The following is a 144,179-nucleotide window of genomic DNA, read 5'->3' on the forward strand; positions in this document are numbered from 1 at the left end:
AAATTGGATTCACAGCTTATGAATCTTCTAGAGAAAAAAAAAACAACAACAACTAGGCACAGAGTATTTTGCAAAAGAATTACTCCCAGTCTTTAGAGAAGCAACTGTTAACCTACGCAATTGCTTGGAAACACAGAAATCCTCAGCCCACTGGGACACCTACTTGTACCACTTGTACTGCCCAGCTCACTCCCCTCCCTGTACCACACCCCAGATAGTGCCCAGCTTCCCGGCCCCACTCCTGATACACAGGCTCTGCTCGGTGCTCTACTTGCTTTCTCTTGCTCCCTTGCTGCTTCCCTCCCTCTCCCTCCAAAACCGCACCTACAAACCTGTAACATTCTCAGCAAAATATTAGCAAATAAGAGCTAACAAAAGAAAAAAAAAAAACCAAATACACAGCAACCAAGTGAGACATACTGGAAATTTAAAATTCAATCATGATAATTTAGTGCATTATCAAGCCTAAGGAAGAAACAATAATATTTATTATCAATCGATGTAGAAAAAAACATGACAACATCCAACACTTAGTCATGATAAAAACTCAATACATGTATGTACAAGAACTTCTTCCACTTGTAAAGGGTTTCTACAAAAAGCCAACCTTCTGTGTATATGTTTGCATATGTGTGTGTGCTATAAGATAATCAGTCATATTGCATAAAGTTGATAAAAGTGACAAAATGTTCATATTTTATAAATCTGAAGTTTTTTTGTAACAGATAGATGGTATGGATCAAACATTTGCATATAATAACAATGTTCTCTCCTTTCTTTCTTGTTTTTTTCTTTCTTCCCAAGATGCTATAATAGTATCTTCTAACAATCATATTTTTGATTAAAAAATGATATCAAGTTTCAAAGTGTAGTTTGTTCTGCTTTTAGTCACAAAATAAAAGTTTCTCATCTAAATGACATTGCTCTAAATGTAGTTCCCACAAAGAAAAGTAATATTATGAAAAATTGCTCCAGAATTTTTCTCACTTATGTCACATTCAAAGCTATTTTGTAACTGAGTATAGTGAAAAGATAATATAGTCATGTTACTTGTTTATGAAATAAAACATGTATTTTGGGCATTAGATGGGGTGTCAATGCAAAAGCTACACTTATTTCAATCAAATAATTCTATATTTGATTATGTGGAAAGTTTGGGAGACGGAAACTCAATTAATCTCATCAGACTCTGTTAATACACTTTACGGCAATTCCTACATTGCCATTAGAACACAAAATTTTCCAAACCAATGAAGAGGAAAGGAATGCTTTTATTTTCATATCTCTTATTTTAAAAGACCTCAGTACATTTATATTTTCTTTTAGAACATAAACTTAATAAGAGACAAAATTCTAAGAACTATAAAGGAGTGTTATTGATTCAGTATTGTCCCTTCTGAAGATTTCAATGCTAAAGTCCGAATCCTCAGTATCTTAAAGTATGATTGTCTAGATGAGGTATGTCTTGCTTTGTTTTAGATGCAGTTTCAATATGTAGCCCAGGCTACTCTGAATCCACCTGCTGCTACTATATGTATATGCCACTCATGTGTGCCATCTCTCATACCTCAGAGATAGGGCCTTAAAAATTAGCTCCCTATAGCTGTGAGGAGACACCATGATCACGGTAAGTCTTATAAAGGAAAACATTTAATTGGAAGGCTTACATTTTCAGAGATTCAGTTCATTGTCATCCCTGTGGGACATGGCAGCCTACAGGCTGACATGGTGCTGGGGAGGTAGCTAAGAGTTCTACATCTTGATATTCAGGCAACAGGAAGTGAACTGTATCACTACGTGTGACTTAAACATATATGAAACCTCAAAGCCCACCCCCACAGTGACACACTTTCTCCAACAAGGCCACACCTGCTACAGGCTGCAACATTGTACAGTAATTGCTCAGTCATCTTTTCACAAGTGAGTTATCAGAACCAAGGGATCTGATAAAGGTTAAATTAAAAGGCAAGGCTGTTTGGCATTACTGCTTTGTGAATAAAGTTGCTGTCCTGTGCTGTAGATTTTTCACTGTGGCCGACTTCCCTTCTGTTGCATATTTGGGGATTAATTTCCTCAGTTCAGAATTGTTTTCCCCTAGCTACGTGTGAAAACAGTTTCTCACTGCCTGGCCTCCATTCCCCTCCCCTAGGTAAGCACTGAGATTTGTCTTCCTGCAATTATCTTTATCAGCAGGCGTTTGGTTAGTATTTAGAGTCAAGGAAAGAGCATTCCATTTAAGATATTCACAGATCTCCAAAGGCACAGAATTACCTGCCCAAAGCTGCTGATCTGGTTTTACCCCACTTAAAAGATTCTTAACTCTTTCTGCTCACTTTCACTGATGATTTTAATTCAGGAAATTTATGGCTTCTGCTTTACTCTCAAGGACAGCAGGAGAGATAATTAACTGTTACCACAGAAAAACTTCCTTCCCCCTGGCGCTACAGACCTACACAGGCCCACCAACCAGAACAGTGAAAACAGCCTACCCCAGAAGGCTGATCAGATAGCACACACACCAGGTGCTGAGAATTTAGAGGCCTGGCTCTCCCCTTTGACTTTACAGCTTAGGTGTGTAACTCCAAACCTGTAGGCCTATAGAAATTGTAGTGTCTAGCCAGGTGGAGGTGGTGCACACCTTTAATCCCAGTACTCAGGGGCAGAGGCAGGAGGATCTCTGTGAGTTCAAGGCTAGCCTGGTCTACAAGAGCTAGTTTCAGGACAGGCTCCAAAGCTACAGAGAAACCCTGACTCAAAAAAAAAAAAAAATTAAAAAAAAAAAGAAAGAAAGAAGGAAGGAAAAAAGAAAAAAAAAAGAAACTGCAGCACCTGGTGTGTGTGCTATCTAATCAAGAGCCAAGGCTTCAGCCGGGCGTTGGTGGTGCACGCCTTTAATTCCAGCACTCGGGAGGCAGAGGCAGGCAGATCTTTGTGAGTTCAAGACCAGCCTGGTATACAGAGCTAGTTCCAGGACAGGCTCCAAAACTACAGAGAAACCCTGTCTCGAAAAACAAAAACAAACAAACCAAAAAACAAACAAACAAACAAACAAAAAAGAGCCAAGGCTTCTCCCTGATTGTTTCCGTGGGTTGCCTGGTTACCTGATTCTATGCATGCTAGGAGGTAAGAAAGCAGTACACTAGAAATCAACTTTTTAGCCCTTTACTAACCACCTAAAAATGTAGCATTGTATACTAACCTTCCCCTCTAGAATTCCTTTCTTAACTAACTTTCTCCATTAAAGAGTTCTCCCGACTTGAACTAGCCACTCCCACCATTTCAACCACAAGTGTGTGTGTGTGTGTGTGTGTGTGTGTGTGTGTGTGTGTGTGTGTGTGTGTGTAAACCCTTATCTGATTTTCTTTGGGGCAAAATAATTCCTGCCTTGGAACCTGCTAGGGCTGGGGAATTGCTGGGTTTAAGGATATACATTACTGGGAACATTTGTAACAAAAAAAAAAAAGAGAGAGAGAGAAAGACTAAATAAATGTGGACAGATGATTCCCGTTGTGAGTAGACTTCTTTACCCTCAGAATTTTAACCCCCCTACAACTCACTTATTGTGGAGACCTTTTCTTGAATCCTGAGAGGGATACCCTAGAAACTGGACTTTTAGAGACCTTGTTATACACCCACTCCAACAAAGTCACACCTCCTAATAGTGACACTCCCTGTGAACTTACAAGGGTCAATTACATTCAACCTACCACAATAAGGTTATATGGGTGCACCCTAATTAAATATGACTGAGATTCTTATAATAAGGAAATTTGAAAACAGACATGTGGGTACACAGAAGAAAGACAAGGTGTAGTCACAAAAAAGAAAATCGCCTGTGTTTTGTTTATGGCAACTATCACAATAGAATACAAGGAGCTTTTAACTTTATCTTCAGTGAGGATTAAAAAAATGCTTAATGTAGGCCGGGTGGTGGTGGCACACGCCTTTAATCCCAGCACTTGGGAGGCAGAAGCAGGCGGATCTCTGAGTTCGAGGCCAGCCTGGTCTACAAGAGCTAGTTCGAGGACAGGCTCTAGAAACTACAGGGAAACCCTGTCTCGAAAAACCAAAAAAAAAAAAAAAAAAAAAAATGCTTAACGTATGCTAGACACTATGGAGAAGACAGACATTTAGATATTTGTTTCATTTCTTAGAGTACTCAAAATTAGGCCAGATGTGATGAGACACTTGTAATCCCAGAACATGGGAGATGGAGGCAGGAGAATCAGGAATTCACGGCCATCCTTAGCAAAACAGTGATTTAAGGCCTGCCAGACTGCAGAGACATTGTCAACAAACAAATAAAAAAATCAAGGAAAGTTCATGTCTGGTATAGTGGTGAGCTCCTTTAATCATAGCTCTTGGGCAGTTTCTGTGAGTTAAGGCCAGCCTGATCTACAGAATTATTAAGCTTGAAGGCCATGTTTAAAATAAACAAAATGAATATGAAGCTATATTTCATGAATTTTTTATTAAATGAAAAAGAAAATTGAGTTTTCATTTCATATGTCTAAAACAGATTCACAATGTCTGCTTGAACTACATTAAAGAGTTGAATGGTGAACAGAGTCCTAACACCCAAGCACCCAACATCCTGTCTGCTGCGCACAGACCGTCACTGTAGAGTCCTGACACCAAGCACCTACCATCCTGTCTGCTGCACATAGACTGTCACTGTAGAGTCCTGACACCAAGCACCCAACATCTTGTCTGCTGCGCACAGACCGTCACTGTAGAGTCCTGACACCAAGCACCCAACATCCTGTCTGCTGCGCACAGACCGTCACTGTAGAGTCCTGACACCAAGCGCCTACCATCCTGTCTGCTGCGCACAGACCGTCACTGTAGAATACTGACACCAAGCGCCTACCATCCTGTCTGCTGCACATAGACCGTCACTGTAGAGTCCTGACACCAAGCACCTACCATCCTGTCTGCTGCACATAGACCGTCACAGACCGTCACTGTAGAGTCCTGACACCAAGCACCCAACATCCTGTCTGCTGCGCACAGACCGTCACTGTAGAGTCCTGACACCAAGCACCCAACATCCTGTCTGCTGCGCAGACTGTCACTGTAGAGTCCTGACACCAAGCACCCAACATCCTGTCTGCTGCGCAGACTGTCACTGTAGAGTCCTGACACCAAGCGCCTACCATCCTGTCTGCTGTGCACAGACTGTCACTGTAGAGTCCTGACACCAAGCGCCTACCATCCTGTCTGCTGTGCGCAGACTGTCACTGTAGAGTCCTGACACCAAGCACCCAACATCCTGTCTGCTGCGCACAGACCGTCAATGTTTTACAAAACAAGGTCTCTCTTATACTTGTAAATGTTTTGGTGAGAAATATCAGAAAATTTCTTTCCATTAAAAAGTTCTAAAAGTTACACAATTTCTTTCCCCTTTAAAAATATCTGGGCAGTTATTTAAAAAGACGAAATGGTAATAAGTCAGAGTTTGGCCTGATCTCTGTAGGTCTGGTACCAATTGTATAATGTGTTCCAAACCACTCATCCGCATTACTCATCTCTGTTACTGAATAATTGAAAGTTAGCCTCACATTTGAGCACTTACTACGCTATCTGCTCATACATTCTTAATATGGTATCACTATTAAGTTGATAATGTACCACCCTTAAGTTAGAAATAAATAATTAACCTGAGGTGCTGAACACTGCGAATACGAGCTTCCACACTCTCTTTGCCTCCTTGAACACTGAGTCCATATCTCTGGTCACTTTGGCCAGTGGCTGGGATTAGTACATCCTCTGATGAACACTCACTACACATTTTGATAAAGTTTCTTCTGCAAATGAATTCATCTAATCAAAAAGGAGCAAGGGCAGATTTATAGATATATTTGTAGCACATACTAAGAAATAACTCCAATATATAGTTATTATTGAAGACTCCAAGAAGCCTTCTCAGGTTGTTTATACACTAGATGGCTCACAATCATATAGACTAAATTTTTTCATTTATCCAGTCGCTTCAGGAGATTTACTGAATACATACTATAAGATAGCACTTATTGGGGCTGGAGAAATGGCTCGTGGTTAAGAGCACTTGCTGCTTTTGCAGAAGATTGGAGCTCAATTCCTGGCATTCACACCATAGCTCACGACCATTCACAAACCTAGTTCCAATGGATCTGATGCCTTCTTTCTGACTTCCACAGGTACCAGGCATATACATGGTGCACATACATACACACAGACAAAACACCCCTATACAAAAAAATTAATGAACTAATTAAACATTTTTTCTGTTCAAAAGTCAGAATTATATGCATTTTCATGGTATTATTAGTTTTTTCATAAACTCTTAATACAGTTACTGACTATCAATATGCAGAAAGAATTGTTTTACACATTGAAACACTGATGATTCAGCATTAACTTTGTTATTTATACAATTACAGGAAATCGCCAGGAATAAGAATCATCCCATATATATCACACATATCAGATCCCATAGAAGTCTACCAAGCCCTCTAGCACAAGGTAATGATGAAACTCATCAGATATTAGTAGTAAATGTGCTGGAAACCTCAGAATTTCATAAGAAACATCATGTGAATAGCAAGGGTTTGAAAAAGGAATTTTCTATCACTTGGCAACAAACAAAGGAAAGGAGGGATGGCTCAGCCGTTAACGGCTAGGCTCACAACCAAAAATATAATTAAACATTTTTTAAAGAAAGACGGTACTTATCAACGAACATGGAGAAGTTTGGGTGAAGGACTGAGGTAGAGTTCTTGTTGAAATGATGAGCTGAGAGTGTGCGTTCAGAAGAAGGAGGGAAGAAGAAATGGGAGCTCTTAGAATACAATCTCGTAGACTGTGCTACCTTCAGTACAGCTTAGCAGAAAACTGGTTTCCTTAGGAGAAAGGACGAAGCCAGTTACTGAATGGCAGCTGTAACTCTCAAGGGTGTGTGCTTGAATTTTCTGTTGTATTGAAAGCAAGAGAGCAATGTTTCTGAAATAAGAACATCTTTTAAAGAAAAATGAAGGGGATTACATGTGCCCCGGTCCATATATGGAGGTCAGAGATCAGCTACAGGAGTCAGCTCTCTCTTCCGCTATGTTGTGGAGCGCGACTTTGCTACAACAAAGTTCCCAAACAGCTATGGGATGCCCAGAATGAGGCAGGGCACCAACAATGTCAGCAGTTTCCCTGGATACCTGTGTGAGACAGCCATGACTGACCGGGCTTTCGAAAGTATGAAGCAGCTTACAGATAACATAAGAAATCACCATTCACTTTCCACACAGGGTTTGGAAACACAGTAATAACAGGACCTAATTTGTCATAGTCTGAGTTAAATCACAGGACTGACATCCAACAAATACAACTTTATTATGCCTTAATTCCTATTGACTTCCAGACACTTAGCTTTTGGTTTGTGTAGAAGTATAGAAACCTTCTCTCTAGTCTCCATGTCCTTCCCCACCGTAAAAGAGAAGTATGAATCTGATACCATGTTTTGGGTCAAAGTATTATATTAGAAAATAACCAACTGCTCAGAAACAGGTAATTGGATAGATTCATCTTGCAGTGAATTTCAGAAGAAATCAATACTAAAATTTAGATGAGGATGAAAAAAGAAAGGAAAAAAAAGACTTTAAAGTAGAAATAACAAATGAGAAATGAGAGATCAATTTCTTCCTATTATAAATGATGAGGCAGGAAAGCCCCAGGTTGGAAATAAGCCCAGAAACAATAGCGCCGCCGAGGCTAGAGAGTGAGGAGAGCTGCCCCTTCACCATTCTTTAAAGCAGCAGCACTAAATATTCATGTCTTGTAGGGAAGAATCTTGAAAGATACAGAATTGTGTTTCTACTTTCAAGTCATTAGAGCTGACATCCCATACCAGAAATGCCCCCCTTCTCTTCAGGGGCTTTCCATGTGTCTTTACTCTGTCATAAGAATTCTGTAATCATATCAGGCACAGAATATGAGAGTCATAAATTCTGCTTAAGAAACTCTTACCCTGGAGCTCTTAAACAAATTCAGGGGATCTTTGAACTTGATTGGACGGAAATACTGCATCATTGTTTTCAGTAACATTTAACTGAATTTTAAATACTCCTTTAGGTATGAATATCAGCAAGTATCTTGGTCTCTCACTTTGCTACCTAGAAGAGCACAAATACTTTCCTATTACTGTGAAACTGCGGTAGCTATCTCAAAGTGTTATTTAATCTTGTCACTAAGTCAAAGTCACTCTGTATTTAATCTTACCTTCCTGAGAGTTTCAAAGGACTAAATGTTTGTGCCTCCTACCACTAACTCCTTATGCTGAAATCCTACTCTATTAGATTTATTAGATTATTATTATTAGATTATTATTTATTATTATTATTATTATTAGATTATTAGGCTATTAGAGCTGGGGAAAGCTCACATAAATGTGATTCCCGCCTTGCAAAAAGATACAAAAGGGGCAGTGAGGCTCATCTGGTAAAGTGCTTATATATGGTGGTTTGAATAAGATGCTCATATATTTGAACACTTAGACACCAGGGAGTGGGACAATCTGAAAGGACTAAAAGGATTAGAAGAGTGGTCTTGTTGGAGGACGTGAGTCAGTGGTGGTGGGCTTTCAGGTTTCAAAAACTCCGCCGGCTCCCCTCCTCTCTTCTCTCTCAGCTACTGCTCCAGTGCCGCGCTTACTGCCACGCTCCATGTTGTGATACACGGACTAAGCCTCTGAAACTGTAAACAAACCTCTAAGGAAATGTTTTCTGTCCTAAGCGCTGCCTTGATCGTAGTGTCTCTTCACAGCAATAGCAGTGAGGAAGACACCGTGAAATAATTGTTCTGCACTCTTCAGTGTCAGCTTTACGGAATAAAGAGTTGGAATATAAGAAAGCAAACAGATCTGAAAAATGAATATAGATGATTTTGAATTTCTTTTACTGTATTTGCCATTATCAGAACCATTAGTGAAATCCGAAGAAAGGTTGTCCATTATGTGGCAGTACCATATCAGCGTCAATCACAATATTTATAATTTATAATTGTAATTTTTAATTATGATGTAGTTATATAAGAAGCTATCCTTGGTTTTAGCAAATATACACTGGGCTAGGTAGCAGGGGGGAAAGATACGTAACTACAACTGACACAAATGCTTTAGAAAACTCTGTGCATGTATGTGTACACAGGTAGATGCAGAAAAATGAATGAATGGAAGATAAAAAAGGAGACTACAAACATAACAAAAGTTAGCATTGGGAATTTGGGTAGAAGTTATTCTGAATTCTTTGTTCTGGTCTTAGTGTTTCATAAAAATAAAGTTGTGTTAAAAGGGAAATACGGTGCTTAGTCTTAAATGTCCTTGCTGTCATACTGAACTCTGAAGTGCTTACGCTCACTTTTATACACCACAGTTAGTTTCTGACTACTGGTAAATCTTCTCTGTAGATTTTCTACCCTGTGTGCCACTTCACCATCTCAGACTCTGTGCTTCTCTTCTCCGTAATTTGTTATTCCCTAGGGTAGATGATGCTCATTTTTGAACATATGGCCATTTTCACTTCCTGCCAATCACTTACAAAAATACAACAAATGAGACCCGTCTTTGCAATATGCTAAAATAAGATATGGAAATGGAAAAAAGTATGAGTCATGCATTTTGGGAGTCAGCAGCTTCAGTTGGTCACTGGCTGAATCCTGACCTTGGACGTGGTGGGGAGGACATTACTTACTGTGTGTCCTCTTCAGAATCTGTCCTGCCGAGCTGTGTTCCATTGCTGAAAGGACCAATTTGTGAATGTGAGTCCCTTGGAATCCTGTGATTTCAGAGTGAAGGAAGCTCCCTCAAACAGACATCCTTATAAATAGTCCCCTTCTGCAATTCCCCTCCTGCTGTTTCACTTGCAGTTTGGGGACTGTGCATGCTTCTCACGAAGCTCAAACAAGATGAGAATTGCTTTGTTGTGTACTTCCTCTCTGGACAGCATCAATAAATAGTAAAGAAAGTTGGATATTATGAAATGGGTCCGCTGACTCTTTAATATTGTCCCTTTATGTTTCTATGCTGGAAATACCTATAACCCCTTTGCAAGTAAGTGTTCACCTTCTCTACCAAACACACTATCTTTGTCTTCCTGGCATCTGGTGTTTTCTGGCACCATCAAGCAAGTTTCCTTCAGGTAACTGCCTCCCTCCTCCTATTCCAGAGGACTTAGCTGGAGCTGACCTCAGAGGAAGGGGCCCGTGGAGCAAATATGACCAGTCTGAGCAGAGCTCACCAAGTCTGCAGTGATCGGCTCAGGAATGGGCATATAATACCCATGACCACAGTGCCTTGCCCAGCTCACCTGAAAATTCCTGAGAAACAGGTGATTTCTTCCCACTGGGCTTGCTAACCCAGGAGAAAGCAAGTTTGGCTTCCCTATAGCATTCTTTCTAGTTAAATAAGAGAACATTTTAAAGTATATTTCCAGCCTGCATAAATGGCAGAACAGAGAGAAAAGGAAAGCAGTTTCTAAATAACCACTTAATCGCCAAAGCCATACCTGATACTTGTAAATGTGTTCTAAGTCAAAATGAAAGGTTTTAGTTTTAAAATAGTAAAACTATGCACAAAAACAGTTATCAAGTAAGAATTACATTTACAATATTCAGTACATTTGTATTTAGCAAACTCAGAGAAAAGACTCCATTCTCTATCTTATCTTAGTTATTCTAAAGTTGTATACCTAATTTACTTTCTATCATAACTAAGGAAAACTGTAACTCTAATAATTTAGTCTTTAACTCTATCAAAGACCTCCCAGAAGCACGTACCTAACAACAGAGACATGCCTGGACAGTCACCCTAAGTTCCTCTGCAATGTTGGGGCATCCACCTTCAGCCTACAGGCCTAGAATTTATGGCAGACTTTCCAGTAAAGCAGGAAGCTTGAAGGACTGTCCTACCATGTATTGTAAAAGTTCAGCAGTCAAAGGCAAGAGCAGTTTCTTTGCCCAGTGACTAACCTTGCCACAATGACAGCAAACTCCACTGGAGTTTCTTCAATGCCCATTGTCCTTTTATTAAGTGAACTGGTGCTGCCAGGAGCAGGTTTGTCCCATTGTCATGAAAAATTTAGGTTATTAAATATCTTAAATGCCATATTCTGTAGGTCTCTGAAGTGCTTGAAAATCATCTTTCTAAAATATACCTGTTTAGCCTTGAAAACATACCTAATGTGGTTACAAGTCTGATTATTACAAATTAACTACTAACCTCATTTCTTATTTATACATTGCATTTTAAATTAAATGCATAAGCACAATACCCCAAACAAGAGTACAAACATATATACAGTGTAACAAAATAACTTTAAACTTGTATCAATATACCAAAATCTATATCAGTGCTAAATATCTGAGGTTAATAACCGTCTTTTTATCCTATATTCCACAAAATGATAACAAACATCCATAACTCATCAAATAATCAAAGACCACCCACACCACAAATGTGGGCATCCTGTTCTCTAGTCTGCGTCCTGTTGTCTAGGGGTGAAGACATCGTTAGGGGTCCCTGAGAAAAACTGAAACAATGACCAACTCCTAAGAAGACCAGTGCTAACCCTTGTTGATAGATCTCACCTGTCAAGATTCAAGAGGTCTCCCTTTATCAAACCTGATCCATAGTAACCTGGAGTAAATCCACAGTCTCTTGCTTTCTGTGGAAACAAAAGCAGAACCTCTACTCCAAAGTAAGACATCTTCTAAGTTTCATTTTACAAATACATTTTTTTTGACTTCCATTTTAAAGTTAAGGCATTCTTAAAATATCCAGGCTGGTTTATTTCATCAGTCCCCCTTCCAATCCCGTGTTTCTTAGCAGATGTTGTTTGCTTATCAGCAATAAAAAAAATTCAAAATCAACACAGTACTTGTAGGATCCAGACTCCCTGTGCTCAACACAGCACTTATAGGATCCAGACTCCCTGTGTGTTTCCCATCTTAGGTGGCGTTTTTCTTTTATATTACTTTTACTCACTCTTTAAAGACTTTACTATTATTTTTTAAACTATTTCCTTCTATGACTGTCTATGCTCACAGTCTTTCTTTCTTAAGCCGACACACCTTATAAAACACACTAGAACCTGTTTAGAGGCTTTTCCCTTTGGACCTCTTTTACTGTGTATCTTTAGTCTTTTTTGACTATGTGGGCAAACTTTATTTTTTACTAAAAAGGTTTTATTTTCGTTTTACATACCAACCAGAGTTCATCCTCCCTCCTTTCTTCCTGCTCTCCCTCTTACCCCTCCCCCATTCACTCCTCAGAAAAGGCAAGGCCTCCCGTGGGGAGTCAACAAAGTCTGGCATATCAAGTTGAGGCAGGACCAAACCCTTCCCCCCTATATTAAGGCTGAGGAATGTATCCCTCCATAGAGAATGGGCTCAAAAAAGCATGCACTAGGAAGAAATCATGGTCCCACTGCCAATGGCCCCACAGACTGCCCAAGCCTCAATATAATTTATCATATAAACAAACTGAAAAAAAAAAACCACATGATCATCTCATTAGATGATGAAAAGGCCCGTGACAAAATACAACACCTCTTCATGGGCACCAAATGGTATGTATGTATGTATGTATGTATTTATTTATTTATTTTTACTCTTTACTCTTTTGCTCTTTATTCTTTGCTTGGTGTGGGGGGGGGCGGACATGGTGCCACTCAGCTCCCAAGTGAATACATATGGAGGCTTATTCTTTCTTATGAATGCCCGACCTTAGCTTGGCTTGTTTCTACCCAACTTTTCTTAACTTAAATTATCCTGTCTTCTCTTTGCCTCTGGGCTTTTACCTTTCTCTGCTTCTGTATACCTTTTCTTTACTTCTTACTCCTTGGCTTGTTCTATAGCATAATGATAAAAACAGCGCCTTGGAGATGAAAGGGTTTATTTCAGCTTGCAGCTCTCGGGTCATTTGCCATGGCTGAGGGAATTTAGTACAGGAATTCAAACCAGGAACCTGGAGACAGGGTCTAATTTAGAGGCCATGGAGAATGCTGCTCATTGGCTTGCTCCCCATGGCTTGTTCAGCCTGCTTTCTTATAGAACTCAGGACTAATAGCCTGGGCTGGTCCCACCCACAGTGCTTCCGTTAAAAAAGCTATTGCCTTTGTGTTTGGTTGCCCATCATAACCAGATGGTAAGGACTTACTACTAAAGTCTGTTGACTAAATATTTGCGTTTATATCTGTATTTTTGTGTTGCTGTCACCTTTGGTCAGAGTGACACCTTATTCTAGTGAGTAGTGCTTAGTGCAGAGTGTCCTAATTTGTCAAAATGCCAAGCATAAGTAAATGCTTACGTGACTTCTGGGGTGGACATGGCCGTGGCACACAACGGCTCACAGCATCAGCCCAAGTGCCAACATGATGAGGAGGTCCCCCGAGGCCCCATCCTTCATAGAGGAGCTATTGTTAGTTGGAGGCTGCAGGAAAAGGGAGTCTCTGCCACACGTTCCAGTGGATGGCTCCACCTCCCATGGGCAGCCCTAACTGAACTCAGCATTGTTAGTAGCAACAAAAAAGGAGGACAGAGTTGAGGGAAGGAGTGGTTTGGAGACACTGGGGAGAGTTGGGTGGAGGTAGTGGTGGATATATATGATTGAAATACTTTGTATAGGAGACAATTGAAGAATAAGTAATATTTTAAAAAGTGGAGAAAGTGAGCTTTCTAGCATTCAGACATTAATTCATCTCCTCCCTCAACTGTGGATGGAAAGTCATCAGTTCTCCCAAGGTCCTGCTGCTGTGACTTCATTACCACGAGAACTTTCTCTCTTCAGATGCTTTTGGAATCATCAGGGAATGAGAATGTCTGGATTTACTCTGTGTGGGTGTACTACAAAGAGGAAAAGGACAAGAAGAGGTTTGCTGGAAAGGTAGCGTTAATGTCAAACAAACAGAATCACCTAAGCTCTCTTCATTTTGCCTCATGTCAGTGTTTTTCGGATGTGAAAAGTAACCAGTAATGTGGGCTGCTGTGACCTTCACTGCTTTGCTCACTGTCTCCACACTCGGAAGGACATGCAAAGACCCTGTGTCTCATGTCCATGGCCACCCTGAAGTCTATAACTCATTTCTCTGTAACCTTACGTCTGTCTCATCTGTTACTATTATTTTCCTTCAAGAGTTACCTACTGCATTCATTGCTTTTCTCTAGCTGTGATAAAACCCCTAAGACAGCTCAGAGACAAGTAATGAATGCAGTAGGTAATTCTTGAAGGAAAATAACAGGGTCTTTGCATGATAGGCAAGAACTTTATCAATACTATCGGCCCTTAAATGCTTATTGCTCAGTGAGAGACACCAATATGAATGGACTAATATTAAAATAAAGCTTTCCTGAATGTTTTACATTCTATTTGAATTCTGATTGAATGATTTTATACTCCCCCAAAAGTAGTATCATGTAAGTGTATTCTATAGTTAGCGCTATAAGGCATCTTGAAAAAGGCAAAGTTATGGAGTCAGAAGAAAATATTTAAATTGAACAATGCTCACCTGAATCGTCAATAGGTCGAGGAAGAAATAAAGGGAGAAATTAAAGACATCCTAAAATTCAATAAAAATGACCACACAACATATCCAAATTTATGGTACACAATGAAAGCAGTGTTAAGAGGAAAGTTCATAGCACTAAATGCCTACATAAATAAGCTAGAAAAATCCCACACTAGTGAATTAAGAGAACATTTGAAGACTTTAGAACAAAAAGAAGCAAACTCACCCAAGAGAACTAGACAGCAAGAAATAACCAAATTGAGAGCTGAAATCAACAAAGTAGAAACAAAGAAAACAATACAAAGAATCAATGAGACAAAGAACTGGTTCTTCAAGAAAATCAACAAAAATAGACAAACCTTTATTCAAACTAACCAAAAGGCAGAGAGAGAATATCCAAATTACAACATCAGAAATGAAAAGGGGGACATAACAACAGACACAGGAAATCCAGAGAATAATCAGGCCGTATTTCAAAAAACCTGTACTCCACAAAATTGGAAAACTTAAAGAAAATGGACAAATTTTTGGATAAATATCACTTACTGAAATTAAGTCAAATTAAACAGACCTATAACTGCTAAAAAAAAAGTAGAAACAGTCATCAAAGTTTTCCCTTCCAAAGAAAGCCCAGGACCAGGTGGTTTCAGCTCAGAACTCTACAAGATTTTCAAAGAAGAACTAGTACCAATACTCCTCAAAATTTTCCACACAATCAAAACAGAAGGAACACCGTCAAACTCTTTTTATGAGGCTACAATTACCCTGATACCCAAACCACATAAAGACATTACTAAGAAAGAGAATGACAGAACAATCTCACTCATGAAGACTGACGCAAAAGTACTAAATAAAACACTGGCAAATCAAATTCAAGAACACATCAGAACCGTCATCCACCATGATCAAGTGGGCTTTGTCCCACCAGAGATGCAGGGATGGTCCAACATACGAAAACCTGCCAATGTAATCCAACATAAAAACAAACTGAAAAATAACAACCACACGAGCATCTCATAGATGCTGAAAAGGCTTTTGACAGAATACAACATCCCTTCATGATAAAGGTCCTGAAGAGAGCAGGGACACAAGGAACATACCCAAACACAATAAAGGCAATATACAGCAAGCCAACAACCATCATCAAACTAGATGGAGAGAAACTCATACCGATCCTACAGAAATCAGGAACAAGACAAGGTTGTCCACTCTCTCCATATCTATTCAATATAGTTCTTGAGGTACTAGTTGGAGCAATAAGACAACAAAAGGAGATCAAGGGGGTACAAATCAGAAAAGAAGAAGTCAAACTCTCACTATTTGCTGATGATATAGTTTACATAAGCGACCCAAAAAATTCTACCAAGTGGCTTCTACAACTCAGGACTGTAGCAGGATACAAGATTAACTAAAAAAAAAAAAAAAAAAATCAATAGCCCTCCTTTACACAGATGATAAATGGACTGAGAAAGAAATCAGTGAAACATCACCCTTCACAATAGCCACAAATAGCATAAACTATCTGGGAGTACCTCTAACCAAACAAGTGGAAGACTTATATAACAAGAACTTTAAAGCTTTGAAGAAATAAATTGAAGAACACACCAGAAAGTGGAAAGATCTTCCATGCTCTTAGATAGGTAGAATTAACATAGCAAAAATGGCAATCTACCAAAAGCAATCTACAGATTCAATACAATGCCCATCAAAATCTGAGTAAAATTCTTCACAGAAAGACAATTATCATATGTACTTACTCATAAGTGGTTTTTAAACCTAAAGCAAAGAAAACCAGCATACAAATCACAGTCCCAAAGAACCTGGACAACAAAGAGGACCCTAAGAGAGACGTACATGGATCTAATCTACATGGGAAGTAGAGAAAGACAAGCTCTCCTGAGTAAATTAGGAGCCTGGGGACCATGGGAGAGGGATGAAGGGGAGGGGAGAGAAAGGAGAGGAGTTCCACGGACCGGCTCAGAGGAGCCACTCAGACCGTGGGAGAAGCAGGGTCTTGGTACACAGGAAGGCACACGTTCAGCGAATGACAGACAGACACAACACACAAGAGAGTGGTTGGAATCTGCTGTGATTTTACTGAATTCATGTTTTCATTATATAGTATTCAAACAAAGAACAAATTATGTATCATTGGTTGGCACAGTATGAAAGCTTCTTTTAGTCACATCAGCGATATTTAAGAAAAGCATATTATCAGGGACAGGTGTTAGACATAAAACATCCTTAGAAGAGGAACTCTTGTCCTTGGGAACGTAAACCTCAGACAAGTGGGTTCATCTTATCTAAGAATAGAAAGTTTCTGTCTCATTATCGCTATCATGGCGCTTCCTCTTTCTAACCCTTTCTTATTTCATCTAGTGACCAAATATGCCTAATCAGTTCTCTGTACCTGCTGCAATATACATTTTTATACCTTCTTATGCAGCAGACACCATTGGGATCTAGCAAGCCTATGCATAAAGTTCAAAGTATAATATAACACTCTTTGTCCATCAACATTAACCCATCTATTCCCTTGCTCATTGTACACCCCCATGTATGACAAAGGTTCTGCTGTAGTCTTATACATTTTCATATTGTGGTTCCCTATCCCAGAGCTGTTCCTGAAGAGTAATCCTTGTCTTGTATATATAAAGACTATCATTATTATAAAAGAGATTGTGCAAAGCCCAGCTAATCGAGAAACTATCTATGCCTCAAAGGCGGCCAATACCGGTCCGTCTGCCATTGACCTCCAGGAAGCCTACTCCCAGAGGACACGTAGCTCTCATCTGGCATAATGACGTATATCATGTCACAGAGATGACACTGGAGTTGGTGTGGCAGGGGAGCAGAGAAAAATGTATAGCTCAATAAAATCAACAAAAAAAGAAAAGAAAAAAAGAGTGAGAAACCTTGAGTGCTCCATATCTCTCACAGAGACTTCATTGGCTGGAGTCCTTATGGCTCCCATCAAGGGAAATACTCTCAAAGTTAAGATGGAAGCAGTATAGTTTGAATGGTACTGTAGAGATTAGTTCTTCCACTAATGAACCTATTGAGTGCATGGCGCTGGAATGTCAAGACTTCTCCTGTAGGAAGTTAAGGCCTACTAGGCCAAGAGGAGCCAACCTAGATCTGCCTGGTGCTGTCAGAACTCTTGATTGTACCTAGCCAATAAGGAGTGACCATGTGATGCTGCCTAAGAGCCTAGCAACAGATGCTGTCAGAGATTCCGATTATGCATACCAATGAGAGGCAACCACGTGATGTCAACAGATGGGAACCCCTTGGTCTTGGAAGGGTATTTTTTTATGTTAAATAAATGAGTCTGCTGTATGCCCTCTGCCTGAAAATAAATAAATAAATAAATTGACTTATTTATCATATATTGTCCAGTTTGTTTTTGACTTGTAGCTGGAAATTTCTTTTTGTGCACTCTAGAACAAGAAATTAAAGCATATATATGCTATTGGGAAAATAAATCGAAAGCATGTAACTTTAAAACCACTTCTAAATATAAATGAGCAACATTAATCTTTTTACATTGCAATAATTTTTATTTTAACCAGCAGTATGATATTTTTGTTTACTGCTGTATTTTTAGTGTGTCAATAATAATGACATTCTAAGTGCAGTGGCTTTTAAAGGAGATTTTCTTTACTAACTAACTGAACAAAAATGTGTGAGCTCCCTCTACTGGATCTGTAGTACCATAACCAAATATACATTTGTGTGTGTGTGTGTGTGTGTGTGTGTGTGTGTGTGTGTGTGTATGCGTGCACATGTGCACGTGTGTGTGACAACAAGCAGGCACATGGTTCACTTTGCTAATATAAAAGAACAATTTTCAACGGTTTTTCATAATATTATAAATGTTAATTATTACATATGATATTGAAAACATTAACATTTCAATGTTAAATGTTTACTTTTTATCTGAATCATGATTAAATGCTTTTTATACTCCCCCAAAAGTAGCATCACATAAGTGTATTTTTCATAGGAAGTTTCTCTCCATGTATGTACAAGAGGATTTTAGGGTTTTTTTTTCCCAATTTTTTTTTTAATTTCTTTTTTTTAAAAAAAAACAAACGAACTGTCTTTTCTCATTTTAAATGCCAAATCCATTTCCCACTCCCTCCCTCCCTGATCCCTCCATCTTCCCCTCTTCCCATCTCTTATCCACTCCTCAGAGAAGGTAAGGCACATTGCTTTGTGGTAGGACCAAGACCCTCCCCACTCTATCTCGCCTGAGCAAGGTATCCCTCCAGAGAGAATGGGTTCTAAAAAGCTAGAATAAGCAGTAGGCATAAATCCTGGTCTCACTGCCAGTGACCCTACAGTCTGCCCCAGACTTACAACTGTCACCCACATTCAGAGGGACTGGTTTGGTCTTATGTTGATTCCCACAGTGTCAGGCCAGAGTTGGAAGGCTCCCATTAGCTCTGCTAAGCTGTTTCAGTGGGTATCCCCATCACGATCTTGACTACTTGGTTCATATTCTCACTCCTCCCACTCTTCGACTGAACATTGCTAGTTCAGCCTAATGCCCCGCTGTGGTTCTCTGCATCTGCTTCCATCAGTGCTGGATGAAGATTCTATGATGACATTTAAGATAATCATCCATCTGACTACAGGGTAAGGCCGGTTCTGGTACCCTCTCCACTATTGCCTAGGGTCTTAGCTGGGGTCATCCTTGTGGATTCCTGGGAATTTCTCTAGTGCTACTTTTCTTGCTAGCCCCATAATCGCTCCCTCAATCAAGGTATCTTTTTCCTTGTTTTCTGTCCCTATCCTTCCCCCATCTCAACCATCCTGTTCCCTCTAGTTCTCCTTCCCCTTCTCCCCTCTTCCTCTCCTTTCTTCCCTTCTCCCCCTACCCCCACATTCTCAGTTTTCTCAGGAAATCTTGTCTAAAATGGCTGAAAGACACTTAAGAAAATGTTCAACATCCTTAGCCATCAGAGAAATGCAAATCAAAACAACTCTGAAATTCCATCTTACACCTGTAAGAACAGCCAAGATCAAAAACACTGATGACAACTCATGCTGGAACAGATGCAGAGTAAGGAGAACATTCCTCCATTGTTAGTGGGAATGCACATTTGTACAACCACTCTGGAAATCTGGTTTCTCAGAAAATTGGGAATCAACCTACTGCAAGACCCATCAATACAATTCATGGGCATATACCCAATGGATCCTCAACAAATCCTTAGACCCAAATTTTGAAGTCAAGATATCTTTATGTTGGTTTATCTTAGCAGCCCCCAGAATCAAATATCTCTCTGCAGTCAAAAAATTCAAAGAAAACATAATAGTATACATAATCAGCCTCTCTGTGTGTATTACATCTTTATGTGGCTTATTTTTCCTCTATTATTTTTTCTAAAAGTTTACTCTGTCTCTTTAAAGACTTTGTTTTAATTTTTAAAACTATTTACTTCCTTTTATAACTGTCTATATTCTTCTCTCCTCTCCTCTCCAGCCTCTCTCTCTCTCCCTCTCTCTCTCTCTCTCTCTCTCTCTCTCTCTCTCTCTCTTTCTCTCTCTCTCTCTCTCACCTACATATACTTATCCAACACTGTGACCATTAAGAGGTCTTTTTCACTTGAATCTGTTGTTTTTGTGTGTCTGTAATTATTTTCTGAACAGAAGCCCCTCCCCATTTTTTAATATTTATTTATTTATTATGTATACAATATTCTGTCTGTGTATGTGCCTGCTGGCCAGAAGAGGGCACCAGACCCCATTACAGATGGTTGTGAGCCACCATGTGGTTGCTGGGAATTGAACTCAGGACCTTTGGAAGAGCAGGCAGTGCTCTTAACCGCTGAGCCATCTCTCCAGCCCCCCTCCCATTTTTTTAATGCTAAGCAGGCATGGCTAGGGCCAACATGGCAGAGACATTTCACTGCCTCTGTGAGCCACATACATGTTCAGGCACACAGCAGGTCTATGTTGCCATTAAGCAAGTTGTGGCACTCTGTCACAGACCCCATTTAAGTGCCCTGTAGCTGAACCTTCCAGAATCAGAGCCTTTGTGCTGGCAAACCAGGAAGTCACAGGATTTTTTGTTTTGTTTTGTTTGGGGTTTCTTTTTCTTTCTTTTTTTTTTTTTTTTTTTGGTTTTTTGAGACAGGGTTTCCCTGTAGTTTCTAGAGCCTGTCCTGGAACTAGCTCTTGTAGACCAGGCTGGCCTCGAACTCAGAGATCCGCCTGCCTCTGCCTCCCGAGTGCTGGGATTAAAGGCATGCGCCACCACCACCCAGCCCAGCAAAGTTTTTTAAAGAAACCATGCAATTTTTACTGTACTTCCCTTGCAAACACCAACAGAGACTAGCTGAAAAAATTGCTGTTACCAAGAAGTTGTACTTGGTTCCCATTTTTTGTGGCACACCAATCTTTAGGTGGAGGCCACTTGTTCATTTCCTGGTCACCCAGACCAGAAATAATCACACAGAAACTATATTATTGCAATAATGTTTGGCCAATATCTTAAGCTTATTTTTAGCTAGCTCTTATATGTTAAATTAAGCCATTTCTCTTGTTTTATCACAAGGCTTGTGGCCTACCAAAAGAGTTTTGGTGGGCTCCAGCGGAGAGGTCTGTGCCTGGCAGCATCTACATGGCTTCTCTTGACTCTGCCTTCTTTTTTTCAGCATTTAGTTTAGTTCTCCCTGCCTAGCTCTACTCTGCCTTATCACAGGCCAAGGCAGTTTTTTATTCATTAACCAATAAAAGCAACACATATACAGAAGGAACTCCCACACCACTAGACAACAAAAAGGACCCTAAGAGAGACATACATGGATCTAATCTACATGGGGGAAAAAGTAGAAAAAGACAAGATCTCTTGAGTAAATTGGGAGCATGGGGACCATGGGAGAAGGTAGAAGGGGACGGTAGTGGAAGGGAGGGGAGCGGAGAAAAATATATAGCTCAATAAAAGCAATTTAAAAAAATAAAAAAATAAAAGAAGCACAACTATGAAAGGTCTGCTCACCAGAAACTTCTGTGCTAGTGAAAATTAACTTGGGTCATGAGGAGACTGGAGTTCCTCATGTTATGAAGAACCATAAGATTATTCTCATTGCTACTTCATAACTGTAATTTGGCTACTGTTATGAATTATAATGCAAATATCCTGATATTGGGTTTGTGACCCCTGTGAAAGTGTCATTTGATCTCCAAAGGGGTTGCACCCCTCAGGTTGAGAACCACTAGACTAGAGGGTGACGCCATGCATGCACAGTCACTTATTCTTCCAAACTGTTGAGGGGGAATTTTTAATACCCAAGTGACCTTTCACTGTCTAACAAGACACCTTTTCTTCTCCATAATTTTCTCTTTTTTCTTTTTTTTTTCCTTTTTGTCCTTATGTAACTTGAGTTGCTGCCACCACCAGGATTTCCTTCCATGATTCAGGCTGCCATGTAAGCTTTAACTGTCTGTTCTTGTATATGTCTGTTCTGTGGGACGCCTATGCTTACACACAAACATATTGTTTTCCTGTTAATTCATACTCTGCTAAGCAAAGAACTTTGGAGGTCACAATGTATTTTAAAGTTAGTGCTTACCACAGTTCATACTACTTAACCACGTTACAAGGGCTAGGTGGCCATATGTCGTTGATGGCTGTGACAGTAGACAGTGCGGCTTCCAAACCTATGGGCAATGTCTCATGAGAGCATTAAATTTGGCGGCTCTATGATGTATCACTGTTATTTTTTCTTCTCTCCAGGGTCTGGTCTTCAAAATTATGGCTTTGATTATCAAAAGCTTTAATTTAGGTTCCACATTATTAACCTTCATAGCAGACAGTTCTGTCCCAGGGCTAATGGACACCAAGAATAACATGCAGAGGTGGACTGACTTCAAAAGAATAGTTAGCCATTTCTCCTACTCAAGTTAGAGAAGAAGGAAGTGGAAAGGGAGCGCTGGGTAAAAGATGCATTTTTTTTAATTTTCATTTTCTCAATGGCTTTTGGGTTAAAGCATGAAGATACTGCACCACGACTATTAGTTGAAAAATGAGAAAGAAAGGATGTGACAGAGTCCCTAGCAGCGACTCTACAGGGATCGCGTGTGTGCCAGCTTGTGAATGGCTACTTGTTATGGGATCCCGAGGTAGAAGTTTGTGTTCGACTTTTTTTGGGGGGGGGGGGGGGGAGTAGAGCTTTTTTTCGTTTTTGATGGATTCTTCCTCTCCCCTCCTTTGCCTAAAAACAGGCTCACCATGCATCTTGGAAATCCTTTTTGCAACCAAGGGTGGCTCTACTGGAGATTCTACCTATGCCTCCCAAGTGCTGGGGTTACAGGCATGAAACCCATACAGGGCTGAAGTATTTATGTTTAAGGCATATAGTGGGTGCCCTCTTCTGGCATGCAAGCAAACATGTAGGCAGAACACCGTATACAGTATAAATAAATAAAAGTAAAGAAAATATATTCCCATATGTATACATACATATATATACACACACACAAATATAAACATATATATGTGTGATGACAATTAGTGAAAAAGAGACCACAGATTTGAAAGAGAGCAGGGAGGAATATATGGGAGGCTGTGGAAAGAAGAGAAGGGGAAAATGTTCCAATTAAATTATAATCTGAAAAACAAAATAAAATGAGATGAAAAAATATATTCCCTTTATAAATATGACCTTGACATTATTCCTAGGTAAGCAAAAACTCTACTATTTTTTAAAGATTTATTTATTTATTGTGTATACACTATTCTGCCTACATACATGCTTGCAGGCCAGAAGAGGGCAACAGATCTCATTACAGATGCTTGTGAACCACCATGTGGTTGCTGGGAATGGAACTCAGGATCTTTAGACAAGCAGGCAGTGCTCTTCACCACTGAGCCATCTTTCCAGCCCCAAACTCTGGTATTATTATGCTAAAGAACAGTTTACCTATTCTCAGATTTCAGCTCTGAGAAGTAGGTGAAGGTGTTCTCATGACTTTAATTTGCCCTGTAACTGATCACTCTTCAATAGCTTCTCACCGTAGACCAGTCCAAAGAAATCTTGTTGCCCATCAAAATCCCAGCAAAAGTCTTCAAAGACCTTGAAAGAAGAGTACTCAACTTCATTTGGAAAAGCAAAAAACCCAAGTTATCGAAACAATCCTGGGCAATAAAAGAACTTCTGGAGGTATCACAATCCCTGACTTCAAACTCTACTACAGAGCTACAGTACTGAAAACAGCCTGGTACTGGCATAAGAAAAGACAAGAGGACCAATGGAACCGAATGGAAGACCTGGATATCAATCCACACATCTTCGAACACCTAATCTTTGATAAAGAAGCAAAAAAATCAAATGGAAAAAAGAAAGCATATTTAACAAGTGGTGCTGGCATAACTGGATATCAACATGTAGAAGAATGAAAATAGACCCATATCTATCACCATGCACAAAACTCAAGTCCAAATGGATCAAAGACCTCAACATAAAGCCAGCCACACTGAACCTCATAGATGAGAAAGTGCGAAGTACACTTGAAAGTATCGGCACAGGGAACCACTTCCTAAATATAACCTCAGCAGCACAGATGTAGAATGGAGCGGCGGGGCTGCGTCCCGCCACCCGGCCGGGCCGCCAGCTAGCTTTACACCCAAAATAATTACACGGAAACTGTATTCTTTTAAAACACTGCCTGGCCCATAGTTTCAGCCTCTTATTGGCTAATTCTCACATCTTCCTTTAACCCATATTTAGTAATCTGTGTAGTACCACGAGGTGTGGCTTACCAGGAGAGATCTTAGCCTACGTCCATCTCGGAGAGGAGAAGCATGGAGACTCACTATGGCGACTGCCTGAAGCGTCTCCCCCACTCCTGCTACCCAGCATTCTGTTCTGTCTACTCCGCCTACCTAGTTTTCTGTTCTCTTAAAGGGCCAAGGCAGTTTTCTTTATTAATTAACCAATGAAAGTAACAGACAGATAACTCTCCTCCATCACACAGACACTGAGAGAAACAATTAATAAATGGGACCTCCTGAAACTGAAAAGCTTCTATAAAGCAAAGGACATGGTCAACAAGACAAAATGAGACCTTACAGAATGGGAAAAGATCTTCACTAACCCCACATCAGACAGAGGTCTGATCTCCAAAATATACAAAGAATTCAAAAAATTGAACACGAAAAGATCACATAATCTAATAAAAAAATGGAGTACAGACCTAAACAGAGAACTCTCAAGAGAGGAATCTAAAATGGCTGAAAGACACTTAAGCAAATGTTCAACATCCTTAGTCATCAGAGAAATGCAAATCAAAACAACTCTGAGATTCCATCTTACACCTGTAAGAATGGCCAAGATCAAAAACACTGATGAGAACTAATGCTGGAGAGGTTGTGAGGAAAAGGGAACACTCCTGCATTGCTGGTGGGGATGCAAGCTGGTACAGCCCCTTTGGATGTCAATGTGGCAATTTCTCAAAGTTAGGAAACAACCTTCCTCAAGACCCAGTAATACCACTTTTGGGTATATATCCAAAGGATGCTCAATCGTGCCACAAGGACATGTGCTCAACCATGTTCATAGCACCTTTGTTTGTCATGGCCAGAACCTGGAAACAACCTAAATGTCCCTTGATCAAAGAATGATTAGAAAAAACGTGGTAAATTTACACAATGGAGTACTACACAGCAGATAACGACAGCTTGAATTTTGCAGGAAAATGGATGGAACTAGAAAACATTAATTTGAGTGAGGTAACCCAGACATAGAAAGACAATTATCACATGTACTCGCTCATAGGTGGTTTTAAAACATAAAGCGAAGAAAGCCAGCCTACAAAACACAATCCCAGAGAATTTAAGGCAACAATGAGGACACTAAGAGAGACTTACATAGATATAATCTACATGGGAAGTAGAAAGTATAAAAAGACAAAATCTCCTGAGTAAATTGGAAACATGGGTACCTTGGGGGAGGGAGAGGCAAGGAGGGGAGCAGAGAAAAATGTACAGCTCAATAAATATCAATAAAAAAGAAAAATCAAAATAATAATAATAACATAATAAAAGTTTTTATTGTAGAGGTCTCCACCTTCTTGGTTAGGTTAAAGAGAGAGAGAGAGAGAGAGAGAGAGAGAGAGAGAGAGAGAGAGAGAGAGAGAGAATCTTGTTACCCTTTTAAACTTCAAAACTGACCCATAGCCAGTCTCCTCCTCCACCCACCTTCACACTTTCCTACTTCTTACAGCTTTTTAAAGGTCTGGGTTTTTGAGCCAGGTGGTGATGGTGCATGCTTTTAATCCCAGCACTTGGAGGCAGAAGCGACCTTTGTGAGTTCAAGGCCAGCGTGATCCACAGAGCACATCCCAGTACAGCCAGAGCTGTTACCCTGTGTCTAAAAACAAAACAGAACAAAACAAAAAGGTCTGGCTTTTATCTGTGCCAGTATCATCCTACAAGCTATCATACAGGACTGAAACGTGCTGCTTTGTACTTTGCTTCACACGGCTAGTTTCTTTTACTAGTCATCTTTCTTAATCATTAACATTTTTATATCCTTAAAGAAGTTAGGCATGGCTATAAAAATAATAAAATAAGAAGGTAGACATTAGCCTTCCTCGTCTGCATTGCTGTATTAATCTATATCTTCTTCTGTCTAAATATTTGGAAGATTAAAGGTTCTCAATTAGCCAGGTTTAATCTGGAAAGGAAGGACAGAGAAGTGTTAGCACAACAGAAGCAAACAACACAGTAACTGGTGTAGTCTTAGACAAATAGACCGACTCAATAGGAAGCCATAACCTGAGTCAAGTGTAAATGGGAATGTGATAAATATGATAAATAACATTTCCCACGGGCTACTGAGGGGCACTGTAGAGAAAAACTACTTCAGCTCTAGAGCAAAACCGAGGCTGACAGCAACCTCCTACCATCTGCAGGGTACATCACTCTAGGTGCACCTAGAGAGGAGGAAGGGGGGTAAGATGAAATTGAAGAAAATATAGACTATCTTTCTGATCTTGAAACGCAGAGTGGGTTTTTTTGGGGGTGGGGGGGGTCATCCTCCCCTTCCCCGGGGCTGTCCTGGAACTCGCTAGGCTCAAACTCAGAGATCCGCCTGCCTCTGCCTCCCGAGTGCTGGGATTAAAGGCGCGCTCCACTACCCTGTCACAGACTGAGTTTTTAAACAAGGCTCTATAACCATTACTGAAAGTGATAAGACTATATTCGCCAGCTATGTGAGAAAACGGAAAGAATTAAGAAGTTAAGTCGGCTAACACCTAGGGGTAGGGGATGGAAAGACAAGCCGACTTGAGACAAAATAGCAAAAAATGATACAAACCTGTAGAAAATGTATCATTATCAGGAGTAACTGAAACTGTTTCTCTTCTGTTTCTTTTCTACTTAAAGTGCAAGAAATATCCTTTGACAATTTTTTGTTGCTTCAGATATTATGCTACGTCAAGATACAAAAAAGGGAATTAATTTGACGCGCAGCATATTTGAAGATGAGAAAGACTAGAAAATAAAAAATTAACTTTTATTCTACATCTAGAAACTAAGTGGCTATTAAAAACCAGGAGGAGGCTGGGCGGTGGTGGCGCACGCCTTTAATCCCAGCACTCAGGAGGTAGAGGCAGGCAGATTTCTATGAGTTCGAGGCTACCTTGGTCTACAAGATCTAGTTCCAGGACAAGTTTAAAGCTACAGAGAAACCCTGTCTTGAAAAACCATTAAAAAAAATGAAGAGATGGACTGTGAGCAATAAGGAACATTATTCTGTGCAAAAGGAACAGCATTAATAGTGACAGTGTCTTTAAAGAACAATGTTCGTTGGGAAATGTTGACGTAACAAATGCTGAGCTCTAAGATGTCCATGCTAGTGGTTAGTATTCTCCGAGTAGTACTATTACTGCACTAGCCAAATTTCTGTGTTTGAAGAGACGTCTAAAGAAAATGAAGGAAGGAAGTAACACAGTCTGAGCAACAATGCGTAAGCCAGCGAAGGATGGGGGGCAGCGGTGATTTAAGGCTGAGAGCTAACAAAGCACTGTAATACCGAAGGGGAGGAACTGCTATTACTCTCGGTGATGAAGGAACATTTCTTGGAAGCGTCACTTTCTCATTTGGAAATACAGCGGATCCTTGTCACTCACAGAGTCTATATTTTATATTTGTGAGTTTTCTTACCCTTTAGAATTTATATGTAAACCCCAGACCAGTACTGGGGTCTGCAGTGAATAACTGAGGCCAAAGCCGGGGTGGTTAAAACTTCAGGTTCAATGAATGATGTGTATGTTCTCGGTTGAGGTTGGACAAGGGGCTATAAAACATCCTGCATCCTTTTCACGGCTCACACAATGGAAACAAGTACCCGTTTTCTGATCTGTTTGGGGCCATGTTTTATTTTCTTCATTTATGAGCTTTTTGCTCATGATGTCGCTTAAAATGTCGTTTAAAATGCCCAATACTCCATATGCAACAATGAGCTACTCTCCATGGTCCCTATATAAAAAGGATGTGATGGAAAAAAAAACCCAAGAGTTGGGTTGTGGTGGTGCAGCCTAGTGGTGGCGGCATACTCCTTTAATCTTTAATCCCAGCACTTGGGCAGCAGAGGCAGGCGGATCTCTGTGAGTTTGAGGCCAGCCTGGTCTACAGAGCAACCCTGTCTCAAAACAAACCAAAAGACTAAAAAACCAAAAACCAGGGTGTGACGTGTTTTACAGAGAAAAGTACGAGGATTATAAGGGCTTTGTTCAAACATGTGTTACAGTGGCATTGAACACGAGCTCAGTATTGATTAATCAACGATACCTATAGTGGCTTTAAACAGAAACACATGGTTCTCAGCAGTGTAGTAGTTATAAATAAATAAATTTTATATGTAATCCAAAGTTTACCATTTTAATAATTGTATATGTACAACTTTATGGCATTAGATATAGTCAAATTGTTCAGTCTTCAACATCCATTCCAGAACTCTATTAATCATGCCAAACTGAAACTCTGTATCACTGAGAGTATTTCCGAAGCTCCCTTTCTTTTTGCCTCCCATTCTGCCTTTCACTCTTGTCTCTTCTGCTCCGCTAGAAACCTCTATAAAGACATATTTATCTTTTCATATCGGGATTACCTCACTTAATCAGTAGCTTGATAATTAACGGCTGATTTAAGACACTGTCTTTTAGAGCAAACATCTAGCTTGTATTTTATAATCTCAGTTAATTCCTAAAGAACACTGAACTCCAGCAAATTATAATTCTATCTCATCAAGAATTTCTTTATGGGGTCCACAGTCTTTAGACTGTGAACGATTTTCATCTCACTTGTATTACATGGACTTCATAGTCTTTGCTAGTCTCTTAATATTATATAATAGAATCAAACTCTGTTGGGTCACCCATGACAAAAAGCATGCTAATTTACATGCTTTGCTTTGGTACGTTGTAACTTCTTGGAGAAAGTATTGAGTATTTTCTAAGTGAACAGAATTGAAAACGTAACAAAATTGCCCTTAGCTAGGCTGGACCTCATCAAGGTGTTGGGGGGCATGCATAGGCCTTTAGAACTATGCCACAAAATCCCGACACTAATCCTCTGGAGGTCTCGGTGGACATCAGAGCGGTCTGTCTTTATGCATCGTGTGCACAGGACAGCACACACAGGAATACTGTACTGGGAGGGTGCTGAGGTAGCTACGGCAGGCTGCACGGTGCAGGACAGACTGCTGGCCGCTTTCTCAAGGGGCTCCCGCTTCTTGCCCGTTCATTCCCGCGCACACAGGCACAATCCTCTTAGAGGAAAATGCTTGGAAGTCAGTGGCCTTTCCCTCCTTGTGAAATACGACAGCGCTTGTGGTTCTTCATTACGAGGGCCGATGGGTACAAAGGGACCAGGGCCTCTACCCACGCAGACACAAAACACACCGTTGCATTTGCTCAGCCTACGGACCGCCGAACTTGCGTCTTTTCCCAGCATGCCCTGGGACTCACCGCGAGACTTCAATTAATTCTCGCGAGATTTGTCGGCAGCCATCTTCTTGGGGGTGCTGGAAGCCGGGAAGACCCCCGAACCGTTCCCATTGAGCCGCCCTCCGTTCTCGCCCGCCTTCGCTCCTGCTCTGCCGCGTTGCCAACAGACACCTAACCCTAGAGCTGAGAGGAACGCCTGGGTCTCAGCGCGTCCGGCTGTCCTTCGGGAAGATTCATTGGTGGGGGAGCCGAGCAAGGGGGAGGGCCCGGGGAAACCGTTGCTGCCTCAGCCCCGGGCCGGGGTCCGCCGACGGGAAGCTCCGGGCCAGCAGGTGGGCGCGCGGCCTGCGGCGGCCCCGCCGGGCTGCTGGGCGAGCTCGGCTCGCGGGGACCTGCCACCGGCACCTCCCACCGCGGCCCACGCGGACGGACGGCGCGCGGAGGAGGGGGCGGCGGCGGTGGCGGCCGCGACCCGGGCGAGCGCAGGAGTGTGACCGGCCTCGGGGCCGCGGTGGATGGTTTCTAAGATGATCATTGAAAACTTCGAGGCCCTCAAGTCCTGGCTCAGCAAGACCCTCGAGCCCATGTGAGTACCCCGGGGAGCTGTCCTTGCAAGCATGGCGCGGGTGGCCCCGGCGGACGCCCAGATCGGTGCAGTTGACCCGAAGTGCCCGTGGTGGGGGCCGGAGCGAAGAACGGGGGTCCCAGGGCCCTGCTGTCTCCTCTCCCTCCACCTTCGCTTCCACGGTCGAGGGCGCCCAGACTGGGACTCTGCTTGGTTTTTGTCGTTGAACCGATCTTTACACCGCTGTCTACTGCTTTTGTTTTCCCGTTACGTGCAGACTGATGGCAAACTTCCCCAGACACCTGTGTTTTCCGAGGGCCTTCACATCGGTTTCTTCGCTCTCCAGGGCCGCTAGCGTGTGATCCTCGCCGTAGCTTATTTGACATTGTTTCTTTAAGCGAAGTGAATGGCTTTTATTGGGGCAGTCCGAGTTTAAACGAGGTTTCACTTATGGTCCCTTAAAAGAAAGGCCACGTCTTCCATGTGGTGTCTGGTTCATACGCACCTTTTTTAACTGATGGAAGATGTAACAGGTGCTGATGTGCCCAGTAGAACTCCCCTGTTCTACTCACGCCCTACTCACGTGGAGAGTGGAAAAAGTCAAATCTCTATCCATATGGGATATTTAGCAGTTTAAGGAGGGAATTCAGTAGTTCATGCGACTGTTGAAATGTCTTAGATGGAAAATTTTTAGGAATGTTTTGTGGATTTGTTAAATGCAAAATACATCATAGATAAATTTCTTTTCGGTATGGTTGATTTACAATAACAACACAATGCAGCGACAGATAGCTCACCTAGTTAATACACGTTTTAAGTTTTTAGAGTGTGCTGAGGGAAGCTTTGGGTAGAACTTTAAAATTCCCAGATTAACAGTAAGATACCATTTCAGGTATGGCCAGTTTTGACCATTGTAATAGTAGAGGGTCGTGTATATGTGGTTAGGATGGGGGCTGCTTCAGCACTTGCTGGGAGCTGTCCGAGCAAGTAATATTTAACAAACTAAGACGATAAGATGTGATAGTCTAGTCGGAAGAATGGAAAGGCATGGTATAAGACATAATCTGTGTGGTTTCTGTAGAGAAGGGAAGAAAGACAGTGGAGTTTCAAGCAGGCAGTGGCCAAATCATACGGGGGAGCTTTTAGATCAAGGTCAGGAATTAAGATTTTATTTAACACATAAGTGAAAGGCTATTTGAATCTGGCCAGGACTGATTTGACTTTAAAGACGCCTGTTTGTGGAATGAAGGGAGGCTATTTTGAGGGTATTGTAGAAAGACTTCATTGGATGCTAGTGCAGTCAGAACCAAATGTACTTCACAATGAATCTGAGAAAACTTGCTGATAGAGCAGATGTGGGAGATAGGGAAAGGAAAATCAAGTATGATGCCCTGAAGTTAACTTTACAGCTGCATGGATGATGTAGAAGTCTGGGGTGGGGTTATTATTAACTTGAACAATACAATAAGTTAGAAGCTCTTAGATTTGGCAAGGTGGCAAAACAGTTGACCAGAATGGTATAGAAGTTCTATTTCAGAGAGCTGGAGGGTTTGCAGAGCCAAAGACTAAATCTTCACTACCCTCCACCTTCAAATAAAAAAGACACTGTCTTCAGTGGATTGGAAAGTAGCATATCTAGCAGGTGAGAGGGAGGCCCCAAGCCTAATGATAGTTTTGAACTGTGCAGCTACCACTCTCCGGCGAGTTGTATAATATTGGATAAGTCGCTTAACTTGGTGCGTGTTTCCATTTGTAAAATGGGGAAAATAATGAATATATATATAAAGAAAATCCAAAATACTGCCATTTGTAATTAGCATGTTTCAAACCAACTTTATTTTGCTAGTTCATGTGTTTTCACTAACCTAAAATATATATTCTTAGTGTGTATGCTTTTTAATTAAAGAAAATCATACTTACTGGAACACTCCTCAGATATTGTTACTTCATGATTACAGTAAACAGTTACTGCTAGTAGAGTCTACTCAAGGGCCCTTTCTAATGTCCATTGTACAATTTAGCTTCTTTTAGTTTCCATGTGTTCTCTTTTCCTCTAGGTGATAACTTACAAAAGCTTAATTATTTACTGCTGTTGGCTTCTTTTTCTTTTCTTTCTTCTTCTTTTTTTTTTTTTTTTTTGGTTTTTCGAGACAGGGTTTCTCTGTGAAACAGTACTGGGTATCCTTCAACTCACTCTGTAGACCCGGCTGGCCTCTAACTCACAGAGATAGGCCTTCCTCTGCCTCCTGAGTGCTGGGATTATTAAAGGCTCGCACCCCCCCCCCCCCATTGGTTTCGGTTTCTTTCTGTTTGTTTGTTTTGTTGTTGTTGTTGTTTTTTCCCCCCGAGACAGGGTTTCTCTGTAGCTTTGGAGCCTGTCCTGGATCTAGCTCTTGTAGACCATGCTGGCCTCAAACTCAAAAAGATCCGCCTGCCTCTGCCTCCTGAGTGCTGGGATTAAAGGCGTGCGCCACCACCACCCAGCCCCCCCATTGGTTTCTTATGTTCATCCTTTGTCTCTCCCCCCCCTTCCCTCTCTTCCTCTCTTCATTTTTTTTTTGATTTTTCAAGACAGATATAACAGCTCCGACTCAGCTCCGATTTAGCTCTGGCAGGTCTCTTTGTAGCCCAGGTTGGCCTTGAAATGCCTGTCTCTGTCTGCAAAGTGCTGGGATCAGCTGGGATCAGAAGCAGGTGCCACAACCACAGGGTGTCCGTCTTTTTGTTTGTTTTCCTTTTTTTTTTGTTTTTGTTTTAATATTTATTTATTTTTATTATGTATACAGTGGTCTGCCTGCATATCTCCCTACAAGCCAGAAGAGGGCACCATATCTCATTACAGATGGTTGTGAGCCACCATGTGGTTGCTCAGAATTGAACTCAGGACCTTTGGAAGTGTTGCCAGTGCTCTTAACCTCTGAGCCATCTCTCCAGCCCCTTTGTGTTTTTTTTATAACGTAAAGAGTTGTTTTTGTTTTTTGCTTAGTGTTGACCTATAATTATAAAATACATACTGTTCGAAGAAAACTATGAGGGAACTTTATATAGTTTTTAGCTATCATGATAGTGAAGTATCATTTGATTTGTTTATTTTTTTGAACTAACCTGAATTGTGAATATATTAGCAAACTTTTAAGTACTTACTCTATACTAATCAGAGTGGGAAATGTGGCAAGGTTTTCATTTGTTAGGGAAGACAGATGCTGAACAAGTAATTATAGTATTGCGTGAGGTAAAGAAGTCCAAAATGTTTTGGAGAGACATTGGGTGGCGGTCAAGAAAGACTTCTTTGAAATGGTAACATTAGATCTCAGCTTGGATGAAGAGCAGCTTTCTAGGTTTTGGAGAGCAGATTGTATGAATGTTCTAAAAATGAGGTGGGGTAAAATTGTGTGTAGGAAATGAAAGAAATTGAAAGAGCAAAGGAAGAATAGAAATGGTTAGGGATGGGAGACAAGCCGAGTCATACAGGACTTTGTTGAGTCAAGCTATTGAGTCTTTTTTAGGAAGCCTGTAAAGGGTTAGGTGATTTTGGAGAGTGATGGGGAGTGAGGTGCCCCTGGGAGCCTGGTTGCATTTCCAGGCAGAGTGACAAATGTGTGTATCGCTTTATTCCATTAGACACTCTGTAGTAGCAGAGTTCTGTTCTTTACAAATCATTGAGAATTTAGATACTAAAATTCCTCTTGAAGTACTTCGAATTGTTATCTTTTGATTTCAACAATTTTCTTAGTCTTTCCCCCACTACTAATGTCCTTTTGGTAATGTGACATCCTGACACCTCCTCCCTGCAAGGTATTCGCGATAGTGATTCAACCTTAAAGTTAGCATATAAAGTAGTGGGCTTTATAATGGCATTGACATTTCCATATATATATGCTTTGTACTTTGTTTTTATTGCTCCTCTCTTTAATTGTGGCCTTGACCTCACTCTCCCCATGTAGCATTTGCCTTTTTTTGTCTTCCTTTACCCTGTTTTCACCTTCTCCCCACCTAAGATCTCCTCTAAGGTCACCTGTCTGCCTCCTGAGTGCTGGGATTAAAGTTGTGCGACACCACTGCCTGGCTGACATTTGTTTTCTTGATCCTGGCCATTCTCCTTGGGGTGAACCAGAGTCTTGAAGCCAGTAGTCCTTATCAAATATTTTCCTACTGCTATACACTTCGTATTTTGAGACAAAGTCTCTCATTGAACCTCAAGCTCCTTGATTTGGCTAAGGTTAGTTGGCCAGTGAGCTCTAGGGTCTACCTGTTCACCACCCCCAAACCAGGCTCTAATTTGTGTCTTCATACTTTTAAGGCATTTTACTGATCTCTGCAGTCTCCTGAAAGCATTTTAAGTAGTTTCTTTAATGGCTAAGGATATTTATTGGCCATTTGTATTTTTTCCTTTGAGAACCATCTCTTCATTTGTGGACTTGTTTGTGGGGATTTAATTTTTGTAGTCCTTTATATAATCTAGGTAACTCCATCTGAAGTACAGTTGGCAATTTCTTTTCCTATTCTCTAGATTGGGATTCATAACAGAAACAAAATTGCAGCTATGAAGTAGCAATCAAAATAATTTCATGGTTAGAGTCACCACAACATGAGGGGCTATATTAAAGGGTCACAGCATTAGGAAGGTTGAGATCTGCTTGATTGAGCTGAACATGCACGCTCCAGAGTCACGCATGTTCTTAATATGCTACTGCGTGGTAGTGTGGATAATATTTTCTTTCCAGTGGTATACTTCCTTTTTAAACTATTAGACTCTTTCGCAGGAACTCATTTGAAAAGGAACAAGATTCTAAAAGCATTACACACAGTTTGAGAGATACCTTTTTGGAGTTTTTGTAGTACTTTTTTCTTATAATTGCTACTAACAAGTACTTTTAAAAAAACCTCTTTAAAATTTATTTTTTTATCTTGAATTACAAAAAGATTGTTCTTTTGTGATGCACAGTGACCTTTTTACCCCCGAACCTTAATTAGATTTTCTTCTTAATTTTCCCTTACTGCAGAGTAGCACCTTTGGCATAGTGAGTCTGTTTGCCACGTTAGTGAAAATAGCAGAAACTATCCCCGTACTTTTCTTGCTGGTTTCTACTTACATCCTATTTTATTAGCATCTAATTTCTGCAAAGCTACAGTTTGTGATTCTCTGTTACATTGTTTATATTGGCCCCCTTTCTCCCATTTTAAATTCATTGACAGTTTACTCTATGCTGATTATTTTGCCTTTATTGAATGTGAACAAGGTCTGTTAAAGATGACAAAATGGACTCTTAGGACCATTTAGTAGCACACCTTACTAGCTATGAATATACTTTCTTTATCTCCTTAACCTTTAATAAATGATTCTTAAGACCATATTCTATTGCTGCAATCTTTTTTTTTTTTTTTTTTTTGGTTTTTCGAGACAGAGTTTCCCTGTAGTTTCTAGTTTCTAGAGCCTGTCCTGGAACTAGACTAGCCCTTGTAGACCAGGCTGGCCTCGAACTCAGAGATCCGCCTGCCTCTGCCTCCCGAGTGCTGGGATTAAAGGCGTGCGCCACCACCGCCCGGCCCTATTGCTGCAATCTTAAAGGAATATATAACCAGTAAGTGATGGTGACATTTGGATTCTGAAGCTTTGTGTGGTGGTGCCTCCAGACTTTAGATGTTTTTTATGTATATGTGTTCTATGTCAGTACTCAAATAGAGATCTGATATGAACTGCTTTCCCCAGAAGCTTTTCTGGGATCCTTCTAGTTGGGGATCGTGACTCTTTTCAACAAAACTCTTTAATCAGTCTTAAATAACTTACTATGTGCGTCACGTGCAACATACATGTTTTAGCATCGTTTTTGGAATTTGGCAGGTGGAAGCCGACTTTGTCTCTTGCAGTTTGTCTTCCTGTTCTAGGTAACACCTAGAGTGTGTGTGTGTGTGTGTGTGTGTGTGTGTATGACACAGACTTCAGTATTAAATGCATTCAGTTAAGTTTCTCCTTTGTTGACTAAAAATCTGAGTGACAAGCTCATTTATATAAAACTAAAATCCACACTGTTACCTTAACTTTCAGAGTAGCTGACATTAGGGATCAATTTCTCTTTTTATTTCAGTGTTTTAAACATCTTTTTGCTTATTTGTGAGTGTGCCCAGGCACCAGTACATGGTGGTGGTTAGAAGACAACCTGTAAGAGTGGGTTCTGGAGGTTGGACTCAGGTCATCAAGCTAGGTGACAAGCATCTTTAATTCCTAACCATCTTACTAGAACCCTCTTTATATCAGAGTGCCTTCAGAATTAGAATTTTTTTTTCCATTTTGTTTTGAGACAAGGTTTCACTTTGTAGCCTAGTAGGCTGGCCTCAGTTTTCCCAAAATCTGGAATTTACACCAAGCTAAGATTAGAAATTTAAAGCTTAAATTTAGTTAAAATAGTTTAGTGTTTTTTTTTTTTGTTGTTGTTTTTGTTTTTTTGATGAGAGCACTGATGAGTTCATGTTTACTAAAGAAAATGTTGAGGGTTTCTGTGTTCAACATTCTGTTCATGGAGCTGGAAAAAAGTAATAATTCTAATTATATATTAATTTTAGTTAATGGAAGAGTTAATACTGTGTAATTAATTATTGGCCATGATACTAATGTTCATTACTTTCTGTATCTCCTTAACTTGATAAATGGCTCTCAAGACCATATTTTATTGTTGAATACTACTTGAATTTTCCATTTGAAGTTTGAGTTACTAAATTTAGTCCTTTTAAAATGTGTTTTAGCAAAAAAAAAATGTGTTTTAGCAATTTGTCTGGCCTATGGGTATGTCTCAAATAAAATTACTTTAAAACCATAAGATAGGGAAAGGTTTGGGAGCAAAATGGATATATTACCATGTTTGATGTGTACATGTTGAAAATGGCCAAGTCAAGCTCCAACAAATTTCTCAGCTTTTTTCTTCCTCCCGTTGTTCCAAAGAGAATGAATGAGATGAAGTAGGTGATGATAAGCCTTTCTTACCAGATTTATTACTTCTCACTACCTTATTTTTGTGAGAAAAAAAATTTTTAGTGTATGCCAGCTACTATGCTGTGATGAACGATCATGACCAAAGGCAGTTTGAGGAGGAGAGAGTTTATATGGCTTACATATCCTAGATTACAGTCACCATAAAGGAAGTCAACCAGGTGGGAACCTGGAAGCAGGAGCTGATTCAGAGCCCATGGAGGAGTGCTGCTTACTGGCTTGTGTGCTGTCTTATAGAACCCAGGACTACCAGCCCCGGGAAGTCACTGCCTACCATGAATTTGGCCCTCCTCCATTAATCATTAATTAAGAAAATGCCCTACAGGCTCGCCTGCTTTCACCCAGTTTCACAGTTGAGGATCCCCCTTTTGATATGACTAGCTTGTGTCAAGTTAACGTAAAACTAGCCAGGAGAGTGTTCAAATAATTATTTTTGTACCAAGAAAAAGCTTATTTTTAATTTGGTTTCTGTTTGTAAGCAGTGAAATCAGTTTGAGATTTCTTAGTGCACGTTTCTGAAATATTTTACTTATATATAAGCAATATTTTATAGTTATCGCTGGTGAGATATTACAAAGATTAGATTTTTTTCTCCCATTTCTTATAACTAGCATTTAAAAATTTCACTTTGCAACTGTTATTAGTATTTAGAAATATAATTGACATCTATATATTGACTTGTTTTCTGAAACATTTGGCTTGCTTCAGATTAATTAAGATTGCTTTTTAGTGGGAGGTCTTTAGGTCACTCTAGTGTGACCTCCAAGGGGATAGTGGGAACTCAATTCCTCTTCTTTCTTGTTCACTTCTCAGCCATGAAGTAAGTGGGCACTTCCTGTTTTGCCCCGTGGTCTCACCTAGATGTGCTATCCTGCCATAGGACAAAAAGCCTCTTTTGCAATTGTGTGGGCCCCACCTTAAGGTACTCATCTAATCCTAATTACTTCTCAAAGGCCCACCTGGTTCTACATCATAATACCTCACAATGAGGATTAATTTCCCCTTTTTGTAGAGACACCTAAGCCAGAGCAGGTGAATAATGTTTAAGAAAAAATCCAGACAATTCCTTAAGTTTTTTTAAGTTAATCACTGTACAGTAAGAAATGAATCAGCCTGTGTTCTATTAAGTCAAGCCTTTACAAAATATTTACAAAAAATATGAAACACTGTTACTCAGTTTTTAAAAATACAATATTTAATTTCCACTGAGGCTGTCAGTCTTGGTGTTCTGAACGTCACTTAAGCCAGATACATGTAAAGCCAGCACTACCTTTGGATTTACAATTACTACATCAAAGAAGTCTTCCTCTTAATTACTTAAAAGTATTTATGCTAATGTTAGTTTTTAAAATAATGATACTGGTAGAACACTTAAGCTCCTTGGAGTTCTAATAGTTAAAGCATAGAGTTGTAGCACGAATAATAAAAACCCAGAGAGGCCGGGCAGTGGTGGCACACGCCTTTAATCCCAGCACTCGGGAGGCAGAGGCAGGCGGATCTCTGAGTTCGAGGCCAGCCTGGTCTACAAGAGCTATTTCCAGGACATGCTCTAGAAACTACAGGGAAACCCTGTCTCGAAAAACCAAAAAAAAAAAAAAAAACCCAGAGACAGATATTGGGGCTCAAGCTAAAGATCCGAAAAACAAAGCAGCCAACCTCTAGAGAAACCTTTTATCTCTACCAAATCTTCAGACTGAAAGGGTGAGATCCCCCAATCCTCACACTTCATACCACACTGAGTTCCTGTCCTTCTCTCCACCCATTCATATCACGCCTGTCTCTATCTCCCTGGTGCTGGGATTAAAGGTGTGTGATCCCAAGTGTTGGGATCACCTTTGTGTGAACTGTTTCTCTTTTAGACAGATTCAATTTTGTGTAGCCCAGGGTGGCTTTGAACTACAGAGACCTGTCTGCCTGTCTTGTGGGTCCTGGGAGTAAAGGTGTGTGCCACCACTTCCTGGGCTTCATGGCTGATTAGCCATACTAGCTTTGCCCTCTGATTTTCAGGCAAGATTTATTTATTAAAACACAAATAATATGTACCACTATATAGAGTGATTCTTAGAGAGCATTTGAAGAACCATTCTTAGAAAAATAAGAAAATACTGTTTCTTGGGCTAGTTTAGGGGAGTGAAAGAATGGACTAAAAGCTTATTATATTTACATGTATTATGTTATAATTACGAGAATTGTGCTAAGCTTTGGCAGTGTGAATTTAGCGAAAAACTGTAAACCAACGAATGCAAGTTGAAAAAGACAATAGAAGATAAAAGGTCCTTGTGTTTACAGATGGGCCATATTATTGTAAAACTAGTACATCTACAGCCAGTAGCCTTTTAGTTACCCGTCCACTTCGGTGTGGCCTCTTATGCTATAAATGCTGAAGTAAAGCAAGCGGTTTGCCCCCTTCTGGCTGCAGGATTTGGTTGCTGTTTCCCATTCGAGCAGAGGACTGTGATCTGTGTGTCTTCTCCTAAATAAATAACCCTTTATTATATCAATTCTGAGTTATGTGGGGTTTCTTTTTAGCGTCTGTCTTTATCTGGCGACCAAAAGTAATTACCAACTACAGATTTAACCTAATAGACATCAAAATTCAATTGACATTTCTTGTAGAGCTAAAAGAAAAATCCCACAAATTCACGTGGAAGCAAAAAAGATAAAGAACTGGGTGGTGGTGGCACACGCCTTTAATCCCAGTACTTGGAGGCAGAGGTAGGCAGACTTCTGTGAGTTCGAGGCTAGCTTGGTCTGCAGAGTGAGTTACACAACAGGCTTCAAAGTTACACTGAGAAACTGTCTTGAAAAACAAAACAAAAGGTCAAATCAACCGGAAGTAAAAGGGAAAAAATGGAGGTACAGCAATCCTGATTTAAAGTTATACTCAGAGCCACAGTCAGCAACAAAACTGGTAGAGTCCCCACAGAGGTCAACCTGCATAGGCATGGCCATCTTATTCTTATTAAAGATATTAAAAATGGTGTTTTAGTTAAAAATGGCGCCTTTTCTAATTTATAGAAAACCAACTAGCCATATGAATAAAACTAGATTCCCCTTTATTATTTGTTTAAAAATAAGTTAAAAAAAGACTGAAGACCTAATTTAAGAGCTGAAACTTAAAAATACTAGAGTAAAACACAGGGAAAATATTTCATGATCTAGGCATAGGCAACAATTTTCAGAGGACATGATGGGAATAACAATTGACAAACTGGGTGACATGAAATCAAAAAACTTCTGTATAGCAAAGAAAACCATAGAGTGAAGAGACAGCTAATAGAAGGAGGAAAAATTGCTGCCATTTGTATATCTGGTGGATTTAATATGCTTAATATATAAAAAACTCAGAACACCAAACAGTAGAAGAATAACTAATCCAGGCAGTAAATGAGCAGATGAATTGAACAGTTCATAACAGAAGTACAGACTTCTTGGTTCACTGAGATCTTAGCAAGCAGCCGCTGGCTGCCTTTGCTGCCACCAAGTTTTCTACCACCATACCTTCCCCACCATGGTAGACTATGTCCTTTAAGCCAGGAGCCAGACTTAACATCTGCTTTAAGTTGCTTTTTTTCAGATATTTAGTCACAGGAACAAGGAACAAATGTAGAAAAACAGCATCAAGAAATGGAACTGTTGCTGTAAAACCCGATCATGCGATTTGTAAACCTTGTGTACTGGTTTGTTGAAAGAGTACAGAAAAGTTTGGAACTGCAGGTAGGGAAGCTAGTTATAGAATGCTGTTAGCTGTGTTTGATGGACCTTTCTGCTTGAGTTCAGAAGACCAGAATGCCAAGAGACACAGGCAGTGAAAACTAGGGGAATTAGGCTAGGAACTGTTTGCTTTACAACAATGGCTATGTTCTGTTTATGTACTGAAACCTTGATCAAAACTATGCAAAGAAGTAATTCTTCATTGCATAGCTCTCACCCCTTCACCACAGACCTTTCTTTTTTTTTTTTTCTATTTTGCAACAGAGACCATTTCAGTAAACTGCAACTTGTCATAATGCAAAGAACAGCTAATTGTGGGATGCCTACCCCTATGGATACATCTACAACACAACTTCTGCACCTAAGGCTCAGGGAACATCTTGGAAGGGGGATGGAAGGATTGTAAGAGCCAGAGGACCTTGACCAAAAGCCACTGTGAGATTGTGTCTCCTAGTAATGATAGTAAAACCTTAACCATGATACCTCAACAGTTTGACTAGCCTAACAGGGCCTGAACTAGAAACAACACTAATTAGATAGGCCAAAGTAGAAAGGGAAAATCTCATGGGACTCTACCCATAGACAAAGAACAAGAGAGGAATGATTAGAGCAGGTGAATTAGGCTACCTGGGGGATGAATTCTTAGTTATTCAGTATCAGGTAGTCAGTCCTGAAATCATATACATTCAAGTATTATTATTAAATGGACTCATCAGGTTTGTATATTATTGTGTTTATGTATGTGGCAGTAAAGGAAAAGGTTCTAATTTGAGGGGGCACTTGGAGGAATTGGAAGGAGGAAAGAGAAGGGGGGGATGATATAATTTTATTTTAATAAAAAATATGGTAGCGAGTAATCAGAGATGACACCTGATCTTGACCACATGCCTCCACATACCTGCACACATATGCAAACTTATACCACACACATAAAACATTGCTGGCTCTGATGATTGGGAAAATGAAAAGAAGGAATATGTATTATTAGTCTTGTCATTTTGGAAGTCAGTATGGAAGGTCTTCAGAAAACTAAAATAGTTCTAATATACAACTGGGTATATCATCAAAATCAATAGTGATACTTGCAATGCCCTGTTACTGGAAATATTCACTGTAGCCAAATTACAGGATCAGCCTGTGTGTTTTATCAGTGGATGAGTTGATGGTTGGCTTTTTATATAAAGTAGTTTTTATATAAAGTAGTAAGTAAGGTTGAACAAAATTATATAATTTACGGGAAGACGGTGGAACTGAAGGTTATATGTTAAGTGAAGTAAACTGGACTCAGAAAGAAATTACTACTGGTTTCCTGTCTTATTCAGAATCTGAATTTCAAAACCAAGCCTAAAAGTATCTGGGAAAAGGAAGGAAACCAGAAAGTATATAGAGGGAGGAAATGGAGTGAATCTGAGCCGACTATACATTACACATATGAAATTGCCAGTGAAGTCTACAATTAATAATCTAAAAATGGATTTTGATGGTTATGTAAAGAATGTATAAATGTTTCATAATCTTATTTTGTAATGTAGATGCTTCATAATTCTTAATAGCCTTTATTGTAAGTAAATTATATGCAAGTATTTTTGGTTTATTTGAATAAAACAGTAATGAAGCTATAGTAATTAAATTTCATATTTTATGTATTATGTCTTTTGCCATGAAATTTATTTCTTCTTTGTTTTTGATTTTTTTTTTGAGACATGAGTTTCTTGGTGTAACTATAGCTACACCTGGAACTGCTCTGTAGACCAGGCCAGCTTTGAACTCACAGAGATCCATAAGAGCTAGATTAAAGGCGTGAGCCACCACTGCCCAATTTGAAATTAGGATTTTTTGAAAGACTAATCCTAAGTATAGAATATAGAATTATGACTTGCAAATTAAATGATTTTCATGAGTATAAAATAAAAAATTGATCAGAGCAGATGTGGGTTTATGTTCTAAAGCTTTTGAGGTTATTTAAGTTTTAATTCCCACCCCAGGTAATCTCCAGGTCCTCACAAATGGAAACTTGGGTTAAATTCCATCAGTTATCTTCCACTGAAATTCTAAAAAGTTTAGGATAGTTGAACAGGGCAAATCTTAAAAAATACTGTAGTAGAAGTTGGGTGGTTGTGACACTTGCCTTTCATCCAGCAGAGGGAGGCAGATCTCTGAGTTCAAGGACAGCCTGGTCTACAGCTTGAGTTTCAGGACAGCCAGGGATACACAGAGAAACCCTGTCTTGAAATACAGCCATATATATGTGGTGGAATGCCAGTGTTTTCTGTACTGTGATTACCAATCTGACATCATTAAGTTAAAATACAAATGTGATGATCGTGTTAGAGAATTGCTTGCAGCTTTTCTTTTTAAGCTCAGTCTGATTCTAGTTTAAATTATGAAAACAGTTTAATTTCAAGAATTTTATTGGTTTTCTCCATTTCTTTTAATTCCATCGTTTAGTATAAATAATTTTCTTCTTACTATCTAGAAGAGACTAATGTTCTTAATAGCTATATGCTTTCTTTTTACATTTTTCAAAATGCTTATCTTCTGTGTATATGTGTATGGGCATGTTTGTCATCGTGTGCCTGTGGCAGCTTGCTAGGTCACTGAGCCCTTTCACTGCCTCCTGTGCTTTTAATGAGTGGTATGAAGTGGACCTCTGCAACTCTATTTTAAAACTAAAAGTGTTTTCTTAGTAGTTTTATTAAGGTTTATTCAGATAGTGATGTAGTTTTATTCTTAGGCTTTTAAGTAATTTTGTGACTGGCCATAATAATCTAAATAATTCATCCAAAGTCACTGAAATTGTTAATCTGGTGGGTAATTCAGATATTTTATGTTCATTTTATTCCATTTTGCTGGAATCTTTCTTTGGTGTCAACTTTTTCCAAAACTTGGGTTCTTTCTGTTGGGTTCTATTGGCCTGGGCTGTCGTTTCTAAACAGTCATAAAGTATGCTTGCACTCAGTTCTGATCCTTACAAGAGTTCAGGCACCACATGGGTGATAGGAATCGAGTTTGTTACCTCTGGAAGAATGTTCAGTGCTCTTACCCATCAAGTCATTTATCTAGTCCAAAGGAAGTTGAAAATAAGTTTTCATAAAATTTCTCATGTACCATTAAAAAATGTCCCTCTATTTCTATTATAACTAACTTCAGGTCTTGAAAATGGAAGTAGAATTACGAGAAAATCGATTTATAGTTATTGAGTAACAAGATAGGGCACTTACAACAAAGCAGGCATTTATGATCTCAAAATTTTTATAGTCAGGAATTTAGGACTAGGCTAGTTGGATATTTCTGTCTCTCATGGGATTGTGGTCAGACTGTTGGAAATAAAACTTAGGTTTCCTTGGAACTTCAGAATCTGCTTTGAGGCTTATTTACATGTACTGTTTGCATTTTGCTTTGCACCGTAATTTCATTTATTGCCCTAGGATAGTCTCCATGATACTGCTTGAATGCTCTTGGATATTGAATATGATTAAAAAGGTGACAGAGAAAAAGCAAGGGAGATGCCACAAATGCCATTTTTACCCCAGCCCATAAGTAAGGCATGCCATAAAATCTGCTATGCAGGGCTGGAGAGATGGCTCAGCGGTTAAGAGCATTGCCTGCTCTTCCAAAGGTCCTGAGTTCAATTCCTGGCAACCACATGGTGGCGCACAACCATTTGTAATGAGGTCTGGTGCCTTCTTTTGGCCTGCAGGCATACACACAGACAGAATATTGTATACATGATAAATAAGTAAATAAAAGAATCTGCTATGCATAAGCATAAACTGATCTGTTACTCAAGTGAGGAGAGAATTAGGTGGCAACTCTTGGAAGGGAGGAATGGAGAGCTGGTGGATATTATTTTAAAATTACCAGTTTTGTAGACTGAGAATTCCTTGCAATGTAGATAGTAAGTGTTGCATTTTTTTTTTGGAATGTGTATGTATGTGTTTATGTGAATGTGTATGTTGCTTGTGGAGGCTGTAGGACTATGTTGATTGCCTCTCTCCAGCTTTTCTTTCTTTTTTTTTTTTTTTTTTTTTTTTTTTTAAGGCAGGATCTCTTCCCAAACCTGGAGCTCATTGATTTGGTTAGATTGACTAGCTGGCTATAGCTACAGGAATCTGTAGTGCTGCCGTTCTAAGTATGCCATGACAGTATTTTTTGGTTTTTATTTTTGTATTTATTGTTACGTGGATGCTAGATATCTGAACTCAGGTCTTCATTGTTTGCTCAACACACACTTTATGGACTGAGCCATCTCCCCAGCTTTTGTTTTTTTGTTTTGTTTTGAGACGGGTCTCTCTGTAATCTTTTCTGTCCTGTAACTTGCTGTCGGTAGCCTAACCTTGAGCTCAGAGATCCACCTGCCTCTGCCTCCTGAGTACTAGGACTAAAGGTTTGTACCTAGCTTTGTTTGCTTTGTTGCTTTGATCCTTTAATATCATATATGTTTAAAAGTTACTGCTAAATTTTTGTATCATCAGTATCTTTAAAGAGAATCTTACTTACATTGTTCGTGTGAATTAAGTAGTTGTTTTTGTGCTAAGCCTTTACATTAAATTCAAGCTAGGTATCTGTTTCTGAGTTAGGATTTCATTGAGTGGATAGTAAGGATCCTGGAGGCTTTAAAGGCATGGGTGTGGGAGTTTGAGGAATTCAGAGGATTGTGAAATAGTAGTCTTTAAGAAATAAAGTAGGAAGGATAGAGTGCAGGATGTGAGCTAAGGGAACTGACTTGGGTTGCAACTGAAGCTGTTGAGAGGTAAAGCCCAGGAGGATTTTTACAGAAAATAATATGGGAGGTGTATAGGAGTTGGTGGTTGTAACACTTGTTATGTAGGGAGATGACGAATTGTTTATCTAGTTTCTGGGCATTTCATTGTAAAGAGGGAGTCCTTCACAGTGGTTAAAAAGTGTGAGCATTAGAGTTGAATAGTTTGGATTTAAATATTGGCTCATTCACTATACTTATTTAATAGTCTTAGGGGACCTGCTTAACTTTTTCCTACTCACCTCAGTTTTTTCTCAGTTAAGTGAGAGCTTTCCATATAATAGTAGAGCTAGTCTAGTTTATGGAACAGAATGAGTTCAGTAAAGCTAGCTATTGCTATTATTTTGTTGTTTAATTTGTTAAGTGATCCTTAATTAAATAACACATTTTATTTAGTTTTTGAGTTGGACAAACATGATTCCAGCATTAGAGCGTTCCTTTCTGACCCAGTCTCTCTTTATTGAAGCACACCAACACTTCCTCATACAAGTAACTGTAATTATTAGTTTATACTTATGCATATGTATTATTTATTTGTAACAGTCCATGTATATAATCTCTTCCTTACGAATAGTAGCATATTGTTTACACTTTTCTGTACGTTGCTTTTTTATATTAAAGAAGTTGCTTTTTCTAAGTATATTCTTTTTGAGTATTTTGTTGCCTGTCGTTCCCCGATGTGAATTTAATATAATTAATTTTTCTAGTTCTCTTTAAATGGCCATTCCTCCCCAACTTCCTGCCTCTGTGTTACTGAGTTAACCTTAATTATAGAAACTTAGTGCTTGAGAAATTTGTCTTTTTTTTTTTTAACTCAACGGTTCTCAACTTGTGGGTTGTGACCCCTTTGGGAGTTGAAGGACCCTTTCATGGGGTTGCCTAAGACCATTGGAAAACACAGGTATTTACATTATGATTCATAACAATAGCAAAATTACAGTTATGAAGTAGCAACAAAAATTATATGGTTGGGGAGCAGCATGGAATGTATTGCAACATTAGGAAGATTGAAAACCAATGTTTTAACTAATGAGCTTTTAATCCTATTTTTTTGATTCTTTATTCCGAAGACTGTTTTTTTTATACATTGGTATTACTCTTTGCTGACAAGAATTTTGTATTATAATATGACTCAGGTATTTCTCTAATGCTAGTAATTTTCTATAGTGGGTTCATGTTTCTACTTTCATATTTAATGTGATTTTTAAAATCTAACCTACCTTTATTTTAGATTTACTTATTTATTATGTGTACAGAGTTCTACCTGCATTTGTGCCTGCAGGCCAGAAGAGGGCACCAGATCTCATTATAGGTGGTTGTGAGCCATCATGTGCTTGCTGGGAACTAAACTCAGGATCTCTGGAAGAAGAGACAGTGCTTTTAACCTCAGAGCCATCTCTCTACCCCCCCCCCCCCCACTTGGTTTTTAAAGATAGTTACCAAATTGCATACTGCTTGAATGCTATTTTTATAAAATATAAATTTTTAATGCATTTGATTCGATTTCTAGACTTTTCTGCCATTTTATGTATTGTGGGGGGTGATATAATTACTTACCTATTTATATATTCATTCATTCACCTACTCACTCATCCACCCATTTATTTATTTATTTATTTATTCATTTATTTATATATTTATTTGTGTGGGTTTACTTTCTTTTTATGTGTAGAGTGTGTTGTCTGTTTTTGTGTATATATGTGTGTACCACTTGCATACCTGGTACCCTTGGAGATCAGAAGAGGGTATTTGATCCTCATGAGCTGGAGTTACAGGTGGTTATGAGCCTCCATTTGAATACTGGAAACTGAACTAGGAACTGCAAGAGCAAGTGCTCTTTATTACTAATCCATCTCTCCAAACCCAGTGACATTCTTTTAAGAAATTATATTTTTAAGAAGTGATGCAGCATGTAAAATATATTAACATAAGAAAAATATATTCATTCAGGGCCTTTCATGAGCCTAGTGTTTTTACATATATTAACTCAATTTTATATCATATTTCACAAGTTTTAACTCAGTTATAGACTGTGAAATCATTTTATGGCTAACTTTCATTCAAATTTTTCTTTTCCCCTTTAGCTGTGATGCCGATCCATCAGCCCTAGCAAAATATGTTTTGGCTCTGGTAAAGAAAGACAAAAGTGAAAAGGAATTAAAGGCATTATGTATTGATCAGCTTGATGTATTTCTTCAGAAAGGTAACACCTTTAGTTTTAAAATACTTTCTGAGTAAGCTATATAAAATAAGAGTATGGACTAAATATTAAAGGAATTTAGCCCCTTGTTGTAACAAAGCTTTTAGCTGTAACAATATTGAATACACATATTACTGATTTTATATATGACTAGATTCCTCAGTATCTTTTATAGTTGTTTTGTAACATAAACTAACATATTCAGGAAATGACTGCCTATTTTAGACAATACTAAGAAAATGTCTTGGAATGTTGTATAGGGCATGTTTTTGACTTTGTTATACGTTTCCCACATCTAGATAATGACTAGTTCTTGTATTTATATATTGGTTGTGCTACATGTCAAAGAATAGTCATGGATGGAAGCAGCTGGCCAAGAAACTTGTCATTCTAGTCTTGAAACATGAATGAATTGTTGTCATAGAACTTGTACCGTTATATACTGCTTGGCAAGCTATTGATCAGGATGTTAAGGAACTTGCTGTGTAGAACTGGGGAATTAAAGTCTTACTGAATATATTTTATTCTGTGAACTTTTTGGTTTTATATTTAGAGACACAGATATTTGTGGAGAAGCTTTTTGATGCTGTGAATACAAAGAGTTATCTACCTCCTCCAGAGCAACCATCGTCAGGAAGCCTGAAGGTAGACTTTCTTCAGCACCAAGAAAAAGATATAAAAAAAGAAGAGGTGAGAATTTGTTATGTTGCGTTGGCTCCTTAAGTTCATTGAAGGAATAATTAATCAAATTTTCTGCATTTTTCTTTTTTTGTTTTGTTTTGTTTTGTTTTTCGAGACAGGGTTTCTCTGTAGCTTTGGAGCCTGTCCTGGAGCTAGCTCTTGTAGACCAGGCTGGTCTCGAACTTACAGAGATCCGCCTGCCTCTGCCTCCCGAGTGCTGGGATTAAAGGTGTGCGCCACCACCGCCCGGCTTCTGCATTTTTCTATTGTGTGTCCTAAATACCTGTTCCTAAGTTCAGGGACTTCTCTAGGAGTAATTAGTGAACTAGGAATTTAGTTGTAATCATGGCAATGATTTAGTTAATACAAAAGAGTTAAAAGTTACCAAAGAAAAATGGTTTGTGAAGAAATCTGGTGGAAAATTAGTGCAAATATCAAGACTCACTGGGGTTACATGGGATATGCCTAATTTCCCCTCTAGACTAGTTACTTTAGCAAGACGTATTTTGAATTAAAAAATTATCTCATTGTGTTTATGGATCTTTTGCCTAGGTGTTTATGTATCATGTGTGTGCCTAGTGCATATAAGACAAAAGAGGGTGTCAGATCACCCGGAACTGGAGTTAGTTATAGATGGTTGTGAGCCACCATGTAGATGCTGGGAATTGAACCTGAGTCCTTTGGAAGAGCAGCAGTGCTCAATTTTTATTTGGAGTAGGCACCTACTATATAAAACATATAACAGAATTCCAGACTACCAAGAGAAAAACAAGTGTTGGCATAAACCATTGTGTTTTTGCAAAGACAGTACAGCGAGCCATCCTTATCAAGGAATGGTGGGGACGGTATAGATACCAAAATTTCAGAAGGTAGCTGAAGATCAACCAGTCTTATATGTAGGCCCTTTTAAAACTTAGCATTCTAAGTCTGCTTTGAACTCTATTGGTCATGGAATCCTATAAATTACATTTTATTATTTGTGTTTCCATTTGCTTAATAACCTTAATAATTAAGATTTTCTCAATTTGGTAAAAATCAAGATGACTGAGGACAGTTGTGCCATTCATACTATATCTGGCATTCATACTATACTTTTTTGTATTCAGCTAGTTTTACTTTAAAAAGTGTTGGAACAGGAGCTATGTATTCATAGCTTCACTGAAACTTGAAGTATACACTAATTGGTTTCCAGTTCTTTGATAATTCTTTTAGCTCTGCCTCCTGCTGCAGTTGTATGTCACCACACTTGACCCCAGCCTATCCTTTTAAAAATCTTATTTTTAATAATGTTTGCTTGTGTGTCTGTGTGGGCATGAGTGCCAATGCCCACGATCAGATGTCCTGAAGTTACAGGTATCTCTGAATTGCCTGACATGGGTGCTGGGAAGTAGACTCAGGTCTTCTACAAGAGCAGTATATCCCCTTATCCTCTGTACTACCTCTGTAGGCCCTACATACCAATCTTACTAAAATTTTGGCATGATGTTGAAAATGTAATTTCCCAAGCTTTGTTTTATTTAGCTGTAAAATGTAATTGTTGCAGGGTTATAGCGATGAACAAATAAAATAATGTATATATAGCAATTGGTAAACTTTGTAGTACTGTTACTGTTGGAAGATTCTTGTACTATGGGAGAAGTGGGTGTGGCTTTTGGTTTTTTCCTTCTTCCTAAATATAAGTAACACATCTCATTGTGTAATGATAGATACATAATAAATATGTAATAATTCTCAAAACTATTTTTAATCTCTGTACCTGAATATGAATACACACACACAAAAAAACAACACACACACGTACACACATTATCTGAGTCAGTTTTATCTAAAGGAGAGGATCATAATATACTTTTGTGACCGTTTTGTAATCCTGACAATATAGTAGATGCAGCGTAAGGAGGTCACCATTTTACTTTGCCTGCATGGAGACATAAAATGATTAAACTTTAACTGCCTGTAGAAGTTTGGATTACTTGTAGTTAATTTTGTGTGTATGTACTTGAATGTCCATATTTACATACACATATACATATGGGAAGAGAGAGCGCGTGTGTGGGTGAGATGAAGCAACACCTAGCAGCAGTGACATTCTGTGTCAGCTTCTGAAATAACTGGAAGTATAGGTTCATGTCGCTGTATCTAGCTTTTTTTTTTTTTTTTTTTTTCGGTTTTTCGAGACAGGGTTTCTCTGCAGCTTTTTTAGAGCCTGTCCTGGAACTAGCTCTTGTAGACCAGGCTGGCCTCGAACTCAGAGATCCGCCTGCCTCTGCCTCCCGAGTGCTGGGATTAAAGGCGTGCGCCACCACCGCCCGGCTGTATCTAGCTTTAAATTATATTTTATTCTCAAGAGCTCTTGAGTAATTCTGGACCCTTGTCCCAGTGCATGATGATGGCAAAGGCTTATTATTCTATCTGTTGCTAAAGTTGTTATTTTTAATATTTTTATTGATTAGTTGTGGAAGGTTTTTGTAGATGAGCTTTCAGGATTATCAAAATACCACATAGTGTGGGAACACTAAAAAATTTCTGGTTGCACATGTATTATGGGATGTTGTTACTCTATTGCTGTGTATGTTTGTAGGATGGAATACTACTTGCTTTGCTTGGAAAAATATACTGTGGCCAGTAGAAGGGGGAAGTGCTCCAGGAGACCAGGTATCCTTAGGCTTCCCTGCACTTGAGGTTGAGATAGAATGTTTTTAAGTTTCAGGCCAGTCTTGGCTACATAGTGAGTCTAAGTCTGAAATAAACTACATCAGGTGGATTTTGTTAGTACTTGTTTTTTTTTTTTTTGGATTGGCAAGAGAATTTGTAGTGAGTAGGAAGAGAAAAACAATTGATGGAGGTACAAATTATTGAAAGAAGCATTTCTTCAAGTTAGACTTTTGATGTGTTTCTATTTAATTAATTCATGTGGTGTACATTTCATACCAGTTGGCTTTGTGTGTATGTTTCTGGGAAGGCTGACATAAATTTGGATATGTATATTAATAAATTCTCTGCATCAGAATTCCTTCATGTCCTTATTTAAAATACACAAGTTTCAAAGCCTTGACATATTTACAGAATCTATTGTCAATATCCTGGATTTGTCTAACTTTTAAATTCTTTCTAATCCCATACTAGTGTCCTACTGAATAGTGTTGTGAGAAGTATAATTCAGATAGTGTAGTAAAGGCATATTCCTATAATAGTTTTATAACTATAAAATATGAATAGAGCCTGTAGGAAACAGTAATATATAGCTGACATGATGCTCTAAAATGACAGTTTTGTATTATTATATGTATATTAAATAAACTTTCCTTTTGTATTTTCTCATGTAGTCTTTTATTTATGACTTGATTAGTGCTAATGTCTTCTCTGTTCTATGATGTCAGACCAAGCCCATGAAACAGAAGTGTGGATGCTAGACTGTTGAAGTAATTGGCTTTCAAATATTGAATTGAAGACATTGTTTACATTTCTTTTTTTGCCACTATTATCTAAAGAAAGGGTCTATGATTATTATTCAGTTTAACTTTAGACAATTACAGGTTACAGGTTAAAGGGTATTTGGCAGAGAAATTAATTTTGCTTGAAATTGTGATAATTGTTTTGTATTTCTAGTATATAAATTAAGCTTAATATTAAGTCTTTTAAATAATAATATGGCAAAGAATTGCTGTTGGTAAAGTTGTCCATTTTTTTATATTAGCTCACAAAGGAGGAAGAGCGAGAGAAGAAGTTTTCCAGAAGGCTGAACCATAGTCCTCCCCAGTCAAGCTCCCGCTACAGGGACAACAGGTGATTTGTTCAGTTTTCATTTGTTATTATTTAGGTTACATTTTACATAGGGATAAGTAGCATTTATATTTTCTTTGTTCTTTTGGATATTTTTTTTAATCTAGTATCTTGCCAGTTAGGTGGCAATGCTGCCTCTCTCCTGAGTGCTAGGCTTGCTTTGCAGACATGCGCCGCCGCTCTCAGCACTGATGCTCTCTTATTGGTTCAGGGACGTATAACCGGGTCCTTTTCTACCAAAGATATCCAGGTCCAGTGTCTGTGCTGAGCGTGAGATTTGGAATAGTGCTTTTATATTGGTTGCTATTGATGTTGCTTTCCCTAACTTCAGATCCAGTGGTTCTTAGTGAGAGATTTTATTTGGGGCTCTTTTGGGCGACAGTGGGGTGGGGGGTTGAAGGTTCCCTTTAGTGTGTTTAAATTATTTTTCCTATTTTGATTTCAAAAGTATTTGGAGTATGATATAAGTGATACTTGTAAATGTGATTGTATGTATAGACTATATGTAATATAAGACACATGTAGATGCCTTCTGTGTCGATAAATAATTGAATAGATATTGTACATAAGACTAAGAATTAAGAGATTTGATTTTTCTTTTTAAAAGTTTTTAGAATAAGCAATCTCAGAATTTTCAGTTTTTGAAGTTGCCCTTGTTTGTATTATGATAATGACACAACTTACGTATCTGAAGTGTTTCTTCTCCTTACATTTACTTCAGCATTAGTCACATAAAAGTGATGATACATTTTTTTAGAAGCCGCGATGAGAGGAAAAAAGACGATCGTTCTCGCAAAAGAGATTATGATCGAAATCCTCCTCGAAGAGATTCATACAGAGACCGGTATAACAGAAGGCGAGGGAGAAGTCGCAGTTACAGCAGGAGTCGCAGCCGAAGTTGGAGTAAAGAGCGGCTTCGTGACCGGGATAGAGATAGAAGCAGGACGAGGAGCAGAAGCCGGACACGAAGCCGGGGTTAGTAATCCATGTGTTCGTGGTTTGGTTATAGTTCTTCACTTTGAAAATCCTTCCATGCTGCTCAGTGTGTTGTCTTTTATCTTTCCTATTTGCCTGCCTCTGCCTCCCAAGTGCTGGGATTAAAGGCGTGCACCTCCTCTGTTCAGTCTCCTACTATGATTTTTGAGAATGCCTTCTCTTTTTTCTTTTCTTTTGAATACAAGTTCTCACTGTGTAGCCCTGACTGGCTTAGAACTGGTTATGTACACCAGGCTGTCCTTAAACATCCAGAGATCTGCATGCTTTTGCCCTCTGTGTAATGGGATAAAAGGCATGCATCTCCATGGTTGGCTTCTAGGAATGTTTTCATAAAAAAATACATATTTATTTATTGTTTTCATTCAAGATAATGCCTAACTATGTAGTTCTGGCCGTCATGGACCACACTATAGATAGAACAGTTTGACTTTGAATTCACAGAGGTCCACCTACCTCTGCCTCCCAGGAGCTGGGAGTAAAGGTTTGTGCCACCAAGTCTGGCTTGTGAATACTCTTTAAATTTTTCCACTAAAGACTTGTATTTCATGTATATTGACTGAGCTTGGCACAGTGTATATTTATTGCACAGCTTTATTTTTAAAGTCTAAAATATTTCTTGGTTATTTTATATGTGAATATGATATATTGTTACTATTATACTCCCAAATCCTCCCAGATCTATTCCCCTTACTTTTCCAATTTGAGGTTTTTTTAATATTTTAAATATCGCATCAAATCAAATTAGTGCTGCCAAGATGATCATGAGTATAGATTATAATCCACTGTAGCACAGCCAGCTTACCGTAGGCTGTACTACTGAAGTATACTGATTCCTGCCCCTGCAGCCATCAGCAGCTGATAGCTCCTGAGCTAAGAGTGGGGCCTCCTGAGTCTCTTCTCTCTCTATGCTGGAGTCCGTGTGATCTGCAGGCAGCCATATCGGCTGCGCGTTCATGAATGCAGTATTCAGAAGACACTGTTTTACACTGGTCTTCTGAACTGTGTCTCTACAACCTCTCTGTCTCCTCCTCAGATATTTGGGAAAGGCTGGGACCTAGCTGTGTGTGTAGGACTGAGCACTCCAGTCACTTATGTCTACACTTTGATCAGTGAGTTATTAAGTAACTTATAAAGGAGAACATCTGTGAAAGTTTGAACTGTTCTATGTGTTTAGCAAAAACTGACACTGTTTTTTTAAGATCTGTAATTTTTTTTAAGAATATAGTTTTGCAAGTTATTTATGTTTTATTTCAGAAAGGGATCTGGTGAAACCTAAATATGACCTGGACAGAACAGATCCATTAGAAAATAATTATACACCAGTCTCTTCAGTATCTAATATTTCATCTGGCCACTATCCTGTACCTACTTTGAGCAGCACCATTACTGTAATTGCTCCCACTCATCATGGTAATAACACTACCGAAAGTTGGTCTGAATTTCATGAAGACCAGGTAGATCACAACTCTTATGTGAGGCCACCAATGCCAAAGAAACGGTGTAGAGATTATGATGGTAAGTCGCTCGAGTGGATTTTTTTCTATTTTTTGTCTAATTTATTTTGTGTTTATGTATTTTATTTGTTTAGATTGTATAATAATTCAAAAGGAGTTACCTATGATATTAGAAAGGACAGATTAGCTTTTATCACTTTATGAATTCCATAATGTCATTTCCCATTAGGTCACTGCTATTAACACTTTAGATTGTGTTTATAATATTGTTGGAGTTTACCAAAAAAGAGTAAATTCCATTTGAGTTACCTTTCAAGGAACTTGAACATTTTTGATGAAATCATTTTTATGAAATCAGTGATTATTGAAGTATATGTAGGACCTATGAAGTAAAAACATCCTATGTAAGATTTTTCAAAAGAATCAGACGTACAGATTTACTATGAAAGATTATGTTTAGTATTGAAAGCACAGTTGCAATATGTTTTTGGTGTAAAATGAGAGACATAAGTAATAAGTGTGTTATCTAGTGTGTTATCTAATGATAAATAGTAACTTGCATGTAAGTTTATATTATTTTATTATGCTTATTTAAATTTTCTTTTTCATTTTATTGATAATTGCTTATATTACTAGGAATGAATAGAGCTCTTGTGCAAGTGTAAATTATAATTTTGCCCGATACTAAAAATACTCTTATTTGCTGTTAACTCAGAGATAATTTGTATTTCCATCGCTTTTCACATTTATTTTTAATAATCCTTTACTTACAGAAAAGGGATTTTGTATGAGAGGAGACATGTGTCCTTTTGATCATGGAAGTGATCCAGTAGTGGTGGAAGATGTGAACCTGCCTGGGATGTTGCCTTTTCCAGCGCAGCCACCTGTTGTTGAAGGACCACCTCCTCCTGGACTGCCTCCACCTCCTCCAATTCTTACACCCCCACCTGTGAATCTCAGACCCCCAGTGCCGCCACCAGGTCCACTACCACCCAGTCTGCCACCTGTCACGGGTCAGTAGATTAAGTTGTTTCCTAGTATTTATTGCTTTTGTAGTATTTATTGTTTCCTAGTAATTTCATACTTGTTTTTGTTAATAATTTCTAAAGTAAACCTGGTAGAAACGAAGTATTCTCCCCCCACTTGGATATTATGCATAAGTCACCTTTCCTGTAAACTGTGATTTGTAACAGCCTGTGGCTTGCATACATTAGGATAATCCTCCTTTGCTTGTAGGTCTTTATAGTTTACAGCAAACTGTTTTGGAATAGATTAAAAAGAGTATTTACTGTAAAAAAGTTAACTTACTTGCAAGAGCTTGTTCTTTATAGAAAACATTTTAGTTGGTAAAAGAGCATTTTAGGTTTGAATGTATAATAATTTATTTCATTTGTTTGCTTTCAGATGATATTTCTTATTCTTTGGTTTTGACAGGACCACCTCCTCCACTTCCTCCTTTACAACCGTCTGGCATGGATGCTCCACCCAACTCTGCAACCAGCTCTGTCCCCACTGTAGTAACAACCGGCATTCATCACCAGCCTCCTCCTGCTCCGCCCTCTCTCTTTACTGCAGGTGCAGTTTTGGTCCCCTCTAAATTTGTAATGTAAAGCTCTGCTTTAAAACTACCTCGTCAGTTAAAAATATGGGAAGAAATTTCTCACTAAAATTATACAGTGTGAGGTGGACTTGATGAATTAATATTAAATCACTCAATTAAGATCTTTTGGAGGACTTCTATTAATAACTTTTTATACAACTCTGTCATATATTTCAAACATATTAGTTTTATGTTTTTTAACTAATTATAAGTTATGTTTTCTGTTTTTTCGATTATCACTGTTTGAAAGTTACCAAATGTTTTTTTTATAATTATTGTTTAATTACAGTTTTTGTGTTACCAGATACATATGATACAGATGGCTACAATCCTGAAGCACCAAGCATAACAAACACTTCCAGACCTATGTATAGACACAGAGTGCATGCGCAAAGGCCTAACTTGATAGGACTAACATCAGGGGATATGGATTTGCCACCCAGAGGTATTATGATCAATCTTTTCTTATTTCACAGCATTAATAATGGGACAGCAGGATGGGTGTAGCTTAGTAGCAGGATGCTTGCTTATCAAGCACAGGGCCCTGCGTTGATCTCTAACAAAACAAACAACTGACAGAGAAAGGAGGAAAGCTTAAAGAAGGGATGGTGGTGGTTTGGTCACTTGGTTTTCTGGTCTGTCATGAGTTCCATATTTATGAAATTCCCCCAAAGTACATATGTCTTAAGAAACTTATTGTTTCGTTTCATGTGTGGTCTTTCTGATTCGCTTAAACCAGAGAGTTTCAACCTGTGGGTTGTGACCCTTTGACAAACCTGTATCTCCAAAAGTATTTACATTACAACTTATAACAGTAGCAAAATTACAGCTATGAAGTTGCAATTAAATAATTTTATGGTTGTTGAGGTCATCATAGCATGAGGAACTGTATTAAAGAGTTGCAGCATCAGGTAGGTTGAGAACCACTGATGAGAGTAAGATAGGATTCTTTAAGTCTTGAAGTCTGTCCTAGTTTAGATAGGAAATGATCTAAAACCTGTACTCCATCTGCAGACTTTTTTGTATACTTGACATGTTAAAATTTGATACTTTTCTTTAGCGAAAGGAAATATGGGCTAGCAGTTAATTCATCTTTCAAATTCTAGGAGAGACAGTAAATTATTAAAAACTAATGTTTAGCCTGAGCCAGGCCACAAAATTTCTTTACTAGCATCAAGCTGTAATAGTGGTTCAGTTTGAAACAGTATAGTAGTTACAGATAACATGATAAAGGGAGACGAAAGATTGTTAGACAAAATATTATGGTGGCAGAAATAGGTGTTTTATCTTAATCATATCATTTGAAATTTGCCTTCCAGTTTTCTTTCTGGCTTCTGTAGAGTAAAAGTATTAAGACTTTTCAGTTGCATATAAATGCCCAACTTAAATAATAGTATGTATGTGTAGTAGTGAAATTAGGATTGCTTATAATTTGAGGTTTTTATTATTTATTGGAATTTGTCAGATTCTGAATATCTACTTTGTCTATTTGAAAAGCATGTGTGGCAGGATATGAAGAACAATCTAACTCAAATTTATACCCTCTGAAGTATCACAGACTCTGTTCATATTTGCTCCCTTTGAGAACCTTAATGTGCATGTTTCTCTCCAGTACACCATTAAATTCTCTCTTAAGATATTCAGTGATTAATCATCAGTGATAGTAGGAAAGCAAGTTTTCTTTTTTAGTTGCTTCTATAAATGAGACATATACATTGCATATAATGGGAAAGTAGACCCTTCAGATTATAGTTGTTAATAAAGTTTACTTAACCTCTGAATTTCTCTCCCACCCTGGTGAGTTTACAGAAGTCTTCTTTCTTTCCTTGGGTCATTTTAGCATGTAGAAAGAAAAACAACAATTTTTAATTATGTATTTTTGTCTGTGGGTTTGTATGTGAATGGAGGTACCCAAGCAGTCCAGCAGAGGGTGTTATTTCCTCTGGTGTTACGAACTGCCTGATGTGGGTGCTGGGTACTGAACTTTTAACTGCTGAGCTATTTGTCCGGCCCTATATTTTCATTAAAAGTCATATCAATAGTCCTTGCTGTTACTGGTAACTCCTACTTCACTCGTGTTTTGCTTCTTTTGTTTGGCATAAATATATGCTGCTACTGTGTAATAATATTTTAAACCCTGTTCAGTGCCAGACTAATTTTTAGTTTTGATTGAGAGAAGGAAGAAATCAAATCCCTTGCATGTAAATTTTATGACATAGCCATTGGAATTATGGTAATTTCAGCTCTTTGTGAATAATGTTGCAGGATACATGAAGTGCTCTTATTGAGAGATAAATGTACACCTAGAAATTTGACTGCCTTTTCTCAGTCATAACTGTGTAATGATTATTTTAATATTATTTAGATAAATCGTGTTTTTGTGTGATAATTTAGAAATGCATTTTTTACTTTTAGAAATGCATTAATTTTAATTTGTCAACTGATTTAGCAAACCGTTTAAATTGAGGGTTGTTTATATGAATTTCATGTCTTTTTTTCAGCCCTTTTCATCCCAATATGTTCTTTTCAATCCCAATTTTAGGTTTCAAATTTCTTGTTCTGGATTGTGACAGTTGTATAAAAGGCTTGTAGTGATATGAATTATTTAATTACTATGCGTTTCTGGTAGCCTGAACCATGGCATTAGTTTATCATGGGATGTATTATTTGATAATTTGACTTAGGTTTCATACTTTAAATCTTGATATGAGGTAATCATTAAATAAAACATTTTGGGCACTTTTGATGCTATGGAATTCTAATGTAAAAATGACTTCTTTGCCGGGCGGCGGTGGCGCACACCTTTAATCCCAGCACTCGGGAGGCAGAGGCAGGCGGATCTCTGTGAGTTCGAGACCAGCCTGGTCTAGAAGAGCTAGTTCCAGGACAGGCTCCAAAGCTACAGAGAAACCCTGTCTCGAAAAACCAAAAAAAAAAAAAAAAAAAAAAAAAAAATTACTTCTTTGTCCTTGAAATTATTTTTATATTTCTAAGGACAAGAACTGGATAGATGTTCCCACAGGTAGATATAGGCAGGAAGAAGAATTTAATAGCTTAAGGCAACTATCTAGTGCTGTTAGTTTTAACCAGAAATACTATAGAACTGATAATATTTGGAAATGTTTTATATATATATATGATTAGATGCATTTGCTAATTGCATATCATGAAATACTTACTTCTTTGTTTTTAATGCTTATTTTCAAGTAAACCTTAGTGAAAGAGAATCTGAAAGAGAAAATAGACGTGTAGCAAATGTGCCAATTACTGGGTGAAAAACTTTACTGTGTTTCTTAGTTTTCAGGTAATTGAGGTTTGTTTTAGTGGAAAAGGATATTGAATAGCTTAGAGCTTCTCCAAACGAGCCAATGAGCTAAGTGCCTACACTAAGGGACTAAGTCCTCTTGGAGAACTGGTCTGTGAGTGCATTCCTACCCACAGAAACTACAACTTGCACTTTGATCACCACTAACGCCAATGCCATCTTTTCCCGTTGAGATCAATATGGCATGACATTTGTACCAACAATTCATACAGTACACTGATAAGTTGGTCAGCAAGAGAAAGGGAACAGTTTAAAGTATATACATTTTACACTTCTGAGAAACTCAACTTTGTCTCAAAAAGGAAGGAGGTGTGGAAGTTTACAGGACAGTGAAGACATTTGAAGAATTTTAAAATAGGTGATAGAGCTGGTCTAGGTTAGCAGTCGTGGGAACTGAGATTTTGACAGCATGATTTACGAAATGTGGTGGTTGGAAGAGTAATGAAAAGGCTGAAATCAAATACCAGTTTTTGTGTTGATAATTAGGAAGTGATAATAACATTTGCTACAAAAAGAATGGATTGGTAGAGAAGTAAATTTTGTTACTGTTTAGTTATGCCTGTAAGTCATCTGATTAGAAATGCTTAAGTCTCAGCTTCCTGAATACAGCTGACTGGAAATTACTTTGGAATCATAAATGGAGGTAAAGAATAATAGAATGAACCACACTGAGTCTTACATGGTTGACTCACATGGAACAAAGAATCTTTCCGTTTATTTTCACATCCCTCCCCCATATCTCTGCCCTGCTCCCCACACACTGGAACTCCTGAGAAACACCAGGAAAGATGAATGAGAGCAGATAAAAGAAGGACACTAGGGAGATAATGGAGTGAGATGAGGGAGCCAGGCTTACATAGGGACTGGAAACAAAAGGCCACAAACAAAAGGGATTCCTGAAAATCCAGAACTGGTGATATCTAAGGGGGGAAGTAGTCAGCAGCAGCAAATGTCTCTTGAAGGCCAGTTAAAAACTGAGAAGTTTTTAGGACTGGACAAGTGGTTAAGATGTTTAAAAGCACGTACTGCTCTTTTGGAAGACCAGGGTTTGATTCCAGTCCCAGCTTCCACATGGTGGCTCACATCTGACGCCTCCATCTATGCAGTCACCAGGCATATACACAGTGTACATAAATACAGGCAAAGTACACATACACAACTGGGAAAAAACGCTGAATATTCATACTCCTAAGTACCAAATTGTGACATCAGTTATTTATTTTTCTTCCATGAACAAGATAAGTCTAGTAATGTGAACAGCTACCAATTTCCAGAGGACTAGTGACAGATTGGGTGTGGTAAGGAAGAAGAGATAGTCAAATGTAAATATCTCTTAGGGACTAGATGTAGGACATGTAGAGAGAAACTAGAGGAGTAAAAGGAGAAGCCCCTTTGTAAATAATGGAGGAATATGAACTGTAATATCAGGTGCTGATGATGTTCCAGTGTCATAGGAGAGCTAGAAAATGGAAGCAAGCAGCGGGGCTCCGAGACATAGTTTGGAGGCTCTGTCTTTATGTTTAGATAGACAATCAGAGAAATCGAAAATTTAGAAGCTCAGTAAAGGCAACGAGTTATGTAAAAAATAAGATAAGCTTGTAAGATTGCTTTAGCAGAATGTTTGTAAAATATTGGTTAATGTTTATAATTCTCTAGCGCTATATTCAGTCTTGAATGTTTCTTTTAAAATATATTTTCAATTATGTTAATGTTGCTATTTAAGCAGTATAATTGCAATTTGCTAGTTTGCAAAGGCAGTTTGATGTGTTTGAGCTTATAATTATGCCTTTGATTTCAAAACTATGAATTTAAAGTCTCAAGTGACTTATTTCTATATTTATGTTTTGGTTTGTGATAAAAGATGCAAATTGGAGGAGTGGCGTGGATTTTGCCTTTAAAAAAGTAGCCTATAAAATCATATTTGTCATGTGAACTTTATTGAGTCTTAGAGCTAAGTGTGAATTTAAAAAACTGCATCTGAAATTCTAAAATTTCAGAGGAGACTAAAATTCTCTTAAAATAATGTACTTGAATGTATATTGACCCTTTTGGTTATAAAATATATTCATTTGGAGAGAAATGAACTCTCATTGGAGAAGTAGCTGAGATAAACACAAAGATATTAGTGTCTACTTTCTTTTGTTTTGACACAGAAAAGCCTCCTAATAAAAGCAGTATGAGGATAGTAGTGGATTCAGAATCAAGGAAAAGAACCATTGGGTCTGGAGAACCTGGAGTTTCTACAAAGAAGACATGGTTTGATAAGTAATTAAATCTTAAGCTTATTATTTAAATTAGAATTAATTATATTAATAATTTTTGTTTTACATTGATTATTACTGTATTATTATGACCATGTAATCTTTTCTCTTAAAAGATACTGATATGTAGGCTGTCCTCAACTACAATTTTTGTTTTCTAGAAATTTATCCAAATTGGTTTGACAGTACAAAGCTATTTTTTTAGAATATAGTGGAGAACACAATTTTACGCTTTCCTCTTCCACCTTAAAAAGAAGCAACCACTTAGACATGTTAGATGTATTATTGAGTAGAAGTTGTGCACAAGATAGGAGCCCAGAGGCGTGGGAGAAGAATGTAGAAGGTCCGGAGACTTCAGCATGTAGACACTTCCTGTCAGGAACTGGAATGGGCTTTGGGCGGGGGCAGAGAGAGGCTGAAGAGGCACTGAATAGATCAGGAAGAACTTTGAAGAAAGGAAGAAAGTAAGAATACTGGAGAGTTTGACATTGCATTTATACATTTTCACCCATAAAGGGAGATTAGGGCCACACCTAATAGTTCAATAGTTTTTATATCTGGTTTTGCTATTTAAGGGAAAAGGTAGCTTCATGGATCACAGATATTATTTTATTCATGTGCCAAAGTATCATGCATATTTCCAATAATTTTGTTACTTAAACTGGAGACAGGTTGAGGTGTCATCTTTATATCAAAAAGTAAAGAATTCCTAAAATTTCAGTAAGCTAACTTGCAGAATAGAAAAAGATTTGTGTACATTTTGACTAAATGTAAGCAGTAGTACCTTTTTTGATAAAAAATAATTAGCAGAAGATAAAAAGTGTAAGTAAAGAGGAATATGGTGTCCATAAAACGTAACGCTAAAAACTTGGAAACTTGTTGAAAGAAAACTTAAAATTTCCTTATCAACTAGTACCTCCAGTTTTGGAGAAAAATTGATGAAATTAAGAATATCCATTTTTTTTTTGTAAAACTATAGTAGTAGTTGGAGTCAGTATTTATAAATATATTGATCGACTTGATTTTTGTTTACAGACCGAATTTTAATAGGACAAACAGCCCAGGTTTCCAGAAGAAGGTTCAATTTGGAAATGAAAATACTAAACTTGAACTTAGGAAAGTTCCTCCGGAATTAAATAATATCAGCAAACTTAATGAACATTTTAGTAGATTTGGAACATTGGTTAACTTACAGGTAAGAGGTGTGGAATGATACTATTGTCAGTAATTATTTAAAAATCTTAAGAAAACTTTATTTATAGAGGTTTAGAAAATTCGTTCAGATTATCTTATCTGTTACTAGAATGAAATACCTGGAGAGGGCTCATTTAATAAAGAAAAGAGATATTTTGTAAAATGAAGTAATGCTGTTGGTTTGGTCTCTGATGAGAGATGGTTGGGCTAGGGGGATTCAGTGGTCAGACTCACTACCATACACCTTTCTCTTGTGAGAGCCCAGGGATCCCTGAGATCTTGTGGCTTAATTAGGATTACTGTTAATTAATGTTAATTAGGATTACTTAATTAGGATTACTGTTGCTGTGGTGAAACACAATGACCAAAGCAACTTGGAGAGGAGACGGTTTATTCACCATATGCTTCCATATCAGCCTTCATCATCCAAGGAGATCAGGATAAGAACTCAAGCAGGGCAGGAACAGTTGCAGAGGCCATAGAGGAGTGCAGGTTACTGGCTTGCTCAGCCTGCTTTCTTGGGGGGCCACCAGCCCAGGGAGGTCCCTTACTCGCAGTGGACCAGGCCCTCCCACATCAGTCACTTATAAAGAAAATGCCCCACAGACTTGTGCATGGCCTATGGAGGCATTTTTCTTAATTGAGGATCCTTCCTCTGAAATGACTTTTAGTGTGTCAAGCTGACATAAAACTATCCAGCATAGCTTGTAAGGACAGCTCCTCTAAATGATCTGATAACCTACCACTAGCCTCACTTCTTCAAAGATTCTCACCACTTACCAGCACTGTTGGCACTAATAGCTTGTTTTGACCTGTCTGTGTTCTGGGAAACTAAAAAATGTCATGAAACTGCTTCCACATTGAAATCTAAATGTTTATCCAGGCCATGGTCACTCAGATCTGGCCCCCAAATAAACTTTTCTCTTACTGCCATAAACAAATAAGTAAATAAACAAAAAGCAAAGAACTTTCTCATGCTCTTTAGAAATAACTCTGAGTTGGCATGTTGTATTGATAGCGTAGGTCTAAGGAACTGTGATAATAAGCTCCTTACTTACTTGGAAGGACCAGCATTTCACATCTTGAGAAACTGACTGTCTAGAGCTGTGTGTTCCTTTAGAAGTAAACTGTCCTCAATATGTTAAATCTTAGGTTGCCTATAATGGTGATCCTGAAGGTGCCCTTATCCAATTTGCAACATATGAAGAGGCAAAGAAAGCAATCTCAAGTACAGAAGCAGTATTAAATAACCGCTTTATTAAGGTTTACTGGCACAGAGAAGGAACTACTCAGCAGTTACAGACCACTTCACCAAAGGTAAGAGAAATTTGTGTGAAGTCTAATGTTTCTTGGGGTCTTTTAACAGTGCTTAAGCAGAGGCTTTTGAGCCATGAGGCGCCTGGCTTTACTACTTTAGAGACTTGAGAAAGTTACTTATCCAGACTCCTCTTTCATTAGCTTGTGAGGTTAATCCTAGTTTAGAGAACTATAATATGGTATGTGTAAAGCATCTGGAACATTTCCTGGGAAGTAATCACTCATTAAGAGATGACTATATATCTTATAAGTTTACACTGCACAGAATCTTTGGAATTCTTTTTCTCCCTTTCTCTTTTCTCTTTTTTAGAGGTTATACAATAGTCTGGTTTCTCATTGTTAAAGCAAACAGTGATGGATTTAATTATTTTTCTGTACTTTTATAATTCATTTCTTACAATGAAGATTTATACACTGGAAAGATAGTTGAGTTTGATTATAATCTACATTTAAACATTCTTTATATGGGTAATGAGTACAAAATCACCCTGGTTGGATTTTTATCTTCCTTTACTAACTAGCTTGTTTTTAATCTTTCCACTTGTTCTGAGGTAATACAGCCGTTAGTTCAGCAGCCCATTTTACCTGTTGTGAAACAATCTGTCAAAGAGCGGTTGGGTCCTGTACCATCAGTTACTGTTGAACCAGCAGAAGCTCAGAGTGCTACTTCAGACCTTCCCCAGGTAAATAGAAGGTTTTATCAAGAGGTCTGTCAAATAGGTTCTCATTAATTTTCCATTCATTTTCCTTGGTAACTAGAATTTTGATGATGTATGTTCTACACAGAAATATGGTATTTATATCTTTGAACTCTCCTGTTAGTTTTACTGTAATATTTGCACTGTCTTCTACTAGAGAACACTTAGGAGAAAGGTCTCTTTTTCTCTTTGTGGAGATGTATTTAAACAAATTTGCCTGAAGTGAATTTCAGTATACTAAATTTTATTTTTTTTCATTATCCTTTTGCTTAGAGTTCTATCTCCTGATAATTATGCAATAGGGTGAACAGAAACATTTGAGAAAGAAAGACTTAAGCCATCAGTCTACATGTGCTTGATGGATGATACATTGTTTTAGGAACTCACTTGCCCTGCTTAGAACTTTGCACCACTTACTACTGACTGGATTCTCTTTTCATATATGTTGTTGCTTTCCAAATTCCGTACTTGCGTGACAGTTTCTTGTCTCTACATTCTCAGTCTCAGAAATTTAGCTTTTCTTTTTCTATAGATGTTTTAAGATTTGCTGTACATAATTGGGTTAGGATGTAGTATCCTACTTAGCTAATAGATACCATGGTAGATGCTCTTTTCGATAATTCCTTATGCATAGAGTAAGATGAGATTCAGAAGGTTCAGAATGCAAATTGATAAACAGTTATATTTTATGTAAGTTATCACTAAGTATAGTGTATTTAATTATAAGCATATTTTAGGAATAAATGACTCTTGTTTTTAAGCTTATGAAGCAGGTTTATACTTTAAATGTTCACATCTATTTTTAAATGTGCAGACTTTTTACTTATTAATGTACAATTCCAGGAAGGAACGTTAGGAACCAACTACTTGGACAGATTTTTACATTGTAATTTTTTATGGTTAATATTAAAAATTTTTTGTTTTTCAACATCTATTTTCTTTTAATCCTCTTATTCTTTTCCCTTTTCTTCTTTCTCCTTGTTTCTCTCCCATTTTTTTAAAGGCCCAAGTTTCTGTGGCTAGTATTGTTATGCACAAACTCAATATATATAATAGAATCAGGATGTTCAAAATCCCAACAGACTTAATATATGTTTGGGGAAACACTGAATATGTCCGTTTTAATCTTTTTAGAATGTAACTAAGTTATCTGTGAAGGACAGGTTGGGTTTTGTATCAAAGCCATCTGTTTCAGCAACTGAAAAGGTAAGAATAGCATGATGTGTTTGTCTTGGCTTCATAAATGTTTTCCAGGTGGCATCTTCATTTTTAATTTTTTTTCATGGCTCCAAACTCCTGCTTCTTAATAGTATTGGTAGCTCTTACTCCTATTTGCTGAAAAAGAAAATTACTAGCCTAGCTACTTTCTTTTTTCATCAACATTGTAATACTTGCTTCTCTTATTTCTGTGTGCTCCATTCTTTGTCTTCTTTTATGTTTATTTTCTAAAGAGACGTGCATTTTAGTTTCAAACCTCTGGTAGTGTAATATAGAAAGGGTCATGAGCTAGGAATATTATCAGAATTTGATCCCCAGCTCTTTGCTTACTAACTGCATGATAATTGGCAGTGCATTTAATGTTTCTCAGTCTTTTAACCTGTTGGTAGGCTGGTGATGGTAACATGTCTTTGTTTACTTAAAAGTAGTCTGTAAATGGGAAGGATGATCTACTTATTTTATTTTTGGCAGTTTAAAGTTATTGCTGACAGTTATCTCTATAAAGCTTTACAATATACTTTTTTTAAAAAAAAAAGTGAATACAGATTGTTACAGCGGTTTATGGGTCTGTCTGCTGAGTAGACAGACATAGGGTATTTTGTTTTCATCTTGCAGTATTAGGGACTGCCCTGATAACATTGTTTTGTTTGAAATACATAAAACTATAGGATATTAGAACTGAACGATCTAAAGACCAAGTATAACCAAGCCCCAAGATTTGTCTTTCTCTGATTTTTAGTCCATGTTTTTCTAGTCTGAAGGTTACAGTGGGAATTCATGGTGAAAATGAATCAAGTGTCTCCTGACCTGCCCTCCATTTGTTCTTTAGAGTACTGTTTTTTTTTTTTAATTATTATTTATCTTTGTGGTCTTTGACATTTCTAGAAATTTGAAACTCAGTTTGCATCAGGCCTTCCTCTTTGGGCATCTCAGTGCCTAAAATGAATTATTTTCTATATAGAAGTTAATTTTAATTTCTAGTCCTCACCTCTAGAAGTAGTTGTCTTAAAACTTCACGGGCATGGTGCATGTATTTATAGTCTACCACTTTTTCTCTACTTAAGTTTCCTGGCTTTTGGGTGCCTATTAGCGGGTGTCTTGCCATTCTCCTCTTTAAATTTTACTTTGTTACCGATGTGTCAATACCATTCCAGTGTCTATTAATTATAGAAAATGTGAATTTATTGGCTCCAGTTACTTTATTTCATAAACAGTTCATAGACACCTCTGCCCTTAGTAGTTTTCCTCACTTTTGCTGTGCAGTCTGTTATCTACCTTAGGAATAACTTGTTGTGTATTGTCTGTGTCCTCCAACCCAAGGTTTCAGTCTTGTTCTCTTTACCAGTTTCTTTTCTAGCTCACTCTTCTCTTGTTTTTGTTCTATCCTGGTCTAGTTTTAGCTTCTTTGTAGTGTGCTTCTCCTGGAGTGCATTTACCTTGCCAACCAAATGTCCTGTCCTGGTGTCTAATATGCCAGTCTTAGATATTAAATTTATCATAGAATGTTCATTTTTGAACTAAAAAATGGTTTTTTTTTTTTAAATTATTATTTTGGATATTTTTAAGACAGGGTTCTCTGTAGTTCTGGCTGTCCTGGAACTCACTCTGTAGACCTGGCTGGCCTCAAACTCAGAGATCCGCCTGCCTTTTTCTCCTGAGTGCTGGGATTAAAGGCATGTACCACCACTGCCTGACTTAATGTACTTTTTTTTTTAAAGCCAAGGTATATATTATCCTGTTTTTATAATGAAAGTTAACATTTGTATTTGAAAGTTTTTAAAATTGGAGATTGTGTGGTATAATTGAGCTACATTTCATATAGACACTTCTGTTTTTCATTTAGCCATTGGAAATGACATTGAGCAAGTTCTCTTAAATTTTGATTTGATGTATAGTTTTGCTAATATAAATCCAAAGATTGGTAGAATACATGCAGCTTTTCTCTCCCATTATTTGTTATTTTCATTTTTAGTACATTGTCCTCTGAAGACCTTTTTTCCCTGGTTTTTCGAGACAGGATTTCTCTGTAGTTTTGGAGCCTGTCCTGGAACTAGTTTTTGTAGATTGGGCTGGCCTCGAACTCACAGAGATCTGCCTGCCTCTGCCTCCCGAGTGCTGGGATTAAAGGTGTGCATCACTACCTCCTGACTTCTTGGATTATTTTTTATTACCGGAAAATTTGACTCATTTAAAAGATTGGCTGCACTTTCGGGGAGCTAGAGTTTGTAGCAAAATTGATTATGCAAATAGTTTTTCTTTCTTTAAAATGTTTCTCTGTAAGGTCATTAATTCCTTTATCATATATGGAAAATTAAAAAGTCGAATTCATGGAGCAGAGTAGTGTTAGTAGGGCTCCAGGGTGAGGAAATATGAAGATAATAGTTGGAGGTCGTAAAATAATTTCAGAACATAAGTACAACATGATAACTTCAGTGAACAGCCATGATTTTAAGTGTCCTCACAACCAAAATGTGAGGCATTGCAAGTATTCAGTTTAGCCATATACAAGAGATATACACATACACACAATGTATTATTTATGGCAGTTGTAATTTTTTACTGTTGGTTAAATCAAGCTTTCAAAAAGTACCTAATATTGTTGAGAAGAATATTCAGAATATTTTATAAATGAACTTTTAAATCTTGTTCTTCTCACAGATCTCCACTGGCCAGTGCTGTAGAATGCGTATCTATGCTGTTAAGTAATATTGTAAATAAACATTCCACTTTATTGAATAGATGCATACTTAAGCGAAAACATTAAGCATATTAATTTTCTTTTATATATAGTACCTCAGATACTTTTAAAGTTAACTGAGTTTCTCTTTTCTGCTTTAAATGCCTGCTAGAACTTCTTTCTTTAACATGTTTACATTCTTTTATATTAAATTTCAGTTTTAACATCTTAAAATTGAAGCTTAGATGACTTCATAGTAATCCTAAATAGTAAATAATTTTGTTTTTTGCAGAATAGACTTTCCCTCCCATCCTTAGCAAGAAAATGTTTGGTTTTTCCATGACCTAGTACTAGTATGGATGATAATGTTGTATGTAAGAAACGGAGATGTGAGAACTAGATAAACGGCTCAGCGGTTGAGAGTACTTGTTGGTCTTGTAGAGGACCCAGGCTCATTTCCCAGAACCCTTGTAACTTGAGAAGGTTTCGGGAATCTAGTGCCCTCTTTTGACTCCTTGGACACCAGACATGCACATGATGCATATATGTAACATACTGGCAAAACACAAATACATATAAGATAAATCTAAATGAAAAAGAAAGAAAATGTATTAGTGAAGTGTAACTAACCTCTTTAGAGAATTGACATGTATTGGATATAGGAGATATTAATGAAAGCTTACCACATGATAGACCTCTTAACCCATCTTCTGGGTTTATATTTGCTACCAAAACTTGACAAAGGATATTATAAGAAAGGAAAATTATAGACTAACACCAGTTGTGAACATAGACACAGATATTCCAAATAAAATATTAGTAATTTCCAGTGTATGTCAAATGCATAATACATTGTGGCTAGAAAAGATTTAGTCTAGAAACTCAAGATGATTTAGCATCAAGAAATCTATTTATCTGACCACATTAGTATTGTAAGGGAGAAGAAAAACCTCACATGAATAACTTGGTAGAAAAACATTTGGTGAAATATTTAACAATCTATAAAGTAGCAATAGGCAGATTCTCTACCGTGATAAAGAATGCTTGCATCCCCACCCACCAGAACTAACATTGAACTTAATTGTGAAACATAACGAATGTCTCCCATCTGTCAAGTTCAGGAATGAGACAGAGATGTCCACTGTAAACACTTGCAGATTTTTCTGTAGGGCATAACCAATACAGTAAAGTAGTAAAAGGAAATAAACCATTATAAAGATTCTAAAGGAGGAAATAAAACTGTTTGTATATGGGTGACACAATTATTATATGTATAGAAAATCCAAAATAAACTTAGAAGCAGTCGAGATGGTGAGTACAATTAGATCTTCAGAAGTTAAGCTAGTATTATGTCACCATGTTAAGTTACATTATGTGAAAAATTGGAAAATAAACATGCTGTGTTTACTTTCAAAGGCCATGCTTTGTATTAGGAATTGTAACTTAATCTTGTCTGTAGGAATTGTTTTGCTTCCTCCACTGTTTTCATTTTAAATGTATGTATTTATTGACAGTGCTAAAGGTTGAACCCATGACTTGGAGCATGGCAGTGCTGTGCTGCCAGCCTTCAGTCTCATATGTAGCTCGTAGTGTGCTACCGTCAGTGCTTCCAGCTCCCAGGTGCTGGATTTGCAGGCACATGCCACTAGGCCTGGATAAATTTTACATCTTGAAAAATGTGGATATTCTTTACTATTTTAGTACCTAATCTCTAAAACTAAATAGATTCAAATAAAAAACAATGCTTGTAGTTCTACAGTCATTATCTCCAATACACGTTTAACTAAACACCGTGGCACTTGGGGGCTGTGTTTCACCACTGTTGAAAATACAGTTCTAAGTGTGCCCTCTGTGCTGCTGCTTCTCTATCTTTGAATTTTAAGCAGTCCTTGAGATATTGAGGCTTTGTGGAACAGTTTATCATATATCCTATCATTGCAGAAGGAAATCAGTGGATAGGACTGTGGATGTGCTTATGAGACAGCTTGTAGGAACAAAGAAGTGTTTTGTTCTTATCAGATAGAAACTTTGAGCCAGCATGCCGTAGTCTGATATAAAATGCTAAGATGGCTTTAAAAGCTATATTCCATAACCACTGTAGTGAGGAAAATACTAGTGGTTAAATTGTTTTATATATATTTGATATTTGAAAACATGGTTGTGATACTCAGTATTTCCAAGTTATTTGAGTGTGGAAAACTTTTCTACTCAAAGCTGTTTAACTTATTAGGGCATTCTTATAAAAAATGGTATACTTAAAGTAGTTAAATATGTACTTAAAAAGTGAGACTGTTTTATGTTTTTCATAAGTTGTTTCTCTTATATAATCATTCACTTTAACATTTGTTACATAGCAAACTAGGTTCAAAGACATTCTCTGAATTATTCACTAATAATTACTGAAATTAGACTATAAGCTAAATCCATATTTTATATTCTAATGAATGCAAGGATTTCATACTTACTATTTCATGTTTATTAGTAATATGTGACAGTTTTTAACCTTGAAGAAAATTACACATGAAATTTGGGTACATTTAGAATATTATTTTCTTTTACCTTTTAAACATCAGGTGTGCTCTGTGGAGGTAAAATAACAGTTTTTATTTTATTTAGATTTTGAGACATTCATGAATACACGGAAGAGTAATGAGTTGCCAATTTTTTTTTCCTTCTAATTCCATGAGGAAAGATTAGACAGTACTCTCCAGATTGCTGCTTTATGCTACACCAGATGTTAACATAGTAGCTAAAAATAGGATGATAGTTCTCATTTATACTCTTATGTCTTTGGGTATTATGTTTTAGCCTAGGAACTCTTAAGACATTCGAAGCAGTAATATTTTCTCTGGAAATTCATGGTGTATGGTTACATGATTAGGTTTTATAGAATCTGTTGATACCATCTTTTCTGTGAACCTGTTACCTCATGGAGCTTAGTAAAGGAAATAAGTAGACTGTCAGAACTGCCCTTTTTTAAAAATAAACCTTGTGTTTTAAAGGGTATTCCACTTGAATCTATAATCATTTGTTTAATTTAGTGTGGAAATATTTATCACTTGTGACTGGACTGTCTCGGTGCTAGCAGCATAGTGATAAAAGTGAGACAGTAATTTGTGTTCAAGGAGAGCAAGGACTTCGAGTCTGTGTTTTGGATACTGTCGAGTGAACCTTCAGTTTATAGATAGCACACTGAAGTTACCCACCTCTCAAGTTTACTTTAACCAAAGTCTCATAATTCTGTGTCAATAAGACTTAGATTCAAGAACCACAAAGAAGAGAAAGACTAGTTTTTTTGTTTCAAGTCTCTTGCAGTATAGATAGGAAGGAAGACATCACTATCAGAATTTTTAAAATTTATTAAATAGTTAATATTACCTAACAACATTTAAAAGTATTTTATATCATGGCTTAAGGAATAAAAAGTTGTTTGTTAAGTATTGGGTAGAAAAGAGAAATGGTTAGAGCTTTGGCTTGTACTGCATCTGAGCTTGACTTAAGAAGTTAAGATCACTTCAGACAGGAAGAATATGGCCTGCAGGGAATGGAGAGTGATGGCTGCATTTATTTTGGAACTTCAAATTATAGTGACCTTACTAATTGTTTGTAGGATGACATTCAGGTTTTCTCTTGTGCTTTTTTTTTTCTTTGCTTCAGTAGAGATAGGTAGAGATATATTCACAAGTATTTTCTGAGAAATACAGCAATGGCAGTCCTTTTTCTCCTTTGATTTCGAGATTTACATGTTTGGCTTTGAATTTTTGTTACAGATATTAAGTCACTAGGAAATTTTTGTTTGGTTTAGGGCTTATTCACTCAAACCATTCATTTCAAGTCATAAAATGTGATTTAGTTTTTTTTAAGTATATAATACATTTAGTTCAGCATGCTAATTTTAGGCAGGAATGTTTTAAAGTTTGAGTTTCTTAGAAGCAAGACTTAAGAAATTATGAATGGTAACACTCTGAAGAAATTGAATTTGTGTTGGTAGGTGTTGTCTACATCTACTGGCCTTACAAAAACGGTGTATAATCCTGCTGCTTTGAAGGCTGCACAGAAAACTTTACTAGTTTCTACCCCTGCAGTTGATAGTAATGAAGCACAGAAAAAGAAACAGGTAAGCATAAATAGCATGACTTATAAAATCTGCACTTACGAAAACTCCTCCAGTCAGTGTGTGTATAAGGCACTTACCACAAAGTGAGACTAGATAGATAGATCTGTGTGTAGAAATAAGTAGCCCCCCACCCCCGCCAGTTTTCCATTTACTTAAAGGGAAGTTTCTTCTTTTTGATCTTTGACACTTGCATGCATTTTCTAAGCTTTACGGATAGAAACTTAGTGTGTTGCTTTTGTTGCCACGCTTCTTCAACTAAAACTGCCTTTATTCTCTTGTATTGCTTTATCTATCTTTAGATATTGTTAGATATTATTCAAATGATATTTTGATTCTTTTAGGAGGCACTGAAACTTCAGCAGGATGTAAGAAAAAGGAAGCAAGAAATTTTAGAAAAGCACATTGAAACACAGAAGGTAAAATAATAAAAGTATTTGGCAAAATACTGGCGCTCTTATTTTTATTGAATTTAATCTTTTTAATTTATAGTGAGAAGCAGATTTATTGTAATTGGTAGTGGTAAAAATAAAAAATAGTTTATCACATGTATTAATTTATTAGCATTGTAGTTGAAGAAATTTATGAAGTGTACGTGTAATTTATATGGAAATGGCTATCAACGCAAATTGAAAATAAGTTTATTTAGCTCTGTTACTGTATAGTAGTCTGGTCAGCGAATAATGAAGTTAAATCTTTTTACTATTATTGACATGCTTTTCACTAATTGGGATTCTCTACTCCAAGGTTATACAAGAGTAATCAAAAGCCACACCTGACTGATTCGTTTGCCCTGTGTCTAGTCCAAATTGAGAGGAAAATTATAATTATATGCCAGACTTCAAAGCTATTGTATGAAGAAAAACATCTTTTTTTATTTTTATTTCATTTTATTTATTTTTTTTTTTATTGTTGAAATGTGCATTTTGGTACACTAGGCTAAACTACTTAATTAATATGGGAGTCTCCTCTGTATGTTGTGAATACTATCTAATGAAGAATCTGCTTTGGGCCTGTTGCAGCGCAGAATAGGGCAAGATGGGAATTCCAAGCAGACAGAGGTGGAGAGAGTAGGCAGAGTCAAACAGAAGCCATGTAGCTGCCACAGGACAGATGCTTTACAGAAACTTACGGGTAGGCCACAACTATGTGGCAAAACATAGATTAATAGAAATGGGCTAATTTAAGATGTAAGAGTTAGCTAGAAATATGCATAAGCTAATAGGCCGAGCAATGTTTTAATTAATATAGTTTCTGTGTTGTTATCTCGGATATTGGCGGCCGGGAAATGAACGAACGGCTCCTGCCAACATAATCTTACTTTTCCTTTTTTATCTTTTAATGTGATTGATAAAACAATCAAATTATTTGTGGACATGGAGATGGCTCAGTGGTTAAGAGCATTTGCTACTACTATTTCAGAGGACCCAAGTTTGGGTTTCTACGCCAGTATCAGGTGCTTCACAATTGCATGTAACCCTAGCTGCAAGGTACCAGACCCTGTTTTCTGGCTTTCATGGCCATCTGCATGCATATGGCACAAGCACATACACATCAATTATAAACTAAATCTTTAAAACTTACTTAATGTGGCTGGCATTTCTTGGCTGACATTTTTGGGGCAGATTGTTCTTTAATTTACGACATTTTAATTAGAAATTAGCTTTTTTTTGTTTGTTTTTGTTTTTTTATGAGATAGGGTTTCTCTGTGTAACAGTCCTAGCTGTCGTGGAACTAGCTCTTATTGACCAGGCTGGACTTGAATCCAGAGAGATCTGCCTGCCTCTGCCTACTGAGTGCTGGAATTAAAAATGTGCACCACCACCATCTGGCTTAGAAATTAGTTTTAATGTGTTTTATAATGTAGTAGAAATGTAAAAATTTAGAAAAAATGTTTTGTTGGAGTACAGTGGTGCATTAATATAATATCAGCACTTGAGGAGACTAAGGCTGTCAAATTACTTAGTAATTTGTAATGTAGGCTACAAGTTAAGACTGTTGAAAAACTTACATTAAGATTATAAATATGGTCTTTTCTTATTTTGGATATACTTCATTAAGGTGAAATCATAATGCTTCATACAAAACCGAAGCTATCTTAACTCCGAGAACATAATTCCATGTGATATCTCCTATCTCACATCTCCTGTTCAGATCTTATGTTCTAAGAAAGCCAAATAATAGTAAAGTTCTTCCCAAAGTAAACTGGTTGTAATTATGCTGTTAGCTCCCAAGCCTGCTCTTCTATCTTTATACACTTAGATATGTCAGCTTTGTTGAGAACAATAAACTAAAACTAGTATTTGTTTTAATTGTTTTACTGTGTTTGTTTTGTTATCAGTAGTAGGAGTAGGTCTCTTAAGATTTCTGTTTTAAAACTTGCCAGATGCTAATTTCAAAACTAGAGAAAAACAAAACAATGAAGTCTGAAGATAAAGCAGAAATAATGAAAACATTAGAGGTTTTGACAAAAAATATTACCAAGTTGAAAGATGAAGTCAAAGCTACATCTCCTGGACGCTGTCTTCCAAAAAGTATAAAAACGAAGACTCAGGTATTCTGTTTTGTTTTCCATATGACTGCTTACTAAGAATATCATGCAAGGGTCTGGCAAGATGGCCTAGTGGTTAAGTGCTCTTGTTGCTCTTTTAGAGGACCTAGGTTCAACTTACTCACTTGGCAGCTAACTACTGTCCATAACTCCAGTTCCAGAGGATTTCATGCCTTCTTTTGGCCACCAAGTGCACTGAATGAACATAGTGCACAGATACATATGCAGCCAAAACATCCATATATAATAAATACAAATAAGTATTTTTTTAAAAAGAGCTTTAAAATAAAAATATCAAATGTGATTTTTTTTTTAAGGTTTTTTAAGGATGTATCCTTTGTTCAGAATTGGACTAATCATAACTCTACTTCTTACAGTTGTGAAACCTGCTATTATAAAATGATTATGGATAATTTTGGAAAGGTAGTTTGGGACAAAATGATATGGGTACTTGTATTGTTACTAGTTAGTAATATAGAAGGCTCATGATAGGAAGTAACCTATTATCACTGTTCAGAAGAATTTGCAAAGGGAAAAAATTCAGATGTATTACTCTGGATGATCTAAACACATGAGAAAGATGTTTTCAGATGGCAACAAGTGATAAAATACAGGTGGTACAGTATTTATTCTTTGTGTGTGTATAAAGCCACATTGACATTTCTAATTTCAATCTTAATCACATAATTTATACTCTACTGTCATTTTCCATAATGATGACTTGGTTTCATAACATCAATTTATTCATCGTTCAAGTTGACCTGCAATCCATTTTATTTATATTCTTTACAAACTAATTGTATTCCAATAAAGATTAGATCAGACGGGGCTGGAGAGAAGGCTCAGGGGTTAAGAGCATTGCATTGCTTATTCTTCCAAAGGTCCTGAGTTCAGTTCCCAGCAGCCACATGGTTGCTCGCAACCATCTGTGCCCTCTTCTGGCCTGCAGGCATACATGCAGACAGAATATTGTTTACATAATAAATACATAAATATTTTTTTTAAAAAAGATGAGATCAGACTATGATATTGCTTTACTTTGAGTCCTTTTTGTAAATAATGTTAATTAGATAAAGTTAGGTCCATGTCTGTTTTCAGTTTTGAATTCTTTCTTCTGGCTCCAGTTTTTACTGGTTTAAAAATTTTTAAAGTAACTAATAATAACATGGTTCAAAAGTACATAAAAAGATACACATAAGAGACTCCTTTCCCCAGCCCCTGATAACAGTATCCCTAACACAACTCCTATGGGTACCCTTTGTCATTACTTTGTGTTTTATCCTCAGATCTAAGGTATTTGTATTTACCTATATAAAGACATACTATATATTGCTTGTTAACCCTTTTCATCCCAGAAGTTATTACATTATTAGCTCATAGAAAATCATACTCTGGCTGTAGTATAGACAGTGAATTTTAGGGAAATCAATGAGAATAAGAATTAGGATACTTTTACTAGAATGATATCACATGAAATAGAAATATCAGTTTTCATGGTGACACATACATTTAATCTTGTTATTCATGAGGTCAACACAGGAGAATCTTGACTTTATATATAACTAGCCCATGCCAAAAGAAAGGGGAAAAAAAGTGAATATAAGCAAAAGGATCTTGTAAAAATTTTACATAAGATCAGAATATTAATTGTTTTTTGAAACATTAATGACTTTTTCAGATGCAGAAAGAATTGCTTGACACAGAATTGGATTTATATAAGAAAATGCAGGCTGGAGAAGAAGTCACAGAACTTAGGAGAAAGTATACAGAATTACAGTTGGAGGTATGTTTATCACAACCACACAGTTGACTTGGAAGTGGTTACACTTACGGTTAACATGAAAACGTGGGTTTGGGGTCTAGTTAACAATTGCTGACCATTGTGTATTTGTGGGGTGGATTTTTACAGAACGACTAGAGAAAATATTTTTAAAAAAAACAAGTTTATTTTGCTTGTTAATTTATTCATTTGCATAGGAATATGAGGACAGTTTGTGGGGTGTGTTCTCTCATTTTATCATGTGGCTCTTGAGCATTGAATGCAGTGTTTTTACCTCTGAGACATCTTACTGCTTCTACCTATACTCCCTGTTGTCCATTTCTAGTGAATTTTATTTCTTCTTTGTTTTTGTTCTCCTTTTCTTCTTTGGATTAAATACAGTTAAAGGCTTTTCAGGTAATTGTATGAAAACAGTCTTTATATGTGTAAAGTTATGTAGGCATATTGTGTTGTTGAGTGGCTAAAGAATAGACTCAGCTGTAAACCTGTTTAAGTTTGGCCTATAGATGGTGCTGTGGCTGTTTTAAAAGAGAAGATAAGCTACCTTATAATTCAGTTACATGGTTATATAAGAAACTCCTCATGAAATTGATCTCTTATAAAACACAGATGCTTAACATTTATTAAAAATGTAAAGAAATAAAATTATATAACAATATGAAACTATATTAATGTCTGTTTACCGTTGCTTGATACGATCTAAGGTTTTTTATTTTTATATTTTTTTAACATTTTAGATTATTTTGCTTAATTAGAGTAAACTTTTCTTACAGGGTATGTTAACACTGATTTTTTTTTCTCTCACCTTACAATGCAGTAGAAATCTGTTTAGTGTTATATAAGTTTTAAAGATTTAACTTTTAGAACCTACTGGCCATGTCCTGGGCTAGGTCTTACTTGAAAGTTAGAAAAAGCTGTCAAATTTTGTCCTAAACATGTTTACACTTGCATTCCCTTGAAACATGATCTGGTTTGCCTACATATTCTGCCCAAAACAATAGGTTTCTTGCATTAATTTTAAAATTATTTTCTCCATATGAATATTTTGTACCATTAGTACCATTAGTATTGTAAAATTTCTGACATATGATTTTAGTAACAATAAATAAATGAAAATAACACAAATATTTACTCTTCTGTGTTTTACTTGTAATTCAGCCAAAGGTAAAATGATATTTTCTGTTCTTTTATGGTGACTCAGCTTTGGTTTTCAATAATACTCATATATGCAGTAATGTAGTAGATTTCAGAATTATAGAAATTATGTTATCGTTAATAGAGACTCGTTAGCACACATTCTAAGATTAAGTATAATTTGAAAAGTCATACTGAATATGCTGTTTGACTATAGGATTTTTTAGAGGCTTTTAGTTTGAATCTCCAAATTATAGGCTTGCTGTAGCTTAATTTTCAGGGATTATCTATGTGTCATTAATATTCTGCAGGGCATACTTTTCATATGTTTAATTTTAGTAACCTTTCCCCTTTAAACTATATTATTTTATTTCAATATTTTATAATTGACCAGCTAAGAGTTGTATATGTCTATGGTATATAACATGATGTTTCAGTATATGTATGAAATGAGTTATCAAAGTAATTCATACATATTCACATTCTTATGAAAATATATCAAAAAATTTCTTCCATAGCTCTTTTCATATATCATCTACTATCATCAATTATACTCACCATACTATACAACTGATGGTAGAATTTATTCTATTGTACATTTTGACCAACATTTCCCTATTCTCCACACCAGCACAGCCCTTGGTAATAGCCATTCTTCTGTTTTTATGAGATTGCTGTTTCAGATTCTGTGTGTAAATGAAATCTTACAGTAGTTGCCTTTCTGTGCCTGCTTTATTTCATTAAGCATTATTATTTGATTTTATGTCTTCATTTTTGGTGCTCATAATTTGATGTTATTGCTTGGACGTCAAATACCGTTATCAACATGTTCATCATTGTGTTTATCTTGCTTACAAAGTTTGTGTATATAGTTATTCATATTAGAAATATGGAAGGAGTCTTGATCCCACTCTTTCTTTGTTCAACCTCTATATATTCAGTTAATTACCAAATTTTAGTTGAGTTGCTCCCAAGTTTTATTTTATTCTTTTGAATGAATGTTTGCTTGCATATATGTGTGTATATGTACTATATGTATGGATAATGACCATGGAAGTCAGAAGAAGATCTCTTGGAACTGTCAAGCACTATGTGGGTGTTTGAAGTTGAACCTTAGTCTTGGATAAGGACCTATGTCAGTAATTTACCTGTCTAGAAATTGAGCTTGTGTATGTGGTTTATGTGTATTTGTATTTATGTTACATGTGTGCACAGAGCTAATGCATGTGTGGGGGCTAGATGCCAAAAGTTAATGTTGAGTGTCTTACCCAAGCTTCACTGTTCATTCATTGCTCAGTTATTTGACTGGCCAAGAGGGTCTAGGGGTCTGCCTGTCTGTGTCTCTCTGATGATGAGATTACAGATGTACGCTATGGTGTTGTCTTATTCAGGGTTTCTATTTTTGTGAAGAGATACCATGACCACTGCAACTCTTGCAAGGGCAAGGATTTAAATGGGGCTGGCTCACAATTCAGGGGTTTAGTTCATTGTTATTGTGGAAGGAAGCATAGGGACATATAGGCAGGCATGGTGTTAGCTGAGAGTTCTACATAAAGATCAGCACACAGCAGGAAGACGCAATGACACACTGGACCTGGCGTGAGCATTTTAGACCTCAAAGCCCACCCCCAATGACACATTTCCTCTAACAATCTACCGTTGCTCCATCAAGGCCCCACCTCCTAATAGTGCTGCTCCTATGAACCTATGGGAACAATTTTTTTTCAAACCACTGCTGATGCCCATGTTGTGTAGGGTGCTTACATGGTAAGCATTTTAACGACGGTGGCAACTGCGCAGCCTGAAATTGCACTTAGGGTTAATGACTGCTAACATAGGTGTTGATGAAACATTGGTGTAATCAAGGAATGGTGCTCCATGTGAAAGAAATGGTGTGGTAGAATATTGATATTCTGTATTCTATGGTAAGAACAAAATACTGCATTTGAGAAAACTTACTAGACCAGTTTAGTCAACAAAAATGAAATAGCATTCATTTGAAAATTATATAAAGCTTGAAGGGTTGGAGTATATTCAATGTAAAATGTGTTTATTATTTATGTAGGTCATGCTGCAGTCTGTATTAACTTTTGAAGGAACTAAGAGATCTAGAATTACCAGTCGTCTTGCCCTGTGTCCTTGATGGCTTTGAGTATGAATTTAGTTTGGGAGGGAAGAAGAGGGGTGAGGTGGCAAGATGGCTCAGTGTGTGAAGTTGGCCAGCTGACAGGCTTGATGACTCGAATTAGTTCTCTGGGACCTATTTGGTGGAAAGAGACAGAAAATAATACTTTTAGAAAAAGCACATTCAATAATTTTATATTTTTCATTTTTTGTAGTTATCTAAATACTTTCTCAGATTGTATAAAGATATGAATTATTTTTGAAATTGTAACACATGGCTTGAGTTAACACAGGCATGGTATTGAATTTACTTGTTATGTTCAACAAGTAAAGAAAGTCAATGGAAATATTTTAAAATCTGAAAGCTCAGAAACACAGAGTTAGGCTTTTCAAATTAGAGGTCTAAGTGCCTACTTACTACATGTGTAACCTATGCACTTTTTCTTTTCTAGGCTGCTAAAAGAGGAATTCTTTCATCTGGCCGAGGTAGAGGAATTCATCCAAGAGGTCGCGGTGCAGCTCATGGCCGGGGCAGGGGTAGAGGTCGAGGACGAGGTGTTCCTGGACATGCTGTGGTGGATCACCGGCCCAGGGCCCTGGAGATTTCCGCATTTACAGAGAGTGACAGAGAAGATCTTCTTCCTCATTTTGCGGTACTTTCTTAACATCTAGCAAAAATAATTGTTTGTTGGGTTAGTAGATATAACTAAAGAAAAAATTAGGAAAATGTATAGTAGTCTTTTTTGTTAGTTATAAAACAGAAACAGGGTCTCTGATTATTTGCGAGAAATAATTTTTTTTTTTCAAGACAGGGTTTCACTTTGTAGCCCTGGCTGTCCTGAAACTCGCTTGTAGACAGTCTGGCCTCAGATTCAGAGATTCTCCTGTCTTTGCCTCTCAAGTGCTGGGATTAAAGGTGTGGTTTACCATGGACCAGCTAAAATTTTATAATTCTCAAAACTAGATAGGCCTTTAAATACTATAAGGCTAATTATTTAAGCGTCATTGTTTCAGAGAGGGACCTTATGAGTAGGTTTATGTTGATAACTTAAGGAAAAATAGGCATGTTATCTAGACCATTTAGATTTTTAAATATGAAAATAAATTATAAGGTTTTCATAGAGCCTAGTGGAATTGAAGGAAGATACACCTTTGATGTATAATCTAAAAGTTGTCTTACTCAGATCAAGGGTGAAATTTAAGAGAGTTTATCTAATGGTAGAGTGACTAAGAGAAGGAGATTCTAGTCCCTATACATCCATTGTTTGTTTAAACTTCCTGGGATTCATAGGCTAATATGCAGGATGGAGACTATACCTATCTTACCCTTTCATTTTAATTATTTCAGTGTTTAGTGTTGTCCAGAACATAAGTTACTAAACATCAGTATTAACCTAGGTATTCTGGTAATTACATCAGAGAGAGGAAGAACTGTCAGTCCTTACAGAGCTTTTAAGATACATTGCTTTGACACAAGTCAGTTGAACTAAACTTCAATTTAGTAAACACTTAAAGACCCCAATGACTGGTGTGATGAAAAGATAAGCAGAGGAAACTTTAGCAATTAATAAAATTGAAACTGAGAACTAGAAGAATAGGTATTAGCTGTCTTTATCATTTAGAAATTTATATTTCGGTTTTTGGCATTCATATTTCAAGCTTTTAGTTAATATTTATCCAAATATAAGGAAGGTTTTTTTTTTTGTTTTTTTTTTTTAAGATTTATTTATTTAAGTATACAGTGGTCTGCCTGCATGTATGCCTACAGGCCAGAAGAGGGCACTAAATCTCATTACAGGTAGTTGCTGAGAATTGAACTCAGGACCTTTGGAAGAGCAAGCAGTGCTCTTAACCACTGAGCCATCTCTCCAGCCCGCTATAAGGAAGTTTTGAAAGAAATAATTGATGTTTATGAAGTAACTAAAGTGATGAATATTTAAGGCTGAGGAATCTGGAGAGTCCTGTGCTTGTTGGATTCAGAAGCATAAGGGATGAGAACTAGAAAGGTGCTTGGCGATACAACTCAGCTCTTCCCTCCTCTGTGTCCCACTCTACAAAGGAAAGGAGATCCAGATAATCTACCTGTCTTGTGTATAGTTATTGAGTTAATTAGGGGACTAGCAATCAATATGCTAAAATAATTGTTATAATTGTGTTTTGCTGAGACTAAGATGTTTGAGAAATAAATATTCAGAAACTTAGAGTAGAAATTGTTCCATAAACTTGGAGATTTTTAGCTCTTAAGTTAGAAGTGGTTATTTGCTCATGAAGAATACTAGTGTTAAACAAGAGTACACATTTCAAAGTTTAACTTTTTTATCTCTGAGCATAAGAGACTGGGTATAAAGATTAAGAACCATTGACAGAAAAATTGCATTTAGCAAATGCTTTTTTTTTTTTTTTTTTTTTTTTTTTTTTTTTTGGTTTTTCGAGCCAGGGTTTCCCTGTAGTTTCTAGAGCCTGTCCTGGAACTAGCTCTTGTAGACCAGGCTGGCCTCGAACTCAGAGATCCGCCTGCCTCTGCCTCCCGAGTGCTGGGATTAAAGGCGTGCGTACCACCGCCCGGCTTAGCAAATGCTTTTTAAAATTTATCTAGTTAAACCAGTAACAATGGTAATAAAAGCAGTTGAAATTTATTGGGGATATTAAGAATTACTTGAATGACCACTTGATTTAGTCAGGATTCTCTAGAGGAGCAGAACTTAAAAGAATGAATCTCATAGAGAGTGAGGGGGGGATTTATTAGAATGACTTAAAGGCTATGGTCCAGCTAGTCCAAGAGTGATTGTCTGTACCAGTGGAAGGTCCAGGAATCCAGTAGTTGTTCAGTTCACAAGACTGACTGTCTTAGCTTCAGTAATACACCGAAAACCCCAAAAAGTAGACCATTCTTGCCGGAGAAGGAATGGACTTGCTGTGAGAGTGCTATCAGTAGGCAGAGATAGCCAGCTTCCTTCTTCCATGTCCTTTATGTAGGCTGCCAGCAGAAGGTGTGGTCCAAATTGAAGATGGATCTTCCTATGTCAAACTACCTGGATTAAAGGTGTATTTTCCCACCTCAAAGATCCTTATTATAAGTGGGTCTTCCCATTTCAAATAATTTAATTAAAAAAAAAAGCAAAACAACTCTCACGGGTGTGCCCCATCTTTGGGTTTTAGTTAATTCCACATAGTCAAGTTAACACTAAGATTGGCTGCTATTTTGCCTCCCCCCCCCAACTTGAAGAGATTAAGTAACTTGTTCAAGTATAAATTAGTTCACAAAAATTTGTATTTAATGAATTTATGGCTGTAGTTTTATTTTGGAACAAAAGGAAAATATTAGTAATATACAAAGAACTAATCTTCATGTAGTAAAATTGCTGTTTAGAAAAATCTTCCTTAATTTGGGGAAAATACAGCAAACTCCAATCAGGCATAGTATAATTGGGTTAATATTTAAGTATTGTAAATTGTGTATGCTATAATAGAATGCATATAGTAAGGGAACCCATGCTCAGTTAATGTTGAATTTACAATCAGAAGGCCTGGATCTTTATCTTGATAATTTGCTTGACTGTTTAGAAAAATTGCTTGAATTCTCTGAATCTTTCCTCCCTTTTACTGAAAATGATACTAGAATTTCCTAGTTTTGATAATTCAATATGCTGTTTAAGAACAAATTTACCTTGTTGGCGTAATAAGGAAGGTTGGTAAGCAACCTCAGGCTTTGACCATTATTATTTTATCCATTATTTCTCAAATAGAGCGTAATGTCACCAATTCTGGGAAGTATAGAATTAGAACTGAGATTGGAAGATAGGATTATCAGATGAAATAACTATTTGTCTCTTAAGCTGTATAAATTATATATTCTGGGTTATGCTTATTACTGTTCTAATGCAGTTGGGGTTTTAGATATTTTAAAACATTTATTTTGAGGAAATAATTTGTTAATTTACAGCAATATGGGGAAATTGAGGATTGTCAGATTGACGACTCATCACTTCATGCGATAATTACATTCAAGACAAGAGCAGAAGCAGAAGCTGTAAGTGTTAAAATAATTAAAACTTCAGATTTAAATGGTTATTATTTCCTTAAGTTTTAATATAAATTTCAAGTACTGGTTAATTGTGCATTGACAGAAGGTAGAATATTTGAAGTGCAAGTTTGTGTTTATGAAAGAAATGTCTTTATTTTCTTAGGAAATATGTATGTAACATTTTAATATAAGGCGCACGCCTTTAATCCCAGCACTCAGGAGGCAGAGGCAGGCGGATCTCTGAGTTCGAGGCCAGCCTGGTCTACAAGAGCTAGTTCCAGGACAGGCTCTAGAAACTACAGGGAAACCCTGTCTCAAAAACCAAAAAAAAAAAAAAAAAAAAAAAAAAATACTAATGCAATATAATATTGAAGCACGAATAATAAAACTCAGAGTCATGTAGTGAGGGGCTGCGGGCAGGGCTGCTTTTCGTCCCGCCCGGCTCCCGCATGGTTAGCTTTACACCCGAAATAACAACACAAATTGTATTCTTTTAAACACTGCCTGGCCCATTAATTCTAACCTCTTATTGTCTAATTCTCACATCTTGCTTTAACCCATTTCTAATAATCTGTGTAACACCACAAGTGGTATCTTACCCGGAAAGATTTAGCATGTCTGAACTGGCAGCTGGCTCCATCGCATCTCTATCCCCTAGGAGAGGCACGGCAGTCTGACTAACTTAGGAGAGGCGTGGCATCTGACTCAGCCATCTACCTCACTTCCTTCTTCCTGTTCTGTCTACTCCACCCACCTAAGGGCTGGCCAAGGCAGTTTGTTTATTAGCTAATGAGAATCCTCCATCATTTCCCCTTTTTTGGTTTAAACAAAAAAGAAAGGCTTTAACTTTAACATAGTAAAATTACATATAACAAAACAGTTATCAAGTAAGAATTACAGTTACAGTATTTATATCTACTTTATCTTTTATCATAACTAAGGAAAACTATGACTATCTATCTATTCTTCAACTCTATCAAAGACTCCAGAAGGATATAATATTACCTATGTAAATGAGAAATAAGCAACTTTCACAACTCTAGAAATGAGAGACATCTCGCTGCCTGGACAGTCACCCAAAGTTCCTCTGTACCGTTGGGGCATCCATCTTCAGCCTTTAGGCAAGTTCAGTAGTCCTCTCTCTGTGGATTCTTTGTGTCCAGTTTCTGCAACAGTCCAGGCAAGAGCAGTTTCTTGCCCAAATGGCTATCAAACTCCATAAGAAACCTCTTCGATGCCCATCTTCCTCTTGAAGTAGATTGGTGCTGCCAGGAGCAGACATGTCTCATTGTCATGAAAAATTCTAAGTTATTAAAACATTTAAATTGCCATTTCTGTAGTCTTTGAAAGATATGAAGAATGCCTATTTAACTGAAATATATCTATATCTCGAAAATCTAACTAACATGACTACAAGCTTGACTATTATCGATGATTATTCATTAACAACCTATATTTTCTAATTATACATTACATTCTTAAAAGAACTACACAATCACAATACCTTAATCAAGATCAGAAATACATATAACAAGATTGACCTTAAATTAATATCAGTAACCAAGATTCACAACAATCCAACTTATTTATATCTATATCAGAGTCAGATATTGGGATTTAACCTGAAGGTCAGAAAACTAAAACAGCCAACTAGTAGCTCTTACTTCTACCTCAGTCCTAAATGACGATCCTGCCTCCAGGAATCTCAGAGTGAGACTCTGTCTGAGAACTCTCTCCTCCCGTCTTAAAATCTCTCTAGGGCTGGGATTAAAGGTGTGCACCCCTGAGATTAAAGGCATGCACCTCCCGGTTTCTGTGGCAACTAGTGTGGCTACTGGGATTAAAGGTGTGTGTTACCACTGCCTGGTGGGTAAGGCTGAATGACTTATGAGGCTGTTTTACTCTCTGATCTTCAGGCAACTTTTTTTTATTAAAATGCAAATGAAATGCTACTACATCATGTAGCATGTATAAGTTAGACACCAAGTAGAATTTAAAATTGCTTTAACTTGAAGATGTCATAAGCTCTTTTATTAAAAATTAGGGCTGCCACTCTTTCCACTGTTTACTGTTTTATCTAGACAAAGTCTGCATTAGTAGAATAATGGTAAGAATTATCTAGGGTAGATGTAGATAAGTGTGATTCTGCCCACCCTTTTTATTTATCCTTCACCTATGAGTTCCGAGTCCCTGCAGGTTGAGTTCTACAGAAGCATCTCTTGTTTAGTATATGCCTCGATAGACTGTTATTTGTCCAAGAGAAGATATGTGACTCTAGCTTTTAGAGTCCTTGTTACATAGTTATCTTAATTGATATACTTTGAATTGTCTTTTTTGTTGTTCTGTATTTTTGAAACGGGATCTTTATGGCAGCGTAGCTCTGGTTATCATAGAGTGCACTATGTGGACCAGGCTGGCCTTGAACTCACAGAGATGTGCCTATCTCTGTGTCCCTAGTCCTGGGATTAAAGGTATGCATCACCATGCCCCTGCCTTGCGCTTGAATTGTCTTTCAAAAGACAACCCAGAAGTATCTTCAGTTTATGTGTGTGTGTATGTGCATGTGTACATTGTGTAATTGCATGTTTGTGGGTGTGTCTGCATGTGTATCCATGTGCTTATAGAGACCAGAGATTGATGTTCAATGTCTCTTTCTTAATTACTCTCATTTTATATTGAGGTTGTGTCTCTTGATGAGCTCACCTTGATGTAGGGATCCCCTGAATTCTAGGATTACTGCTGGACTGTCATGCCTTCCTGGCATTTACTTGGATAGTAGAGATCTGAACTCTTCTCATGCTTATGTGGGAAGTACTTAACCCTTTAGTTACCCACGTTGGCCTGTAGAGCAAGTTCTGGGGCAGCCAGGGCTACAGAGAGAAACTTTGGTTTGAAAAATCGAAAAAAAATAACATCTTTTAAAAAAGTTGTGATTATTTAAAAACAATAGTATATGTGTGTTAGGTAGAACTTTATTAAATTTTCTCTGAGAGGTGTTAATTTTACATAAGAATTTCCCTCCACATATTAATACTTGCTTCTACAAAACATGATGGTAAAATTTCCATCTTTTTTAGTACTTTAAAATAATACTTTTTTAACTATAAATTATTTGAGAATTTTTTTTTCCCGCTCAAAGGCTGGGCTTGATGACACGTGTTCCTAATCTTATTATTCAGGGTCAGCATAGTTAATTTGAAACCAGCCATGGCTGTATAGCAGAACTGTCTTAAAGCAACAACAATAACAAAAAGCAAACCAAATGAAACAACCTTTCTGGATGAATCTTGATAACTTGGAGGATTTTGAAAATATAGTGGATTTTTAACTGTGTTTACACTGAGATGGGACTATATTCTATTCTTCTTGTTTTATGCATTTTTATATATAGTCCTATTTCCATTAACATTACTGCGCTGTAGTGCAAATTCTAATTGGTCTTAATAATAAAGACCCAGAGTCAGATAGTAGGGGGTGAAAGCTGACCGATCAGAGAAGCAAAGCAGCCAGCACTAGTTATTACCTCCACAAAATCCTCAGACTGAATAGGGCATCCTCTCTCTCCAAGTCCTCAGACCAAATGCTTGAGCTCCTGTCTCCCTCCACCTTATATTTTTCTCTTCGTCAAGCCATATCCCATATCTGTCTTCACCTCCCTAGTGTTGGGGTTAAAGGCGTATGACTCCCAAGTACTGGGATTAAACGCGTGAACCACTACCACCTGGCTGTTTTCTCTTTTAGGCAGATTCAATAGAGTGTAGTTTAGGGTGGCCTTGAACTCACAGAGGGTCCACTTGTCTCCCGAGTGCTGGGATTAAAGGTGTGTGCCACCACTGCTTGGCCTCAATGGCTGACTAGTAGTGACTTAGCTCCACACTGTGATCGAGCACAAACAAAACATCAACACACTACACTACTTTCCTTAAGTATCTTACAGAAAGTACATGTAGAAGTACTTGTGTGATACTTGTTAACATTTTAGAAATATATATGAAGTTCCTTCTTAAATTTCTGTGAGATGCTTGCAGAACTCTTACTGTTCTTAGTATACTATATGAAAACAGTACTAAAGCTCATAGTATATCATTAACACCTGTTAAAGATCATGTGATACTGTATTTGGCCACAAGTAGAAATAACATCAATTAGTGACAAATATAAATGGTATTCATAAGTTATGAATTAGAATAGATGTAGAAAATAAAAGTAGAATTCAGAAATAGATGTCAGTGTATTATACATATTTATGGATTTTAAAGGCTCACAAAAGAGCTATTTAAAAGTACCAAATAAAACATTTAGTAAATGTATTTGGACAATGACTTGGGGAAGGGATGAACAAAAAAACAAGACATTTTATCTCTTTTTCTTTTTATTTTTTATTTTTTTATTTTTTTTAATTTTTCAAGACAGGGTTTCTCTGTGGCTTTGGAGCCTGTCCTGGAACTAGCTCTTGTAGACCAGGCTGGTCTCGAACTCACAGAGATCCACCTGCCTCTGCCTCCCGAGTGCTAGGATTAAAGGCGTGCGCCACCACCGCCCGGCCTCCTCTTTTTCTTTTTATAGTTCAAGTTCAAACTGAAAAACAACAAAAATATTTGTTAGCTAAAGTCTGTGGGAAATCTGAGGACAGCCTGACTTAAAACCCAGAAGATCCTGCCTCAAAAAAACCCAAAACAGGGCTGGAGAGATGTGTCAGCAGTTCAAAGTACCTTCTGCTATTCTGATGACCCATGGTTGATTCAGAGTACCATAGAACTGATTATATAATCACATGTAACTCCAGCTTCAGGGATTCTGACACTATCTTCTGGCCTCTGGAGCACCTGCACACGCATAGCATACAGTTTTACACACACACACACACACACACGACAAAATCTACAACCTAAGTACCTGTGGAGATGATGTAATAAATATAGTACTTGTTGTGTGAAACATGAGGATCTAGGTCATCTCCAGCACTCCAAAAAGCTAAGTGTTAGTCTGTAATCTCAGCATTGGGGAGGTGGATACAGCTAGAAACCTGGGGCTTCCTAGCAAGCCAACTATTCTAGCCAGATTGATGAGCTTTATGTTTAAAGGGAGATTTTGTCTCAAAAAAGTAAGGTGGAGAATAAATAAGGAAGACATCCTGTTTTACCTGCTGTTCTGTATACACATGTACATATATATGCTCAGGCATTCAGACACACATATATAAAAATTGCTTTTAAATTACCTTAATTTAGTGAGTGCTTTTTAAGTCATGACGTGATATTTACAAAGGAAAAGACTGATAAATTCTAATACATAAAAATTTAAAACTTTATGTTAAAATCAAAGAATAACTACTTTCTAAAAATATAATAAATTATCTTGTAAAAATACGTTCCCATAATTATGATAAAATTCTTTTCTATTAGAAAAATCCAAGCAGGCTTCATTGTTTAAAAAGTTAATGAGGAGCTGGAAAGGTGACTTGGTGGTTAAACGTGACTATTGCTGTTGTAGAGGACCTGAGTTCAGTTTCTAGCATCAGGTGAAGTGTTAATCTAATGAATCTTTATCAGTAAAAATAGGGAGTCAGATACCAGGGTACAAACCTGAAAGATCAGAGAAGCAGCAGAGTATTCACCAGTGACTTCCTACCTCTGCCTGGGGTTCCTCCCAAAGGGTCTTCTCTCTGCCCCTGCCTTATCACTTCCTGTTTCCTCTTTATGGCTAACCAGTGGCTAGCTCCACCCTCTGACTCCAAGCAAGCTTTATATGTAAGAACAAAAATAATATTGTACATTTCCCACTTTTGTCTAAATAAAAAGCGATTGTTTTAGCTAACATAGTAAAACTATATATAATAACTACATACAAATATATACAGATAATAATTACATTAACAATGTCTAGTCCGTTTGCAATTGACAAATTTAGAGAAAATACTTCATTATCTGCCCTACCTTGGTATGTTCAAGTGTTGTACTAATTCACTTTCTATCTTCTATTACCAACCCAAAACTATCTTTTTATGTCTCTAAACCTTACACACTTTCACCTATTTTGTGAATTTTTTTTCTGAATAGTATCTGACAGCTCACAACACCTATAACTCCAGCTCCTAGGGATCCTGTGTCCTCTTCCGACTTCCACTAGCACTGCCCTCTGTCCCAAATTATATAGTGGTGGCTATCTCTTAGCCTTATAATAATGATAATTATGAATAATAATTTTTATACTATATTACTTAAATTTGAATTTTAAAAAAATATAAAACGAACCTGGGTGCAGTGGTGTAATCCTTTAATCTCAGTACTAGGGACGCAGAGGAAGGCAGATCTGAGTGTGACGCCAGCCTTGTCTGCAGAGCAAGTTCAAGGACAGGCAGGGATAGGTATGCAGAGAAGCCCTGCCTTGGAAACCAACAAAACAGAAAAAATAAGTAAATAAATAGAAACCCTGTCTTGAAAAGTTAGATAGATAGGTAAATAGACAGACAGACAGATAAGATGAGTGAGTTACAGAAATAATTATGTTTTAAATTACCAGAATTACATTCTAATTTCTGAAAGGCTTATAGAAACAAAAATTCGAAGTTGTTTCACAGGTTTATATAGCCTGGATTGTTAAAAGTTTCTAAAGAACAAAATTTATTAAAAATTGAAAACACCTAGTTTTTAAAAACCTCCAGTATCCAAGAGCAATGGTAATAGTGGTGTTTTGGAGACTACTGGGCCCTCTATCCAGTTTTTAAAAAATTAAAATGATATAAAGTTAAAAGTTCACCTTATACCAGGCAGCGGTAGCACACGCCTTTAATTCCAGCACTTGGGAAGCAATGGCAGGCCATTCTCTGAGTTTGAGGCCAGCCTGGTCAAGTTCCAGTACAGCCAGGGCTGTCACATAGAGAAACACTGTCTTGGGAAAAACAAAAGTTTACCTTACAAATATGTGTTGAATATAGAAATGGACAAAATTCATTTGTTAGAAAAACTTGTCCGTAACCTGTTGCAAGGTGTAGTATTATGCAACTGTATTGTTCCTTAGTAGGAGACTCTGAAGCAGGAGGAGTGTGATTTCAAGTCTAGGTAGAGATACACAGCAAAGACCTTTTCCCACAGAAACAAAATCAACTGCTTACCTAAAATTTACTGTATAGGTTGCTGATCATAGTTTGTACTTTTTTTTTTTTGTTTTGTTTTTTTTTTGTTTTTTCGAGACAGGGTTTCTCTGCAGCTTTAGAGCCTGTCCTGGAGCTAGCTCTTGTAGACCAGGCTGGTCTCGAACTCACAGAGATCCGCCTGCCTCTGCCTCCTGAGTGCTGGGATTAAAGGCGTGCACCACCACCGCCCGGCAGTGTGTACTTTTTATATTTATGTTTTTGGCTAAATAGAAAAAAAAATTTATAGGTATTTTGCGTATGGTGTTTATTATTCCTAAAAGTAATCTGATATACTTATGTAATGATTTCAGCTTCAGTTTTTTCTGAACTAAAACATCCATATGTATGTATGTATTTAAAATTTGTACGTTGGGCCATTAATATTACATGCAACAGATTTTCAGGTGTTATTGTATATATAAAATTGTTTCTATGCTTTATATTATTCTGTACTTTGAGTCTGTACTATAAATCTTTTGTGATCATGAGTTACTTTAAAATGTTGCTAGCATTGATTTTTGTTCATTCCTGTTATTTTAAAAATGGTGTTTCCATACCAGCTACTGACTGTAGCACTAACCTTAGACCTGAACACTTTTTTTCAGCTATCATCACCATCATTTTCGAAATGTTTTCATAGGAAACACTGCTTTTTTGTAGATAAGTTCAGAGCTGTGCCCTTCCCCTTTTCTTCAGGTGTTTATAGTTTGTGTAGTTATGCATCGTTTTACAGTGATTTTGATCGATAATTTGTTAAAGGTTTCTGTTTAATAGTTATTATATGTATCAGATGTAAATTGACAGTTAATGAAGCAAAATTCATTTAGTATGTTGATCTTAAAATAGACGTTAGAAGCTAGAGCTGAAATCTTGATGAATAATGAGATTGTTGTCTCAGTAGTAGTTGTCATTGGGCTTTAAATCGGCAAACATACTAATTTTTACTAAAATTTGACCAAGAGTGAAATAGTACTTGCTTATGAGAATGTTCTTTACTCCCATGTTCTTACTTGGTTTAGGCTGCAATTCATGGAGCTCGTTTCAAAGGGCAGGATTTAAAGCTGGCGTGGAATAAACCAATAACCAATATTTCAGCTGTGGAATCGGAAGAAGTTGAACCTGATGAAGAGGAAGTATGTTATATTTTTTTCAATTGTTTTCCCATCATTATTCATAATTCCTTTATAAAAGGTATTTTTATGGCTGATTTTAACAATACTTTTATTCCTAAGCCATATTCCAACCAGGAGAGATCAGATAAATTCAGACAACTTTATATTTTATGGATTAATGAGAAGAATTGCTGATGGCTAACCTAAAAAGAATATGTGATATCAGTTTTCAATTCCTCATTAGATTTTTGTTCACAGGAAATCTTATAATATGTTATGTTTTAGGGTATTTAATTTACTCAATTGCTGTATCAACATTTTAGCCTTTAAAAATTCATATTTCTTTAGTACATTAGAATACCTGCTATGTGGTAGATTTTGTGATAGGCTCAAAAATGAATAAGACACGGTCCCTATCATCAAGGAGCTTATAATCTGGAAAGGAGGGTGGTGACAGAGACAGAAGGAACTAATTGCAATAGCAGGCATATTGATGTGCCGAATGTAGACTTGGACAACATGCTGTGGGAGCTCTCAGGAAAGACTAATTTTGTCTGTCCAGAACACTCTTAAAGGCTTATTGCTAGTGGAGCTGAGTCCTGATATAGTAGCATTCCGTAACTATGTGCTGGCACTGGGAATGTAATTGAGAAAGGCATTTTCAGCAGAATTTGAGCTTCAGGATAAGAATGGGAGATTGCATATTTCTCAGGTTAACACCAGCTATTCAGTGGAATAAAGGTTTGGCAGGTAAGACAGTGAATGATAAAAGCCTTTAAGACAAAAGAATTTAAAATAAGCAATTGTGTTTTGCTTAATCATGAAAAAAGTTATAGGAAAAATTTGAAGAAGTTAAAAAATAAAGGTAAGAAAGTAAAAGACTCTGTTTTATATTTGTTAGAGTTCCATAATGGTGCTTCACTTTGTTTGAAGAGCATTTCAAGTCTGTTATGCATATCCATAGTCAAATGCAAGAATAAATGTGTATTTGAAACTCATGTACATGATTTGTCATTTTATATTTTAGATTATACCTTTGTCCTTCCCTGAGTTTGAATTGAATGGGGAGAAAAGCAGGAGAGCTCCTGGTATTAGGTATTTTGAAGTTTGGGAAAGCAGTGTGAGAAGTTTTTATGGAGGGAATGGGGAAAACAAAGAGGTGTTTGGTTTTCCTTAAAAATATTTTATAGATAGCAAAAAAACAAATTGAAATTATGGTAGAATTTTTATAAGTCAATTGGTTGTTTGAGTGTTGAGAGTTAGGGTAAGTCAGTGAAAATTGATGTATTCCCTTTTTAAAGAAGGATTGAGCAGTATTTTAAAGTACAGCAGATGGCATGATTTGTCAGAGTAGAAGTGGCATGTACAAAATTTTAATTTGATCTTTATTGCTTGCTTCATGTAAGCAGTAAAACATACTGTAGAGAGACTGAGTGGATAAGGTCATGTTTTAGCTATAGAAATAACCGTTTGTATTCAACTCTTGAGCGAGAAAGTATTTAAAAGTGTTACTTTTTTTTCTTTTTTTTTTCCTTTTTTTCTTTTCTTTTTTCTTTTTTTTTCTTTTTTTATTTTGGGTAAATTCCTAAATACATCTTAACCTAAAGTTTCAGGAAGAGTCTTTGGTGGATGACTCATTACTTCAAGATGATGATGAAGAAGAAGAGGACAATGAATCTCGTTCTTGGAGAAGATGATTTGACTGATCACTGATCTGCATATGCTAGGACTCTACCTGTGTTTCATTAGTATTATCTAATGTACTTTTACATGTTTGTAAAAACAATTTTTGGTAAAATATGATGAAGATGGATTTCACAAATAGATAAAAGAGAAGAAAACTACCTTCTGATCTTGTATTTTAAAAGATTGATGTTTGCATTTTATTTCAGTAAAAATTGCTAAAGACATCACAATAGAACATATGCAATGTTTTTATTACATAATTCTATTGAACATTACAGAATTCTTTGGGTTATTTGTAAATTAATGAATAGATTTGAATACTTATGACCCAGTTCTTGTCATAACATAGAAGATTTTGTTTTACTCCAAATACGGAATGAGTTTGCATTTAAAACCTTAATGAATGTTTTCAAAAATGAATAGATGACATAGTACTCTAACTAAAGTCTCCAAGTTATGTATTCATAATATTACATAGTAGTATGCTTAGGCTTTACTATGTATTAGCCGTTTGTTGGATTTGTGTATGTATTTTATCACATGGGTGTTAATGATAATGGTGTATGACTGCTTTACATATGAGTCCTTATGCATCTGGATGCTAAAAATAAAGTGGAATGGTCTTTTAAAAGAGAAAAGAAAAGAAAAAAAAGCAATGAAAAAATCCATGACAATGTTCCTTGATTTAAAAAAATAAGAAAAAGTAAAAAAAAAAAAAAAAGAAAAAAAAAGAAAAAAAGAAAAAAAAGAGAAAATAAAACAGACCATTCCAGATGATGATCTACCTTCCCCTGACTATCAAAAGGAGCTATAATCATTCAGTAATAATGGGTACTGGTACCTTTATAATGATGTACAATCCAATGTCTAAAATTGATACCACTTCAGTTTGGTTTGATCATATACATTTTCAACAGATGTTTTAAAATTTAAAAGCAGGCTGATTAGTTTGGAACCAGACTTCAAGTAGCGCTAACATTTGGTGACTAAGACAACTTCATATTACATTTTGGATGTATGAAAGAGAACTTGACCATTTGAAGATGTATGAATAAAGAATGTACTATAGATACCACTTTAGGAAAACACTGTTTGGTAAGTGTTCCAGTCTGATATTTTAAGTGTGCATTTACTATACTTATATAAAAATCTTTCACATTTGCAACAATATTGTGATTTTTTTTTAAAGTGGAATTCTCTGGCACATATATATAATTATTGAAAGTTAGCTAAACCATTTTCAGGAAATTTTACTGTATTTATCTTTTTAAAGTCTTTATATTCATTTCAAGTATTTTTGCTTCTCAAGATTATGACTTTTTTTTAAACACCTCTTAACAAAACTAAACTACTTTCTTCCACTTTGGGGCCAACACAATCAAAACCTAATACCACCAGTATCAGTCTTTTGTAGTAGTATAACTCAGATGGTGTTTTGTCTTTTTCCCCACTGGGCTTATAGTTGTATGTTTTTATGACAGTACTATTTTATAGGAATGTTTGACTTGCAGTTAGTACACATTTTTATATAAAATTTCAAACTCAGATTCCATTTGCTACAATAATGACTCTAAAGTTTGCTTAGACTGTGGTATATTTTTATGTAGTCTCTTGTGTGTTTACTATGTGCTATTCTCATTCATTAGGTAAGTTTGTTTTCTTTTCTTTTTAGTAGTCGTGAAAGATGCCAAATTGGCAGAGGCTCACGTTTCTTCTCTTTACACCAAACAGGTATTATAAAGAAAGTAAATCTTTCCAAGGCCAGTTAAATCTCCATTCTATTTTTGGCTTTATGATTTGATTATAGTTTCAAATTTTATTGTAAATTTCCCTAGAAATGTCACTGAAATTACCAGTTTTCTTTTAAGCTCAGGAATAGCTCATCAACTTCCCTAGCCTGAAATTGCCTAATAACTTAATTTTAAGGCATGGTGCTTTGGATGAATCAGAAGACCAACTATGGCTCGTTATCATTGCCTAGCATGAGGGTTACATATTCTCAGTATTCATTAGATTTACAGTTGTACTTTTATAAGAATTAGTCTGGCTTTTATTATAAATGATATTTACTGATGCATTGCTAGTAGGTTTTTAATTCATGAATATGTTTATAAATACTAGTACTCTATGTCCACATTTATATTTTTTATTTAAAACCTAAGACACCTCTTTTAAGTAGATGGTAGTTCTCATTTTACTAATAAGAAAACAAGCTGCTATAGAAATGGAGTGGCTTACCTAAAGTCCTTGTGAGCAAGTGGAAGAACTAGATATAAGCTTTGTGATTTCATTACCAACTTTACAAAACAAGGAAAAACTATAGAACTCCGCTGCTGTCTTTCCCTTCTTACTGATCGACCATGAGATTGTGTTTATAGTAACCATGGTAGTCTTTACATCAGAATACTGCATAGAATTAGTAGGCTCTTTGGTCATTAGACAGTACATATGTTTACCCTTTTAAAAAGCGCTTTGTTCATATCTCTGTTATAATATTTAATGTTGTAACATAATTTATCTGGTTTATATGTTTGTCTTCCCCCACTAGATTGATTGCAAGCTCCTCTAGGAAGGGGACCATGTCTTATTCATCTTTTTATCTCTAGTGCTTATAGTAAAGCCTGGCTCATGTGAGCACTTAGATGTTTGTTGGATGAAATAATGAATGGATGCATATTTAAATTTATAGTATTGAGGTTGACAATTACCTCCCTTGTTAATTCTTATCAATTTTCTAAAATCTCTCTCGATAGCCTCCCCAGTCACTGGGGCCATTTTGTAAAGTGATAGAGCTATGTGTCTCATCACCGGGGTTACAAGTAGTGATTGAGGTAGACGCTTAGAACCAATTCTGGCATGTCCCAAATTAAGGTGTCTAGATGGTGTAATATTAAAGACTGTCGTCATTTCTAGGGGTTAATTTATCTTTGGGTTTTTTATTAGAATGCATGGTTAGAAATGCTGAAAGCCACCAATCTAGACCATCTCACTAAATTTCTCTTGGTCCATAGATAACCTAGTTTAGAGAACTGAACAAGGATGAAGAGATTCATCTTTTGTTCTCAGCTGTTGTAGGTAACTCTGTGGCCAGGTCTCTTGCCTTTCCCAGAGTTTGTTCCTTATATATAAAAGAGTTGAACCAAATTATCTCTAACGTCTCTTTTATCTCTCCACTGTCCCTGATGATACATTAGTGTTTAATTTCAAAATACGTCTGTATCTGTAAGTCAGTTATTCCTACCTGACGTTCTTTTTCTCATCAGTGGAAACAACTTAGCTTTAATTCTAATAATTTACATAATACAATACCTCTTGCTAAAGTTTTGTATGTATGTTTCCAAATGCTTGCATTTGCCAACACAAGTTTGCCATTTAGCCTATAAAGTACAAGTAAACTTCTGTATTTACAAGTTCTACTCATTCCCATTTATAACTTTACTCTTTGCTTCTAAACTTGGTTTAAAAACAATTTGCCTATTATACCAGTTTTCAACAAATGCAGATTTATATCTTCTTTTCCATCTCCATTTTTCCTTCTACAATATGTCACCTAAAAGGAGAAACCTTTTTAATTCTACAGCTCTCCTGATAAGTTTGCTGCTTTGTTGTACGCATCTGGTTTTCTGGCTGTGCAGGTAGAATTGGGAGTGGGGAAAAGATTAGAGACAAGGTAGGCAACTATAGGGAAAATTATGTATTTCTTGTTAAAAGATTGATTAGGATTACTTCAAGGGATGGTTGTCACTTTGCATATTTTTAATCTCTAAACAATGTTTTATATGTTATTGGAAAATTGTAATTTTATTTTTTAATAAGTAACAGATGCCCCGACACTTAATGAAAACATGTTGCAAGAAAATGGAAGACTATTCCATAGGTTCTTTTCTATTGTTATATGATCAAATGTAACAACTCAGTAGTTTACTATGAAGAAAAGACACCACTGTTTTAGCTGATTACATATAGCAAGTGTGGCTAAGTCTCATTGAAGAAGGTATCTTGTAACCAAGACTGTTTTCCGGGGAGAGGGAAGAGGGGCTGTATTCAAATTTTACTTGCAACACTGACCATTGGGTTTAATGGCTCAAAAAGAAATCAAACGTTTGCTTATTGGATTTGTTGAAATATCAGTGACTGTCTCAGAGTACTGTGTAGGTCTTATCAAAATATGTTTTCTCCCCTCCTACAATGAATATAGGCTAATTACAGAAAAGTAGTTTTAGTTCTAGCATTTGTAAAAATATCTGTAGCCCTGTCTCCCTTAAAAACTCAATAAGCTTTCAAAACAAGGTTGTCCTAAAAAGCTTTGGATTACTCACTCTGGGTTTTTTCCTTAGGACATTTTTTTCTTTTAAAATTCTATGAACTAAAATTGGACAGTTAATAACATAGATTTTTAAGCCACAAGTATAAAATACTTATAAACCAAAAAGAATACACCCGTCTCTTACATTAGATATAAGGAGCTCACTTTTGTCAGTTCTCTGAACTAAAAAAGGCTTCTCCACGGTGTGCATGTGTTGCTATAAAAAGGAGTGGTATTATTATTATTATTATTATTATTTTTTGGTCTCTTATCACACAGAATTGTAATCTTGAAAATAGCTCCCTAGTTCTACAAAAGAAAAAAAAAATACTGGCCATGATTGCCATTGTCAGTAATTTCTAATGAAAGCAGATATGCTTAGTAAAAAGCATCTAACTTGATATAGTTTATTAGTACTCTGTGTTCATTACTTTAGTGAGAATATTTTAAAACTTTTTTGTATCAACTTTTTATATTTGATCTCATATATCTTTTTATATTTGATCTAAATCTCCCCTCTATTTCTTTATTTCATCCACTCATCCCAGGCACTGTCTCATTATGTGTTCCTTTTTAAATTTTTGTTATTACACTTGGTGCTTGGTTTAGAATTTTGTGTTTTATATATAGGATAATTAAAGAAAGAAATGATAATTGTATGGAGTTTAAGGAAATAAGGTATCCTTATGATTATTTTGAAAATCCTTGGGATACTTTAAGAAATTTGGTTTTGGTTTATTTACAGTGACTTGAGGCTTGTAGGTGATTTTTAAAAATCTCTTTGCCTGCTCACAGCTCTGTAAAAATACCACCTGACCAGTTAGTAGATGTTCTAGCCCCTCCACCAGTTTCAATGACAGCTGTTTTGTAGTGCTGTGATATTGACACCTAATATTTTTAGAAAGCATGATATAGAGAGGTTTTGTTAAAAATCACTTAAGTCAAAGGTAATCTTGGATACAATTTGTCTGTAACTTTTGATCCTTCTCAAGTAGACTTTTAAAAATGTCTTAGTAAGTTAGAGTTAGTTCATAATGCAATTCAATTTTGGAGTTTTTCTGTTATTTATTTCTTTATTTTTTAATAAGTGTTCTCTTTTTCCTGCAGAGAGAGAACATCACTGCCTGAATTTAGCTTTGTGAAGACATGAGCAAGCCCTGTCCCGTCCCGTCCTGTTGGAGACGACTGTTAATATCATCGTCCTGTCATTTGGGTTTGCCCTTCCAATCTGAGTAGCTGTTTATGTTTACATGTACTGTGATGACCATTTTACCTTTACAGTTCTGGACGAGCACATCTCGGTCCAGATGTGTATCAAATATGTGATATTTCTGACCTTATTCATAAATGTTTTCTTTTCTTATTTTATAGCAGTTTAATTTGTAAAAGACCTTAGGAAGGAACAAGGCCTTTTAGTTTCCTTATGAAATATAGTACATCTCAGCCAAACTTTGAATTGTGTCTGGTAAATATAAAGCCATGAAAGCATTAACTGAACAGTTTAGAATGAAGAAAATGAATTAAAAAGTTAAACATAAGTTTGGCTTTAATTTTTCTTATTTTTGAGATGTATTTATTGAATTAGGATTGCCACTGAAATAATTTTGAGACAACTATAAAGTACTTTTTACACATTGTAATTAATTTGTCTGTTATTGTGAGTGTATAAATTGATGTGATTGCCAGGACCACTTTACTTCAGTGAACTTCTGTTGTTGTTCTACTCTTCAAAAAAAAGGAAAATAATTTTATTTCTTTTCAAGTAATAAATAATGACCTATGTGTTTTAAAATTGTATATCTACTAAATTTGTCTAATTTATACAATTTTCATCACTTATAATCAAGACATCAAAGACAATCTTACAAGCAAGGGGAAATAGTGTTGTGTTTATTTTTAAAGACTAGTTTTCAGCTGCTTTAAAAGTGTATGTACTAATAATAAGCACTATATCTTAAAGTTAGAAAGTTCTCATCCTAAATATTAACAAAACCCTTTTTATAGCACACCTTTTTTTTATTTTACTAATTGTTTTGAGTATTCATCATAAGATTCTTAGAGGTATTTGAGAAATCTAGTATCATAGCTACTCTTTAGAAAAACCAAATTATATTGATTCTGCTTTTAAGTTCTATTCAGTCATACTTTATTATACAAAGCTGATATCCTACAAACACTTTTTCCCTCTTGAGTATGTATTGTGATTGTCTTCATGAATAATAAAATGTAACAAACTCATTAGTCATGTTATAAATTGTCTGTCTTGATCCACATTGATTATACATGCATGGTTAAAGGTAAAGCATGTATTTTAGGTAATTATTATATAATAGCCTACAAGGCATTTTGTTTCGTTACTCTTCCCCCCTTTTTTGTTACTCTTTTCCACAAATTATTAGATAGCCATGAGGAATTCATACCAGAATAATTGATATTTTTTATTTTCAAAGAAGTCTTTATAGTGGTAGTGTTGTAGCTGCTTAAGTTAGAGCCAAAGAACATGGTCCAAACAGACTATACCTGCCAGTAACTCTTGATGGTTTCATTGGTGAGTGCTACATACTGTCACCTTAAATTTATTTTGCTATTACTTTTTCTTTTTGCTATTGAATCAAAAAGCAAAACAAAGTGGAATGTGCCCTTGGGAATGAAAAGTCAAGTTGACATCTCCTTAAGATCAGTGATTTTTTTATTTATTTATTTTTTTTTTTTTGAAAATTGTTGTGAGAGTCAGTTGGTCAGTTATACTTAAATCCTTAAACATTAGTTACTAGAGATTCACTTTTAACATTTTCTTTTGAATAAACTCGTCATGGAGCGATGTGTACATAACTGTATAGAATTGGTTTTTTGTGTAGTTGAATGGAGCAGTTTACCTCTGCATGACTGCATTATGGAAGCCTTTTATATATCTTTATATTTTTCAATATGCTTAGATTTTACACTATTGTCGCTCTAGTCATGCTATATTTGTTTTTTTAATAGAATTTATAAATATTTATGCTCAAAATACAGATCAATTGAATATTTTTGGTCTTGTTTACAAGACAATACTTTAAAGTGATACAGTCCCCTCAAGTGTCTTAGGAAACAGTCATTGGTGCTATAAAACCTTTCCGTGTCATTGAATCTGTTGTCTAGTCTTTGCTAGGCTTTACTCTATTATCGCTTACAATAATCCCGCTAGCTGCAGAACTATAAAGTGGTATGTGTTTTAAGTCGGGTAAGAGCCCAGCCCCATTAGAGAACACCTAATAATTTAAGAAAATGATGCAGAATGACTGTACCCTTATTTTTGCCCAGCTTCTCCCAAAAGAAAATAGTTTATTTTGATAAGACGAAGGCTATTAATTTGATTAGAATTTTAAGGTGATATATTCAAGCATGGTTTTCCCCTCATTTGAAATGGAAAACTTTTCTAGTCATAAAATAATTATGTTATTATACTCTGCTTTAAACTCTCGTCTGTCCTTTGCTCAGCACAAGGCAGCGTGTTTCCTACAGATACTTACAGAGTATGTGATGAGTTACCACATTGTATAAGTTTTCCCTTGATGTGCATTTTCCGTTTTGCCCCCAAGACTTTATTCTAGCACCTTAGTGAGTGTTCCTTAGACACAGTGAAGTATCAGCAGAGCACTCCGATATGTTTACTTCTGATTCTCAGAATTCCAACTCTGATCCTACTTCTTCTGAACATGCTGTCTGGCACAAGACTGCCTTTAATAAGTGGTTTGTTTTAACTCAGTTTCTATGGACTGTTGTTGAATCTGAAAACACCAAAGGAGTCTTTTCTTGTCTGAAGACTGGGTTGTTCCAGTAGTTAGTACCTGTGCCCATAATTATCCCATTTCATGAATGCGTGTTGGCATGGGGGAAATTCCCTGCTCTTTGAGTGGAGCGAAAGTAATTGGTTAAGCTGTAGCAGCTTCCTTGTCTATTTTTAAAAGTGATGATAAAACTTGAACTGAAAAGGTAAAACTTGAACTTGAAAATTACTCTTGTATGCACAGAATGTTTATAGTGACTGTGTTTATGTGGGTTGTCAACACTTCTATTATTTATAGTTGAATTATGTTGTTTTGTTTATTAAATATCCATGTTTATTATTTTTATATTTTGAAATTTTTAAAAATAAAATAGTCTTAATAAAAAACAGTTGTTAATGTTTTAAAATTATCCTATATAAGTAAGATATGCATACACAGTTGAGACTTGTGAAAATGTTAGTGAAGAAGTAGCCACGTTTCTTCTTTCGCTGTCTACCCTCTGTTCTCACTTGAAGTTGTTTAAGGTCAGCCATGATTCAAGTGTGTTATTAGCCCCAGTGCCTCTTCCCATACATGCACAACCCTTAGTTACCATTTGTCCTTAGTTTTTGCTTCTCTACTGCTGAATTTTCTCTTCCATTTGGTGGCCAAAAAGGTCTTCCTATGTTGAATGATGAGTACAAAAATACTGCACTCATGACTAAGAGTGGCTGCTATGGAGTCTGAAAGTGAAAATATGTATAAAATGCTTACAGTGGTGATCCATAGACTCATAAAAATGTTTTCACAAGTCCCCCTTGTAACCTGATGGTGATGTAGACCCCTTTCCTCACCTGGTCTGACTTGCTTTTCTTTTCTCACGTTCAGCATGTTTCTTTCATAGTTAAGGTTATTACAAATATTACATATTCTTCTGTGTTTCATTGTAGGGATATATCTCACAGGCATAAAAAGCTTGGTGGTAGTCAGTCTACTTGTGACAGTGTGGGGATTAAAAATACATCTTTAAAGGTTATAAATCTTGATTTATATATATATGTGTGTGTGTGTATGTGTGTGTGTTTAGTCTTTAAACAGTAAAATTTCTTAATAAAACTGGTGCTTGATGAAGTTGTCAAAATTTGTACCTACTTATAAGTAAGCACTCACGCATGTACACATTCACACAAATACACAGCCACCTGTTGGTATTTAGATTATGTTGTCAGTTTCTTCTTTACCCAAAAGTATTTCTTCAGAAGAATGATTTTTTTTCTTTTTTATTCTTTTTTAATTACATATATTTGTGTATTTTAAGGAAACTTGAATTTTTTTCTTTTATTTTTTTCATTCTTTTACAATATATCCGAACTGCAGTTTCCCCTTCCTCTCCTCCCTTTCCTTACACCTCCCTTCTCTCCCAGATCCACTGCCCCCCCATTTCCCTTTAGAAAAGAGGACTTCCAATGATAGCCGACCCCAGCATGACAATAAGACTAGGCACATACTACCCTCATATAGGCCGAATGAGGTAATCCAGTAGCAGGAAAAAAGGTCCTGAGAACAGGCAGAAAGAGTTGGAGACACCCCCACTCCCACTTTTAGAAGTCCCACAAAAACCCCAAGCTAAACAACCACAGCATGTATACAGAGGGCCTCCTGCAGACCAGTGCACAGGCTCTGTGAGTGGTGGCAAAACTAGAAATTTTTATATTAGACTATATAATTTATACTTTTTATAAATTTATACTTTTTATATCTACCTGATGGCAAAGTTATTATTTAACTAGAAATAGGACAGCTTGGGTATAATTTAGTATGACTGTGGTTTAAATAACTGAATGTTTGCATTGTGGAGTTTTACATTTTAGGTTACTGATTCACTGTATGCTTAAAATGTACATTATTGAGTTAATGTAATATATCTTTTATTTAGAGCTCTGAAAATCATGATTCTTAACAGTTGGGGTAGGATGGAGGCATGATCACATGGTATCCCAGGCTAATCTCAAACTTGCTGTTTTCTCTTTGGGAGACAAGATGCTGGACATATATGAGACCTCAAAGCCCTCCTCCACAGTGGCACACTTCCTCCAGTGAGGCTGCACCCACTCCAATGAAGCCACAACTCCTAATAGTGCCACTCCGTTTGGGGTCTATTTCGTTTTAAACCGTCACAGGCAGCATACACAGTGCCTGCACAGGTACAAACCAGATAGTGCCAGCAATGAGAGGGAGAAGTAGACAGATTGCATCCTTGACCAAGAAGCTGTCTGCAATTGACGCCCACCATCCTAGATAGGTCAACTTACATATGCTGGAGTCATTTAGGAGGAAGGAGCCTCAATTAAGAAAATGCCACCATAAGATGGAGTGTTGTATGAAAGTTTGTAAGGCGCTTTCTTAGTTACTGTTGAGTGAAGACTCAACCTGTTGTGGGTGACGCCATCCCTGAGCTTGTGATCCTGGGTTCTATAAGAAAGCAGGCCAGTTAGCAGGACCACCCCCTCCCCTGCATGGTATCTAATCAGCTTCTGCCTCCAGGTTCCTGCCGTGTTTTAGTTCCTGTCCAGACTTCTTTCCATGATGCACAGCCATATCGAAGTGTGAGCCAATAAAGCCTTCCCCCCTGCTGTGTGGTCCTTGTGTTTCAGTCACCTGCCTGCAGAGGGAAAATTAACTTTGTTCTCATATTAGCCACTCAAGGATAGGACTCATGCCCAGTAGCAGATGGCCAGCACAAAATGAACTCAATGGTGCTTTTGTAGACTTTGTCTCATTTCACACTGGACATTTTGTCTTTCTGGTCTTTGGTTTGTATTATGGTTTCTGACTCTGTTTCTGCATGACTTTGTGTGTGTGTGTGTGTGTGTGTGTTTCTGCTTATTGGGCTTGGTTATTGTTTGATTTTTGAAGTGAGAGGAAGAAAGGGGTGAGTGGGTGCTTATGATCTGGAAGTACTGCAGAGGGGAAATTTTTCAATGAAAAATTAGATTCTTCGACAATTTCATGTATGTGTAACATGCATTGTGGTTATTATAAGCTCCCTTCTCTAATCTTCTCATCTCTGTTGATCTCCCTTCCTCCCTTGAAGTTCTTTCCACATTCATGTGATACATTTACACAATGGAGTACTACACAGCAGAAAAAGCAATGACATCTTGAAATTTCAGGTAAATTAATAGGTCTAGAAAACATATTGAGTGAGGTAACCCAGACCCAGAAAGACAAATATCATGTGTACTCACTCATAAGTGGCTTTTAGACATAAAGCCTACAATTCACAATCCCAATGTAACAATGAGGATCCTAAGAGAGACATACATGAATTTAATCTACATGGGAAGCAGAAAAAGACAAGATCTCCTGAGTAAATTGGGAGCAGGGCGACCATGGGAAAGGGTTGGGGGGGGGGGGCGAGAAAAATGTATAGCTCAATAAAAAGTCCTTCCCACATTTATGATTTTTCTTTTATTAGTAGGACTGTAGTTTGCTGCAGAGTCATCACTTTCTGACATTCCCCTCACACACACACTCTCTCTCTCTCTCTCTCTCTCTCTCTCTCTCTCTCTCTCTCTCTCTCTCACACACACACACACACACACACATACCTACCTTTACTGTTCCTAGTTATACTTGGGGTTAAGAATGTACAGTCTCCTGTCTCATATTGCTTTGTTTGGGCATTTTTCTGTTTTATTGTCCTTTTACTTATATATTATGGTTTACAATTTTGCATTTCTGAGTTCTCTCTCTCTCTCTCTCTCTCTCTCTCTCTCTCTCTCTCTCTGTGTGTGTGTGTGTATTTCTAGTGTTTCTTGTTTTTTAAAAAGTTATTTTGTTTGCCTGTTTATTTTCTAAAGAGAGAAAGGAAGGGTGTTGAGGTAGGGAGGATCTGGGAAGACCTGTCGGAGGGAAAACCATTATTAGAATATACTGTTTGAAAAAAAATTTAATTAAAGAAAGTCCAGTCTCAAGTACACCACTATTCTGAGTCTTCTATATTAGATTCATGGGATCTCTCGTTGAGTTCTTTCCTGCCAAGCACAAAGCTACAGTGTAATCTGAGGAAGTCAAGGATCCATCCCTAACTCAATTGTCAGTGTGTTCCTGTGGCCTAGTGCACAACATCTTTCAGAACCAGTCTTGAACACCTATTTCCTGTCTGAAGTTCTCAAACTAGAGAATAGGCAACCATTTTCTTACCCTTCCCATAATATGCCTTTTCCATTCTCCCCAGTTTTTCCACCGTAATCTTTTATTTAAGAAAAAAAAAAAAACTCAGGGATATTAATGTAAATAAGCACTTCAGAGGAGTGACAAGAAACATGAAATGACTAAAATGTGTAGAGTTTTAAGAAAAAGCAAGTGAGAAGGGGCAGGGAACAGAAGCTTTGAAAGAAGTTCTAGTGTGTAAGAATTTTCAATTTGATTCTGAGATATTGAGGAGCCTCTGGAACTCTTTGAAACTGGGGGGGGGGAGTGGGATAGAGTGGAAGGAGAACCTGAAGAATCTTCATTTGCATCTCAGAAACATGGCAGTGGTGAGAAGGACGCAGCAGAAGTGGCACGGGCTTTTATGAAGTCTGGGTCTCTGGGTCGAGCAACCAAGTTGGTGGCCATGTGGTATCCAGGAATCTATCATGGGGCTGGAAACCGATTTGTAGGTCAAAAGAATGAGTTGACTTAGTTTCTGACATACAGCTCTTTGTGACCTTGCAGGATTTCAAAATGGAAATATCCAGTCGATATATCTAGGATGGTCTAGGCTGAAGACACAGATCTGGTGATCATGTTTAATGGGTGAGATTCAGTGAGGTGCACATGTAGCTGACTAAGGATAGAAACTTGGTGAACTCCACAAGGACAGGAAGAGAACATGTATGTGGAGTAGATGCAAGAGTCTAGCAGAAGACAAGTGCAGTGGTGGTGTCCAAAACATTGAGGAAGAAGGGAACTTCATAGATGTTGCCAAGGGGGCCAGGTACTAGAGAGGAAGAGACTGTACACTTGAGTACACACAGAATTTTCTGAGGGCCAAAACTTAATTCTTCATTTTATTTTTTCCTTCTTGCTGTTCCTACTCTCTTCTTTTACCCTGATGTTTTCCTTCTACGTCTTTCCTGATGTTTTCCTTCTTTCTTTTTACTTCTACTAATCTTATTTTTCTCTTACCATTTTATACCTCTTAAGACAAAAATTTCTGCGCAAGAAATAATTACCCCACAACCACAAGTTACCTAGTTTCCAAAAACAAATTAGAACATTTAAAGAAATTGGGACTGTGGGGGAATCGTGGGAGAGGTTAAAAGGTAAGGGGAAGAAAGGGAGGAGAGCGGAGAAAAATATATTGCTCAATAAAAACAAAATGTAAAAAAAATAAAATCTTTACAGAGGAAGAAATCGCATGGTCATTAGTTACATGTTTTTCTTAGAAGCTCACAAGTAGTTAAACTTTTTTCTTTGTATTAATTTTCCTACCATAACATCTTCACCCCCAAATGAATGATTCTTTTATAATTTAACAAAGTTTTAAGCAAATCAAGCATGCTTTGGTTCTTTTTTCTGGCAGCCAGCTGTTTGCAGTTAAAAAAAGGATCAATCATTATTTATCTCAAAAGGCAATCTTATAAAAAAAATCTTAAAATCTTATATAAAATCTTAAAAGAATCACAAATCTAAGATTTTATATATGAAATGTATCTATGCTAACCACCGAGCTGTCTTTCATGAGTTCCAAAACTATTTGCTGTTCCTCTTACATGGCCCCCAACAGTGGCTTTTTTTATGTAATCTACCTAATTTGATCGAGATGACCAGAGCCTACAGATCTGAAAAAAAATGTGTAAGCTACACAGAAGGCAGAGTGACATAGAATAGAAACTGGGAGAAGGTGAGACTAAAAACAGGAAGTGATATGCACAGTGAAGGGGAGGTAACATTTAAGGGGGAGACTCAATCAGTGGTTGTGGGTAAAAGAAGAGTAGATGTTAGGATGGTGGATAGAGTTGGCTAGAAGTATGTGAGCAAATTTTACAGATTGAAGGGAAAGGGGTGGAAGGAGGGGTGATAACTAAATGCTGTTTTTATAATTGGTGAACCATTCATGTACTGTATAAAGGGGTGTCAGACAAGGGTTATAAAAACAGCTACCAATAAATGATGGCCAAAGTCACACCTTTTAAGACATGTTCAGATATGATTGATTTCTTACTGTTAGTGTGAACAAAATTTCCAGGTCAAAAATTAATTTATCCTCTATAGTTGGATTTTCACATGAACAAGTGGGCAATTCTTGTATTAGGATATTCAGATGCATATAACTATCAGTTACCACAGTTCCTTTAAGTAGTACCAGCCCCTCCTCCATCATGTTATTTTTTGTTTTAAAGTCTGTCAGTTATTGATCACTAGCCCTATTTTATTCGATTTGCACACACACACACACACACACACACACACAGAGAGAGAGAGAGAGAGAGAGAGAGAGAGAGAGAAAACGAAAGAGCAAAATGTAAATGTAGTTGTGTTTCTTGTCTCCCAAAGATCAACTCCTGAAATATTTTACCAAAATAGTTAATTAAAATGAAGTTCTTTGGCAGCTTAGAGGTGTAGGACGAGAGTTGCTGTCTTTCGCAGGTTGAGAATAGATGTTGATCCTGAAAGAGGAACAACTGAAACAGTTACTTGACTTCCAAGGGGGGCTGCACAGGGCTGAGTGTGTGATAAAGGTGGTTTTTTTTTTTTTTTTTTTTTAAGGTGTTTAAGAGTTGGAAGCGGCAGGGCCTGTTTCCTTTCCTCCTTCACCTCAACTTTAGAGTCCACTGTGGTGATATTTTGTTTGTGCTGTAGCAAAATTTGCCTGAGGATGAGCAAGCCACTAGTTAGCTATAGATATAGAGGCCAGGTAGTAGTGGCACACACCTTTATTTCCAAGCAGAGGCAGACCAGTCTGTGAGTTCAAGGCCACCCTGTGCAACAATTGAGAGACTCAGTCTAAAAGAGAAACGGAGCCAGGTGGTGGTGGCTCACACATTTACCCCCAGCACTCGGGAGTCATATGCCTTCAATCCCAGCACTAGGGAGGTGGAGACAAGAAGGAATATGGCGGGGCAGTGAGAATATAAAGTAGGAGGAGACAGGAGCTCAAGGCATTCAGTCTGAGGACTTGGAGAGACAGAATACCCTATTAAGTCTGAGATTTGGTAAAGGTACTAACAAGTGACTGGCTGCCCTGCTTCTCTGATCTTTGAGCATTTACCCCTATATCTCACTCTGGGTTTTAATTACCAAGACCAAATAGGATTCACGTTGCATCTGGCACACAAAGTGAGATGAAAAAGCCACTTGCCTGTGACTTTGCAGCCACCAGCACTGACTGGAGTTGCATGCTGCCAGAGTCACTTCCCCACTGGCTGGGTTTTTCTCCCCCCACCCCCCCCCCCCCCCCCCGCGGCCTCTGAACAAGTTTGGAATCTTGTTGTTACAACCACTCTGCAGCGAACTCCACAGGCATTTAGGCTCCAAACACTACAGGAGGTGGCTGGTTTCTCATGTTTTCTCATGCAGATGGCTGGCACTTTGGCTTCTTTTCTCCCTGTGGGTTGTGGGCTTTCCCTGGACCCCTCTTTGTGCTGCTACCAAACTAGAAAGCTGCCTCAGAACCCACTCAGGCTTCTACTGTTCTACACAGCAGCGGTCAGTTTCACCCTGCATTGTCATCTGAATGGTCTTCAGCAGAGATCTGGTGAGAAATTGGGAATTCTTAAAGGGGGGATTATATATAATACACACACAGAGAGAGAGAGAGAGAGAGAGAGAGAGTGAGAGAGAGAGAGAGAGAGAGAGAGAGAGAGTTAGGTCTTTGTATGGTCTTCCTAAGACCAACTTCTTAAAGAGTGAGGTTTTGCTAATGTAGAAAGGCAATCTGTATATGATGACCATACCCTGGCCTTATGGTATACAGCAGCTTTGAATGCTTGAGACAGAATTGAAGAAGTTGGAAAGAAGATTGAGTCATTTACTAAAATAAAGGGCCCAAAAGAAACTTTCACTGATTTCTTACAAAGATTGGCTCTAATAGTAAATAGAATGATACCAAATTTAAAAACTAGACAAATAATTGAATCTCTGGATTTTGAAAATGCAATTTCACAATGCAAAATGGTAATTAGGCCATTAAAGACACAATCAGCTCCCTTGGAGGAGTGGATCTGAGATACAGTCGATATTGAATCCTAATGAACATGATGCTTGTATAGAAGAGGTGATTTCCTGAGGGTTGAGGAAAAATCAAAATGTCAAATGTTTCAATTGTGGTAAACAAGGTCACCTAAAAAGGGATTGTAAACAGAAAAAAAAAATGTTTTTTTCTAAGCATAATCCAAACAGAAAGCCCCTCCATTCTGGATCATGCAGAAGGTATGGCAAAGGCAGGCATTAGACTAATGAATGTTGATCAGCAAGGGATAGTTGTGACTCTCACAAACCCGCATGTCAAGTTTGTTTCAGTCATTTGCTGTCACCACGAAGGAAACTCCTTCTCAGAGAATTAAAGATCCTAATGCCTATTGTTAGGAAGCATACTGCTCTGTGTGATAGAACAGCTGTTGAGGAGAGAACAAAGAAATCCAGAAGAAACCATAAAGCAGATATTTTGGCAAACTTCTATAAATGAACAAAGACCAAAATTAAAAACATGAAGGTTTTGTAGACACAGGTGTGATGTAACCATAATTGCACCAGAATCTTGGCATCCAAGTTGCACTCCTCAGGAGGTAAATATTTAGCTTTTAGGGATTGGAATGTTATCTCAGGTAAAACAGTGTGTGAATGTATAGGGCCAGAAGGACAGTGAGGAAGACTAAAGGCATATGTGGCTAACATAGCAACAATTTATGGGGACATGATTTGTTACAACAATGAAATACTCAGATTAACATTCTTCCAATCTCAGAAACAAGCCATAAATTAATGTATGTTTCTGGGGAAAATAATGGTAGGTATTATAAAGAATAATCACCAATCATTCAGGTTGTACAGGAACAGGGCACAACAGCTGCTGATCTTTCAAAGGCACTAACAGCCCTACCTTTAAAATGGTTGACAGACAAACCTGTATTGGTTAAGTAATGGCCTTTAACAACAGAGAAGCTGCAAGCCTTAGAACAGCTAGTATTGGACAGCCCTTGGAATTTTCCTATATTTGTTATTAAAAAGAAATCTGAAAATGAAGAATAGTAACAGATCTAAGAGCTGTTGGTAAGGTAATTCAGCCAATGGGTTTTTTTGTATCTGGAATTCCTTTGCCTTCCCTATTACCTAAAGTATGGCCTCTTATAGTTATATGATTTAAAAGATTGTTTCTTCACTATACTTTTACAAGAAATAGAGAAAAATTTGCCTTCACAGTGCCTACTGATAATAATTCTCAGCCTGCAAAGATATCAATGGGAGGTTCCCCCGCAGGGAATGTTAAATATTTCCACCCTGTGCCAATATTTTGTATGCTAGCTGTTGAAAATAAATTTCCTCAATCTATACCTTATTAGCTGATTCAACTATAGATACTTTAGAAAGAATGTTTGAAGTAGTAAAGAAAATTTTGCCTTGTTTGGGATTAAAAATTGCTCCTGAAAAAAAAAAAAAACAAAGAGGATATTCTGTTAACTATTTAGGATATAAGTCTACAAAAATTTAGTCCCCAAAAGGTGCACATTAGGAGAGAGTGATTGCATACTCTTAATAATTTTCAAAGATTACTAGGAAACATTTCCTATGTACAAAACGATGAACTGAGTAATTTGCTCAAAGCCTTAGATGGTGACATGGACCTAAGTAGTCCAAGAGAATTATCAGCTGAAGCTGAGAGGAAATTGGCTTTGGTGGAAAAGAAATTGCAAGATGCATATGTGGATTCTTTGCATTCTGGTTATTTTGTCATCTATGTATTTTCCTACAGGAATATTAATGCAGAAGAAATATCTTAGAATGGACCATTTTTACCTTATAAACAGAGTAAAAAATTAAAAACTTATGTGGAAAAGTTCTGTGAGTTGATTCTAAAAGGAAAATTGAGACTTCATCAATTATCAGGACTAGATCCTACAGAAATTGTAGTACCTTTTACTAATGGTGAAATTTGCAAATTATGGGCAGAAAGTGAACCTGGGCAAAGAGCTTGCATTATTTTGGGGGCGGAGATTCACATAAAAAGAGGAAACCTGCTTATATTTTGTTTGTACTATAACAAATAAAGCTTGCCTGAGGGATCAGAGGATGGAGTGAGTCACTACTTAGCCATAGAGGTCAGGCAGTGGTGGCACACACCTTTAATCTCAGCACTTGGTAGGCAGAGGCAGATGGACCTCTGTGAGGTCAAGGCCACCCTGTGCTACACTCAGCTGAATCAGTCTAAAAGAGAAACAGAACCAGGAAGTGGTGGCTCACACCTTTAATCCCAACAGGAAGGAATATGGCAGGGCAGAGAGAAGAATATAAGGCAGGAGGAGACAGGAGCTCAAAGCATTCAGTCTAGGGATTCCTAAAGATAGGATCAGTCTGAGGATTTGGTAGAGGTCAGAACTAAGTCTGGCTGCTCTGCTTCTCTGATCATTCAGCATTTACCCCTATAACAGACGGGTGGGTTTTTATTATTAAGACCAATTAGAATTTGTGCTACAGTCTACCATAGTCTTTTTAACTGGAAATCAGTTGTCAAGGCAGCTTAGGAATTTTCAGACACCAAATCTTGTTTATTACAGAAGAAAAGCTGGGAAGATTGTCCAGAGTCTGAGAGGCAGTAGGTAAATGTCTGCCACAGTTGGTACCAGCATTTCTCTCTGTGGTTGTTGGCAAACTAGGACCACCAGTGTCTTAATTCGGAACCCCATTTTCAAACACATGCCTGAAAGGCACATCTCCAAGGCTACTGTCATAAGACAATGCCAGCACATGCAAGACACAGTGATACAGATGGACACAGGGAGCCCAAGTGTTAATCAGACATCAGTGACAGCTATTTTTTCACAAGATCAGCTTTTTCCCCCAAAGCTATCATTGCTATTCTCTATATTTTATTTCATTTCTTTTCCTCATATGACATACTTCTGTGTAGTTTTGTGTTCAAGATCTTTCTCTTGTCCTTTCTTGTCTATTTGCGGGCCGTGGGATTGTTTTTCTTTACTTTTTGTCTTATTTGCCTTTTTATTTCTGGTAATGAGGTATCCTGGGTGTTAATTCTTGGAAAGTATTTTTCTGTTTTTCTTCTCAAAGCAAAGGAGGTTAAAGAATATGATATTTTATTTCAACCCCTTGTGGTTTTTTTTTCACATCCCCTGTTGACTGACTTGGAAGAAACATGTCTATTCCTCTTGAGAATTTAAGCTTGTGCTGAAGCAGAAAATAGTAGCTTATGATTACTTTTAGGTAATCTCATTTTCTTTGGCATACATTCTTTGACATGTGCACATTTGTGCATGGTAAGATAGGAATCTATAGGAATTGAACAGATTGAAATACCACTAAAGCTTTTCTGAGCTCCCAGTTCCTCTTTGTACTAGAAATCAGTGTTTGCTCAGTGAAAAGTAAAAATTTAATAAAATATTCTTTCCATAGCAATGGATAAAACACATTTTACAAGACTGGCTTAATTTTATACCTTTTTTTCTCAGCTGTATCTTAGACATGCTAAGAAACTATGAGGAAGATGCAAATGGTTATACTAATCAGTTTATTTGATTTCTTTTGTCTTTCACTATTTTTAAAAGATTTCTTTTTATCTTATGCATATGAATGTTTTATCTGAATGTATGCAAGTGTATCAGATCCATGCTGGTTCCTGTGGCGATCAAAGGCTTTGAATCCTTGAGAGTTACAGGCTGTTGTGTGAAGCTCCATGTGGGTGATAAGAACTGAACATGGGTCCTCTGTAAGAAGAGCAAATACCCATAACTGAGCATTTCTCTTCAGTCCGTGCTTTACTGTTTTTAATTGTATGCTTTCAGAAAGTACTGAATATATAAAACTACACAGATATACTATATAGTTAAATAGCATACACTCACATATATCGATATCTGTTACCTGGTTTAAAAGGGCAAATAGTCATTGAGAATATTAATTTCTTGTTGTATATGTACATTTATATGTATATATACATAGATGCACATTATTGGCTAGCTATTTTGAATTAAAGTATATTCTAATGAGTATAGTGTAAAAAGAGACTTAGGCTAGTTGGGTTCTGGTTCAGGCTCTGAAAACTGTCTCTGTGACTTAAAACAGTAATTTAATTTCCCAGAGACTTCTTTGGCTTTTTGCAGCAAGAGAAAAGGAACTAGATCCATGTTGCTCACATAGGATTCATCTTGAGGACCAACTCTTAGCAGTGGTCTGCTTAGTGCTAACCAGTAAGTCTAAGGTGGAGTCACGACTTCGTGAGAAAGAGCACCACGATCAATCAGTGCTATCTGCTTTGGGTTCAGGAGGTGAAGAACAGGCCATATGTGCCATATATTAGCTGTCTCTGTAGACTACATTGCCTTCAAGGCTGCTTGTACTCTGCTATATAATTCAATTCATTTGTGTAGTGATACTTTGTAATCTAACAAATAAAGCTTGCTTGAAGATCAGAGTGTGGAGCTAAGCCACTATTTAACCACAGAGGCCAGGCAGTGGTGGCACACGCCTTTAACCCCAGCACTAGGGAGACAGAGGCAGATAGAGCTCTGTGAGCAATACTACCCTGGGCTACACTAGACTGAAGAGTCTAAAAGAGAAACAGAGACAAGCGGTAGTGGCTCACAATTTTAATCCCAGAACTAGGGAGATGGAGACAGGAAGTAATATGGCTGAGCAGAGAGAGGAATATAAGGCAGGAGGAGACAGGAGCTCAGGATTCGGTCTTAGGTTTCATAGAGAGGGCATCCAGTCTGAGGACTTGTAGAGACAGAACACCCAGTTTGCTCTGAGGATTTCATAGAGGTAAGAATAGTGGCTGGCTGTTCTGCTTCTCTGATCGTTCAGCTTTCACCCCCTGATATCTGACTCTGTTTTTTTTTTTTAATTAAGACCAATTAGAATTTGTGCTACAAATTTATTTTCTAAATTTAAGTTTATAAACATAAAACAAACTGGAAGAACAAATGTTGGAGTTCCTTGATCTGAGTATGGATTTTGGAAAAATGCATTTCTTCTTAGAAGTAAGAATTTAAAAAGTAGTTTCTGCCAAAACTTTTTGGGAAGTATTTTAAGATAATGTAAATTTATCTTCCTTCACCCTTTCATTCTCTCATGAAATATTTATTAAGTGCTAACTTTGAAATTGACACAGCGCTGGGTATTGAATATTTGCTGAATTGAATTGAAATGGGGATTGAAAGGTGAATAAGATGCAGTCTTGCTCTTGTGGAGTTCATGGCCCAGTGGGGAACGCAGACATCCTGGAATATAATTATAATACAACGTATTAAATGCTATAATAGTCTTGTGAAGCTTAGACAAGGAAGTGACTAACTTGTCTCAAGGAATTTGCTGCAGATTCCTCAGAGGCAGTGACATCTGAGCTCAAAATGAATAACGAGACACCCTTCAGAGGATACCTTATGTGTTTTGACACTAATGAAAATAGAATTTCTCCCTACAAATATTTGTATTTTGGAGGATTACTTTGGTAAAGACAGAGTCTAAAAAATTGAATCATCGTTGTTAGTAATTATTTTGGTAATTGTTGAAGAAGCTATGGCCAGATGATATAGGCCCAGAAAAGAGATTTGAGTCTCTGGAAGACAAAGGATGAGGGATTTCAGATTTTGGGAGAGCGTTCACAAGAGAGGTGACAGGTAGGAACCAAAACTGGAGGATCAGAGGGAAGGGAGGAATCTGGGCTGGCTGAGAAAGGAAATTTTAGCAAAAAACAAAGGGCCTCTCTGAACACTCAGCTCCTCCCGGATATCAAGATAAAAACAGCATCATATTCTGGAGCATGGCATTGACACTACCAGGAGTCCGTCTTCAGAGGAGTGGTCATGCGATCACCGTGGAGTGGCCAGTCTATTGTGTACCAGCAGCTGAGTACCTCAGAATTAATGTGTGTGAAAAAGATGACATAAAGAAAAGGGGACAGAACATTGTCTTCTGTGTACATTGTACTGTGATCTCCGTAGAATACTGTCTTCTGTGTAGATTGTACTGTGATCTCCGGAGATGTGGAGAAATTCTCAGAGCAGGGGGCCTTCTTAGATGTCCCTCCTCCATAGTTTCCTCCTCCCTGTGAGCTAGTGGAAGCTACAGAGACCAGAAGAAACCGCTGTTTTAATCTTCACCATGTGCCAGGTCTGTCAGCTCTAGACTATCATATGATTAGACTTATATGACTAAAAGATGTATCTAATATGAATGGCTAACTATATTATGTAAACAGTTGCCAATTTGGAGATATTTTCATGGCATGATTCTTAATTTTAAGAAGATATATTTCAGTAAGAAAGTAATATTACAATTCATACATACATTGTTCCTCACCAAGGCTCTGAGTTGTTGCATGTGTTAGCAAGCCCATAGACGATACTTAACAGCTGGATTTACTTCATACATGGCCTATGCCCATTTTGGCTTTTTTGTGGCTGCACAGTCCCTCTCTTGTCTGAGCCGCCAGTCAATTTAGCCCACTTGTGAAAGCACTGAAAGTGAAGCAGGTTGTTTTCTGATAAGGCAAAACCATCTGTGTTAAAGGGGTGACACATACCTCATATTCCAGATGGCATAGCATGGGTGCTGTGTCTGCCTCATGAGGCATGTGGGTCTATACTCGGCTTTTAAACTGAGCGCACTTTGGAAGCCACTCAGTGTGTGATCATTTTCTGAGCCTGTTCATGAGCTCCTCTGTGGATGGCATCGACTGGATAGCCAAGCCCGTTTCTTTCATTTCAGTGAATCATTACCATTAGGCAGGACTAGATGCAGTTATATTAAGCTTTTAATTTGAAATTAAATTAAGCATAAAAATTAAAAATTCCTTTTTACTATATAAAGAATGTATTCTTTTACTCTAGAAAAAAGGTTAGAAACCACCGAAGCTGTAAATTCACATTATAAAATATGTGTAAATCCAAAGACCCAGCAGTTCAACTCCTAGGTATATAATACTTTACAGAAATAAAATATGCACTTACCCAAGTAATATACAAGCAGAATACATACCAGAGCAAACATATAATAGTAGCTCAAAGCAGAAAAATAACTTCTATACTCATTAATGGTAGAATATTCTAGATATATAAACTGCCATATAATGAAAAAGAGGAAGACATCTTTACACAACAATATGAATAAATTAATAAAATAAAGCAAATAAAATATTGAGCAAAAAAAGTCATCTTTCACCAAGAAAAAGGACCGCAGACCACATTGTGCAGATTTTCCAAGACTCAGTTTGTATGAACTTAAAGAAAAGGCTCAGTCAAGGGGTGCACATGGAAAATTGAAGAATGTTTCTGTTTGTGGGGTTGTGTGGACAGGCCTGCTTAGGGCTTCCATGGTTATATTTCCTGTCTTGATATGGGTGGTGGGGTCACAGCTGTTTGCTTTATATGCTTCACATATAAAATGATGATTGTGCAGCTTGTAAAGGTTTGTGCTTTTTTTTCTCTTTTTATGGTCATGGAGATTGTCTCTGAGGCCTCATACATGCTGGATAAGCGCTCTACTACTCAGCCACATCCCCCACCCTATTTTTAAAATTTATATACATTTTTTTTACAAGGGTTCAGTAGCAAATATACTATTCTAGCCCTGTAAAAAAGAGTTTAATAATTCTCATTTATTTATTCGGAGGGAACTCAATTTGTCAACCAGGCTGGCCTTGAACTCACAGAGATCTACCTGTCTTTACCTCCCAAGTGGTGCACCACCACTACCCAGAGAGCGTAATAATTATTATCATAATCCTATATATTAAAGACTTTTGCAGAAGGTTGACATTTGTACTCCCTTCCCCCTTTGTGCTTATTTTGAAATGTAATCTCAGCATGCAGCCCAGACTGTCCTCTGTTTCACTGTATAGCCCAGCCCAGCCTCAACTCAATATTCTCCTGCCTCAACTTCTGGACCGCAAGTGTGTGCTACCATACTCAGCAACAATGATACATTTAGTTGTTGGACCATGCTAATAAACTATATCCAGGATTCCTATATAATGAGAAAATTTGTGTTAGCTGGTAGAATTTTACACAGGAAAATATAACATTCATGATTTCACAACTTATTCAAACACAATTTGCCTTTGTCTCTGCTGTCTGCTTAGCTTCATGTTGCGTTAGATGTTTCTTTTATCCTTTTTTATAAAAGAATTTAAGCTTATGCTCTCTTTTTATGAATATAGCCATAAAATACATAAATGTGAGTATTGTTTCTGTTTTTGATATCATTGAGGTTTTCTCAGGAAGGTGATAAAGGGGGTGAAGTCAGTCTGATGAGATGGCTCGGTGGTGAGAGCACTTGCTGCACAGTCGTGAAGGTGAGCTCAGTAACCAGACCCACACAAAAAACTGAGTGTGGCTGAGTACACACACACACACACACACACACACACACACACACATAGCAGAGGCGGGGAAGACAGAGAGGGAGGAAGGGAGAAAAAAGATTATAAAGATGTGTTAAAAAGAACTTAGAATAATGGTTCAGGTAACTGTTTCAGATTAGAGCTGACTCAGTAAGAAACTGAGCATCGCAAAACAGCCTACTAAGAATTAACAGGAACAACACAATTACATGATATCGGGGAAGCAAAAAGAACAGGCTCTTGTGTGTTTCAGTCATTGTACTTGACAGTCATTGAACATTAAAGCGTGGTGATACCGGAGATAAGCACCTGAAAATTCAGGGAAATGGTCCTTCAAGTTAGCTAGGTGCTGGTCATCATGTGTCAAGGCCCTGTGAAGAAAGGAAGGTCCCCCTCTTCACTCTGCGGTCTCTTATACAATGCAGGTAGGATGCACTTAAAAATAACTAGCTGCGCCAGCTTCACAGAGGGATCCTATCCTGCTAGAGATTTAAGATGCCTTGAGTTCCTTTCTATTGTTCTTGACTTCCAGCTTTCCTCCATTCCGAAGGCTGGTGGTCCTGAGGGCTCAGCTTTACCATCTTAGGTACCTTCCAGTGCAGGATAAACATATTGGGTTTAGCTAAATTATGAATTCTGATAATATAAATTTGGTACAATTTATATTTTTCTTTTATCTTTTTGACAGTTTAGGCTGGGGCATAAAGCATAATTATATTCTTAGCATCCTCCCTTAGAAGTTTTAAATCAGTTCATGAGGTTCTCAGCGCGGCTCCTGCCATTTATCCATCAGCATCCAGTCCATTTAATCCCGGACTCTGAGCCCAGCAGCCCCAGCCCCTGTTGTGAGTGATTGGCCTGCTCCAGTGCTCCCAGCTTCTCCTGTCACATCGCATTTGCATAAAAGAGGACAGATAACCAAATTTGAGCACACAAATGAAAATGCTAAGCGCTAAACCTGTCACAGTTGTTGTTCAACTAATTGTGAAAAATTTGATTTGCTCGCCTTTCCCTGTTTGTCATGTGGACCCCCTTCTCAAATGCACCTTGGCTCCAGCCTCTGCCTGCATGGCTCTGAAACTCTTGAGTGCAAGCAGCCCACCCTTGGGGTTACTTACCTCTCCTACTAGCTTTTAATGTTGGCTCATCTTCTGGACTAAATTAGGCCACCATGGCAAACAAACACATAATTAAAAAAAGGAAGAAAGACAACTGCACTTACACTTCTTAAATTGATTTCCACAATGCTAGTGAATGTTTCTATGTGCCTCCATTTCAAAATGTTGTTTCTTTATACAACCTTTTGGTAGGAGAAATTTAAGGATGGGTGTTGTCGAAAGCTTTATGTGATTTTAAAACTTATGTGCTATTTTGTTTCTTATTTTGTGTTCCTTAAATAACAAAAAGTGTATAATGGGTCCTAAAAAGCATATTCCTATTCCTTAATACCTGACCTGACATAATGGTATACATTTTTAATCAAGGTTTAAAATGATTCCATTTGAAATAGTATTAGAAACAATGGATAAAATTCCATTGCTGCCAACACTCAATCACAGGAGCTGTGTTTAAATGGTACATAATAGGAGTGTTTTGAAAATTTGTACTTGTAATATGCACAGTCTGTCTCAGCATTTGTTATAAAGATGCCTGAGCTATTTTCTTTTTTACAGGCATTAGGCTGGTAATTTCTTGATGCCCATTAAAGCAATATGTGTGGTGTGTCTGTAGTCAGTACTTATTTTCCAGAGTCACACAGGGAAATGTCCCTATTGTTTAAAACACCCCCTCTCCTTGGTTTCTGCATTAACTCTTTCCCATTGTCTTAGATGCGTAAGTGCAGCATCGAGACGGCATTAACTGCAGCCGAAACGTTTTAAGGTTGAATATGCCTTATAATGCCTTTGAGGATTGGAGGACGGTAAGCTTGAGACTGGGCTAAAATGAAATGTGACATTGTAGTGACAGTTGGCCTGCAATATTTGAATATGGCATCATTTATTGTATCATCCCTTTGGGAATTTATTTTTTTAAGTAGGCCACGAGGAGTGGATTAATGGAAAAATACATATGAAGAATATATAGCACAAAACTTTCAGTAACACAAGGAAAATAACATGCTGAACTTTTTGCCAGAACTCTGTGAATGTGGAAAATTTGGGTATTATCCGGAAATGTTTGATCTCAATGTAGATCAAAGGAGCTAGAGTAATATATGGGATGTTACTACCTTAAAACATGGATGGCAAACTTAGGAGTTGAGTTTTTATTCTCTTTTGATAGAGCTAAGGGGAACATTTTTATCCATTGCTTTTTTGTCATTATAGCTTCTGAATGAAAATCTTATGAATAAAAATCTCACTGAGTCTCTACATACAAACTCAAAGGGCTATAAAGGAGCAGCTATGGTAAATGTTACTTCTAGGATTACCTTTTGGTTTGTCTAACTCAAGTATTTGGGGAAAACTCTTAAAAATAATTTGCTGTGCTAAGGAAGATTGAATAAAACCTTTTACCAGAGAAGTCGCTTATGAAAACACTGCACAGCCTTAGACAGAGGAGTAAACAAGACTATTCTACTTTTATTCTAGCTTAAGTTGTGTTATTTCTCTGCTGTGAGATGTTGTGTTTCTCATTCATGATTTGATTTTGCATTGTTTTAATTATGAATTATGTAAAACTATGGAGACAGAATCCACACTGTGGGTAATAGTTTAAATCTTGTGTCCTGCTTACAGCAGCTGTGTGACCTTCTTCATCCCTGTGTTCTTCTTTACTTAATGAAGGGAATTGTGCAATCTTCATAGAATACCATTACTTTTATTTTTAATTGTGTGTGTGTGTGTGCGTGTGCGTGTGTGTGTGTGTGTGTGTGCGCGCGTGCGCGCACACATGCATGCACTGGTGTCCACAGAACCAGAGGCATCGGATCTTCTGGAGCTAGAGTTACAGGCAGTTGTGTGCTGTTGTAGAATATTAGTTTGAGATGTGTTATATTTGTTTATGCTGTGGAGCATTTGTTTGATGATGCAAAGATGTGTTGCATTCTTTTATGTTGCATTTGTTTAACTCTGTGAAGCTGTGCCATATTGTCTTCCTAAAACACCTGATTGGTCTAATAAAGACCTGAATAGCCAATAGCTAGCTAGGTAAGAGAGAGAAATAGGTGGAGCTGCCAGGCAAACGGAATAAATAGGAGGGGAAATCTAGGATCGAAGAGTAGGAGAGAGAAATGGAGAAAGAGAGGAGGATGCCAGGAACCATCTACACAACCACACAGTCAGCCACAAGAGTAAGTAAGAAAGGAAGACATATAGAATAACGATAAAAAGCCAGAGACATAATGTACAAGAAGAGAAACAGGATAATTTAAGTTAAAAAAAGCTAGCTAGAAACAAGCCATTTATAAACTAATTTTAAATAGGTAAAAGGTGACCGGTAAGATAGCTAAGTGGGTAAAGCAAGTTGCTGCCAATCCTGACAACATGAATTCAGCCCCAGGAAGTTTATAAAATTAGCACAAACTAAAGGATTTTCTGACGGTACTGTGTACATCAGTGTCTTTATAGTTTGTTTTAATTTATCCTCCCTGTACCTTCTTGCTCTACTCTGATGCTTCTGTTTCTTGTTCCATAGTCCCGCCTCCATTTTGCTTATTATTTAGTCCATTTGTATAGTAAGTGATATTGCAAAATGATTTTCCCTAAAAACAGAACCACGGTTCACTGTCTGTGATGACCTCAGCCCACTCAGTGTTCTTTCCAGCATTCTCTGCCTGTGTCTTCTTCACCTCTAGTGAGAGTCCAGTGTGAATTCTCTGAACTACTGCTGTGGTCTTGAAGTTCATGCCCAACCCCTTTCTTCCCTTGACTTTATCTTATGGCACCATTAGAATTACTCTTCTATGGATTATATTTTTATAAATAAAGTTACAATTTTTATAATTTGAAGAACTATAACATTTGTCATCTACCAAGTCGTTCTGTTTTCTGTTACTCTGCTGGGAGATGGTGTGGCCTCGTCTCAGGTAAGCAGGCTTTCCACTCAGAAGGTCAAGTTCAAGCCATGACAATGAAGCTTACAAAGTTGTGTGCCCTCAACTAGGTCTTGTGAAGCTCAGCCCCTCATGTTTTGGATAAAGCAGCTGTGCCACAGTTGCCGGGCACCTGTGGCAGGCTTGTGCAGTGTTCTCTAATACCCAGCATTCAATGCAGCTTACTCACCCTTTCAGTCTTTATGACATTCTCATTATTGCAAATGGGGATATATTATTCCCAAATACTCTTCCTCTACAATCCATAAGCCATTATGAGTGACTGAGATTCCCCTGTCCATCCTCTGCTGAATTTAATGTTTTATTCTTGGCAATAATTTTTGCAGTCCTACCTGTTCAGCAACAGCATCTTTGCAACTGTATGATATTTCAGATTACTGTTTTTACACACACAGAATTTTTAAAAACTATCTAGCTTAAAACGTGGTAAAATACTGAAGTAATCCATCAATTAATATGGAAATATGAGTTCTTACTTTGGAGAAGAGATGGGGAAGTGAAAAGGAATTGTTTATGGGATCAATCATTTCTCTTCCCCAGAGACAAACAATTTCTGCACTTGAGTTGCTCTAACATATATTCATGGTCTTTGCACAGGAAATATGGCAAGAGAAATCATTTCCACCCTTTGTAGCTACTTACATTTACCAAATACCTTCAATTCCCCTTGCCCTGTCTAAAGTTTTTATTATAGAAAACTTTTCTCTGATCTTAGGAAACTTACAGGTAGGTTAGGAAAATTATTTGTAAAACATAATAGGCAACGATTACAGATAATGCTGCTCTAACACGTGTCCTGGACTAGGATGGTCAAACTAAAGTAGTAAGCGAAATATAGACGGTTCATGAAAGCATGAAGATGGGCCTGGTGATGTGTGGCTGGGATTCCAATATTATGGAGCACAGGCTGATAGACATCTGTGAATTTGAGACCAGCCTGGTCTGCATAGTGATTTTAGATAGGCTAGGTAGGGCTACAAAATAAGAACCAACCTCAAAACATAGCAAAACATTAAAATTTTAGCTTAGCAGCAAAAACAACCACCACAATGTTAACAATTGTTTTGGCTCTTCTTGGTTGTCAATCAACTTGACTATATCTATAATGAACTAAAACTCAAGCATCTGGGCACACCTGTGAGGTATATTTATCTTAATTAAATCATTTGAAATAGGAAGACCCACTTGTATATTAACATCATGCTTTTTATTGGTTCTTTGGGAACTTCACATCATGCACGCCAATACCATTCATTTACAAGTCCTTTAGTGTCCACCCTCCATCCTTGTAGCCTCTCCCCAAAAATCTCTTCGCTCTTCCATCTTCCCCACCTCTCCATCACATATTGTATTAGTGACCTTGAGAGCTGCAGTGTGTCGCACACTGCGCGCTTTTGCCCAAACAGCTTTACTTGCAAATGTTCATTGCTAGGAGTTGTTAGTCTGGTTCAAGGCCTCTGGCTTCTGGTACATCATCATCACTGGACCCTCACCGAAACTCCTCTCAGATAACCTGCTGTTGTCCGGAGTCATGGAGATCCTGCAGCTATGGTTCCACAGGACTAGTTCCTTCATGTGCTCCAGCAGGTCATCGATGGGGTAGGCCAACCCAAAACCCTGGATGTGGGCCTGCGGGATAGCTGAATTGATCACTCCGAGACTCTACTGGGACAGGCCCCCTCAGGGCCAACTCTGCTGAGCCCAAGCCATTGGGTCCAGCTCTCCTGCACACATTGTTACAATCTAAAAAGGGGGGTTGCCAGAAAAATGCTCTGTGACAGAGTCACGTAGAGGTTTTTTGTTTTGTTTTTGTTTTTTTAGGGGAAAAGGAACATAGATAGAAAAGGGGAAGGGGAGCGGACAGAGGCAGGGGAAGGTAGGAAGTAGGAAGGGCCCTTTCAAAAGGGAACGTAGTGAATGTGCACAGGAGGTGCTCTTAGTGGCTACAGCTGAGGATGTAGCCTGTCAGGACCCCAAGGGCAGGCCAGTACAGATGCCTGAATACTAACACACTTGGTGAGGGGTGGGACCAGATCTTCCATGTGCAGAGCTATTGTGGTAGCTGTCGAGGGGCAATACTTCCCAGGGCTGTCAAAGACCAGCTCTTCTGTGCCCATGTCACTGGGGTCAGTTCTCCCAGGAAGGGAAGGGGCAGCTCGCTCTCTTAAGCAGTTGTCTAAGGGTGGGACCTGTGCCCAGGCCACTGGGGCCAGCACTCCCATGGCTCTTGGTGGTAACGAGGGATACTTCTGTCTCTGTCTGGTTCTCCCCCTCTTTCTTTCTTTCTTTCTTTCTTTCTTTCTTTCTTTCTTTCTTTCTTTCTTTCTTCCTTCCTTCCTTCCTTCCTTCCTTCCTTCCTTTCTTTCTTTCTTTCTTTCTTTCTTTCTTTCTTTCTTTCTTTCTTTCTTTCTCCTTCCTTCCCTCCCTCTTTCTCTCTCCCTGCCTGTCCTTCTAACTCCCCACACCCGCCTCTCTTCTCTTCTGCCGCTCTTCTCCCAAGAGGCTCATTTAAAATGAAAATAAAAAGTCCCTGTAGAGCAAAGGAAACAACTAGCAGAGTGAATTGTCCTTGGTTGCCATGGGTAGGAAGAGCAGGCCAGAATGCTGAGTCATTACTACCATGCAGCACCTCTACTCTTCCTCAGCCAGAACATACTGCTGAGCAGTCATCCTTAGGGATATCAGGCTGAGGGAGCAGCTCACCCATCTTCCATAGGAGGGGACCAGCTATCATGCGAGCATGGGGGTGTCTGCTACAAATGACTACAGTAATCATTCTTCAGGCCACTGGGTCTTGGGATCTCTTTAAGACAATGACAGCTTCTTCTTGAGAAGTCATAACTGCCAAGACCCATGATAGCTGGTCCCCTCATTTCCATCTTTTGATATTAGGACTTAGTTTCTGTAGTGTTGATGCTCTATTAAGAAAGTTCTTGCCTACCCCAATATTGTAAATGATATCAGCTATATTTTCTTATAGAAACATGCTGTTGATAATGAGAAAGGAGTCCAGCACCAGAGTCCCTCATTCCTGCTAACATCTGCAGCTAACAGTAACTACTAACACTACGCTCTTGCTGGCTCTCAGATCCTCCTAAACTTTGAGCAACCATGCATTAATCTCTGTTTATTCTCTTATTTGATTCCAGGGTGAACACTAAAGGATGCTGCTTTTACTGAGTCATATTATAGATAAGAATATATCTGAGGATGAGGAGGAGCAAGCATCTCTGCCCACTGAGCCGTCTTGTGGGCCCACAACTTTTGGTTTCCAAGTGTAAAGACTAGCTTTTTCTTCTGTTACATTTTACAACTACAGCAACACTCACCAAACTTACATACTTAAGATATTTTCTTCCAGTAGAATCAATGAATTTTCAAACAAGAAGTTTTATTTTTTGAAAGAACATATCCCAGTGAGGGATGGAACCCAGCGGTGCCTGCTATGCAGCCGAAGGAGCCCAGAACCTCTACTCATGTACAGCTGGGCTCTTGACTTACACTGCAGAGAAGGTTTTCACAATAAGTTAGCATAAAGCAAAATGAGGACTTATTAAGACAAGGGCTACTAGTGTCCATTCAAAGACAGATTTAGAGTATGGGCATAAGAAGAGAGATTGCTTATTTAGCAATAATTGTTTGTGTGACTTTTGTGGCTGTGGAAGTGGCATTGTTTAAAGGATGTAACTCACAACTAGGTTCAAAGATTAAACAAGATTTAAAAATTAAGTAGGAAATATCTGAGGTTGTCACTTCTTCCTTGTGTCTTAGATGACGTTTTGTAAGTGAAGTTGGCCTGTGAATGATGACTGTCCAGGCTTTTGGAGGAGAGAAGAGTGTTAACAACATTTTGCTCACATTCTTTATTAGCTGCTTCTGTGTTCATGTCTGAGGCACATCCCAGTAAGAGGGACGTTGTCTTTCTACCGGCAGTCTTGACAGTGGTATTGTTAGCTGCATCGCAATTCCTGACTCTAGCTGGAACAAGGGCTCAGTCCAGTGGGAGCTATGCAAGCCTGAGAACCAAAGTCCAGATTTTTAGCACTACATTTAATGTTACCCAGCTGTGGAGAGGCAGAGGCAGCGGGATCCCTGGGGCTTGCAGGCCAGCAGTCTTGTCAAGTTGCTGGTCTTCAGGCTCAGTGGGAGAACCTGCTTTTAAAAAGGGTTGGTGTGTGAATAAAAGGGATGAATAAGATAAGAAGAATGAGGGATAAGAAAGAGGAGGGCAGGGGAGAAAAGGAGAATGTGCTCAACACACTGTATGTGCTTCTATGCACGCCTACTTGTGCAGCACACACCATGGACTGGGAATGTGTGCAGTGGAGATAAAGAGACGGAATCTGGGTTAGGTTTAGATTTAAAAGTAGGAGAGTGGTGGAAGACATCTGATACCCCCGTATCCTACATTCAGACGTGCACACAATGTACCCCTCCCAGCATGCATATATACATGTGCTCATACCGCCCTCTTCCATACGTGAAATTCCTGACTGCAAGTCAGTAAGAAATGTAAACCAGACTTGGACTTAGGCTGGAAATCTTTTCCTTTCTTGTGTCCCCTAATTTTCTGTCTTTCTGTCTGGCCTCAATGGCAGTTTGTGAAGATGAGAATCCTCATTAGCCTCTGAGCAGAATGCAGAAGAAGCCTGGCCACAGTGGGGTTCCACTGGGACCCCCGAGAACTGACTGACTCTTTGGCTGAGTGTTCATACGTGGGGATGGAAACCACAGAGAATATGAGAAGTTTCACTGAATTACACCTCTGTAGTGCAATGGACAGTGGGCCATTATAACAACTCCTGGATGGATACAGAGAGGAACTTCACCTCACAACCAGTGATGACATAATTCAGAACATCTGCTATTTCTGAGCATTAAAATGTACCAGTACACCAAAGCTACTTAACAATGTGTTAAATGCCAGGGCATTTCATATCTGCATCTCATCCTAAAGCTAATCTTCCATAGTAGTTTTCTACTGTAAATAAATAAGATGAGCTTTCTGAGATACAGAGAGGTCAGGTAACTTAGCTGAGGACACACAGTGGTGTGGAGATCTAAGCTGAAATCTGTTGGACGTGGAGACCAGTGCATATCTTTTCTGTACCTGAATTCCTAAAATGATTTAGATCTATACTTGTGCTATTTAGTGACAAATGTCATGCACTATAATCATCTGACATTGGGTTCTCTTTCCTAGTTACTTTTTTCTTACGGGAAATGATGCTGGGTTTCCATCTACAGCAGTGATCGGTGGTTGTGTTTAAAATAATATGCTTACTACTGGGTAAAAGTAGACAGATAAAGTGGGAACATTGTGAGGAATGCGGTCGCTCCAGTGTAGGTAGCAGTGAGTGCAGGACCCACACAACACTATGACTTATATAGGACTGGAGGGCTAGACTAGACTGCTGTGAAAACAGCAGCCTAAGGAAAACGATGGCTTCTGGCTCACATGATCAGAGACGGAAGGACGTCTACTCTGTGACTCAAGAAGCCGGGAGACTGAAGCTCTACTACCTTGTCATTCAACCTGAGGCCGGAAGTTCTAGAGAGACCAGTCTCTGGAGAGGTTCAGGACCTGGGACTTAACCTGTTGTCTCTCACACACTACATCTGGATGGCAGTTTCCCCTATTTCCTCACCTCCCAGCTCCCCCAGATCCGCTCCTCTTCTGTCTCTCTTCAGAAAAGTGCAGGCCTCCTAGGGATTTCAATTAAACATGGCAGAAAAGTTTCAGTGAGACTAGGCACAAATCAAGGGTGGGCAAGGCATTTCAGTGGGAGGAATAGGATCCCAAGAGCAGGCAAAAGAGTCAGCAACAGCCCCTGCTCCTGCTGTTAGAACTCCCCCGAAAGAACACCAAGCTACACAACCATAGCATATATGCAGAGCACCTAGCTCAGATCCATACAGGCTCCAGTCTCTGTGAGTCCCTAGGAGTCCAGGTTGGTTGATTCTGTAAGCTGTGTTCTTGTGGTGTCCTTGACCCCTCTGGCTTCTACAGTCCTTCCTCCCCCTCTTCTGCAGGAATCCCATAGCTCTGCCTAAAGTTTCACTGTGGGTCTCTGCATCTACTCCCATCAGTTTCTGGATGATGGCTCTCTGATGACGATTATGCTGGGCTCTGGACTGCGAATGAGTATAGGCAGAATATTATTAGGAATCATTTCATTGATTTTTTTTCCAGTCCTGTTTGTTTTTATTCTAGGTCTCTGTGCTACCATGCCTCTGGGTCCTGGACCTCCATGCAGTGTCAGGCATGGGCTCTCTCTCCTCTCAGGGGTCCCAAGTTGGACCAGTCATTGGTTGGCCACTCCCAAAAGATCTGCACCACCTTTACCCCAGCACATCTTGCAGGCAGGACAAATTGTAGGTTTTGTTGCTGAGTTGGTGTCCCACTGGAAGCCTTGCCTAGTTACGGAAGATGGCCGGTTCGGGTTCTGTGTCCTCCATTACTAGGAGTCTCCTCTAGGGTCACTCTCATAGGTTTTCGCTAGGGTCACTCTGGTAGGTTCTAGGGAGTTTCCACTGCACCAGGTTTCGACCTTTCTCTAGAAATGGCCCCCAGTTGCAGTTGTCTCTCCCAAGGATGGAGGGAGAAGGATTAGTGCTTTTAATGCCCCACCCCACTGGTTCATGGGAGCACAGGTAGCCAGGACCTATGGAGACAATGTATATTGTCTGGGAACTGTTACTATGGTTTTTGCTATCAAAAAATCCAGGCTTATGCAGAAACACTATCCCTACAACAAAAGGGTTGTTTTGCTAAATAAAGGACTTCTTGCAAGGGGTTCTTAAAGAGGAAACATCGTCACTGTGAGGTGTGGGAAGGTTATCCTAGCTCTGCAGTGATGAAAAGTTTTGCCTGGTTTACAATGAAGATAACAATGGCTGTTTTAAAATGTGCACACTGTTCCCATAACATTAAGAATAAGTGGATGTTTTTTTCTCCCTGAGAATACAACGACAGCAAGAGTAACTTAGGCTCTAAGCATTTAACAGGTATGACTCAGGGAGTCAAGAACTTTTCTACAGCCATTATTTAAGCTCTCCAACTTTGTGTCGGCTACCGTATTGGTTACGAACCTGTGTTTTCATTTATCACCTGCTGGAAGGAATGTCTTCTCTAGTAATTCTTAAAGGACAAAGGCTGTATCTTTGTTTTCCTATTATCTGGCAGGACCTGACTCACGGGAAGTACTGCGATCGATGTTGACTGAAGAACGTACTAAACACCTTCTTGAATTTTTCAAGCCAAATTTCCAACACAAAAGGCTTTCCTAGTGGGTTTTGCCTCTGCCACTCACGAATTTCTTTTCAATTTATCACTCCTTCTTTTCAGCTGCACCTTTGCTAGACTGAATACTTAATCCTAGGTAAATAAGAAAGTTCCAGAGAGCCAACACATCCTTAAATTGTGAATTCTGTGACTGATTGAGAAAAATGAGTGTATCCATACAGTTAATAAATAAATTCTAGGCAACCTTCACATAGTTGCCTAGTTTAAAAACACTCAGGACAATTCATCAATTGTCTCACTTTTGTTAAGTACTAATCAAGTTTATTTTTCTTCTCCATGCCAAGCAAGCGAGAAGAGCTGTAACAGCGTGCTTGTGACTTTAATGTCTGCGAAGAATGTATGCTTATTATGCTTAAAAGTCAGTTTCATAAAAGCCATATATCACAAGAAAGATTGTCAAGTAGTAAAATGTGGATTTGCAAAGAATTGATTTCTGGTTTCATGTTCCCACTTTTTCCGGGCATTTGTTGCTTCAAGTAAATTCCTATTGCATCTTGTTTCATCCTTGAAGGGATGGACTGATGCACATGGCAAATTCTGTACCACTTGTGCTTTTGGGAGCACCGGATCCCCGGTGACTCTTGTCCACTTGAGGTAAGCTTCCTCATCATTCCACATCTTTGAATTTCATGGGAAAAGACACAAGTATAACCATGTTGGCATTTGCCTGGGAGAGGCAAACCAGTGGGAAGCAGATGCGTTTGGCTTACTCAGATCAGCATTTGAGCTGAGTAATAAAGGACCTGCCAATAATTAACTACCTCAGAATAATGAAATGGTTGCACAGGGCACCGAGAGAGGCCCAGCTTAGCAGCGGAGGGCAGGAGGGCAGGAGCTGGGCTTTGAAGTACCTTTTCCCTTCCAGATGTTTACTTTTGGTACTTGCCAGTAATGGTGTTCCTCAAAAGCGACTGGATCAGGCATTTTTGTTTAGATAAAATCCAGGACTGAAGTACAGTATAGTTATACTTCCAGTATGTTTTGGAACATTTAGAGCCAAGAGCTTTTTTTTCTTTCCTCTCTCTCTCTCTCTCTTTCTCTCTCTCTCTCTCTCTCTCTCTCTCTCTCTCTCTCTCTCTCTCTCTCTCTCTCACTGGCATTCTTTGTCAAGCAGAAAGAATCTATGCAAACTAATTTTCCTATGAAAAGAGGTATGCATGGGGACCGGCCATTGTCTAGCAGAAAGGCCTGCAGATCTTCCTCCCCAGCTCACGCTATTGTAGTCTGCTTCAAACAATACTTAAAGCCATTCAGATGGAGGGGAGTGAACAGGGATGAAGAGACCAATTAACCAATTTTTCCTGGCCTTTCCTCACACACAGACACATTCTGTACAACACCCCAGTTTTGATGTATTATTTTAATTAATCCTAGTCTTTTGATTCCTGCAGAAAGAAGGTTAGCAAATGTAACAGTGCTTGGGAGTTTCTCTATCGTAAAAGACACATAATTTCAAGCATTTAATAAGGTGGATTTATTCTGGGTAGTTTAGCTTGCACATTCACTCAAGCAGCCCTCCCCACAGACAACATTAAAAATGTGATTAGTTAGCTGCCATCAATAACACAAAATAGGAAAATGCTCTCTGAAGGGACAGCTTTGTGGAGGGCACTGCACAGTGTGTAGTAAAAATATATGGCCTAATAAGTTTACATTTGCAGGCTCATTTGTTAAAACTCTTGAATTTCTAATTTGTGTCGGAAAGATAAATGGACGGAGCCGCAGTAAAGTGTGAGATTAATACTGATGGATGGGGACTCAGTTTTTTGCTAGCCTCTTAGTTCCACACAACCCAGTAGGCAGTTTATAGGAGAACCAAATGTAAATACAAAGGAGGGCATTATTTACTCTGGTTGAGACCAATTACTAGCTATTTTGTTCTGTTCAGCCCCATAGTTAAGGAAATTTCTATATAATTTAATTACTGTATGTCAGCAATCAAAGCCTACAATTTATAATTTGATGTTTCTAGTGTTGGCCCCCAGAAGCTTCCGTCTGTAAGGAGCAGTTAGTTTCAACTAACTCTTTGGATCACAAAACATTTCCTTAAATATTTTTGGATGAAGTGTGGGAAGAAGGTGGAGGTTCTAAAGGATCACATAAGAACAATGAAGTTTTCCACAACCAAGGAGGCAGGGTAGCAAAGGAGATTTGTCCCAAAGGGGGAAATGTTATGCCTCTTATCACTCTAGCCTGTGTACCCACTGCCAACCAGGGCACATGGGCACAGACCACAGACCCTAATGCGGGCCCCTTGCAGGGAGTTTCCTAAATGTCTCCTCAACTTCCTACAGCCGCGTCTCTGATGGGCCTCAGAGCAGCAATAGCAACAGGGTTCAAGGACAGATACAGAGGGAAAGCAACAGCTACAACAGCACAAGCCAGGCACGGTGGTGCATGCCTTTAATCCCAGCACTTGGGAGGCAGAGGCAGGTGGATCTCTGTGAGTTACAGGACAGCCAGGGCTACATAGAAGGACCCTGTCTGAAAAAAACCCCAAAGATACTTAGTACACATGTAAATTGTGGCTTCTTTATCTAAAGTCAGGCATATTTTTTTATTGGAAAAGATAGTGAAATTTTTGCGCAAATGTTTGCCTAAAGAACACTTCATTCTTTAAATCTCCATACCACTATCCTCTCCTCTTTGTTCTTCTGCCTTCCTTCTCTCCATAGACATAGACACACACACATGGCAGCTCACAACTGTCTCTAACTTGAGTCTCAGGGGACCCGACAGCCACATGTAGATATACATGCAGGCAAAACACTAATGCTCATAAAATAAAAAAGAAGGTATTCAATTCCTTATCTATCTTTAACTAAACTGAAAAGTAGTCTTAAAAATAAAAAGGAAACCAACAAAAATAAAAACAAACAAACCCCGCAAAAACTTACAGGACTGGTGGGATGGCTCAGTGGGTAAAGATTTTCGGCCAAGTCTGACAAAAAGTTTTTCCCCAACATAATATTTTTAGTGATTATTTAGGGATTTCATGTAATACACCCTGATCATACTCCCTTCCTGGTCCTCTCAGGTCCACCTGCCCACACACTTGTGACCTCCTTCAAGAAAAAAAAAAAGAAAAAGGAAAAATAATTCCTAGTTCAGTTTGTTTTATCCATATACTCACTGGAGCATGGCCAAACTCCCAGTGTGGCCAGCCCCCTGAAGAAAACCGAGTCCTTCTCTGCCCCCACCCCTACCAGAAGTCATTAACTGTCAAGAGCTACACTTCAGGATCCCGATCACAATTTTTAAAAGTTCTCTTCTGTAGCTTGCTGTCTGTCTAGACGGTTTTTCTGGGGGTGGGAGTGGGAGTGGAAGAGGTTGTCACCGAAGCCTTCAATGTCTCATTCTCAGCTGTGAGTCTGCAGCCATCGCTACCACTGCAAGTGAAGCTTCCTTGCCCTTTGCAGTCAGGACTTCCACATGGTTCCTGCTGACAGCATGGACCCCGGACCTCAGCACGGTCTCTGGTGGCTTACAGATCATGGACATCCGCAGCTGGACCATAGGCGTCATCATGAGCCTGAAGGGCAGCACAGGCCATGGACACGGTCTCCACCCCTGACAAATTTTGATGGACAGAACCCACATAAAGATGGAAGGAGAAGTGACTTCCACAAGTGGCCATTTGACCTACACATACACATATAACACAAAGTGAAAGGAGACGAAATAGAATAACCTTAATAATGCTAACATGGAAATTCAGAAGCAATGGCTGTGAAATGATGGTGTAGTCTTGGGAGTAGGTCCTGATGTTAGCCATAGCATTTCCATTGAGGCATCCCTCAGTTCACACTTGCTGGCTGACTCCGAGGGGCTGCACGGTGGGAACTGTGTTTCGGGTCAGCTGTTTCTCCACATGTAAGACGCTCTGGTGTTACTCTGCAGTGCTCTAGCCTTAGGCCTTCAGGCCTGCACGCTTTCTCTCCTGACCCCTGTAGCAATTTTATTTATATTTATTTTGCTTTTTTGAGACAGGGTTCTGTAACTTGCTATGTAGACCAGACTATCTTTGAACTCTTGGAGATTTCCCTGCCTCTACTTTCCAAACGCTGGCATTAAACGTGTGTGCCACCATGCCTAACCCAAGTAACAATTATTAGTCAGCTCTTCCCATGGAGGTTTTTGAGTAAATTACATCTGTCTACAGAATCCAGCATAGCTGGGTCTTGGAAACCCGACTGGTGTGATAAGTGAAGGAAGAAGCAAAAGACTCTGAAGAAATGTCAGCCACACAAAGAAAAGCAGGGATCAGTGAAGTGAGCTCTCTCCAACTGTGCAGCTCCAAACCTCAGTCTGTTAATTATGTACACCACAAAAAGGAGTTAGCTTGTCTTAGTAGGGGGTCTCAGTTTGTAGTCTTCTGGGTGGAGGAAGTGGTGGGTTAGAGAGTGTCCTTTCCAGGTGTTTTAGTTGAGCTAATCCTCTTCCCAACAGCTCGGCAGGTGTCTGCTTCTTCCAGGCAGCTGGTCTGTTCTCAGTCTTCTTTGCAGTTCAGCTTGCCTGAGAGTCTTTGCAGTTGGGCTCTGCTTACTCTTGAAGCTATTTTGTTTTGTTGTTGTTGTTTACTTCCATGTTTGAGAATCCCCCGCCCCCGACCCCTTGAAACTGAGAAGCTTCTGTAAAGCAAAGGACATGGACAACAAGACCAAATGGCAGCCTACAGAATGAGAAAAGATCTTTACCAACCCCACATCAGACAGAAAACTAATCTCCAAAATATACAAAGAACTCAAGAAATTGGTCATCAAATGGTGTGGGAGGTCCTTCGGTCTATGTGTTGCTTTCATTGGTTTATGAATAAAGAAACTGCCTTGGCTTGTTGATAGGGCAGAACTTAGGTAGGTGGGGAAAACTAAATGGCATGCTGGGAGAAAAGAGGCAGAGTTAAGAAGCCATGGAGCTGAAAGAGACAGATGCTGGGAATTTACCAGGTAAGCCACTGCCACATGGCAATATACAGATTAATAGAAATGGGTTAAATTAATATGAGTTAGCTAATAAAAAGTTAGAGCTAATAGGCCAAGCAGTGTTTTAATGAATACAATTTCTGTGTGGTTATTTTGGGGCTAAGCTAGCCTGAAAGCCAGGATGAACAAGCAGGCCCTCCTCCTACAATCAAAAGAACAAATAATCCAATAAATAAATGGGGTATAGACCTAAACAGAGAACTCCCAACAGATGAATCTAAAATGTCTGAAAGGCACTTAAGGAAATGCTCAACATCCTTAGCCATCAGAGAAATGCAAATCAAACAACTCTGAGATTCTATCTTACACCTGTCAGAATGGGCAAGATCAAAAACACTGATGGCAACTTATCCTGGAGAGGTTGTGGAGTAAAAGGAACACTCCTGCATTGCTGGTGGGAATGTAAGCTGGTACAGCCACTTTGGATTTCAGTATGGCAGTTTCTCAGAAAATTAGGAAACAACCTTCCTCAAGACCCAGTAATACCACTTTTGAGTATATACCCAAAGGATGCTCAGTCAGACCACAAGGACATATGCTCAACTATGTTCATAGCAACATTGTTTGTCATAGGCCCTCGACCAAAGAATGAATAAGAAAAATGTGGTACATTTACATAATGGAATACTACACAGGGAAAAAAATAATGACATCTTGAAATTTGCAGGCAAATTGATGGACTTAGAAAACATCATATTGAGTGAGGTAACCCAGACCCATAAAGACAAATATTATATGCACTCACTCATAAGTGTTTTTTAGACATAAAGCAAAGAAAAACCAGCCTACAGTTCATAATCCCATTCCCTCCCTCCCTCCATTCCTCCCCCTTTCTCCCTCCCTCCCTTCTTCCTTCCTTCCCTCTTTCCTTTTTCTTCCTTCCTTCCTTCTTTCCCCCTTTTTAATTTTTTTAAATCATATTTTTAACTTTTTATTAGGCTGGCTACAAACCCACCTTATAGCATGGGTCATCTTTGAACTGACAATTGTCTTAGCTTCCTGGGACCAATATTATAGGCATGTGCCACTATTCCTGGCTCATTTTTGTATTTCCTTTTTTTTGGAGGATTACTTCAAATTTGTAGAAATCTTTCTTCTTCTACCTCCTACCTTCTGAGATTATAGGCATGCATCACCATGCTGTCTTTCAAATTCATTAATAATCATGGTTTTTATGATTCTTGTGATTCCCAGGCTTGCCTAGAACTCTTCTTCTTCCTGTCTCATCTTCCCTGGTGCTGACATCCCAAGTATGTGCCGCTGCACACAGGTATCCTTTGGCTCTGTAATGATACAACAGGAACACATATGTCGGTGACAGTTCTCATCTCTCATCAGATCAGAAGTGAGAGCACAGTGTTATCGGAATAAACGTCACCCCAGTGAGTATACTGTATCTGGAAGCCACACTCCACATCTGGGAGTTCCTTTGGTCAGACATTTAGAAGCTCAAGTTCTTGTTTCAATAATCAATAACCCCAATCCGCCAGCACCAGGCAGCTTGTCAGACCCTTGCTTAATCAGAATTTTAGGAAGGATGAAATCTGTAATGAATCCTTATAAATTTGCCTTCAATCCTCTCCTGGCTGATGACAGCCTTGCATATGTAGATCCGCATTTGCTGCTCAGTGGGAGTGAGTATTTGACATTTCAAAGACTACAAAATATGATCTGGAAAATAAACACTGCTGTAGTAATTTTGATGGTTGATCATCTGTTTAATGTAATGTCAGTTAACTTAGAGACTGTAAACTAGGCTGGCTTGATTTGTTATCAATTTTCAGTGCTGTTTAGCATCCCGAACACAAAAGCAAAACAAAACAACCCCCCTCCCCAGAAGATCCAAGGAGGATGAAGCATCAAGATGGAGTTTTATCTTTATGAGACGAACTGTCAGGTGTTTTCCAGACTCTAAATGTAGGTTGCTTTGATTAATTCTAAGACACAAAAAGGCACTTTCTGTTTTCAAATGTGAGGGAGTGATATTCCAGACAAAGAGCTACTGATTCCTTCTTCATCTTTGTTCTAATGTTAGTGAGCTCCAACCCAAGGGCACTCTTTTAGGTTGAATTGACTCATACAAATAAGTTTTCTGGTAGTGTTCTGCGTGATAACTTTTGTACTTTTATTATCGCTTTTGTTTAAATGCTGACATTTTTCTTTAACTGGTAGCTTTAATGACAAGCAAGCTTGGCTTGGGACTGAAGCTGGTATGTGTCAGTTCTTGAAGAAATGGGCATGCTACCTAGAATATAGAAACTTTCATGTTCTAAATTCCATCTTTTGAAAGTCAAGGTATGAATTCCTGAATGTTCTGTGTGACCCAGATTTAAGAAGTATAGAGATACACTAGTTCAACTAAACAGTTACTGGGTATCTACTACAAAAGAGAAGCCAGCTACTATGCTGCTCTTTCTCCTCAGCCCTGCTTCCCACAGGCATCTTTCATCATTCACATCATTTGTTCTTGTGGTATTTACCTGTGTATTTCTAGATAACATGCTTCTATGACTATTCCTTTGAGCTGATAGAATCACTTTTAAATTTATCAATTTCAGAAGCTCCTATTGTGATAGGTGAGGCTCTTGTCAATCCTGCCCAAATCAATGCAGTTACATCACTGTTTCTTAGGACTGTTACATCATGAGTTTTTCCCAATCGCATTGGGATTTCATAAAGGCAAAAGAGAGAGTTCATTAAGAGGAAGAGGGTGAAGGCTAGTCGTAGAGATTTGGAGACAAGTTGACAGCCAAATGGCATATTTGGTTAGCCACCAAGATCTGTGCAATGAAGGAGAGGACCTGGCAGAATTTCCAGTATAATCATTTACATATCATGTCTTGAAAATTAAAATTTGGTGCTTACATTAGTCTTGTCATATATTTTTCATTGTTTTTGACAGAATCTCACTGCGTAGCTCAGGCTGTCTTCAAACTTTACATTTTTCTGCCTCTGTCTCCAGAGTGCTGGAGTTATAGGTGTTTGTTACCATGCCTAAAAAATACAATATTTCTTTCCAAGCCTTTGAATCATTCTTGATATCTTTGATATTCCATGAACATTTTTTTTTGTTTTCTTTATCTTCAAAAAAGATGCAATTTTTGGCCCCGTTTTAGCACTTTAACACTGTGGTTCAAGCTGCCCTTATTTCTTATTTTGTGTAAGATAGTAGAGCCCTGACTGCTTCTGCTCTGTAGCTGCTTTCTGTAGCTCGTTCTCCACATAGTAGCTAGATGGAATGTGAAGAGTGTGAGGACTGCATCTCCTGCTGAGGTGCTCCATTGCCCTGCCTCTTTTCTTCACAGTGCCTTTCACTACTAGATGCTATTCAACTGTTTGGTCTTTTACATTTTTTTCTTTTGTAATGTAAATTCCATGAGAATCAGGTCATCATTGGTTTGTTCGCTTCCAGACCTCCAAGGTCCTGATCTTGAGGGGACACCAATAAGTAATCAAGGAGTGAGTGGATGCATGTGCACCCCTCCTGGGGGCATGTAAGTGTTTCTTCATGTAGCGCCTCCCCCTCCTCTTGTTTCATCCTAATAGACACTTGCTCCAAAATCTCTTACACGCATAAAAATTTAATGTTGCACATTTTTTCTATTGCCCTACTCAATTTATTTAAAATTAGTTTAGAATGATAAGTAATAGAATAAAGTACATAATAAATGGACAATTAAGTGATAAATGGTTGTTTCTGATCTTTTCTGTATAACAATCTTTCTTAAGGGGGAAAACCTTATCATGATAGATTTAGTGAGAAACAAATTGGAGTTTAATTTTATTCTACAGAAAATTGTCTCTGAACAAAATTGTGGTAAATATCTAAGTATCTATTTGGTGTCCAGGTATATGCGGGTCTATATGTTCACATGTATGACTGTATTTTAAAACTGAGACAGTAACATAGTAGTAATATGCATGTAAGCTGCATGGTTTGGATCTATACCTCAAAGGCCTGGGAAGACAAAAACTTTTACAGGACAGTCCTCCACTCATTGAGGAAGATGAAGACCTCAGCCCCTTCCGGTTTCACTTTGCTTTTTGGCATCTCAGCCAGGAAGTGAGCAACTCTTTTGCCATGTGCTGCCACTGTCATGTGTGTTGTGTCACAAGCCCCCAAACAGCAGGGCCGACCCAGGATGGATTGAAACCTGTAAATCTATGGTCGAGAATAAGACTTTCTCTTTCTAAGCTGGTTACCCCTGGTGTTTGTTAAAGCAGGAGGGGGCAGAGGAAATGTAGAGCTCAAACAACAACAACAACAACAACAACAACAACAACAAAACCAGTAGAAAGTACACGACCTGGAATCACTCTGTAAGTTAAAAATAAAACATTACTGTTTCCCAGGGGATCTATGTATGTTCTCTTAGGGTTCTCTTTGTTACTTCACTTTTCTGGGGTCATGGACTATAGGCTTGTGGACTGTAGATAGGCTCGTTATTCTCTGCTTTACAGCTAGTATCCACTTATGAGTGAGTACATACCATGGTCATCTTTCTGGGTCTGGGTTACCTCACTCAGAATTTTTTTTTTTTAGTTCCATTTATTTGCAGGCAAATTTCAAGATGTCATTTTTTTCCACTGAGTAGTATTCTATTGTGTAAATATACCACATTTTCTTTATTCGTTCTTCGGTTGAAGGGCATCTAGATTGTTTCCAGTTTCTGGCTGTTGCAAATAATGCTGCTATAAACATAGTTGAACAAATGTCCTTGTAGTATGATTGAGCATCCTTTGGGTATATGACCAAGAGTGTTATTGCTGGGTCGTGCAGTAGGTTGACTTCCAATTTTCTGAGAAACTGCCATACTGATTTTCAGGTTGTACATGTTTGCATTCCCATCAGCAGTAGAGGAGTGTTCCTTTTACTCCGCATCCTCTTCAGCATAAGCTATCTTAAATCTCATCATAGAACCTTCATCCAGTAACTGATGGAAGCAGAGGGAGAGAACCACAGTGGAGCACTGGACTGAGCTCCCAAAGTCCAATTGAAGAGTGGGAGGAGCAAGAATACAAACAAGCAAAGAGGTCAAGAACATGATGGAGATACTCACTGAAACAGCTCACCTGAGCTAATGGGAGCTCACCAACTCTGGCCTGGTAGTGAGGGAATCTGCATAGTACCAATGTAGGCCCTCTGAATGTGGGTGATAGTTGTATGACTGGGACAGACTGTGGGGCCACTCACAGTGAGACCAGAATTTATCCCTACTTCTTGTTCTGGCTTTTTGGAACCATTTTTCTTTGAAAGGATACCTTGCTCAGCCTAGATATAGTGGGAGGGTCTTGGTCCTGCCTCAAAGCAATGTTCTAGACTTTGTTGACTCCCCATGGGAAACCTTACCCTCTATGAGGATGGATGGGGAGTGGGATGGAGGGAAGATGGAGAGAGTGGGAAGAGGGTAAGGAATGAGAACTGGATTTGGCATGTAAAATGAGAAAAGATCATTTTTTGTTTTGTTTTTTAAATAAAATTAAAAAATAAAATAAAGCATTACAGTTTCAGTACTATGCTGGCTATTTTATGTCAACTTGCCCCAGTTTAGAGTCATTTGAGATATGAGATCCGCAATTGAGAAAATGCCTTCCTACGTTAGGCTGTATGCAAGCCTGCAGGGCATTTTCTTACCTAGTGATTGATGGGGGAGTGCCTAGCCCATTTGTGGTGGGTCCACTTCTGGGCTGATGGTCCTAGGTGTTATAAGAAAGGCTGAGCAAGCCATGGGCAGCAGGACAGTAAGCAGCACTTCCCTCATGGTCTCGGCATCATCTTCTGCCTCCAGGTTCCTGCCCTATTTGAATTCCTGTCCTGACTGCCTTCAGTGATGAACAGTGCTGTGGAAGTGTAAGCCAAATAAACTCTTTCCTCCCCAAGTTGCTTTGGTCCTGGTGTTTCTTCAGAGCAATAGAAACTCTAACTAGGACAATTATCTAGTGTTGTTTACTCTAAGCTGAACACGATAATTACTGGAACACAACCAGAAACAAGTGTGAACAGACTTCATGACCCAGTTGAGTCACACATGAAGTTTTCTTGCTATGTCTATGTGTCACTTTTCTATAATTTTCTTGAACTATTTGTGCAGTGGTTGTTCTACACATTTACAACAAAACAATGAGATTTTTTCCCCCCCAGACAATATTCTATTGGTTTAACTTAAGAGCATAAGGCAATTTACATATAAACTGTTTTATGTTTAGAATAATAAAAACGTCAGGACAAATAGGAAATGTTAAACATGGTGATATTTTTATACCATGCAAATTTATTGCTCCATTTAAAAATTAAAATTATGAAGGCATGTGATTGATACTGCACAGTGCAGTTACCACAGAGACGAGGCAACACTACCGGAGCTGCTCCTTCATTTTCTGACTGAGTGCTGTTTTATTTGGTAAATAATTTGGCAGCTGCAATGCACCCTTTTCATCTTGTAACCCCAGCTGGAGCGTACCCAGAGAGCAGAAGAGAGCAGAAGAATGTTCTGGATGTATTGACTCAGGTGTAAACACGTTTCTTAGGGATGGCATGAAATACCACTTGGTTTCTTCCTTCCACTCTGCTTCTCTTCCTGGAGTTTGCTCTGGTGCCTCTCGAGTCCCTGAGGAGGCTGGTTTTCAGGTTCTTTCCCCCAGATTAAACAACAAGGCTACAAGGTCCTTAGAGTGCAGGCCGAGGAGAGTACTCTGACCTCTTCAAATGGAATACGATAGGCTAGACGAAGAAAGGGACGGGAAAAGGAGCTAGTGAGGACAAAGGATGAATCAGACAGACGGTAGATCTTGTATGATTTACTCAAGGCTCGTGTTTTTATTCCCTCTAAATTTTGAAAGAGGTGAAAGATATGTGAGAACACCTGTGAGTATATATAAAAACAAATGTGTGCATAAAATCCTGTATCTAAACCGTCTGAAATAACTCAGGCCTGTCAGCTGGATTCCCTAGGAAAAAGAATTGGTGGAGAGAAATTCTTTAAAGTAGCTATTGCCTCTTTTGGGATCAGAGAATGAATTTTCACTTGTGCTTAGAGACTACATTAATATGAGCAGTACAGAGATCTAGGTAACATATCCCAGTCATAAAAAAAGAGATAAAACCAGAAAAATGGAAAATTTTGCATCAGCTTCAGCCTTAGACAGGGGTCGGCAGGGAGTTGTTGAGCTGCGCTTCTTGTGCTCAGAGGTGTCTCCTGCTCTTCCTTGATGAAGGAAAGTGTGTGTATTCCATGCCTCTGGAGCAAGCAGAAGACAAGAGTCTACTTGTGGCATTAATTCTAAGTAATGTCACCATGGAGTGACTCCGTTCTTAAATCTGGGTGATCCATCGTTCCCTCGCAGGACTGTGTCCTGTCCCTCTGGGCACAGCCCTGGTGGGTTGAGATTCCGCACCTCAGTCTCTCCTGATGACCTTGGTCTGTTCCAGAGTCTGTCCAACAAGACAAGTAAAAGAACTAGTGAGAGGAATACGTCAAACCAAATCACAAGTCCTCCTTGGTTATGATTCAAGCACTTTGTAGAACCTTCTCGGGTGAAGGACACGGGGAGGGTCTGAAAGGAAGCCCCAGGGTTTAGTATCCCCTGTCCTCACTCTGTAGTTGTGTGGTAAAAGCAGGCAGGCTTCACAATATGTGTGCAAGGTTACTATTGTTGGTGATGTTATTGTCCTCATTATTTTCTTTTGTAAAGGGAAAACACGCTGAGAGATACCAAACAATGGCCAACAGTACTTAGTTTGCAGCAGATTTGGAAGTGAATCGGCTTCAGTATGGAAGCCTCAGTAGAAAAGTCTGCCAGTAAATAGTTGTGAAATAACCCGACAGATGAGTGAAATAATCTCCACCGTTATTAGTATATAATTTTGCTTTGTCCAGATTAAAATCATCTTAAAATCATGGAAATCACTTATTGCTACCAATATATTACCAATAATTAATAAAACATCTTCATAGTAAAGTGGAACTTTAAATAAAAACTTTAAAATACAAGTTTATCTGTATTATGTATTTAATATTGGCAAGGAAAATCAATATTATTTTCATGGCTTATATGGCTATGTCATAATCAGCCCACTGAAAGTGGCTTCTGAAAGGTAAGGGTTTGGGACCTTTTAATTTAAACCTCTCTTCTATTTCATTCTCTTCTCACTGTTGCAGGTAATTGGTTACTTAATCCAATATCAGGGATATGGCTTAAAAGCTATGGGAAATAACTTCCATGCCCGTCTTCCAAGACAGACAGATAGAAAGTAAATAGGCATGTATCCATTGGTGCTCTTTCTCTGTTACGTGTTTATGGGCGGCATCCCAAGCTGTGTCTTGAACAAGCAGCTAGCTCGAGGAAAGAAAGTGAGGAGCTGGTGTCACAGGTTGAGGCAAGGTAGTGCTAGGTTACACCTGCACAAGTATGGATGGAGTCCACATAGATATTACTATAGCAGCCATACATAAAGGACAGGTAGGGTAAGAGACTCTGGGGTGTATGTAGGATAGGTTCATACAGACTAAACAACACACAAACAAGCAAAAGAAAGGATGGGGACAAATATAAGCAAAAAGATGCTGTAAACAGTCCAAATACCAATTACTATCTTCTCAATTTTTAAAAGGATGCTAAAATAGTTGAGCAGAGGGAAG

At 37.9% G+C, this 144,179-nt stretch overlaps 1 protein-coding gene across 13 annotated transcripts; it reads left to right on the forward strand.

Annotated features, from left to right (window-relative positions):
- Window positions 1–29,537: 29,537 nt before the first annotated feature.
- On the forward strand, window positions 29,538–103,043 carry Rbm26 (RNA binding motif protein 26). Of its 13 annotated transcripts, none has more exons than XM_038309794.2 (24): window positions 29,538–30,075; window positions 47,600–47,718; window positions 48,269–48,405; window positions 52,094–52,182; window positions 52,901–53,154; window positions 54,430–54,690; window positions 55,403–55,642; window positions 56,064–56,204; window positions 56,519–56,674; window positions 61,708–61,819; window positions 62,851–63,010; window positions 64,162–64,326; window positions 64,878–65,009; window positions 66,159–66,230; window positions 72,911–73,036; window positions 73,378–73,452; window positions 75,420–75,587; window positions 77,263–77,367; window positions 81,075–81,275; window positions 84,566–84,652; window positions 92,801–92,914; window positions 94,501–95,674; window positions 96,252–96,310; window positions 99,993–103,043. In XM_038309794.2, exons 1-22 carry the CDS (start codon window positions 30,005–30,007, stop codon window positions 94,588–94,590), a joined length of 3,075 nt encoding a protein of 1,024 aa, XP_038165722.1. In that variant the 5' UTR covers window positions 29,538–30,004; the 3' UTR covers window positions 94,591–95,674; window positions 96,252–96,310; window positions 99,993–103,043. The 13 variants fall into 13 exon arrangements, with proteins under 13 accessions (XP_038165722.1, XP_038165723.1, XP_038165725.1 ...); XM_038309795.2 differs by having other exon boundaries at window positions 96,255–96,310; XM_038309797.2 differs by having other exon boundaries at window positions 64,887–65,009.
- The last annotated feature ends 41,136 nt before the right edge of the window (window positions 103,044–144,179 follow it).

This window comes from Arvicola amphibius, chromosome 13 (genome assembly GCF_903992535.2).
Source record: "Arvicola amphibius chromosome 13, mArvAmp1.2, whole genome shotgun sequence".
Classification (NCBI taxonomy): Eukaryota; Metazoa; Chordata; class Mammalia; order Rodentia; family Cricetidae; genus Arvicola; species Arvicola amphibius.

What these genes read in the sequence shown, in the direction of transcription:
- Rbm26 (XM_038309794.2), top strand. Translation starts at nt 30,005, where the DNA reads ATGGTTTCTAAGATGATCATTGAAAACTTCGAGGCCCTCAAGTCCTGG. An exon ending in CAGTCTGCCACCTGTCACGG is followed by an intron (nt 55,643 to 56,063) that starts GTCAGTAGATTA and finishes TGGTTTTGACAG; the next exon opens with GACCACCTCCTCCACTTCCT. An exon ending in TACAGACCACTTCACCAAAG is followed by an intron (nt 64,327 to 64,877) that starts GTAAGAGAAATT and finishes ACTTGTTCTGAG; the next exon opens with GTAATACAGCCGTTAGTTCA.